The following is a 104,739-nucleotide window of genomic DNA, read 5'->3' on the forward strand; positions in this document are numbered from 1 at the left end:
ATCCCTTTTAACATAAGGGCCTTTCGCAACAATTTAATTCCAAAACTAAATGTACAGTACTAAAGTACTGGGACAATTTTTCGTGAACTATTTCCAAGTACCAAGTACTTGAAAAAGGCAGTCCGGTACTAAAATCGCACCTAGTTCTGGAGGTGCGAAACTGCCCAAAATTGGGGAGTTCCACAATTAGTTTTGGTACTATGAAAAGGTTCCAGTGGTGCAAAATGCCATAAAGGTGATGATTCAGTTCCTTTTTCCAGAATCAAGGAATTTCAAGGACTTTTTCCACTTCTTGAAAACAGGTGGGAGGTGTTGCAAAAACAACACAATTCTGTTCTGTTTTAGGAGAAATTTGTATTCTCCCTGGTTTATGTGTCTATGCTGTGGGGTTGCAGATTATTATGGTTCCTTGTAGTTTCTGTGTGGTTGTCTGTGTTCTGTGGGCCATCTGTGGGTTGCGTGATTGCATTTGAGGATGGTTGTTCTTTTAGCGGAGTTAAAAAGGCACAGTCACGAGCCTTTGCTGAAGCCACGGGCACAAGTGTCTCTGTCTCAATGTGCTTCCACAAATACTCAAACACACATTATACAATACCTTGGTAAGAATTTGGACAAAAAGTTATAAAAACACATTGTACACAAACACTCACACACTTCGACACACTTATGACTGCCAGATGGGAGAAAAGACCTTTGCTCCAGTAAGGTGAACCTATGGTGCCCTCTTCCCCTCAAAAAGGAGAATTTGAATGACTGAAAATAAGGATTGCTTGAACTACATCTCTATGTTGTCTTCCCTCACTAGCACAGGTTAGAAAGGATCTGCAGAATGTGTGTCCCAAAGCTGTCAGAATATCATATCTGAAATCCAAAATCTATTTATAAACTAACTGCGATATGATCTTATTAAAAACATTTGCATGTTGTCCAAGACCACATTTTTATTTATATTATGTAGTCCAAAAATTTAATAGCTGCCGTTTATGATACTGGATATATTTGAGAAGAGAGTGAGCATCCGTAAAGCCATTTGTGAAAGTACCATTATGAAAATGTATTGAAGGAACAAGCATTAAGTGGAATATTACTCTTTAAAAACCATCAGTCACATGTACTTGTTAGCATAAATAGGAATAACACACTAATATTGCCTCATGTTTAGAAACTAGAACTGTTTTCCAACATCATCTTAAAAGTCATGTTCCTTTTCCCTGATGGAGTCAGAATGAGTCTGATGGATGAAGAGCATAATGAGGAACAGAGTGTAAACAGTACAGCATGATGTTAAAATGAGGGGGGAAACGGAAAGAGATCAAACAGCCTGTGTAATTCTACTTTGATGTCTTTGTCCCTTGCTCAATCTTGTAGTGGCTGGGCTTTATTAGAATATTCCACAATGAGGTCTAGGCTCCATAGTCTGCCAAAGTTTCAGCATGCTTGTAGGTCTTATCTATGCATCCTGGAAGTCCAAAATTGGATTTGATTTACTAGAACAGTACTGTCCTAATCTGAGGAGATCGATTGCTGTTAGTGGTAATAGGAGTCATTCAACATTTCACCACATATTCAAGTAAACACTAGCTTGGAAAAACTAGTCTGAAGGGGTTGGAGTCAGTTTTAAAAAAGCATGTTGATGAGCTGCTACAGAATATGTATAGGTTTATTTCTATGCATGAATCCACAGTGTGATGTATAGACTACCCAGGATCATTGGAAATACATCCCTCTACCAACATGCAATAAAAACATTTTATATATAAAAAAAAAGAAAAAAACTGCTTTATGTACGAATCTCGGTAGCTCATGTGACGTGACATGACATTGCATGTGTCAGGTGAAGCAATCCAGAATACCAATCCTGTGAAAGTATGGTTCGAACAAACAGCTCAAGCCCATGTATAAGGAAGTTAAAGTATCACAGTTGCATCAGTGAATGGACAGTTCGCCCAAAAATTTTAATTATATAATTATTACTCACCCTGTAATTAGATGAATTGGCAGGTAACAAAGACACATGAGAGATAGGACAAGCAAAAAGATTGTGGAAAAAGAGGCTTATGGACATTAAGGGAACTTCACATATGAGCGAGTTGCAGTATTTTAGCCACAAGATGTTCTGGGCCTGAAGTAGACTGAGCAAGGGGTTATGTTTTGATCATGGTTGGCCCTGATAGTTCTTGTAATATGTACGCCAAGTAATATTATGCCAACTGAGGTAATACACATGAAGATATCAACTATAAATCCATCTTCTGTGAAAAAAAATAAAAATAAAATAAAAACCTATTGCATCAAAAGAAGAGCTGGAACTTGAGGCGTTAAGTAGACAGTCATTTGGATATGTTCACAGATAATAGATGTAGAATCTGAAGGTACAAATCAAATATGGAGTTTCAGGGCATCAGCAGAACACTGATAAGAATAGTTTGCTTTGGTTACAGGACTGAGAAGAGAAATCTTAGTAATACTGGAGTGTCCGAATCTGCACCTGGAACAAACTCTACAGGACAGTGGCCCTCCATCCAAGAGCAGTATTGTGACCAAGTTGGAAGATTGATTGACAAGTGTAGAAGCCTTAAGCTTCACAGGTAAAATATTATATTTCTGAGAATACTTTCACTATGGATCAAACCAAATCATTCTATGGTTTTGACACACCAAGCCGACCATACTGTCACCTCGCATCGGCAGCATAAGACCAAAAAGCTGCGCTGGAACACACCGCACAGACTAAAGTTGAAGGCAAACATGTGTGTTCCCGCGCATGTGTGAGAGGAACGAGCTGTTCACATCAGCAGCTATTAATAGTTTATATTCGTCATTCAAAAGGAGAAACTGAAACAAAGACAAAATGTAAACAAAACAGCGGTTGCTTACCATTTTGAATATCAGTAACATTAATAACTTTAACCATTTTAAGCGACTCAGTCTGTTATGATAAACATTTGCGTATTAGAATGATTGGGAAAGATCAGTAACATTTAAACAGCCTTCTGTCTGTACCACCTTAATTCAATTACTTGTTTTCATCACTTTTGCTTTAATTCTCGGCACTTGACTCATTCGCTAAACTGAACATCCAATCAGAGCTCTCACTCTCGCCGATGCCATTTCAACATGTTGTATCGGGCAAACTACCACTGATGTGAGTCCGACGAGAGCCGACAAGTCGAACACACCAAACAAATTAGCCGACCTTCGATCACTGTTGGCCCGACGATGGCAGATGGCCGATTGTCAGCTTGGTGTGTCCTCGGCTTTAATGAAGAGGAGTGAGCTGTTTGGAAAAATGTAATAGTAGTAGAATAAAGGCAAGGATGGGGAAGATAAAAAATGTGTCTCTCACACACATGGGTGGACGCACCAAAAATTGTAAGGTGTGAAAGCTTGTTTTAGTCTAAAGTGATTTCTAATGGCCTATGGTTGAGAAGCTGGAATAGGCTTCAACATAGGACAAGCAGTTTGGAAAATGTAATGGATGGATAGTCTCTAATGAGGATAGCAGAGAAGATGGTAACAGAACCAGGATCACTGGAGAATTTAAAAGGAATGATGTCAACAATGGTAATGAGGAGAGATAGAAGAGATAGTTGAATTGAAAGAATGGTGTCATTGTAGGCTGAATGCCTTATGTTCCTGAGAGATGCAAGTAATGATTAGGGAATGTAGTAATTGTTTGTTTTTTAGCTTTTGTTAAAGGCTATATTTAGGTTTGTCAAAACTCACCTAGTCCTCATCCAGGAATGCGTGTAAACATGCAAATGCTATCCACATTACTCAGAGCAAGTGTAAGTAACATTGGTACTGAGCAGACACATGGTGCATTGAGTCCACAGGACAGACAGTTTAGTCTCCATGATGATCAAAGCCAGGAAAAGGGTGGAAACACGAGGGTGCAGAAGGAGACACACTCTTTGACTAAATGTAAACCACAAGTAAGTCAATGGCATTCTTTATTACACAAGATGAAGGAAAGAAAAAGAAACAAAACAGGATGAAGGACACAAAACATCAAACTTACTGTACAGCCATTTGAAAAAAGGGCAGGGTTGCTCACTCTTCTTTAATTAGACCTTTCACATTGGTTTTGGTTGAATTAAAAACAACTATTGCATCTTTGACACAAACCTTTTTTTATATGTCTCTTCAGCTTGTGGTGAGGGATGAAAGTAGAATCTCCAGACCAAGTTCTCCTGAAAAGTCCATCCAGCTCTATTCTTTTACCCTTCTTGCCCCTCATGTCATGTTACTGTTTATGAAGACAGACAACAAAGAGACTTCTCCAAAGAGAACCCAGCTGTCTCCACATTCTTGGAGGTAATGGCAGAACAAACCCTAGCACAACTTTATGTTGTTCAAAGATAATCTTTTGCTTCACGGCAAAACCAGTGTTTGGTCTTACATTATAGCAGCTCTGTTCAGACTCTCCCTGTGTCTTTGCTTGTTGTCAAGCAAGTAGTTGAGCTCACATTTGTTTCTGCATTTGTTGCTTTAATCTCATCTCATTTGTCAGTAGTGCTGAGGCTTCTGCTGACAGAGAATTTGGAATGACAGTCATATTCTGTGAAAATCTGTTGACAGTAGTTCAGACCAGGGGACTGCAAGGCATTAGCTGCGGTTCCGTGGTTTCTCCCTCAAAGTAATGCTCCGGGGCAGCTTTCTGAGTTCAATCACAGCTTGTGTGCCGCTTCCAAGGGTACGTTTGAAATGACAATGATACACTGACGTCAAGACCTGATGTTTTGCTTGAAAAACGAAGCAGAAAAAGAATAATGACACAATAGGACAGAGCCCACTGATTTTCTAAGAACAACAGATTTTCTCTGGGCTAATGCCCCCTTTTTTCATCCACCAGACATCTTGTCTTCCTAACAAGGAGTGATGTTCATACATCTTCAAAGGACCTTATGAAGTATAATTAATAACAGAAATCAGCAATTTGACAGTTTTGAAAGACCCTGTCATTTTCCCCCTTAATAATCGTTGGCACTTTATTACATTTATTTATATTGTAAAAAGGTTTAAGTAGAAGTTCTTACAACCACTTGCACCAAATCGTTTCTACTCAAATGGGAATTATACAGAATAATAAAAAGGAGTGAACAAGCAGAACATATACATTAAGTTGATCAGTTTATGGGTATATGGAAAGAAAGCATTTCAGTTAACACACATTTTTGGTATGCATAGACCACCTGAAACTTTGATGATGAGTAGAAAGGAACTTTATTTTCCATCACAACATGCCTCTGTAAACTTTGCCAGCTCTGTTTACCTCTTGGAACGTGGGATAGGGAACACGGATGGTAAAGGTTTCATTTCTATTTTGAGCTCACCATTCCACCGTCTGTTTTCTTGTCATTATCAGGATCATTAGATGCCAGAATTCACCTCTTTGTTTGCTATTGTCTGTTTTACGGACACATGCAAGTCATCCAGATGAATAATACAAAGAATGGATCTGCTGCATATGGACAAGTGAGTCAGTAAATGGATGTAAAGGTTGTTTTCTCATCCTGCACCGCAAGGTTGCATTGGACATATACAAATTGTGGAAACATCAAAGCCATGGACAAAACCCCTTCAATCCCTAGAGTGTCTCTGTATAGTCCATAGCAGGCTGTCAAGTGTCATGTTGCTGCTCTCTAGGTGGGTGGTCTTCATGAGAGCGTATTTCATTCCTCTGTGAACATTCATTGTATTCCGTGTGTGAGTTGTAAGATTCCATTCATCTGCAAAGTATAAACTTGATGGTGAGAGATGCAGGCACAACTTTGCAAAGCCATTTTTCCATTGTCCATATAATTTTTTTCACAATGATTACAATTTCAAAACAATTTCCCTACTCTGAAATCAGCAGATAGTAGTAAAAAGATTACACGAACATGCTTCAAATAGAAAAGGAGTGTTAAAAGAGGGATTGACAAATGTACAGCAGAGAGAGCGGAGGTTACTCACAGGAAATTGTTTTAGGATTTACTACAGTTCAGTAAGCAGGTGCACATCTGTCTCATCTAATCCTGAGCACTGGAATCTCCCCTGAGATGAAGCATCCTCATCTCAGGATGCCAGGAAGGTTGACTCTAAATAGGTCTGAAACCTAATGGATGCCCTCTTACCATGAGCTGCTCTAAGGAAATGTGGATCATTCATGCTCATTTCCACTTCCCTGTGACCTCATCAGCATTTGATATTAGAGATTTGGACAACAGAGAAAGCTTTGATCAACTTGGACAAAAATAGAACTCACTTATCTGGTTTGTCCAATGAGGGCCTACTTCATGCTTTGGGCAGTGTTGATGTTTGAGTGAGATAAATACAGGACAAAGTTGAAAAAGGTGAATGGAAGACATTCACAGATGTGGCCAGAAGAACTATGGTCTTTTTTTGGCTCTCCGTTCAAGCTTATCTTTAACCATTCAGCTGGACCACGAGAATAATTACTCTCTTCAAAGTGCATCCCTGACCGTGACACTCGCCATATGCTAAAACGGTCAACATCACTTTCCCAAGACATACATTTTTGTTTATTCTGTGACAATATACATCATTAATACCCCACTCAAGACTGCTTATTGAAAAAGGTGGTTGCTAACAAATAGCTAAATGGGGCTCATAAATAGGCATTAAACATCATTATGCAAAAAAAATAAAAAAAAAAATAAAAAAAAAAACCTTGTGTACAGCCTGTACAGTCTCATTGTGTTTATAAACAAGCTCTATCAAAGCAGAGCCATACAATAATGGAATCCATTTACTAGAGTACAGTACTTAAGTACAATTTTCTGGGATCTGTACTTTACTCGAATATAATTTTTGGGGAGTACTCATGACTTTACTCAAGTACATTTGAGAGGCAAATAGTGTACACTTTACTCCACTACATTTCTATCCATAACCGGAAGTACCCGTCACTTCTTCGGCCCCGTCCACATGGAGATGGAGGTTACACAAATCCAATCTTTTTTTTTCCTCGTCTCAAGAAATATCCGCATCCACATGAAACCACAAAGGCGACATTGACACTCTGGGACCCGGTTTAACCTTCTGGAGTCTAAGGGTATTTTTGGGGCCTGGAGAAGTTTTGTCATGCCCTGACATTTGTGCTTTTTTTCAGTTGCTTATACACATCTAAATAGCTAAAGTCTAATCTCGCTGTAATCAGCACAAACTGGGCTATAATAGTATGTGAGCAGCATGTATGTACATGATTGTGTTTTTGAGAAAAAAAAAATATTATACATGGTTAGTGAAAAACAAAAAATGTTAAAACACTTGAAAAGGCCATAAAACACATAAAGAACAATGGTTCCCGGGATTTTTGAGAACTGGAGCTTGTAGCCTAGAATTTTTCTTTCTAAATTATGTGAAAATCATTTTGTTTACTCACTCACCGAAAACAATATTTTGATTTAAATTTTCTAACACACTTTTTATTGGTAAAAGTCATATGTGAGTAGGCATCAACTATCATGAATATCATTGTGATTTACACCTGAGAAGACAAAGGCCTGCATAATGAGCTGCATAATGAGCCTCTCATTCAGCTGTGCCACTGTGAGTGAGGAGTTACAAGAAAGAATGTGAACAAAATAAAAGTATATCATTTTATGTTTGAAGTTTATTAAGAATATATTTAATTATCCCACAACATAATTTAATATCAACATGGGGACGCAGTTAAACAGTTTATTAGAAACAATCAAAGCTGACTTTCAAACTAATTGTTTAGCATCATTACTCCAGTCACACAATCCTTCAGAAATCATTTTAACAATCTTATTTAAAAAAAAAAAAAAAAAATCATTTATTGTTATTATTATTATCATTATGTTGAATGTTGAAAAGAGCTGAGAATATTTTTCTGGGTTTTAGGGGGAATAAATTGAAAGAAAAGCATTGTTTTTACATGTGTTACAGTTATCTATTTGTCACATTTATATTATTTACATCAAGCTTTTGAATGGTAAAGTATTGTATATTGCTATTGAAACTTCATAATGTTTAACTTGATTATACATTTAGTCAGGAATTATAGTTTGGAAAAAGTCTAACTAGTAAGATTTTACACACGTTATGTGAAAACTAGTTCAAATATATAAATTAATAAAAAGAGACTTACTCATGTTTATGATCTCTGCTGAATAAAGTGCTTCATTCTTTTTTTTCTGAGGAAATCCATTTCTCAAATCCTCAACCACATCGCATCTTTTTGGGTTGATTTATGTGTTATTTCTCTCATCGTGAAACAAACAGTAAAATAAAAAACTTAAACAGTCTGGCTGCTTTTTCTTCTGTGTGGGCGTATTCAAGCCGCGCGCTTCAATTTGAATCTGAATAGCGCGTTCGGCGCGGAGGCGTGGTTACATTAGATATAATGAAGGGAGACATGAAAAACAGACATCGCGTTTTTTTCATATGGATTACTTTATCACAAAATATTTGTTTTCAACGGCACTTGTTTAGTTTAAAAATAGACATGTCAAGCTTTCTATAGATATCTCTCTCATGTCTCTTCTTTGAGTATTCATGGAGTTACAGTTCATTTTAATGATGTGTTTGTCAAAGAAGATCAGCGCAGACAAAGGCTGAAGACAGCACACCTTGTTTGTTATCTTTATTTTATAAGTGCACAAAGTTTTGTTGTTATTATGTCTGTATCCAAAAAAAAGTAGACCCTTTACAGATTTGATTGATGTATTGCTCTTATCTGTACGATTAAAACTGAAAGTGTAATTTAAGTTCTTTTCAGGGTTATCAGGAGAAAATGACTCAAAACGCATATATGCGTTAAACGACTCGAAAGGGTTAAAATAACATCGGTTTCACTCTTCCAAAATGCCGGATCCGTGTAGACGAAACGCCTATCCAATAAAAAATTTGTGCGTATTCACAGAAATGTGTCTCCATGAGGGAAAAAAAAGGAAAAAAGAAAAATCTCCGAAACACTCAGTTTGTTGTTTCCCTCTCAAGCGTGATTGAATTGTGCAGGTGCCACTGATTTGGACAGCCTATCAGCAATTACCTTCAGATTTCTGCCAAAGACTTCATGACATTTGACTGAGGTTTAGCACCTCAGTATTTGAATGAGCTCCTTTTACATTATACTCCTCTACGTCCGCTACGTTCTCAAAACTCAGGCAATTTGATAATACCTAGAATATCAAAATCAACTGCGGGCGGCAGATCCTTTTCCTATTTGGCGCCTAAACTCTGGAATAACCTACCTAACATTGTTCGGGAGGCTGACACACTCTTGCAGTTTAAATCTAGATTAAAGACCTATCTCTTTAACCTGGCATACACATAACATACTAATATGCTTTTAATATCCAAATCCGTTAAAGGTTTTTTAGGCTGCATTAATTAGGTAAACTGGAACCGGAACACTTCACATAACACCGTACTTTCTACATCATTAGAAGAATGGCATCTACGCTCATATATGTCTGTTTCTCTCTTGTTCCGAGGTCACCGTGGCCACCAGATCCAGTCTGTGTCCAGATCAGAGGGTCACTGCAGTCGCCCGGATCCAGTACGTATCCAGACCAGATGGTGGATCAGCACCTAGAAAGGACCTCTACTGCCCTGAAAGACAGCGGAGACCAGGACAACTAGAGCCCCAGATACAGATCCCCTGTAAAGACCTTGTCTCAGAGGAGCACCAGGACAAGACCACAGGAAACAGATGATTCTTCTGCACAATCTGACTTTGCTGCAGCCTGGAATTGAACTACTGGTTTCGTCTGGTCAGAGGAGAACTGGCCCCCCAACTGAGCCTGGTTTCTCCCAAGGTTTTTTCTCCATTCTGTCACCGATGGAGTTTCGGTTCCTTGCCGCTGTCGCCTCTGGCTTGCTTAGTTGGGGTCACTTCATCTACAGCGATATCATTGACTTGATTGCAAATAAAAACAGACACTATTTAAACTGAACAGAGATGACATAACTGATTTCAATGATGCACTGCCTTTAACTATCATTTTGCATTATTGAGACACTATTTTCCAAATGAATGTTGTTCAGTGCTTTGACGCAAAGTATTTTGTTTAAAGCACTATATAAATAAAGGTGATTGATTGATTGATTTGATTGAATTTAAGTACAGTACACACACACAGAGTTGTCACACATAGATTGTGTGTAAGAATGGTGTTGTAGTAAGTTCATGGGTAGAAAGGAAGAGGACAAGCGGTCGGCTTGACTGCTGATGATGTTTATTTCTAATTAGCACTTTCAAAGCACAAACGGTGACTCTTACACCGACATCAACACACTATCGTAATCACTTCCGGGTCAAGTACGTGTCAGCAGTCCTTCTCTCTCTCTCTCTCTCTCTCTCTCTCTCTCTCTCTCTCTCTCTCGACTACTCCTGTTTCTCCTGGTATTATATTCTCTCTCCACACCAATTATTGAAACAAAAGGCAGGTGTGGATAATTTCTGTCCAAACCACTCACTTACCGCTCATCTCCTGTTTTTCTCTCCCACTGCAGACTTCGCTAAACCACTCCCCCCTGCCACATACCCCCAACCGCCCGACTCAGGCCGGGGAGCAATCCAGCCTGCAGCCCTTCCCCCCATTTCTGGAGAGGAAGTTGGCCACAGCCATTTGAACACCCAGTCTGTGGATCACCTTGAACTTAAAAGGCTGTAGAGCCAGATACCAATGAGTGATCCACGCGTTGGTATCCTTCATGCGGTGGAGCCACTGCAGCGGAGCATGGTCCGAACAGAGGGTGAATTCCCATCCCAGGAGATAATTAGCGGAGGGTGAGGACGGCCCATCTGATGGCAAGACATACTTTCTTGATGGTGCTGTACTTAGTCTCTCTCTCCGAGAGCTTACGACTAATGTAAAGCACCGACCGTTCCTCCCCATCTATCTCCTGTGACAGGACTGCACCCAGCCCCCTCTCCGATGCAATTGTCTGCAACACAAAAGGTAGAGAAAAATCAGGAGAGTGTTATAACGGCCCGCCACATAGAACAGCCTTCACCTGGGTAACGTGGACGTTACACAATCCCTGTCCCCCGTCCACTGGATCTGGTGCCTCCTTTTTAGTAAGATCAGTCAAGGGGCTGGTGAGGTCTGAATAATTAGGAACAAACCGTCTATGGGATGTGGGCAGGTCGCAACAGCAGCTGTCTTGTCAATTTGGGACGCACCTTTCCATGTCCCAAGTGGAAGCCCAGATAACTTACTTCCACACGCCCGATCGCACACTTCTTTGGGTTGGCCGTGAGTCCAGCCCCCCTCAGCGATCTCAGGACAGCCCTCAGATGCCGCATATGCCGCTGCCAATCATTACTAAATATACTGATATCATCTAAGTAGGAAGCCGCATATGCATATGCCTGATCTACCTTTTTTGTGCTCAGGTAAACGATACAGCCGGCTGCAAACTACCATGTCTGGCTCCATCTCGATATGGTGCTGAATCAGGTTAGTATGGCCTGGTAGGGGCGAAAACACGTTCACAAATTCTGCCTGTAATTTCGTTAGATCATTGAGCTGGGACGGGGAGAGGTGATCTCCACCTGGGGCCAGGGCGAGGTATTGTGGTTTGATGTTCGCCTCCGGTCCAAGATCCTCCTCTACACTAATCACCGTCACTGATTCTGCCTCATTCCATTTTTTCAGGAGATTGAGGTGATATATCTGATGTGCCCCGTTCCTATCGGACCGTATTACCTCATAATCAAGCTCTCCATATTGTCATGCAACCTCAAACAGTCCCTGACACTCCCTGGTTCCCTTGTTATACAGCTGGCTCTGTCGGTCCTGGGCTTGTAACAAATTCTCCATTGACAGACGCCCCAAAGTGTGGAGTTTTGTTCTCAAGTCCAGCACATAATGAATTTCATTCTTACTTTGAGATGGCCCCTCCTCCCAAGTTTCTCTCAGGAAATCCAGCAGTCCTTGCGGGATTGTGGGACCTCTCGCACAAGAATAACTAGGGCTCTAACCACTTATCCCAATTTTTGTCATCTTCTTGGACAAATTTACGGATCATTGACTTAAGTGTGCGATTCAATCATTCGACCAGACTGTCGGTCTGTGGGTGATAGACACTGGTTTGAAACAATTTAATACCCAATGATTCGTAAATTTCATGTAGAGCATGTGACTTAGATGCCGTGCCTTGATCGGTGAGGATTTCTTTCAGAACCCCCACCCGGGAGATTAGACGAAACAGTGCTTCCGCAACACTCTTAGCAGAAATGTTGCGGAGGGCCACTGCTTCAGGATATCGTGTTGCATAATCCATACCAATTCTGTCGAAGGGGACCTGCATTAATGGAAGAGGGCGCAATGGCGCTTTTGGGGCAGCCGGTGTATTTACCAGCTGACATTCAGGAAAAGACGCACACCACCTAGGCACATTATCATGAATACCCGACCAAAAAATTAATTAAAAAATGGGTCATGAGGTGATTAAGTGTTGCTGGCTGTCCCAAATGGCCCGCCATGGATTAGAATGAGCCGCTTGGAAAAGCATTTCCCTGCGACTCTTCAGAATTAACAACTGGGTTGTATCTTCTTTTGTACGATCGTCTTGGGTCACCCGATACAACCGATATTTTAAAATGGCAAAATACAGACAGGTGAGTGGGTGAGCAGGATGGAGAGGCTGGCCATCAATGGTACGGACCTGTTGAAAAGCATGATTTAAAGTCTCACCTGAGACTGCTTGCGTTTCGAGAGAGTAAGTCTCTCGATTTCACTCAGTTCCTCTGAAGCAGAACTCAGCGGTCCTGGCTCCGTCTCTGAATCATTCAATTTTGACAAATACGCAAAAATTAAAATAAAAAAAATTAATAGAAAAGCAGGTTCGAGTGGTGCCTAACAACACCTTTCAGCTGTGATTTATTCAAGATACTGCATGGCCTATCGCACCCCATTGCTTACAGATATAAAAACACACACAGATTCAGGTCCATATATATATGTACATATACACACACACACACTCACGCACATACATACTGTACATAAAAACAAACACTGTTTTCTGTATGCCATTTAACTTCAAAGAAAGCTGTTTCAAACATCTGAGTTTCTGCCAAAGAAGGCATCTTACTTGACCATGTGCAGGCTTTTAAAGAGAGTGCACCAAATTTAATTTTCAAATAAAAGTGGTCTGTTTTGTCCTTGCTAATTCTCTCTCACATCAAGTAATACCCCCTACAGATAAAATTAGCATTTTCCAAACAAAAAGCCTCTCTCTCTACACCACAGCTTTACTCTGAAGAGACCGTTAAGTGGTTGTTTATTTGTTCAAGGATGCAATCAGAAGGCCAGTTTCTCTAAACCTTGGTATTTCAAACTCCTCCTCTCTCAAGCTGTATCTTTTACATTCTCCCCTACCCTTTCCCTTTCACAATCTCTGTCCACACCCTCCTCTCTTTCTTCGAGCTTGATCATTATCCAAAGCTTCCGTCTGACCATTCCTGACCTAGGTTTTCTTCTGATGTCGAAGTTTAATGTCTAATGAGTAGATTTCCATAATTACGCCTCTAAAAATAAACTTGCCATCCCCTCACCTAAAGGCCTGTTGGGGGCCCACTGTAAGTGTGTACATGTGTATTAGCCCCTTTATTCAATAGGAAAGTGTGTGCAGTTGTGGAGGAGAAAAACAACATGCTAATAATTTAGGCTCTTAAGTTGTGGTCTGATTCATGAAATTCCACCAGTCAAAAACAAAGTAAACAACCTTACACATGTGGCTACAATATTGAGAGAATAAGAGATTCAGGACCTGTCTTCACCTTGCCACGCATATGTAGACAAAAACAAAATCTCACATTGTACAATGTCAAAAGCTGCTGTCAATGGATCCAGAATACATTTTATAACATTATGTGTCAAAGTTATGGTCTTACTTATTTTTACGAGACTGCATGTAATGCTGGACAGTTGTGGCTGGAGCTTTGAGATCGCTTCATGTTGTTTGAGGTTACTAATGGCTTCATTACACTTGCTTAACTCTTTGAGCAAATTGTACGCCTGCTCTTTATTCAACAAGTCTCTGTTTTGTATATGTCTCCTGACTCATATCGATTCAGGAAACTGTTAACATGGGCCTGGTCCTCTCTAAAAACAACACCACCTCTTTTCTCCACAGCTCCACAAAGAAGAAGCGCCTTGTTTTTTAAGTGGTGGTTTTCTGAAGCCACACCATTTGATGTGGGCTTCCCTTAATCGCACAACACGCTCTCTAAACATGAAATGCATTCATTTTCGCCCAGACATTTTCCTGTCGCTGCTTTTGAACATTGTTGGGCAGACTTAATGTAGAGCAAGGGACAAGACAATAAGGGAGACTCAAATTAAGTCATTATTTTTGATTGTGTGCATCTACCACTTAGTACTACAAAGGGACAGTGAACCTCTAATCCGAGATGGGACACAAGCACTTTGTAGTCTTAATATCTTTCTTCCTTTCTGTCCACATCACTGATTTATGGGTGCTGCGTTAGTATTAAACTAGGGCCTTGGAAAGAAGCCTACCATTAAGATTGAAATGTTGTGCTCTTTGAGGTCTGGACTTTTAATTACAAGCTGGGCCCGGATGTAGGAGCGTCTCTGTCGTCGGACTGAATAGAGGGCTCGCACAACATCGGTTGGTAACCTGGTGCCAACATTAGAGTGGGAAACCAGCCCTAAGGGTGGACAGCAGACATTGATGCCTTTTTCAAAAAATGGATGCTACAGTAGATTCTTCCCTGTGAGATCAATGAAAAAAACTAAACTCAAAGATCTTAAGATCTCGATTTATAGTTGGTAATCTGGGTATTGTCTTTAAAGGAACAGTGCACTCAAAAAAATTCAAATCTATTATCATTTACTGATACTTTGTTGTTCCAAACAAATATTAATTTCTTCCATGGAACCCAAATTGAGAATTTTTGTTTTTACTCCTAGCTTGTCTCTTTTCCAGCAACCTCTTGGGTACTCTAATTTAGATTTTAATTTGTTTTGTTTTAGAGGAACTCTTTAGCTGTACCCTGGATCCTTTGATGTTGTTGCCTGGGTGCTACTGGACAAAAGAGTCTCCCATCAGCTGGACTTAAAGGCAGGAGGGGCTACTTAAGAGACAAGAGAGGACACAGTGCGAAATAAAGAATCAAAGCAATACCAACAGGCCTTGGGGGGCGGAGGACTCTGTGTGAAACTAAACTATGTGTCCCATCTTAAATCTGACAAGGGGCTCACATGATGCCTTTGTTATTTTACGCTCTTTGTTTGCGGCTTGTCTTTGTATGCGAGTGGGAGTGAGTTGTGTTTATATATGTAGGCGTTATATACACAAATGTGTTCCTACAGAAAAGCAGGTGATGTGAAAGCACAGCAGATGGCAATTTGAGAGGTGCTGGTACTCCTAGGATCCTTCTTGCCTGGGAAGTTGGATTTTGAAAGCCTTTGGCAGAAGTGGAATGGCAGTTAGTTTAGGAACAACCTCATTAAACCTAGAGCCATTGATGGTTGTAGTTACTCATTGTTGAATGGTAATTAAAGTCATCACCAAGGTGCAGATATGACCTGTTATGGAGAACATCAAAGCCAGAAACAGATGACAGTTAAACATTCTTTTGAATCATGTTAAAAAGAAAGATTAAACTCAACAATAGAAGTAATATCAAGACTATCCATTAAAAAATAACTCTGCAAATTACACAAAGGTAAGGTTTGACAAACTTAATCCCCTTCATATGAAATAAAAAAGGCACATTGTCTTCTGAGGTGTGCATCCGATTGCGTTAACATAAAAATGACTAACCATTTGGCACTTCACCAGTACACAACCCTATACCACTAACAGTGCATTTACAGATTTATGGTTCAATAAAGGCCCTTTTAAAGGAGAAAAGTCTGCTAATACAGGTAGATAAAAAACATCTGCGGTTTACCAGGTAATTTTCCACAGTAATTAGCAGATCAAAGTATGACGTTCTTCTGCATTCCACTCAGTGTGTTCTAGTTAATGTATCTGTTTCTCCACATACTGAAGAGTGCACAGTCTTGTCCACTAAACATGTGCTGGAAATAGAGGTAGTACGCAAGTGCAAAGAGTAAAGAGTCACACAATGTTAACAGCTGACCAAATTTCATCCAGGATATTTGCCTTTGTAGTCACACGAAGAGATTATTAGGATGTATTTACAAAGAGGAAACCGTTTCACTGCTCACCTCATATCTTAAGAAAGAGTCAGTCAAAAAGCAACAATTTTTTGTATTTTTTTTTTTTTGTCCTTTAAAAATCCCCACAATATTTGATGTTACACAGAAAGCTAAACTCTGACAGAAGTCCTGAACTATATGGCCCAATCTTCTGTATTACTTTTTCACCGGTGGTTTACCCATAATATAAATTACACATTGCACTGTGCTGTGTTTTAAGGTTAAAAGCATGGGCGTCACCAGGCCATTTTTAGGGGGGCTATAGCAATTGGTTCCCCCTCTACTGCATCCCAAGTGTTCGCTGCATTCACCCTTCATCAGACCATGTTTTCTCCAGTGAAAATGAAGCACATAGTTTATAAAACGATGTTGCCATTTTCATTTGTGTGTGTATGTATATATATATATATATATATATATTAGTGGTGGGCCGTTATCGGCGTTAACGTGCTTCATTAACGCGAGACTCTTATCGGGGCGATAAAAAAAGATATCACCGTTAATCTATTCTCAAAGTTGGGTTGGGAGCTGGGTCTATACTAAGCAAGCTATGATGACTTTCACCTTGATATTTTATATAACTTACTCGCTGAGGCCAGCCTAAAAAGATGCTAAGGACAGTTGCTGCGCATCGTCACAAAAGCTTATCTTTTTCACATGTTTTTACGCCTTACCGCTTGTCGATTTAAACATTAAAGCATCCAAACACAAGACGCGGAAAAGCTGAACGGAGTAGCTGGTTACTCGCACACTATGTTCGGTGCACACGAGAGAGAGAGAGAGAGAGTGAGAGAGAGAGAGAGAGAGAGAGAGAGAGAGAGAGACCCGTATCACGGACAACGACACTGAATCTAGCTCTCTTCTGCGAAGAGAAAGGAGTCTCAAAACACTTGAACATCGAATTTGCTTATATTTGCTCTTGTGCCGACAAATACACACAAAATATGTCAAAATATCCACCTTGGAAATTATGCTCGAAAAAACTGTCAGTTATTTCTTAAGTGAAAGTAAACAGTTGAGGAAAAAAATGGGATGTGTATTATATTAGATGCGTTCATCGTCTCTTAAAGGGACCGCGCCTAATTTAGCTACTGGCTGCTGTAATGTTAATCCAAGAAAATGATAATCACTCACTGCTCTTGACTGAATTACTTTGTAGTTTTAACAGTCAAACCAAAAAAATTTCAGACACCAGATATCATTTTTGATAAATATAGCAAAACTGTAATAATGTGAGAAATGTTGAAGGTGTCTCAATAAATGTAGCTTTGATTGTATATTTCATTTTTACATTGAAGACTATCCAGTGCTTTTTTACATTTAATTATTTGGTTTCTGTACCCTGACACCTACAAACTTGAAAAAAACTTAAACATTGGTGTGAAACAGGCGTAAGGTTGTTTGCACCTTGTGCAATGTGGAATTAGTTTACAGCTTTTTCAAGCACTTTGTGATGCATTTTGGAAACAGGAGATGAGCCCCTTTTCTAATGCACCACCTAGCTTGATAAACCCCTTCTCAAAGACTTACTGTTTGTCAATTTTATTTGGGTAACACACATATTCTGAATGCCTTCGGCAGAATTCGAATGAGCCATTTTAATCTAGATTAACCTAGATTAATTTCAAGATCACAGTGAGATTAATCTAGATTAAAAAAATAATCTATGCCCACCTCTAATATATATATATATATATATATATATATAATAAACTAAAATTTAATTTCTGGCAGTCAATCCCCAAACATAACAAAAACAGATATATGCGTTCTTTTTAGTTTGTTTTCGTCCCCCATTTAACAAAAAAACTTTAGAAAACTATACATTTTTATCACAAGTTCACAAACGTATTGATGGATCATAGCTGAGATGATTACCAGTATAAAAGATTCCACATTAGCAGTGAAAAATTACAAATTCTGGTATGTTCCTAGAACTAAGCTGTTGTGTGACTTCAGGGGCCAGTTGCATACAAAGCTTATTTGACTAACTATCAGTTAACGAAATGGTAGTAAGTCTTATTTTTATAATTTTATGTAACTGCCTTAAAAAAGTTATGACAGGTCTTGCAGAAGTTATGTCAGTAAAGATGTGACTGGCAAAAAAAAAAAAAAAAAAAGAAGAGCACAATGAAAACAAGACACAGTGTTTGGTTACTGCAGTATGCTATCAAGAGATTATATCAAAGTGAGGTCATCCGTTTGTACAAAAACCAAACTTTGTTATAAGCTTTTGTGATCCATGAGACTTCTAACACTAACACTATGTTTATCTGTCTCTTCTTCCGTTACCACATTTTAGGTTTTCCCGTCACTGAGATCATGCCTTCCTCTATATGATTGACTTAAGTAGTTTATTCAGCTGTAGGTGGACAGGTCTTGTTTCTCTTTTAAATATCACAGATGCATAGTAGGGCAGGACTTCTTAGATGGTTTTGTTTTAACATTGTTTTAAGGGGCCTTGACTTCCTTTTAATATTGCAGCAATATATCCACAATCAGAGGAGATCAAGGAAGATGATATAAAGCCACCAAGTTAGCAGCTACTCTAATTCTTAGAATGGATGTACATGTATTTGTGTGTGTCTTGCAGCAAAACTGCTCTCTATGAGTAAAGATAAAAGTTGGCAATACAACAAACTATCACACCCACTAGAGCCTCTTTAGTAGAGCATATATGCACAAATAACTCAAGTAAATTAAACATAAAATGTAAACAGCTTCTGAGGCAATGTCCAAAGAATAAGTTGTCATACTTGCATACAATGTTGGGGGTAACAACATTACAAGCAACATGAGTTACATAATCAGATTACTCGTTCATGTAACGTTTGTTGTTGTTGTTGTCTTTAAAGTAATGCTTTTAAATTCAAAATAAAATATTTTAGTTACTTTTTTAAATATACAGAGTAAGTTACCTCTTCAACCTCAGCCTGAGACTCTTTCATTTCACTTAGGGTGTAAAAAAGGGGCCTTTACAGACGCAAAACTTTAACCTTTGGGATTTTTGTTATTAAAAAACAAATATGCCAGCCCAGCCCAGCCCAGGTGACTAAAAGTAATACAAAAGTAACAATGTATTACTTTCCATAAAAAATAAATAAGTGACACAAAAATTATTATTATGGATTAACAATAGTGTGATGCATTACTTTTAAAAGTAACTTTCCCCAAAAATGCTAACATAAAATTACTTAAGTTTTTAGTACCAAAATAATAGGTTTTCAATTTACTTATTAGTAAACTATGTGGCAAAACATGTTCCCGGTTTACTAATGATAAATAATGAAGAAATTAAGGATAAAAAAGAAGCTTCTAATATGCATTTTACTAATATAAGTTCTCTGTAGATGCTGATTGTAAAATAATATGACCATTCCTTCAAGTTCTATAAGAAATGTTTTTAATTTTATACCTATTTCCCAGTCTCTGGTTCGTAAAGCCTTGATAAGCCTTATTCATCTATCTGTATATCATGCTGATAGTATTTAACATCTGTAAATTATGTCCATAATACTTATCTGTATAGTTATTGTACATATTGTAGACCTTGTATGTTCTGTATTTACTGCTTATTGCACTTCTGGTTAGATGCTAACTACATTTCGTTGCCTTGTACCTTACATGTGCAGTGACAATAAAGTTGAATCTAATCTAATCTAATCGAATAAGTCTTAATTGTAAAAATCTGCTGGCTCTGGTCAAATAGAGCCTTACTTTTTAAAAATATCTGCAGACTTAATAGCGAGACATATTGCTTTTTTATTTAAGTTTAAACAGTTTACCAAGTTCTTGGAAGTCAGCAATTATTCTGCTATTACTGAAGGGTGGAGATTCCACTGTATTGGATAATTATCTGCCTATTACATGATTGTCTGTTACAGCTAATGTGTTTCAATCAATGATAAATGAACAGTTAACATACTATTTGTCAGCTAATAACATATTATGTGGAACTCAATCAGGTTTTAGACAAGGACATAGTACTATAACTGCTGCAGTGTCAGTCACTAATGATATACTCTAATAACTGCATTGGATGATACAAAATCATGTGCTGCACTTTTTATTGTTTTATCGAAAGCATTTGATTCTGTGAATCTTAATCATGATCATGTTTTTGTTGCAAAAGCTCAAATGTGTAGGTTTTAGTTATTTTTACACAGTCTAGATTATCATTAAGTAATTTTATGATTCAAACATTAAATGTTACATAGATTGAAAGGGTTATATTTTACAATTATCTTGGTATCTGGCTCGATGATAAGCTGACTTATATTTCTCATATCGATAGTCTTTTAAAGAAATTGAGACCAACGTTATGTTTTTATTTTAGTTTGAAAAAAAAAATTCTCCTTCATTGTTCGACAATGCTTAGTCGAAAGTACTCTTCTATCAGTATTGGACTATGGTGATATAAATGATATGCATGCACCTCTGAATGTTTTTAACAATTTTATGTAATTTATGCTGCTTTACGATTTGTCACTGGTACAAATGTCTACACACATCACTTTAATTTATATGATTGAATGAAAAAAAATGTACTTCAAGGAGAAAAAAAAAACATGTACATTTTTATATTAAAAGCTTTAGTGGGTATGGGTAAATTACCACAGTATATATCAAGTTTGTTGACACGTTGCACAAATATTTATAATACCAGAACAAAAGATAAACTCATATTTAAGATGCCAATTTTTGTTCTGGTTTTTCTAATTATGCTCCGTATGTATGGAATGAGCTTCAAGGTAAATTACATACGGAATCTATACCATCTCTCGCTATGTTTAAAAATATTTTAAAGTCTGTTTACATAAAAAAGTGTACATGTTGTAATAACTGACTAGAATTTGTATTGTTTTTAGAAGAAATAAAATATATATTTGTTGAAATTATGTATTTCTTTGTAACTTTGTCCTTTGCTGTCTTTCTTGATTATGACTCCCTAGTAGAAGATATATGGTATATCAGTGGGATCTTCCTGGGTAAACAAGTAAATAAAATAAAAAAATAAAAAAAAAACTGTGTTCTGGAATACTTTATTCATACCCACCAGTTTGGGTAACTGTTGGTATTGTCGTGTTAAACCCCACAATCTGGACTGGCATGAAAGGGCCATGGTTTGATTACTCAGTCTCCACAGCTCAGTGCTCTGAGTTCCTGTGCCAGGGTCATAGCTCACTGGACGACAGTGGCACTGGTGTAGGGGGAAAAATTGGCCCTTTCTTTCCGGGCAGTCGGTCATACATTCAGGAAATTGTACTCCTATTGATATCCTCTCGGAAGCTTCTTGCCAAACAAAGGTGAAGAAACACTTATTTCCAGGAGAGTGGGAGGATTCACCAGATACATTACACTCATTTCCAAGGCAATCTTCAAACCACAACCATGACGTGGTTGACTATGGCAACTACTTTGTTTTGTTCTGTGGGGGGAAATGCAGGCTTGTTTAAATATCCTCATCTCCTGTCCATGCTAATGTTCAAGCACTTTGATTTGTTACCTAGTTCACAGCCAGTTTCACCTCAGTGTAGGACAGACAAGAGTGTTGTGGAGTAACTAATTAAAATAAGAGACGAAACTCAAAACCAAATTACATTTTGACAGCGGCTCTTAATCCTTGTCCTCACAACCCCCCACTCTGCATATTTTGCATGTCTCTCTTGTTTAACAGACCTGATTTAGATAGCCAGCTAGTTAGAAGAGAGCTCCATGAATGAACAGAGTTTCAATTAGCCATGTTGCCTGCATAGTGTTCATTGCTCTCTACTCCCTGCATACAGGAAATTGGCTGAAGTTTACTTGACTTAAAAACACAAGTTGTGCTACACCACTGTCTGCAACATCTTTACACATACAAAACTTACCTCAGAAGTGTGAAGGGTTATTTAACTGTAATCATGAAATCTGCATGAAAGTGACATTGTGTGCACTTTAATACCCTTTGAATGGGACATACGCACTTCTTTCAAACTGGAATCATGGCAGAAATTCCTGTGATCTCTACGTTTGCAGGGCACTTACAGTCGAATGGAACAACACCCTGAAGCAGTAAGAAGCAGTTTCCAGTAAAAAGTTGTGGGGACAATTTCATTTCATTTTTTCATTGTTTTCAATTTGACTGAGGTAATAATCACACAGCTCAAACTCATTTATAGTGTTTTGTAGTCTTAATCATAGTTTTAGTGAATTTGATTGTTCAGACTGTTCATGTAACTGAAAATGTTCAACACTGCTCACTTCAATGTTGGGATAGCTTCAGTGTCGTAGCAGACTGGCACACACTGTGGAGGTGGGGGCATGATAAAACGATGGGGGTTATTACAGGTACATTTTATTATTAAATTAATATTACAATTAATTTGCTCCGCAATATTTTATAGTGCATCACTGCAAAACTGATGTACTGTGAGGATAAACAAAGATTAGGCTATTAGCTTAAGCTGCTCGTCACGACTTTCAAAAACAACCCGTTAAACCCAAAATATGTTTTGCATTGTTTTTACCATGTTCTGGCCACAAGAGAAAGATTAACAAAATAAGTTAAAATAGTTATATACCGCATATTAAGTAGGAGGTTCGTCTCTCGTCGTCTCTAAGAGAATAGCCATCAAAGCGCCATCACTTTCATGGTGAAAAATGTTCACTGGCATAAGTCTTGCACAAAGTGTGCACGTTGCTTGTATATCACATCACTGTTTCACCTACACAATTTGAAACAAATATTTTCAATATTGCATTTTGTAACACATACCTAGTAACCTTTACAGCAACAACAATAGACACACATGTTGAAGAATGCTTTGGGATAGGAATACACACAACTCTAGTTTAAAGTTTTAAATTGGCATCAACATTTAAGAAAGCTAAGAAACTTTTTTACAATTGTGGGTACCTCTTTATTTATTAGCGGCATCCACCGATGCATGCCTGACTAACATCTGGCTGTATGTTTGACAGCTCCCCAGACAACACCCCACTTATGCCAGTCCATAGTCTCTATGTCCTGCCGTCTGTCCCAGCATGTTGTGAAATGTTTTTCATAGCCAATAGCTAAAGTATTTTTGTTTTATGTACAAAAAGGTGAATGCACAGACGGCTACTTTGAAGGCTTTGCTAATTTATTGCTGTTTTTCCAGCAGGCTGTTTTTTAAATTACAGCTCATTGAGATTGGATCTGCACTGGTGCTGTTTTTGGAGTGGGTTTACTTTTCATGTCTGGGAAGGAGTAGGACACTTAGATCAAGGAGGACTGAGGGAGGACGGGTCCTGTATTCAGAAGTTATTGGTGCATTTAACTATCTCCTTTCACATAGACTTGCCTCATCTGGTTAAATTTCCACATGAATGAAATTAATCACATTACTGTAGTATATGTATATCTATATTATACAGTGAATGAAATGCCTATATTTTATTATATTATATTGTTTTTTGATATCTTACTGTACAATGAATGATTGTAAATTGTTTAAAATCACATTTTTTGTATTTTTACTCTAAAATAGTGTTCATTTTAGGTTTTCTGGAAGTGAAAACAATACAAATGAATTATCAGATAATTTACAGGGAAAAACAGTTAAATGTTATTTCCGGAAATCCTTGCATGACATGCCATATAATTATGCTTTTTAAAATATTTTGGTTTCTTTTATATTTTGTTAGCACTAAGCACACTAGGGCGTTTTGAGATACATTCCATACTATTTACTTTATTTTCTATACTATTCAGACTATTTACTATTTAGTGTTCCTGTAGCTCAATTGGTAGAGCACTGCGCAAGGTTGGGGATTCGATTCCCCGGGAACACAAGATAGGTAAAAATTGATAGCCTGAAAGCACTTGTAAGTTGCTTTGGATAAAAGCATCTGCTAAATGCATAAAAAATTTAGTTAATTGCATTATTTTGGCTTCATGTCTGTTACCTTGAATGTGTTTCTGCGTTTGTGAGCATGACCCTATTCACAGACTACATACAAACCTTGGTCAGGTTTTATGTGCAGGCACAGGATGGAGGCAGCGATCACATCTATTCCTCTCACAAGCCAATCGTTTTGCTTTCAGAAAATATGTAATATATATATATATATTTTTTCTTTTTTTTATAAATGTTGATGGTAGTTGTTATCTTGTGTTTTATTGACAAATGGTAGGTTTAGGGGCAGGGGTTGGGTTAAGTGCTCATAAAATGTGTAAATAGTGTAATGTTAAAAGGGTCATATGATGCTGCTAAAAATAACATTATTTATGGTTCAAAAACACATTATTTTCCACATACTGTAAAAGGTACGCATTCTTTCTTTGCGTGACCATCTGTGCGGTATTATGCAAATCTTCCCACATACTGAAGTAGATATGTGGGGGCATGCTAGAATGAGCCATTCCAGGGGAGCGTGGAGGAGTCTTAAATTTTATAAAGAATAACTCTTTGGATTTGAGACTTTATTCTTTTCAACTTCACAGATCTTCTTTATTCACCATGAGCTTGTAACACACCGAAGAGAAAGGAAAATTTTAAAATCTCATCATATGACCTCTTTAATAAAACTGATGTGACTGTTTACATTGAAGAATCACACCCCAACGTGTATTCAATAATAGCAATATTAATACACAATATGTAACTTAATCATGTTGATAAAATTCCCATTGCCTTTTTCCCCATACATTGTATTAATTGTGCCCCATAATTACAAGTTCATCTCTAGACTTTGAAGCAGTCTGTCTAAAGAAATGCAAACACATCTGCATTTGGGACATTTCTACCATTGCACAATAAATATTTTCATGGATGGTCATGTGTTGAACCACTCTGCGGATCATTTGAATGTGTCATGAGTAATAGCTCTACCCTCTTACTCCCTCAAACCAACCTATTTCCAACAGCTCTGCTTTATTTCAGCTCTGATGTCAAGACAGGTTGGTAAATCACCTCAGCTGCTCACTCTTTGTTTTATGAGATTTCCTGCCACAGAGACGCAAAAGTGGCTTGAACAGCATCTCCTTGGTCTCTTGCCACAAGCAAAAAAAGAGGCCTTGCTCTTAAGCGCCTACATTTTTCCTTCTTAACTCAACATTCAGATTCTTTTGAGGTTTTATGTATTCTTATAATAATAAAAATCTTTATATCCGATATAATTTACAATAGGTGAACTAACCACATTAAGGGAAAACATTAATCACTTAAATACATATATACATGCGTATATATATAGTAATTTGGCAGGAGTGCCACTTCAGTTCAGCAGGTAGATAAATGGGTAACAAGGAAAATCTCCTTGTATGTAATCCATATGAGTGGTCTAGTAAAAGCAGAAAGGCCCATTTCTCAATTACTCTAATTCATGTGATCAGTCCAAATATTCCAACTCTTTTGTGCACTCCATTGAATAGCTCATCCGTATGTACAGGTTCATCATCTGGCTGACTATGTCTTGTATTAATTTGTTAGAAAAATCCTGTTATATGCACAACTGACAGTAACCACTCATAAGCTACTACTATATATTGTAGAAACGTAATTTTCTGTTGCTTTGTAATGATTTGTATCGTAAAAAGTGCTAGACAAATAAACTTGAATTGAATTGATTTGTGGCACTGCTGATGTGGTACAGAAGCCCAGGGTTCTTTGATCTGCATCTTTTAGTCTCTTGTCTCTCATTTTCCTCTTGACAATACCCTATAGATTTTCTATGGCAGGGATAGACAACTCCGGTCCTGGAGGGCCACTATCCTGCAGAGTTTAGCTCCAACCCTAATTAAACACACCTGAACAAGGCAATCAGTGTTTTCGGGATTACTAGATAGATACAGGCAGGTTAGTTTTTATGAGGGCTGAAGCTAAACTCTGCAGGATAGTGGCCCTCCAGGACCGGAGTTGCCTATCCCTGCTCTATGGGGTTCATTTCTGGTGAGTTTGCTGGCCAGTCAAGCACACCGACACCATGGTTATTTAACAAACTTTTGGTTCTTTTGGCAGTGTGGGCAGGTGCCAAATCCTGCTGGAAAATGAAATCAGAATCTTAAAAATAGATGGTCAGCAGAAGGAAGCATAAAGTGCTAAAAAATTACTTGGTAAACGGGTGCAGTGACTTTGATTTTTAAAGGAAAAATCATCACAGACTGTGGAAACTTAACACTGGACTACAAGCAACTTGGGCAATGAGCTTCTCCACCTTTCCTCCAGACTCTAGGACATTGATCTCAAAAGAAGACTTTGGACCACTGGGCAAGAGTCCAGTTCTTCTTCTCCTTAGACCAGATAAGATGCCTCTGATGTTGTCTGTGATTCAGGAGTGGCTTAACCAGAGGAATACGACAACTGCAGCCAAATTCCTTGACACGTCTGTATGCCTTGACCCCAGCCTCTGTCCATTTTTTGTTAAGTTCACTCAAATTCTTGAAAAACTTTGCTTGACAACCCTCATAAGGCTGCAGTTCTCTTGGTTGGTTGTGCATCTTTTTCTTCCACCCTTTTTCCTTTCACTCAACTGTTTGTTAACATGCTTGGATTATCAGGAGCCAGCTTCTTTGGCAATGCATGTTTGTGGCTCCTTGTGAAGGGTGTCAATGATTGTCTTCTGGACAACTGTCAGAACAGCAGTCTTCCACATGATTGTGTAGCCTAGTGAACCAAACTGAGAAACCATTTTGAAGGCTCAGGAAACCTTTGCATGTGTTTTGAGTTGATGTCACCATATTCTAATTTATTGATATAATGAACCGTTATATATATATATATATTTTTTTTTTTTTTCTTTTTGGAATGCACTCACATTTCTCAAATCAAATTATGAAGTCTGGTGAAAAGAACCAGTGGCATTTGGTCCTACCCTTTTAAGCCCTTTCTTTTTCAGAGCTTCTAAGCAGAGGAAATGACACAGAGTGTTTTTAGTGTTTATGCCACATAATAACCAGCTCCATGAGTACTGCATTTATAAAACAGTAAACTTACTTGGTAGCACACAAGGTGCAGTACATCCCTTGCAATGCTTCAGGTATGAGACCCGTGAAACACAAGTAACAATAAAAAAAAGATCAAAGACTTGTAGAAACAAGCTAAAATTACATGGTTTTATCTCATGTTTGCCTTTTTAAGACTATTGGTTAGGTTTAGAGAAGGGATTAGTGTAGGTGGTATATTAACCTATTAGAACCCCTCCTTGGAAAGTGTTGCAAAACATGAAGAAGCAATGTAAATGTTGCCAGGTTCACACCCATCTGTTTAAGGTATAACTACATAATAAATAACTGCAATTTTACTACCACTCAAAGGGCATTTCACTTAAGTGTCACAAAACATGCAAGAAGCAACATACTATTTTGCAGAAATCATAAGAATTGAAAAAAAAATACACACTGAATATGTTATAAGTCAGTTTGAACAAAAGCATCTTTCAAATGCATCCTGAAACCTGAAATAATCTAATTTGGCAGCTTGATGAGAACAGTGTATGGTGTAAAAACTGCATTTCTGCCTCAAAAATCTAACAAGAATACTAATGGAAACAATAAATAAAATCAAAATCGTTCTGAGGAATTAGAACCATAGTACCACAGTTTACAACTCAGAAACAGAATTAAGTTCGATTTTGGTCCGTTATTTACGCAAAGCAAAGTCCTAATACTTTTATGATACTTTTGTCTTTTTTATCTTATAGACTTTCCTTTACAATTCCCCATTTAGCATAATTGTGTAAACCCATCATTAAACTACAATCTGATATATGAATGCTGGAAAGAGTGATGGGTTACAATTGAACACTTTCTCAAATAATGCCCCGCCAACCTAAATTCTAATGGATGAGGCCTAACTATGGTGCAATGCCATACTGTGTTCACCACAAGTGCGCTGCAGGTTCCTAAAAAGATTTAAGTCATTAGCTGCTCCTTTATGAATATCACCAGGCCGTTGCCCTTTCATGATCTGGAGCACATGACATTATGATGCACTAGGTCTACTAAGGTTTGGACAAGTACATACAGGGCCTCTGAAGTGGTATTTTCAACCTTTGAAAGATCTAAAAATAGATTGCTCTGTTAACCTCCAGAAAAGTCACTTCTAATTTGGGTTACCCATCGCCCCAGTTACTTCTAACCTTCTGACGTCACACAAGTCAGTACAGCTCTTTATTTTTAGAGGCCTCCCCAAAACTAATTGAAGGACAGGCACTTACAGGCTGGTGTTATGTAAGGGGATTACATTCTTGTTACTGCATGCACCTTGTAGGACTTGCAGTGGTTACTAGCAAAAGAAAGGGCAGAGTGACTCCAGAAATAGCCCAGTCTACAGCCTAATTGTCCATCTCTTGTGGACTTTTTTCCATCCTCAGCTGCAAGCCAAGGTCGCTGACCCCATCATCCACCTCGCTTGTTCCGGAAGAGTCTTTTCCGCCCCCAATGGCTTTAAGAGCACCAGCTAATATGTAGAGCACAGCAGAGGTCCGACCTCAGCCCCAGACAAACAGCCAAGCGCCAAAAGCACTTAGGAGTGATCCCAGCAAAGTGCCCTACTGTCTGAAGCTGCCAGGTATGTTCTTATCAGTACAAACATGGAGCCTGAGGCTCCCCATTGAAGTTGAGCCAGTCTTTGGAGGAAGGCCCCTCAGAAGCCAGGCCAGGCTACTTATGGCCCCCGCTCAGGTCACAGAGTCACACAGTTACCTTGGAACAATTTAAGAAGCTCTGTTGCTCAGACTCATCCATTGATTATCTTATCTTTGACCATACTGAGTGGTCTTCAGTTTGATTGACTATTACTACAACCACTGGAAATGTGACAGCAAACTATGTCTTGATTTATGTATACGCTGCAAGTTTTATGGAGAACCTCATCTCCCAGACTTATTTTACATTCTCTTTGAAATTTTTGGCAGCTCATGTGTCCAGTTCAATATGAAGACAACAATTGTTGGATTGGACTGAGGTATATCTTAGACAAGTGGCCTAATAATGAAGATCTTGAAAAAGTATAGAAATAACTCCTAACATCAATCTCATTGTGACTGCTTTCCATTGTGGCATCATTCAGCAACAAAGAAAAAACTAAAGCTCTTTACAAACTTGAGTGCAATGGAAAAATAAGGGGTATAAACAGTGTTGGGAACGTTACTTTAAAAAGGTAATTAGTTATAGTTACTCACTACTTGTTCCAAAATGTAACTTAGTTAGTAACTGAATTACTCTATAATAAAAGTAAGTCGTTACCAGGGAAAGTAACTATTTGTGTTACTGTTTAAAAAAAAAAAAAAAATGCACGTCAACAGACAGCAAGCGTTTTATCCTGCACTTCAAGTATTATCTTTGTCAGAAAAGTGTTTTTGGCCACTAGCTTTGTAGATGCGTGTTACACATTGGATGTACACATTGCATGCACGTTCTTGCCTTTGACCACAATGAATTTGAAGTAGTGCTTATATCTTCACCTTGAAAATGCCAACTTTTCATCGGATTGCTCCTGACTCGCCATCTCTGCTGCGAATCTCTGTGTAGCTGTTGCGTGTGTGTGTGTGTTTGGTGCCGCTGGCGCAGCCGGGGTCAGGGGTCCGTTCTGATTGCATAGTTTATTAAATCAATGCATAGTAACGCACCGCATTTAACGTTCAGTAAAAGTAATTAGTTAGATTACCGTGTTACTGAAAAAATAACGATGTTACCTAACGCCGTTCTTTTAAACGCCGTTATTCCAAACACTGGGTATAAATAATAATAACAGTCTAATTTTAAGTAAGGTCTCAAATTACAAATATTGTTCAGTAGTCAAAAGCGTAAATCCCATGGGGGACATGACAGGACAAGACCCCCCCCCCCCAATCTGAGGGTTGTCCCCCCCTAATATTATGATTAAAAACCATGCTATGTATTGTAAAAAAACAATGTTTTATACTTTATGAAATAACTGTAAGTACTCAAACACAAACAGGGCAAAAATGCATTTTAAGATTAGAAAGATTTTTAGCCTCCCTCTCTCTTGCCTCACAGTGCTTTGGTCCTGCTTTGCTTTTATTTCGCCTACACACAAACACAAGTCCTATGAGAGAGACATCAATAGTTATGGAACTCAAGCAAGTAAGGGTGTCAGCTGTTTTATTCATTTCGGATGATGAACATCGGATGAAGTGATTATTTCATCTTTAATACATGATGCCAATGTATTTATTGATGAGTCCACTATATTAGTAATAATAATGTTACCTGCTTGACGGAAAGGTTTGCCAAGTTTTCACAACATAACCCGCCCAACAGTTACTCAAAACTAGCCCAAACTAACGGAGTTTCGAGGGGCATTTCAGGTGCTAAAATACACATTATTGGGGTCGCTTCAACTTGGACATGAAAAACAGCCTGCATCAAAAAAAAAAAAAAATAAATAAAATAAATTCCATGGGAAAACCGCAGACTTGGCAAAACTGTTGCCAATTACAACAAAATGAATCCAAAATTAAAATTACGTCTGTAGTCATGAAGTAATTTGAAAAACTGGTGCTGGCCCACCTGAAGGACATTACTGGAACCTTGCTCGATTCTCCTCAGTTTGCCTACAGGGCAAACAGGTCTGTTAATGATGCAGTAAACACTGGACTGCATTATGTTCTGCAACATCTAGATAGACCAGGGACTTATATGAGGATCCTGTTTGTGGACTTTAGCTCGGCCAAACATTCTCCTGTCCAAACTACATGTAACTCAGCTCTCCATGCCCACCTCCATCTGTCAGTGTATCGACAGCTTCCTGACAGACAGGCAGCAGCTAGTGAGTCTGGGAAAAATACTCATCCAGCACCCTTATAATGAGCACTGGAGCTCCCCAGGGCTCTGTTCTCTCCCCAGTTCTCTTTTCCCTGTACACCAATGACTGCACATATAAGGACCCATCTGTCAATCTCCTGAAGTTTGCAAACTCGCCATCATAGCACTGTGACTGCAGTGGAGTCATTCAGGTTCCTGGCACCACCCTGTCTCAGGACCTGAAGTCAGACATTCACATTGTTAAAAAGGCCCAGCAGAGGTTTAACCTGCCACAGAAGCTGCAGAAACTGTTTTAATTTGCCATCACTGAACCAATCCTCTGCACTTCAGTAACTTACTGGTTCAGCTCAGCTACCAAATCTGACCTCAGAAGACTACAGAGGATTGTCCGGACTGCTGAGTGAATCATCGCTACAACCCTTCCTTCTATACTAGAACCGTACAAAATCACTCTGGACCCATAACATCCAGCAGACTCCCTCTTTGAACTGTTTCCATCTGGTCGATGCTACAGAGCTCTGAGCACCAGAATGACCAGACACTGAAACTGTTTCTTCCCCCAGGCAATCCATCTAATGAACACTTGATAATAACTATGGAACACACAACACTATTTATATTTATACGCACATACAATTATTTATCCAACACACATAATTACCTGTATATACAAAACTGCCTATTGTAATATACCTGCACATATAATTGTCAATTTGTATGTTGTTATTCCTTCCCTACTTATTTGTATTTTTTTATTTTATCATGGTGTTGTTGTTTTTTTGTGTTTTTTATTTTTTTTGTTTTTTATTTTTTTTGAAAAACAAATTCATGAAACCAAATTGTGTAAACATACCTGGAAATAAAGCTCATTCTTCTGTAATGGACAGTAATGTCTACAACGGACACGACCACAACAGCTTGATGTTGTCTAATCTGGCACGGTCTTCCAGCTGCACTAAAAGCAGTACGGCTTTCCTCTGTGTATACGTATCCTTACAAGTACAATTTTGAACAAGGACAAGCCCTTTTTCTTTTCTTTAGAAATTTACTTTGTATTGAATCTGAAAACATTCCTTTCAGAAATATTCCAGAAGTTAATGTTTTTGGCAGAAATAACAAAGCAATAAAGATGTTCTCTTTAATGAGATTTACTAATACATCAAAGGAAATTTTGGGGGTGAAATCCCATGTAGCTACTGTAGAAGATTGATCTTAAGTCAGAATGCCACGCCGTAATTCCTGCCTTCATAGCATCATATCTAATTCACTGCCTTACTCACAAACCACAGACCTGAATGCTGACTTATGTGTAGACCCATCCAAGCTCTACAGATGAATTGGAGACGAATCAGTCTCTGTCTCACAGGGAAAGTGCTCAGCGCTCCAGAGCTTCTCCAAAGTGTCTGGAATGGCTGTTGACAGTCCCAGTCTTTAATGTAGGATCAAGAAAAGCTTTAGCTCTTTTCAACCCACTCCTCCATTCTTGTCTTAACTACTTTCAAATGTTTAATATTGCTGCCTTCAGTGGTAATTTATTCCACTAAGATGCACAAGGAACTACAATGGTCATATATACCAAACAGAAAACTAAAATAGTCTAGAAATCTATTCTCACGGTAGACATGTATATCATGAACATATTGAAAGTGCTATAACTAAATGAATTAAGTTATTTCATAACATTAAACAATAATCAAGACAAAACAATTATCAAGACTGGATAAAATGGCTGTAGTTGATGAGCGGTGCTGAGAAATTTGTTTATAATTCTGCATAATTAACACTAAGAATTTTACAATAATCACTTGTTTAAAATAACTCCCAATGATTCATATAAACAAGCAAAGCTGTTCTTGAAAGACAGAACCACCCAAAGTTATTAAACAAAGATGTTCTGCTATTGAATTGACTTTACGCAAATGGTAAATATACCAAGTATATACTGATGGACCCTTTAATGGTTTCCAACCTAAGGGTTTTGCATCAGGTAAAAACAGTTTCTTTCTGAAGAGGTTGGACAAACTATCTCAAAAGACAGAAAAAGGATCAAAAATCCTCAATGTTCACTGGAATAAACATGTAACATAATAAAATATGGGTGATTATGAAGGAGGAATGTTTTTCAATGAAAATGAATTCCTATGCAAAAACAGCTTTAATGAAAAAGAAATTACATTGGACAAAAAGCATTCATTATTTGCTTTGCACTGACACTTTAATTATAAAGTTTGCAGTGAACTTCAAAGGTGTATGATTTTATAAAGCAGATGTGTTCATTAAAAAGTACAATGATATTGAACAGAACACCCACATTTTGACCAAACATCCATGATTTGCATATGGATAAATGATATTTGGATGTCTGTAACACTTTGCCTAAAGTATCTGTATAATGCATTAAAAAGTTTAATGCATCACTTATGCCTTGTAATGCACCTTATAATTGAATTATATAATCTCATGAATAATTGTAGCCACAGTTATAATACATTTATTCATTATTACACTTTAAAAAAGTATAATGCATTAAAACACCAGACAAACAAACTTTAAATTGTATAATGCCACTTAAATGTGATTCTTTTTTTATTATTATTTTGGTTAATTCTAATGCATTATACATATAGACTTCAAGCACAGTGTAACTGCAATGTCCTATGAAATATTTAAAGCTAAACATTAGACATACACAACAGAAACACCTAGTGTTAAAATAATTTTCCAGACCTGAAAAAAAGTAGCTTTTGTTTCCAATATACAAGCATGTTTTGATATTGCCCTTAACTACAGGATCTAACAAAACACAACATGTTGATCTTTCCTTTTCCTATGCTTATCTAATAACAAACCCATTCAAGCAAAGCCCTTAACATCACAACTGGAAACTCACTGGCGGCAGGTTCGACCTACTCCAAGAGTGCAATTATCAGAATAAAAAGCTTTCTCTCTGCCTTGATGAAAGGCCGGGAGCCCCCTTGAGCGACTCAACATCTTGTTTATTTACACTCAAAATTACACCGCTCTCTTCCTGTGTCATGTTCTTTTGGTTCCAATTTGTTTTGTTATGCTTCCACTAAAAATGAACAAGTATGCGTGTGGTCGCAATAATTTTAACAGGCTGACACTCTCTCCGCGCACACACTCACATGAAGACTCACACACACACATTCCGCCCTGTGCCCTCTCACCTCTGTGACACCTTCAACTATACCACATTGCAGGACAGCGAGGGGAAGGGGAAAACTTCAAAGTGGCTGGAGGGGGGTGCTTCTTTTTCCTGCCACTTGTCATCATCTAAGGGTCTTTGCTGCCTCCCTTATTACTTTAATCAATTCCAACTGCTTCAAGAGGCTTTGATGGGGAGCGGGGCAAAGCATGCTGGAAGCACCTGCCGCTGAGCAGAGCACAGGTGGCCTACAGAGCCACGGGGTGAGATTCGAGACCTCTTTACCAGGAGGCAATAAGAGCGCTTTTACCCAGCAGGCATTCCAATCAGCCCATCGTCACAGAAAAGTGCTGGCGGCGCATTGTTAAAACGCTAAACAATATGAATGTTTAAGAGAACCTGATGAGAACTGATTGACATGTGGAAGTTTTTTTTTTTTTTTATTATTATTAAACCAGTCATACATTTAATACACTTGAATACAATGGCTACAATTGAAGCATGTGCGAATATTACAGTGAAGTGAAGTCCAGGATGTTCATGTTCAGCAGAACTAGGTTATGTCGCCATCTGCTGACTCCTCAGCAAAATCAAAAGTCAAGAAGCTGCAAAGGAAATGTCATATTAAAAAAGAAATTAGTTTCACTACGGAAAATTAAAAAAATACTCAAAATAAGATGGGAAAAATTACTTCTATTTTACGATTTATTAAAAACAAAAAATAACAACTACAAATAGAGCACAGAATTGTGTAACACATTTAAAAATCTTTTTTCTTTGGAAAAAAAAAAAGTATTTCTATTCCTATCTATAAATGTTTATAAATATATAAATTAATTTAGATTAATTCTTAGCAAATAAAACATTTAAATGAACTACAGATACATCAAGCATATGCAAAAAGATAAAACTCACCAGTTGTGGCAGAATCTTTTCAAAGTGTTCAATATCAACAGTGTCACAGTCCTCACTGTCGGCCTGTTTTACAGCTCTGCGTGTCGCCTCTGTAGCATACAGACTATTGTGACAATAATACTGAAGGAAATTATGTTACACTGTACTGTAACAAAAGTACAGAATGACTGCATGTGTCAAGTTTGCCTTACCTTCAACAAATACTTTCAACATCTCTGCTACAAGTATGACAGCATCACTGCTGACTGTGGAGGAAAAACTTCAAAACTGAATGCTGCTCATCTGCCTGATCTCCAATTTTTTTCATAATAAGTATGTTTCTGTCTTTGTGTGTACCCTTGCATACGTATACTAATCCACATGTACTGATCAATGTTGTAAGGGTGGTTTATTAAAACACTGTAAATGAATTAAACCCAGCTCAGTTAAAGTGAATGGAAAAGCTAAAGATGAATAAAGAACATGCATCTGTGTTTCTATTTTTGAAATGTTTTTTTTTTTTATTGAATTTATAAAGGTTCTGTAAATTAAATTGTTGCATATTCTATCGCGTAGGCTACATGCAGCTGGGAAAGGTTTATTGTGAATAAATAAATTAATTAAAAAAATAATAATAATAATTTCATTAATTTGAAGAAATTTACCATCCCCAAATTGTAAACACTGGTCTTAAAGAAAGCTCAAAGTTTGCCAAATTCAGCTTTGTTCAACTTTTAAATTGGTCAAAGATAAAATAAAAATAAAATAAGACCACATACTTGCTTTAGTAAAATATGGGCTAAAAAGATAATCTCACTAGTTCAGTTTCCTGTCTGCACAAATGTGACATGCTTATATATATATATATATATTTTTTTTTTTTTTTTTTTTTTTTTTTTTTTTTTTTTTTTTTGCAACACACTCCTAGTCCTAACCACAAAATGAAGAACAAGATCATGTTGTGTTTTGACATTATGACAGGTAACGTAACGTTAACCAAGAGACTGACTTGAAGATAAGACAAAAAAACTTCAGTCTATGTTTAAAAGCACAACAGTTTCTTAAGCAATAACGTCTCTCACTTTAACCCCACAGATGACAAGTGAAGCATATATTTCCCCAAAATAACTGTCTCACCTTTGGTTTTGTCCTCCTTGAAAGAGCGTGTCAAAAGTTTGGCAACGGTTTCCTTAAAAACATAAGAATTTAATCTTTAAAAATGGGAATGACGCAACGCCGTCGTCTACACGTTCAACATGCTATCTTGATACGAACTGCTTGTAAAAGAGTTGAAAACGTATAGATAAACGTACTGAAATGTACCTTTTTAAACACGACTTCATTTCCCGCGTTCGCCATTCTGACACGCTGGGCTCCAGTACTGACAGGATCGGCTTCTTCGTTTGCTGAATGGCATTTCTGACAGACGGCTGCTGCTGCCCTCTGGCGCATTAATACACAACGACAACACGAATGGCTGATAAGCGTTTATGGAGAATTCATATTGGATCTAAAATTTCGCATACTTTTAATCGCCAAAATAAGTTTAGAATGTTTACACCTTTTATTGTCTACATATAAGTTATAGCTCCTTGGTCCACAGTCTTTCTTGAAAAAAAAATGTGGTGCATCTTTGTTGTTGCATTTGTAATCATGGTACAAGTACATGATACAGATAGCCTGGTGATTTCACGTAGGCTAGTTTGAATGCTAACAATTAGCATGTTATTTTCACCAAATTTAACAGAGATATTATTGACAGATATGCAGAACAAAGAGTTTAGTTATGCAATAACTAATTTAAGTAGACTATTCCTGCAGTATTTATAATGTTTACAAATTCAGAGGTAGCATTTAGTATAGGGACCAATTCTCAGTATTAATTGCTTATTAGAATGGAACATATTGGCTGTTTATTAGTGCTTATAAATTACATATTCATTCCTAATAAATAACCTAACAACTATATACCATACTAACTATTAATAAACAGCAAATCGGAAGTTCACTGAAACTAAATACATAGTTAATGGTTTGTTAAAAGCTGGAATTGGGCCTTAAAATAAAGTATAAACAATTCAGAGTAAATAAGCATAAAAATAATGTTTTCCCCAGGAACACTCCTTATTAAAGTAACAATAATAATGATGATGATGGTGATGATGATAATGATAATTTTGACTCAAAATGTTTATTGTTCCCCAAGCATTCTCATTATTAGGCTGCTGTATTAAGCTGTAAAGTCAATTCAGATTAGTTGAGCCTAAAAAGTCAGTTCAGTTCTACTAAGGCTCTCTGTGGAAAAAGCTGAAGATAACCCTTAAAGGAAAAAAAAAAAAAACTTTCAATAAACATCAATAAGATCTCCTCTAAGAATTCATTTATTCAGCATTTCAGGTATTAAAGTGATCATTTACAGTAGGGATACAGATATTAAATCAAACAGGGTTTTACTCTTAAGTAGAAAATGTCACAATATACACTGGATTATCAAGCAAAAACATTTTAGTTCACATTGTGGTAGGATGAGGTTAATCATTTCAGCCAGTAACTGTCGGTGCTCCTTTATTCCACTTCTAATTCACACACTGGCCTGCTTGAAAGGATTGGCATGGAGGACCATTTAACTGATTGTCAGATCTGTTCTGGGCAGACAACTAAAAGAGAGAAAGAAAGAGGAGAGCGATGTAACTGGGTTCATGTTGTACTGCTCCATTCCAAAGCATAAAATAAGGTCTGTGGTTCAAGAATTTACACAAAATTCCCCAACCGAGCAGCTGCCATATTAAAAAAAATGGACATGATTGAACATATTTCTAGAGGAATCTGTCTGAAAAGACCAGCCCTGTTAGTCATCAGTGTATGGTGTGTTTTGGATGCTGGTCCTTGTCATAGGATGCTGGCGTCCATTCCATGCCTTGTAGGGTGCGATCACATTAGCGAAGTTGCAGCGCTTGCAATGAAGGGTCAACTGTCATTTTTCAATAGTATAGAGATGTAAAAGGCACATCTCACACAGAAGCCACTTTCAAAACAAGCGGGTTTAACAACAAATTCAGGGATCAATCCGAATATGGGCGAAACTCACACGCAAAATTTCACAGAGCAACAGTAAAATGTGACTACACCCTCAATCAATCGCAAGCTTCCTTTGGTCAACCTGGGGTGCATTTCCCCAAAGCATCGTTAGCCAACTAAATGTCATTGAGCTCTATTGGTAAAGACAAAACATGCAACCATAGCTGCTCTTGGAAAACACACCACAGATTAATCAGAAGGACCATTTTTCTGCTGGAGGACATGGCTATGCTGGCTCACCTCCATGATATGCACCAAACCAGCATGAGCCAATCCAGACCAGCATGGAAGTCTAAGCTGGTCTTTTAAACAGAAATTATAGGATTTCTTGCTTAAAACAACAGATTGACTCACTTTTGGTGTAATAACTTTTTTGATCTGTAAGTGAAAACCTCCAAGGTAGTGTGGCCTGGCTTCTGCTGCTTTAGCCTCCTCTGCAGATGAGTATCTCACAAAGCCCATACCCTTCGGCCATTGTGATGACTTTTCCATTTTGAACTGTTCATTGAAAAAAAGATCTCAAATTACAAGAGGAATAAAAGTGAACAGTAAAGATCATCAAACACATGAGGTCAACTATAACTATACTCTACAGACAACCCAATGTGGGTCATTTTGGCAACCCACCACTGGATCAAATATGGACAAACTCAGCACTAGGTTGACATACTTAGATGTTTTATATTGCATCTAAGTATGTCAACCTAGTGCTGAGTTTGTCCATTTTTAACTTACCATATTACTTGACGATATATATATATAACTCACCTATTTTAACATTTGCTAAAGAAAGGGTTACAAGGAGGACAATTCATTTGGTCTGTTTTACTAAAGCAACATAAATCACCCCACCAATTATTTAAATGAGGCAGAAGTTGATTTAGAGTCAGCATTAACATTAACATCCCACATAACATATATCTGCCCTGTTAAAAAGTTTTCATTGATAAAAGTACTTACTACACATTCTGTAATTGTCCCAAAGGTTTCAAAGTAGTTGTGAAACTCACTCTCTGTCAAATGTGGATTCAAATCTGTAACAACAACCCCATGGTCCTAAGAAAGGTAGACAAGACATAAATCAAATCACAAACAAATCACATCCATCCATTCATCCTCCAAATCACTTGTGGTATGTCTAGGGTCACAGGGATTCTGGAGCCCATCGCAGCATCTCAGGCAAAACCTCAAACTCAGTCTTTGCCTATAAAACAAAACTGAAAGCATCTAGCAACTGCAAAACAAATGGGATTGTGTTTTGTTTCTTTGACAAGCCAATCAGATGACTTTGTGCCTCTTTCTACCTCACAATCATTTTGCACATTCAAGCTATGATATGTTTTGTTTCATTCTATTATGATGGGATATTTTCACCCAGTTTTCTTCTGTTGATTTCTTTAAAAGATGCAATTAAAAGCCATTCGAATTAAGAATTTATTTGAAATAATTAATCACATTTATGTATTTGGTATTAAATGACCCTGAAAAATCAATTCCTGGAAAGTTAACATCTGACATTGTAACAATTAGTGCAACAATTAGTCAGCTTACCCATTCACCAGGTAATTGCAATACGTCAAAGTCATCTGGTAGTTGGATGTATAAACGCTGTGGAGGTTCCATTGTTGAATAAACTCTAAATTGAAAAAAAAAATATAAAATGGCAGGATTTACTTACTAAAATTTAAAAAATCACAAGCAGTTACAAAGAGACAAGTTACAAATTGAATTAAATGTAAAATTTTAAGGCTAAAATACAAGAGGAAAAGAAACACACTGCAGTGCTCATACCTTTCTCAGGTAACTGAATGACAGTTGATATGATGAGATGTTGGGAGCCAAATGAGGCAAACATGTTTCTTACAGTTCTTTTATAATGAGTATGTCAAACAGATAAAAGAAACTCCTCCCACACAGAATGTAGAACGTCATGGGATTCTCAGTTCTGGTCAGCAGCATGTGACCACAAATCTTCAGATTTCAGTCTGACAGGTTCAGATAAAATCTGTAGCCCTACATATCACATACTGTACATTACAATGTCTTTTTTCCAATGGAAATAGGCCTACATCAATAAAAACAAGGAGTTATGTTCAATCTGCTGATTGATTTAACAATCAATCAAAAGACATTAGCACTGTGGAAAGATTATACAGTATATGAAAAAAAAGACCATGAAATGCTTAATTTTACAAATCAGACAGGTTTTTCGCAGAGTTGTGTGTGATATCAAAAATAGCAATTAAAAATAACAGCAGGTATTCACAAATAATTGCTATTTACAGATTGTCACGATTGGACAACAGAGGACTCAAAGTGTAGAGGGAATAAACAAATACTGAAGGAAAACTGTGGTTTAATAAGCAGGAAGCAAACAAAGGGAAACTAATCAGATAACCTGACAATAGATGACTAAAATTAGACTGCGAAAAACTAGGTCAGACCACACACATCATACCTTTAACGCATAAATATTGCATTTATTGATTGATTTCAAATGATCAAACCACAGCAGTTAGATAAACTGAAGTCAATCTCATCTTTAACATGTCGCACTATACAAGCATTCTCTAAATATCTTCAACCATACACAAATATAGCTCTTTAGCAGTTCCAATAAAGAACTGACATAAAAAAACATTTCAACAAGCAAAAATAAACTTTTTCATTTACATAAAAATAAAAATAATTATTATTATTATATGACTAAATGACAGTAACAGTACTAAATATCAGTATCACTGGTCTCCAAAAAAGCAGCTGTTGTCTGAGTTCTTTAAAAGATGCACCGGTTTCTCAAGTATGATTTTATTTTTGAAGGGTTAACATTCTTGCATTCTTCCGAATCCATTTCTGTAGAATTCAGCCTTCCTGGATAAAACTAGTAATCAGCAGGTGACAAGTTCATGGAAAAAAACCCTGTTCACAAGAAGGAAATCAACCTCTGCAAGTTGAAAGGTGTGGAATGTGCCTTCATCTGTCAAACATTAATTTATCTGAACATCAAACATTCTGAATGCACACAACAAAGTAAAGTATTTGTAGTTACAGTGAAAGACTGAAAGCTCACCTTAGTTCTGAGCACCTGCCTCATTGAGGGCCTGCAGTTTAGCTATAAGGAACTTCTTATCTTCCCCCTCCTAATAAGACAGATGAGATGATAGAAAGAAATCAATAGGCTGTCAAAACAAGATAGCCTACTGTAATTTGTCATGTTTATGAAGGCATTACTGATCCCAAACCATGTGTGTTAGACACTTGATGACACCTCAAATCACTGAGAATTTCAGTGATTCAATGAGAATAGTGTGACCTTGTAAACCAACTGGCTTAAAAACTTGCTAAAAAACAAAAAAACTGCCAAAGGTTTTACGTTAGGGGATAGACAATTGGATATGCTCAGAATATAAAACATTGCAGCTATGGATAGTCCCTGTGAACCACATATGTGGTTAGGTTGGTGTGTGTGAGTGTAAAATCTATGATGCTATTCTTGCTGAATCAACCACATTGTGTTTATTTTATGGGCAAAACAATATTTTCGCCTCACCTACAATCTATGTCATCTGTTGGAACGCCACTCTCTCTCGCAAGAGCTTACTGCAGTGGTGTATAAAGTATCTGAAAGTCGTTGGTTTACTTTTTTTTAAAGTCATGCTCAAATAAACGTAAAAGTTTCTTACAAGAAAAAGATTTTGGTAGAAGCTTAAGTCACCGTTTAAAATATTACTAGAGTAAAAGTCTTAGTACAAAAAGTACTGTACAAAAGTACAAAAATAAATTTTTTAAATCCTAAATGTTCTGAAATATTGAAAGTAAAAGTAAATGCAAAATGGAAAAGAAGCAGATAAATACATAAAAATGTTCACATACACTGCTTAAGTAGCAAGATTGTCTTCAGTTTTAACTATTTCTTCCATTTTATATTTTTGGATAAGAATAAGAAGCACTTCTTCCGGTACTTAGTGTCTTTCATCCTGACATAAGAAAACATTTCTGGAATCTGCATTTGAAATAGCATGTATTTACACAGTCAATATATGTCAGAGGGGAGATGGATTCATTTAAACCGCAGATACAGATGTGTAAATAAGCCTATTTTTTTTTTTTTTTTTTTTTTTTTACATAAAACGTTGAATACTGCAAAAAGAAGGACTATTATGTCTAAAATGTTAGTCATTTATGGCTTTAATGAACTTGTATAAAATTATTATTTAATGTGTTCATGCATCTGCAGAAAAACGGTACTCTTTGCATGATATAGATTAAGTTAACTAGTCATACATTAAATTATATACATATAAAAAGAACACGGAATCATTTTTGCCATCTACAATTTAGAATGCCTTGAATATTTCGTTTTAATAGAGTAATAAATGAATGTGTGTGCACTCTGTGTGATTTGGTGATATAGCCTACTTGATAACTTCAAATTACATATCATTACAACAACACTTACTATATTATCGCAAAAGATGATGCATCGCACACCCCTGACTTGAGTGAGAAATTATATCATTCACAGTCGTGACGGCGCGCACTTGTTTGCACGAGATCAAAAGCGTAAAAACTCAAGTAAAGTACAGATATTCCTAAAAAAAACACTTAAGTACTGTAACAAAGTATTTTCACTTCATTACATTATACCACTCGCTTATGGTTTATACATTTTTAGATATTATGGATATTTTTTTTACACAAATGCATCACTTTGCTTCAGGGAGGCTATATTAACTCCTCAGAGCCATGTGGAGTATTTTTTTAAGATGGATGGATGCACTTTTTGGGCTTCAAATCTCAACCACCATTCACTGCTATTATAATGCTCGGAGGAGCCAGGACATTTGTAAATGTATCTCCGACTGCATTCATCTGAAAGAGGAAAGTCATATTCGACTAGGATGGCTTGAGGGTGAGTAAATCATGGGGTAATTTTCATTTATTGCTTTAAGTTCACATTTACGTACTTTGCCACAAGACTCATAATACTTACATTGTCTATTTGTTCTTGTAACTTAGCAATGATTCTCTTTTGGCCATCCAAAACTTGCATGTGAATGTATATACTGGCACTGCAAAGAGACAGAGATGACTGTTAAATATGACCCATATCCATACTGCACCCATAAAGACACACAGGCAAAGGAGTACTCACAGTAACAGGCCTGCAGTGATGAAGAGGAACAAAGGGTTGTCCACCAGGTTATTATAAGCCCAGCTGAGCCAAAACATATTGGGTTTTGACTCGCCCAGGTTCTTGATCCACTCCTTGCCTAAGCGAAGCATGCTGGGGAGGTTACTGAAGGGCCCACAATTTAATGAGGGCGTGACCCTAAAAGAACAACACACTTGCACTTTAATGACTTTATGTACAGTAACTGACATGATTTGCTTTGTCAAGAAAAACATGCAGTATGAATGAGCGTGTGTGCATGTGAAATTTCCTATGGAGGACAAAACCTGATGAAACATCTTTTGTGTTCCACTCAAAAAAAAAAAAAAAATTATAATAATAATAAATTTGGACCAATAAGAGAATTATTTTTAAGACAGCTATTTCTCTAACTGTCCCATCAAATTGTCTTTCTTTATTATTGTGATAGACCACCTTGTAGAGAGGAAGCTCTAGGGTGTGTATTAACACATTATTTATTTCAGTATATCTATATATATGAAGAGACAAACCTCCACATTGCATAAATAACACATGCCAGGGCCCCAGTGAAGGAGGGGAAAAACAGGAGTTTAATGAAGAATGAGCTCATCTGAGTGGCCCTCCAGTGTTTCCTGGGTGGTTGAAAGTTCATCATCAAACTCGTCTATAAAAGGGGGGTGACAAACAGGAAGGTAATTGACCTTGGATTATATAAATTAACATCTGCAGTGATATATTATAGCATTAAAGACACAATTTCTTTGTCTACAGTACATTGCCACAAAAAGAACAGTTCTCAGATGTGAAATTTCTGACATAATTACAACTATGTATTGTTTTCTCTTTTTTTCCTGTATTATTTGTTGTTTCATATTTCCAAACTGGATGATGAAAGGTTAAGGAAGGGTATACTCTCCCAGATCACCCTTGTATGGACAACCTGGTACCCTATCCACCCCAAAAAAAGGTGCATATTAGTACACTAAAGTTGTAATATAGTAATGTGTACCCTTACTATAAGGGTCAAAGTTTAAAAAAACACTATAAAGGAAGCTCATATAGCTTGCTATATTCCAAGTTTTTGGAGCCATACAATAGCTTTGTGTTTTACAGTTTTTTTTCAATCGCTAACAAGCGCTTAACCATACTTCAGATACTTTTTCTAAACTCTTAACACAGACTCACACCTACAAAACACAATTGGCCAAATGGATAATTTTCTTCTCAAAAACACATTTTGTTATATATATACTAAATCGTCATTTCAAAATAGAACACATCTTTCTCTGCACACACCAACTTTACCAAAACACTGGAAATCTGACTCAAAATTAAATTATCCTGTCAAAGAATAACACCTGTTTTCACCTCACAAGGTACATGCAGTCAATCAAAGTACACCAGGTTTCAAAATACTGGCTATTGTTGACATTACAAAAACTGAATAGACTTTTCAGTCTCAGTTTTACAGGTATTTGCATGCGAAACATGCAATTCACTGTTTTACATTAAATTTCTTGGTTAGGAACTGTATGTCCAAATGTACAGTAATGTTCACATTCAAAAGGATTCCAGTAAAAAGCTATTTTTTTCCTTTACTGTTTACTGCAGGAGGTACAGTAGAAACACAGTATGATAGAACAGAAAATGTATCCATGAAACACATAAGAGCATTCTGAACAGTTCCTGTACAACAGCCCAGATAAAAAAGAGTGGGGTGGTAAAATAAAACAACTCACTGCTCCTGCATCTCTCACTGCTCCTCTCATTGCTCCTGCTCCTCTCACTGCTCCTCTCACTGCATCTCTCACTGCTCCTCTCACTGCATCTCTCACTGCTCCTCTCACTGCTCCTGCTCCTCTCACTGCTCCTCTCACTGCTCCTGCTCCTCTCACTGCTCCTGCTCCTCTCACTGCATCTCTCACTGCTCCTGCTCCTCTCACTGCTCCTGCTCGTCTCACTTCTCCTGCTCCTCTCACTGCTCCTGCTCCTCTCACTGCTCCTCTCACTGCTCCTGCTCCTCTCACTGCTCCTGCTCCTCTCACTGCATCTCTCACTGCTCCTGCTCCTCTCACTGCTCCTGCTCGTCTCACTTCTCCTGCTCCTCTCACTGCTCCTGCTCCTCTCACTTCTCCTGCTCCTCTCACTGCTCCTCTCACTCCATCTCTCACTGTTCCTCTCACTGCTCCTGCTCCTCTCACTTCTCCTGCTCCTCTCACTGCTCCTCTCACTGCTCCTGCTCCTCTCACTGCTCCTGCTCCTCTCACTGCTCCTGCATCTCTCACTGCTCCTCTCATTGCTCCTGCTCCTCTCACTGCTCCTCTCACTGCTCCTCTCACTGCTCCTGCTCGTCTCACTTCTCCTGCTCCTCTCACTGCTCCTGCTCCTCTCACTTTTCATGCTCCTCTCACTGCTCCTCTCACTCCATATCTCACTGCTCCTCTCACTGCTCCTGCTCCTCTCACTGCTCCTGCTCCTCTCACTTCTCCTGCTCCTCTCACTGCTCCTCTCACTGCTCCTGCTCCTCTCACTGCTCCTCTCACTGCTCCTGCTCCTCTCACTGCTCCTGCATCTCTCACTGCTCCTCTCATTGCTCCTGCTTCTCTCACTTCTCCTGCTCCTCTCACTGCTCCTGCATCTCTCACTGCTCCTCTCATTGCTCCTGCTCCTCTCACTGCTCCTCTCACTGCTCCTCTCACTGCTCCTGCTCTTCTCACTTCTCCTGCTCCTCTCACTGCATCTCTCACTGCTACTGCTCCTCTCACTGCTCCTGCTCGTCTCACTTCTCCTGCTCCTCTCACTGCTCCTGCTCCTCTCACTGCTCCCCTCACTGCTCCTGCTCGTCTCACTGCTCCTCTCACTGCTCCTGCTCCTCTCACTGCTCCTGCTCCCCTCACTGCATCTCTCACTGCTCCTGCTCCTCTCACTGCTCCCCTCACTGCTCCTGCTCCTCTCACTGCTCCTGCTCCTCTCACTTCTCCTGCTCTTCTCACTTCTCCTGCTCCTCTCACTGCATCTCTCACTGCTACTGCTCCTCTCACTGCTCCTGCTCGTCTCACTTCTCCTGCTCCTCTCACTGCTCCTGCTCCTCTCACTGCTCCCCTCACTGCTCCTGCTCGTCTCACTGCTCCTGCTCCCCTCACTGCTCCTGCTCCTCTCACTGCTCCTCTCACTGCTCCTGCTCCTCTCACTGCTCCTCTCACTGCTCCTGCTCCTCTCACTGCTCCTGCTCCCCTCACTGCATCTCTCACTGCTCCTGCTCCTCTCACTGCTCCTCTCACTGCTCCTGCTCCTCTCACTGCTCCTGCTCCCCTCACTGCATCTCTCACTTCTCCTGCTCCTCTCACTGCTCCTGCTCCTCTCACTGCTCCCCTCACTGCTCCTGCTCGTCTCACTTCTCCTGCTCCTCTCACTGCTCCTGCTCCTCTCACTGCTCCTCTCACTGCTCCTGCTCCTCTCACTGCTCCTGCTCCTTTCACTGCTCCTGCTCCCCTCACTGCATCTCTCACTGCTCCTGCTCCTCTCACTGCTCCCCTCACTGCTCCTGCTCCTCTCACTGCTCCTGCTCCTCTCACTTCTCCTGCTCCTCTCACTGCTCCTGCTCCTCTCACTGCATCTCTCACTGCTACTGCTCCTCTCACTGCTCCTGCTCGTCTCACTTCTCCTGCTCCTCTCACTGCTCCTGCTCCCCTCACTGCTCCTGCTCCTCTCACTTCTCCTGCTCCTCTCACTGCTCCTGCTCCTCTCACTGCATCTCTCACTGCTCCTGCTCGTCTCACTTCTCCTGCTCCTCTCACTGCTCCTGCTCCTCTCACTGCTCCTCTCACTGCTCCTCTCACTGCTCCTGCTCCTCTCACTGCTCCTGCTCCCCTCACTGCATCTCTCACTGCTCCTGCTTCTCTTACTGCTCCTGCTCCTCTGACTGGGCCCCTTGCTCTTACTCTTCATCGTCCATACATTACAGTGTTTGTATTTTTCTGTTTCTGTTTCCAAAAACATCACTCTTCAAAGTCCTCCTTTTATTGTATAAGTGTCAATGTAATAGAAAAAAATAACCCCTGCCATTGAGTCTAAGCCAGATTGGAATCAGTTGTGGTTGGCCCAATTTACACAACATAAATCAGCTAAGATATATTGTTTTTGAACTGATATCATTGCAGAAGCAGAGGTTTTTATACTGTATCTAAGGTTTGGAACATTGTTTTTGCTATTGTGGGATGTTGTGTGTTAACATTTGTAAATACCACAAAAATTATCCATAATTTTGTTGGGAGGTATAGCTTGTCTGTTCAGAAAATGTAAGCATTGTGGAAATGTATTCAATGACCCCATATTGTGTGAAAACGACATGAAATGTGTGAATGGTATGGCCACAATAGACAGATGCTGTGCTAATTGTGTTTAGAGTTTTGAAAATGTGACAACTGCTTGGACAAATGCTTGTTAGCTACTGAAAATAACTGTAATTCATCTAATTAAAATTCCCACATGTCCTGGTGTCTTCAAAGCTCAGTCAAGTGTGTGCTCCTGTGGCTAAGTGGTAGAGCATTGCGTTAGCAGCGCAACAGGTTGTGGGTTCAACTCCCAGGAAAAACACATACTGGTAAAAAAATAAATATATCCTGAATGCACTGTAAGTAGCTTTGGATGAAAGTGTCTGCTAAATGCATGAATTTAAATGTTTTGCACCAGGTTTGATGCCATTAATTCATGGCATGACAAGTTTGAAAAATGTGATGCAAGTAAATAACTTATTTTTTTCACTTGCTTCTCACAAAGCTGTTGTATCTCTTCACAAAACCTGAAATACATAATCCACTTTTAGTCTTTTTTGTGCTTGACAGTTTTCCAGAAATTCCCATTTGCTATTCTAAGCTCATACCTTCAGCAAATATCTTCTTTTTATGCTCTAAGAACAACATCATGGTCATTAAATGGTAACATAATTTCATTTTTGGGGGAACTACCGTACACTTTAGCATTTATAACATTACATTCAATCTTCTATCCGCCATGCACCTTCAACCCAATAAAGCCTAAAAAAGGATTAAGAAGATCTTGACCTTTTTGAAGTAGAAGAGTAGAACCAGTTTCCCAATTTGAACTGCAGGCAACAGCGGTGAAAACAGCACACCAAACCTACAAAGAGAAAACGGAAAATTCTGTTAGGGAGATGCTGTCAGAACACAATGTGATGTGTCTTCATGAGGAGGAGATGACAGTACCACACAAGCGTTTGGCCGTAGATGAGCTCCAGAACATCCCGTGCGATGTCAAACTCCAGTTTCCTTCTTCTTAATGTGATGTTTCTTATACACAGCCTGAAGGTGCAGAAAGAGTCAACACATCCCTGTTAAACATCTCTTTGCTATCATATGGAAACATGAGAACTTACCCCCACAGAAACTCTGCCAAGATGATGTATGACATCGCAAACAGCAGATCCATTAAAACCAAACGGTAAAGCTCTTGACCAACCAATGTCTCCCAACACTGCAAGTAACCACAAATCAAAAAACAAGCCTGCTTTCATTTCATATTCAACTAATAAGCTCCTATAAATTATATTTCTTTTTAAAGGAGTATTTTGTAATTATTTGTAATATAAGTTATATTATTATCATACAACTTTAAAGGATTGGGTGCTTAATATTGTTTTGTTGTTATTGTAATAACATACTGTCAATATATATATATGTGTGTGTGTGTGTGTGTGTGTGTGTGTGTGTGTGTGAGTATAAAAGTTCGGGTTTTGTGTTTTTGGTCACCTCTCGTGTATTTTGTCCTTTGCCAGAAATGGTCTTGAGCCAGTAGTAACACAACGCACTAAAAATGCAACCCTTCAACAACAGGTTCCTGTGAAAGAAGAAACCGAAAGGTCTTTGATGTGCATGCAGTGACTCGGAAATTTGATTCTATTGATAACAAACAGTCTTATGTTAAAACAAACTGGGAAATTCATGGGTATTTCTAAAATAAAAGCAGGAAATGCAAAAATATGTTATTTGTTATTAGTGCTATATATTTAAATGGAAAACTTAAATTTATCTCATTTCAAAAGCGTGTGAGAAGAATCTTGTATTCTGTATTCGTGCTATTAAATTATCAAGGAATACATTTGAATAACCTTTTGGTGACACTTGATTTTAAGGTCCAATTCTCGCTATTAACATTGCCACAATAATCTCTTAATTTGTGTTATACTGCTTATATTGTGTTATACTGCTTGTGTTATATTTACACAAAATTATTAAATTATTTAACACAGTGGTTTGGTTGGATAACTTCCGTGCAATTGAAACAGACAAACAATTTCTCTGAAGGTTTGGAGTAGTTCTCAAGATAAGAGTCATGCTAAATTAATGTCACGCTGGTGAGCAGGAAATATTTAGCATTCAAAGGCAATCAAATGAAGCATGTTAAACTTGCTTCCTGCTGCACTAAAAAGGAAACAGAGCTTCGCTCACAGCAGAATTAGACAGGAAGTGAATAAATAAGTGTACAGATGGTAAGAAAAAAATTATAATAATAAAGAGCTTCCCTGACCTTGCAATGGACACATAAATCCGAGTGCTTGGGGAGGCGTAATGCTCTACCCTGGATAACATGTCGAAGAAACCAGGCAGTAGATGACTGATGCAAGACACGACCAAAGGCAGTTTCAGCAAATCAACAGCTTTCTGAACAGAGTTCGCCAACATATGACAAAGACATAAACACACAATATATCAAATAATGGATTGTATTTTAATTCTAAAGGAAGGACAAAGAAACAAGAATTTTCAGAAATGCATAAACAATTCTAGAAAGAATAATAATAATAAAAAAAAAAACATACAGTAGTGGCCAAAATTATTAGAAGACTAGTATTTTCACCAGCTAAAAAAAAATTCTAATAAGTCAGTTATTTATATCTTTTGCTGTAGTGTGTCAGTAGGAAATGTCAGTTTAGACAAACACTCGTTATGCCATTAATTGTAATAGTTCAGTGTGATTTAGAAGGAGTCTGAAAACAGCCGGTGCTCCACACGGAGATCTGGGCCCGTATTCACAAAACATCTTAAGGATAAAGTAGCTCATAACTCTTTAGGAAAAAAATCTTTAAAATAAAGGGCATGTAAATCCTTTAGGACTCCGAAGGTTTTGCTCCAAGAGTATTTCACAAAGCATTTTAGCATTAAAACTAGCTCCTACGTCTGTGAAACATTAGGATTAGTGGATAGGACTCCTAAGTCACTAAGACCAAACCTAAAACTATTCCTAAAATGGCTGTTGCTGGCAATCTGCCTCGGAACGTAAACATTTTAGAAACAATTTATGATACTGTGCTTCTAAAAAGGTATCGACCTTTGTTTTGGAGGTTATCCCAACTTCAAAATGTACTTTGATTATATGCTTGTTTTAATCAATCGGGCAAGAAGTAACACCTGCTCTTGTGTTCAGTTTGGTTTACTGTTTTGTTTTGGATGTCTTTTATACTTAAAAGGACTAAACTAAAACATTTTTATTTTTTTTTTTACAAGAAGCATACAGCCTGTTACAGACAATTAGCTGAACACACACACACACACACACATTTAACACATTAAATAATATTGTTTAATTATTTAAACTAAACATACATTTTAAAACCTTTATTTTGACATGGCAACATAATATCACACTCTAGAATATTTCTATGAATAAATATCTGTCCCCATCAGCCAATCACTGTGTGCATAGTAAGCAAGCATGCTTACATCATCCAAGCCACCCTTACTCTTAGCTTAGAACTTCCTTCTATTCCTTAGTAAAAGTTTGTCGCAGCAGTTTTATGAATAGGTTTTAAAAGAAAACCCTTAGCTAAAAACTTTTACTTCTGTTTAAGCGGACTCTTTGTGGTTAGATACAATGTTTTGTGAATATGGGCCCTGAAAACCAAAACACAATGACAACAGAATCATAGTTTTATATAAGGCAATAGTCCAACAGACAGTGTTTTCAAGATGTTGAGTCTACTATGTTCTGATGAAATCGGAAGAAAACTGTCAACCATGCAATGCGGATGTTGAAAATAAAGTTGTCTGCATTAATTGTAATGAGGCAGCAAAAATAACTGGTGTGAGAACTGAACAGGATGTGACTGGTATTTTCTATCATGAACGGTGTAATATCTTAAGTGTTAAGCATCCTGTTGCCCTTTCAACACTATGAGCAGACCCTTACCTTTTTACTATCCTGTTCAAGGTAAGGGTGAAAGTGGTATACAGCCAGCATGCAAATAGCTATGCAAAACAGGCAAATGGTCCATACAAGAAAGTGTAGACTCAACCAGCCAAAAGTCGAATGCAAGTTCCTCTTCTGTTTTTTGCAGCTGATCTCAGACAGCATCTCCTAAAACAAAAAATGGAATCACTCAAATCTTAGCTTCTTTGTAAAAGTCGAAAAATATGCTTGCAATATTACGTATAAGTGTCATTCCTGCTTCATATTATCATCAAACACAACTATGCCTTATGCAGTTGTTTTGGAGGAAGTATTTTAACAATAGAATGCTATTCCATCATTAATGAGTAACACAAGAACAAATGAGTAACGCACTATTAACGTTCTTAGTTTTGGAAAGTAATTCCTTCTGATGGATTTGATAACACTTGAGTCATTATTAATAACCATGATATTGACTTTAGAATACTGTTCTAAATGGCTATCCATTCCTTTAGAAGGATGTAGAACTATGATACTTACAAAACCTTCTCGTAAAGTACAGAATCATCTCACCATTCATAATGGTTAAGAGTTTTATAAAAAAGTAAACTGTGGTAGGAGACACATAGAACCATACATTTCTGTGAAGTGTGGACTTAAGCTGACAACTCTTCATTTAAGTAGTGATTATGTGTAAAAATTAAATGAATACAAATAAAGGCCACGATATATTTCAAACAAAATCGAAGTACGAACAGATATTACATAATTTTGAACAAAATCAGGCCGAAGCAAAGTTCGTATTGAGTTTTTTTTTTTTTTCAGCAATTTGAAACAGCTCACCAAAGCAAACTTTCTGGGGGAGTTAGTTTTGGCTCCTAAACACCTTTCAGATAACATTGGTACGTGGCGAATGGCGATTGGTGAGTGTGTTCTGGAACTCCACCTTCGTTGAAGTAAAAAAAAAAAATTCTCTCTTACTTTCTCATTCATCCGAGGTCAGGTGGCAGGAGAATAACATATCTAAGTCACTAGCAACATAAATACACTGTGTCGAATAGCTGACTGACTACTGTATACAATAAATGAAATGCTAAAATACTATACAATAATAAACCAATGTCTCTATCAAATCATGACACCACATAAAATATTAAAAGGTTTAATCCAGTTTAATAAAATAAATGAACACTTATAAAATATTAGTTTAGTGTTATTGAGGTGACTCCTATATTTTTTCCACATCATACTATAGTTTTCAGACTATGAGCCATTGAAACTTAAAGACTGATTTTGGGAATGGAATGGTTATTTTGTTTTGCAAACTTGATACTTGACTCTGAACTGCTGCTAATCATTATTCTTTTACCTACAATATTCTGACCATTGGTACCTGTCTCACACTTAGATACAAGTAGATACACCATCATTGTTTCTTTATTGTGATTGAGACATACGTGCAAGTGTTGTGACACGTTTATATTAACCTACACCCCGCATCATAGGGGTGTCGGAATGTTAAAAAAAAAATTATATCATCACTCAGCTTTTTCAAACTTCTTTTTGCCTACATGCAAAGAACGAAAATGTGAGTATATTGGTGCCTTAAGAGTATCAGAGTAATGCCAGAAAATGGACAGGGTTAATACTGAACACATAATTTAAAAAGCCATTTAAAAGCTGTAGCCTGACCTGCTGCCACATATGCACTGCCATTCAAACTAACTGTTTCCTGAAGGGTTTTGGATAGCATGGAGGGAGCCTTAAGTGAAGATGTCTCCCCCAAAGAGAGATACAGTGCCAGAATCTATTCAATGACCATTCTCATGACCATTCTTACACATTCCCTCAATGTTGCGTAATAACAAAGTCCTTTTAGGCATGTCGTGCCACTCGGCCGCCATCTTGGCAACGCCTCCGGGCAGCTATTTCAGACTAACAAGCACAGGGTCCTATATGATTGCATGTGACATTGTAATTAAATTTTTTTTTTCTTGTCTTCACCACCTGGCTAATGTTGTACAATGTTGAGAGATTCAAACAAAAAGTAATCAATAAATAGAACAAAATAAAAAAAATAAAGACTGCAAGTGATGTCACTAGCGGAAGTGCAAGAGTCTCAGAGTGCAAGTCTGAGAATGCAAGTGCAAGTCTGCAGCCAGACCCTTCTCGAACTGTGTATGCGAGACACTGGCGGAGTGAACGATACTTGAGAGAGGGCACAGGCACAGATCCAGCTATTATAAGCTTATTTGGCCTTGTCTTTTTAACACTATAGAAAGTTAATAAAATGGAAGTTGCAGTTTAGGATTTGCAATATCTTTCGTATCGCATATACAAACCCGATTCTAAAAATGTTGGGACACTGTACAAATTGTGAGTAAAAATGGAATGGAATAATTTACAAATCCCAGAAACTTATATTTTATTCATAATAGAATATAGATAACATATCAAATGTTGAAAGTGAGACATTTTGAATTATCATGGCAAATATTGGCTCATTTTGGAATTCATGAGAGCTACACATTCCAATAAAGTTGGGACAGGTAGCAATACGAGGCCGTAAAAGTTAAATGTACATATAAGGAACAGCTGGAGGACCATTTTGCAACTTATTAGGTCAATTGGCAACATGATTGGGTATAAAAAGAGCCTCTCAGTGTTGCAGTGTCTCTCAGAAGTCAAGATAGGCAGAGGATCACCAATTCCCCCAATGCTGCTGGAAAAATAGTGGAGCAATATCAGAAAGGAGTTTCTCAGAGAAAAATTGCAAAGAGTTTGAAGTTATCATCATCTACAGCGCATAATATCATCCAAAGATTCTGAAAATATGGAACAATCTCTGTGCGTAAGGGTCAAGGCCGGAAAACCATACTAGATGCCCATGATCATCGGGCCCTTAGACGGCACTGCATCACATACAGGAATGATACTGTAATGGAAATCACAACATGGGCTCAGGAATACTTCCAGAAAACACTGTGGGTGAATACAATCCATCGTGCCATTCGTCGTTGCCAGTTAATACTCTATAGGGTCAAAAAATAAGCCATATGTAAACATGATCCAGATGCGCATTTAAACTCATTTAAAATGGACTGTGGCTAAGTGGAAAACTGTTTTGTGGTCAGACAAATCAAAATTTGAAGTTCTTTTTGGAAAACCGGGATGCCATGTCATCCGGACTAAAGAGAACAAGGACAACCAAAGTTGTTATCAGCGCTCAGTTCAGAAGCCTGCATTTCTAATGGTATGAGGTTGCATGAGTGCGTGTGGCATGGGCAGCTTACACATCCGTAAAGGCACCATCAATGCTGAAAGGTATATCCAAGTTCTAGAACAACATATGCTCCCATCCAGACATCGTCTCTTTCAGGAAAGACCTTGCATTTTCCATCATGACAATGCCAGACTACATACTGCATCAATTATCTGATTTTAATGTGCAAACATATATTCAAATATAGCAATTCTTGTGCATGGCATTTTTCAATGCAATTATTACTTCTCTGGGTCATAAATTAGTTTTAACATGAAGAGTAATACTGACACAAACCTTCAGCTGAATGCAGATGTTCACCGACTGCAGCTTAACAGACCGTCTCTTGCTGACTTTAAAATCCCAAGAGCAGAAAACCTTTAAAGCTAGGTTACCGGTAGTCTTGAAAATGCGAGAACTCTTTCCAAATGATTTAGATATACTGAAAGGATGAACAAAATTTCACTTAATCACAAAGCAAGCAAATGATGTGAATTTGAATTAGCATAATGTATAAGGAAAGCAGACAAACCTGTAAACAAGCATCACAAATGTGATAAACATGCCTGTTCCAATAGTAAAAATATATGCCAGCGGTATGTTATAATTGTCTGAACATGGTTTTATTTCCAATTGACAGGTGTTATTGGTGGCATAGTGGCCATAAAACATCACAGAGTCTGTGAGAATGCCCTGTTGAGGAACAAAAAAACATAGCATTCATAGTCCAAGTAATATAAATGTGGGCCATCTTAAAGGGATAGTTCACGCAAAAATTGAAATTATGTCATTAATAACTCATCCTCATGTCGTTCCAAACCTGTGAGACCTCCATTTATCTTCGGAACACAGTTAAACCCCTTAAGTGGATCCATATGAAATTCCCAACAAAGAATGGATCACCGACGACGACTTGCTGCCACACTTTTACATTACAGATATCCTTGGCTACCTTGTTTGTTTTGTTAGCCCCCATACTTCAGAATAGTTCCGAAGCTACAAGTTATTGGAGTCTCATGTGCAGTTCACAAATGGATGGGTTCAGGAGTTGCAGATCATAGAACCGGCAAACAGTATACAGTAATACAGTAATCTGGACAAAGGTAAGCTGCGCGCTACCTAGCTGCTAGTTTAGTAACTGTTAGTGCTAACAACCATTCACACATGGGCTTTTAACTATGTGTTTCAAAAGTGTAGTTAGTAGCTGTCAACCCTCCCGTTGTTTTTTTTTTTTTTTTTTTTTTTTGAGGTTCTCACGTATTTTAGCTCTTTTCCCGCTGTCTTCCCGTTTTAGTATTTTCCTGTAAAATATCCCCTTAGCCCCTCCATCAGACCTGTCAAGTCTCTGTGCTGTTGTCCTGTTACTACTCCTTGCCCTTCCAGCGAACAGATGTTTTCAAAGCATCATTTTGCTTACTTGAAAGCAACCTTAGCATGATGTTGGGCTTTTTAAGATAACAGCATGGTTGTTTTGAGCGCACAATTTCACGCCAATATGTAAGCAAAGTCATGTCAGACCTAGCTTCACAGATTGCTTAACGTAAGTTAATGCAGCAGTTTTGTAGTACAGATTTCTGCTGTCAGCAGAGGGATAGCAACAGAAAGATGAATGTTGAAATTACACTTATTTTGGATGAGTAACCCGGGAAATTTCCCTTATATTCAATGTTCTTGATTTAAGCTATATAAATGAATATTCAGATGTTATGGTCTCCGTGGTGGCGCCGCCAAGCAGGAAAGCGGTGGAAAGCTAATCCATTCTCATTTTATTTTCCCCATGGCGATTATATATTGCGCTGTTACACCCCACAATACAGCAACGGTTTACCATGGTTGAAATTGATTTTTAATTAATCAAATTAAGACACACGGATGAGAGGGAGTACGGCTAAACACTGCACAGTAGTCAGAGTAGCAGTAAAGGAGGCCATCAACACGGCGGCCACGCCAAGTAATGATGTCACAATGCCCAAGCCCTATTGGAGACGCAAACTGTTTAAAACGATTCAGTTCGATTTGTTGAACTGGTTCAAAAAGATCTGGAATCGATTGATTCGTTCGCGAACCGGATATCACAAACTGCTTTGTTTAAAACTCTCTCACAACAGACACGGAAGAGAAGACAATGCTGAATAAAGTCATAGTTTTTGTTATTTTTGGACCAAAATTCATTATCGATATTTAAAAAAATTCTAACTGACCCTCTGGTGTCACATGGACTACTTTGATGATGTTTTTCTTACCTTTCTGGACATGGACAGTATACCATACACACAGTTTCAATGGAGGGACTGAGAGCTCTCGGACTAAATCTAAAATATCTTAAACTGTGTTCCGAAGATAAATAGAGGTCTCACGGGTTTGGAACGACATGAGGGTGAGTTATTAATTATATAATTTTAATTTTTCGGATGAACTATCCCTTTAAATTTCCAGGAACTGGAAAACCTAATATAAAGCACCAACTTTTTTAAATATACAAATATTACCATGCCAGTAAGCATCCAGAGGTCAGCTGTGGCTTCAGGTTTGTATTGTGATGAAAAAGGATTTGAGATTTGTGGTATAACCAGGAAAAGGCCTGCGATGAGGAAGAGGAGGATGTTGAAATGTAACAGTCTTCTGAGGAAGATGAAATAGGATAGAATCCCAGTGCCAAAGTGGGCGCTGATCTTTTTAAGCACTCCATGCCAGAGCTGTATGGATTTCTGCTGGGAGACCCTTCCGTAGCAGCCACCACACAAAACCTATGCAGCAACAACAAGTATACAGGTTAATGAATCAAGAAATGTTGATTTCAGTATTAAACTCTACTCAGAAAATCTGAAATATTCAAAAATGCCACTTTCAATGTTTATTTGTATGAACAGGGTACAAACTGGTGTCCCCTACTTTGTTAAAGCAATGAAGGATACATGTGTTAATGTTGAATTTAATGTTGCTGTAGAAGAAGGCATTCACCTTCAAGAACCAAGCTTTAAACCGATGGCAGCACTGGACTCTGTTAGCAGAGAGAGGCTGTCCAGCATCCCATAAGACAAACCAAGCTCTAAAAAGACACATTTAGATAGGATACAAAGAAATGCACTATTTAGACACAAAGAACAAATTAATTATTGCACTATATTTAAAGATGTAATTGTGCTGTCTAAAAGTGAGTATTACACTGTATTCTGTACCTGATCTGACGCTTCTCCAAAACACTAAGAGGCATTTCACGCAACACCCGCACACATTCAGCTGCAGACAAACCTTGTAGTTTGTTTAGCAGGTCTTCATTTTGAGTTACTAGAAGCAGAACACAGAAACAAAGTGTTAGAGGTCCACTTTTAATCTTAATTAAGATTCTTTTCTCCATATCTTTCTGTAAACAGCCTGTTTCTTGTTGCTGTGCTTTTAAGACTTTTATGTAAATAAGTGTGAAGCTAAATTAGAGAAGGATACAACAAGTGGTTGTTGCAGTCTAGTTTCAGTGAACTTTGTCACTGAGGAGGAAGTTCTGAATGACATATGTTTCACAGTACATCAAATGCTCTTATCTTTAAAGATCTAGAAAAATTGGATTCCTCATGATATGAGTCACGTTCTCTTCAAATAAAGTTGGCACTGAGAATGTTTTAAGGCTGCAAACCACTATATTGGCAGTCTGGCTGCCTTCTGAAGACATCCTGGTCTGTGGTGCAGTGAGCGGTAGACACAAAGCTAAGAGGTCGTCTTCTTCGCGACTCGGTGGATCGGGAGAACGCAGTCGACTGATTAAATCCTGAGAAAAGGCAAAGTAAAAATGATCATACACTGACATTTTGCACTAGAAACTGGAGTTAATAAATGTGTTCTATGGAGAAGTCTCTGCTCTTCTGTATCTCAATGTGCAATAGCTATAATATAACTACAAGTATCGTAAAACAACTACCAATATCTACAAATACCGTAAAATATGATGGATTACATTTGAATTGCATTTGAAAAAAAAAAAAAAAATTGAGTTTCACGTTTCAGAAATTATGTTGCAAGTAAAGATTTTGTGTGTAAGCAATTTAAATAATAATAATAATAACACTTAAAGACACCGGTCAGAGGACATTTCTAGAACTTAATTGTATTGAATGAGAACTTGAACTCACTACACTAATACATGTATATATATATATATATATATATATGCATATATATATATATATATATATATATATATATATATATATATATATATATATATATATATATATATATATATATATATATATATAGTATATGCTTAAAAAAATAATTGCAGATTAAATAATATTGTGTAATTAAATGTATTTAAAGTAACAACATTAAGTAGAAATTACATTAAATAATATTTTAGTTGACCATAAATGCTTTCCAGTACATTCAGCAGTACACTTTTTCCATATTTCAAAGACAGAACTATACACAAGAGACATAATAATTATTGAGATTGAAATTGAGATAAATGAATAAATAAATAAATTTCTGTTGGTGTATGGTTTGTTATGATCTGACAATATTTGGGTGAGAAACAACTGGAATCTGACAGTGCAAAAAAATCCAAATCAAAATGAAGTTTTGATATATTTACGGTAGACAATTTACAAAATATCTTCATGGAACATGATCTTTACTTAATATCCGTAATGATTTTTGGCATAAAATCATTTTGACCCATTCAATGTATTTGTGGCTATTGCTATATGCTTGTGCAACTTAAGACTGGTTTTGTGGCCCAGGGTCACATATAAAGAGGTAATTAAGTCCTGCTTTAGTGGGTCCAAATTACTTTTTAGTTTAACTAAATGCATTTAATATAATTTTAAACTATAACACATTTTCATAAAATTGTAAATAACTTGTCCAAAAATATTAGTTTCAGGTTACACTTGTGAGTGTGTGACGTGACATAGAGCCAAGTATGGTGACCCATACTCAGAATTAGTGCTCTGCATTTAACCCATCCAAAGAGCACACACACACACACACACTGTGAACACACACCCGGAGCAGTGGGCAGCCATTTATGCTGCGGTGCCCGGGGAGCAGTTGCGGTTCGGTGCCTTGCTCAAGGGCACCTCAGTCGTGGTGTTGATGGCTGTAGACTCAAACCCACAACCCTAGGGTTAGAAGTCAAACTCTCTAACGATTAAGCCACAACTTCCCCACTTATTTCCGGAATCCATACTCTTTTTAAAGGTATGCTAAAAGTATGCTCTTTTTCATAAAGGGTTTCTTTGCATATACTATTATTTTGTTGTCTGATGCAATGAAAATCATATATTTTCTTTTTGACATATTTTAGTGAAACAGCTATGATTTTATTAAATGTGCAAATCTATATGAAAAAAAAAAACCAGTATCGGAACATTTTCTTACTGATAGAGCGGCTAGGCATGGAGGACAGGACCCTCTGGGTTGAAGAGGACCAACTGTTCCTTTGCAGGGCATTCGTTTGTTTGGGCTCATGGTAACGCTGAGCTTCTAAGTCTTCTCGATTTGTTTCTGTCAGATCAACTACAAACAGAAGAAAAAGTTAGAAGTTAAAGTTAAAGCAGTCATATGATGCGATTTCATTTTTTCCTTCCTCTTTGGGGGGTTACAAGCTCTTGGTGCATAAAGAAGATCTGCAAAGTTGCAAAGACTGAAGTCTCAAACCCACAGAGATATTCTTTATCAAAGTTAAGAGTCAACCACTGCCACCTAAAACGGCTCATTCTAACTCACCCCCACATGTCTATGTCAAGATGGGGGAAGATTTGCATAACGCCTCCCAAATTTCACGCAAAGAAAGTAGCGTAACTTTTATTCACGATGTTCCCACCGGTGCCATGTGGGGGAGAAGCTGTGGGTTTCATGTGAAAGTGAAGCTATTTTGTTTGGTCTTCCAAAAGAGGACACAACTAGAAACCAGTGGTTAAGTTGTATCTACAACACTGTTTCAGAAAAGTTCAACCCAAATATTCAGATGTTGCCACGCAGATTGCGGAGAACAAGGACTGTTTCCTGTGAGCCTACAATGTCCGCTCCTATGAAGTGAGGCAATTCCAACTTTGCAAGGACAGTCTGGTGCTTCTGACTCAAAGTCTGAAAGTACGTTTACATATTTAAAGGATTTGCCACTGATTATTCAAACGTGAGTTTTGAGCAGTGTAGTGTAACTTAGAGCTTATTGTTTGTCGTTTCTTCGATCACTATGCAGACATGGTTTTACGTAGCGTGATATGCAATGCTTAAAAAGACAGTATAAGTCATTATAATCATTAATTATCAGTAACAAAAGCCTTGTTTGTAATGGTTTTTACTGGTTAAGTCTCGTTGCACCGGGACACACGGCATCACAGTATGTTAAGGTGCGTAACATTTCCGTCACACGCTTGAGTCACAATGCACTGGATAGCTGACCAATCAGAGCACACCTTGCTTTTCAGAACGATGAGTTTTGTAAAAATCAACAGAAAGTTTCAGAAAGGCAGGGCATAGATGAGCAACAATAACGTAGCCTACATTATGTGGAAAATAATATTTTTTAACTTTAAACCACAATACACATTGCATTACACCAAATAATGTACTTTTTAACATTAATAAGTTAAGAAGTTATTTCTTCCCTATAGGATTTACGTCAGGCTGCATATGCGGTGCAGTACTCACATTTCACTGCTCTGTGTGGTCTAATAGCTTTGAGCTGAATCTGTTCCTGGTCTTCATCTTCACTGGAAGTCCACTCCATGTCTAGAGTGGTGTAAGCAATAGGTGCTAAGCCATAACAGAAATTAATATTCATAGTAAAAGACAATATTTGCCTGGGATTTACATTCTTTACATTAAACTACTCTTGTAAAAAAAAAAAAAAAAAAAAGAAAAAAAAAAGAAATGCAATTAATTGCAGTTAACTTTTTAAAAGTATATTTTAGAAAACTTTACTTACAGATATTATAATATTAATGTGATAAAAGTGTGCTTGGATGACCATGAGACTTCAGACCTGAGTCAAATTACACATTTTATTTTAAAACACATTTGAAATGACTGTTTTAGGAATATTTTCCTATTTTCACTTATTTTGATGTGTTGACTTGTATAGTAACACGCATGTAAAGTACCTGATTATAATGTAACTGTAGTGTTTTATTTTGATGTTCAAATTTAAAGTTAAATATGCTAATCAATAAAATGGCATTAAACAATGTTAAAGCTTAGCCTAAATGCCTTTGTATATTCATTTACCTGCTTTTAATATAAAGTGAACCTACAATAAAACTCTAAATGTCCGCAAACATTACATCCAGTTCAAGATCAAGTACTTTCGTTTAAAGTATATTATTTTCATGGTACGTACTTTTATAAAGCATGAAAGTATAGTATCACAAGAGAACTAATTTGAGTTGTTCTATCATCACACCTCCGATGTTCATTCAACAACACTCATCTTAAACAGCAAAAGCAGATTTCGCAGCTGTTCTGATAAAGTAGCACCAATTGCGATACTCACCTAAACAGCAGTGAAGTTTCCAGCACAGTCTAAGAAAAAAATACACTGTTCAAAGTTTCCATACGAATAAAAAGAGACTGGTACTTCAACAGTACCCATTCTGCGAATAAGCAGAAACATTTTCACAGTTGACAGACTTCATACAGAGTGACAAACCACAGGCAAGAGGAAGAAACAAGAACGAGCTGACGCCTTACTATTTTTTATTTATTTTTTTCTTCATTATTATTTGGTTTGGTACTATTATCACAAACAACTGTACATAGGGAGACAGGTATTTTACATTACAGTGTGGTATGTGAAATTGTAAACAGAAGCCATAACATGATACAGACTGCTCAGCCTTAATCTGAAAATGCAAGCTACAACAGACTCAGTCATACGTTACAGACCTCATGACAGTGCGACCCGTGTCAAATTTGCATCACACCTTTTGAAAACACAATAGATAGCTATAAACAACATCAATTTGAGTTTGGTACATGCATCTTAAATAATTGTCTACTGAATGAAATCCTCTGTGTCTGTCAGAGAGCATCCCCATCTACATTGATACAAAGACGCAGCAAGTTCTGGAGTGATGCACTTTTGTGCATCTGTTTCTTTTTGAATCATATTAACACACTTCAGTTTGTGAGATGTTTGGATTGAAAAGTGTGCTTATGCTATCTATTTAATTTTATTTTTTAAATTAGATTTTGTATTATTATTATTATTATTATTATTATTATTATTATTATTATGTAGGCTACAAAAAAAATAAAAAAATAAAAAAAAAGAAAAATAAAAAAAGAATGCATTTTAAATTGTGGCTTACTTGTTCAAATACTTTTTGCATCCACTGTATTGAAGTAACTGCATGGATAGTTGATACATAGTTCCCCCCAAAAAATAAAAGAATATATACTATTCCAAACCTGCATGATTTAATTTCTTCAATATAGAGAGAATTTTGACTGGACATTCTTTAACGTATCATCACTTTGATGTATTTCACTACAGAAATTATTTCAGCTCAGGAAGACATGGAGCTATTAAGTTTATTCGTTTTTAGGTGAGTATTTCAATTATAGGTAGATTAATAGCGCCACCTAGAGGATTATTCGGTACTTAGGTACTTATGCAGTTCACGAAGAATCACTAAAAGCACAGCAAACAGCATAAATAAAGTATTTCTGTCGGTAAAGTGTGTGTATATATTTACCATACATATGGTAGCTACACAGTGTGAATGAGTCCCCAAAGACTGAGGCCACGTGGTCAGCTCCTGCAGTCAGACTAATAGAGCTGTACGTGTAAACTCAAAGGCAAACCCTTGTGTGCAAACTGATAAAACATCAGGACTACACCCGAACAAACAACACTGGAAACGTCTTTACACTCATGAATATTTAATCATGTCCATATGTCAAATACTACTGAAGCCTCAGCCTGCAGCACTGTTGGAGTACATCAACAGAATGACATCCTATATCAAGTATTAAAGTGATAGATATATAGATAGACAGACAGACAGACAGACAGACGGGGCGGTTCAAATATTAAAATGTGGCAGTTCTCGTTCTGACGTGACATGTACTTCCTTGAAGGGTGGTGCGGTTCTTTCAGGAAACAATTGTGAAAGTAAACAGTGTGTCATCAAGCCGGACAACCCGCCGAAGCGCTAACGAGGGGCTAGAGTGTCACGAACGCGGACATGGAGACGAGTGCTTACGGTGCATCGCTGGCCGGAGGAGCCTTCGATTTCTGGAGCTTTGTAAAGCGACCGCAGACTATCGCCAGGCTGTTGAGTTGGGTGAGCTAGATCAAAGTCATCGCCAGCTAATCGAGCTAGTGCTCCTACCACTCGGTGAAAGTTTGTAATACTGGCGCTGGCCTCAAAATGTCTTAGTTTAACTGAAATCTCAATTCTGCTGTCACAAGTTGCAAAACACAGACCATATGGAAGCAGCAGTAGTAGTCTGGGAGTTTGTTGTTGAGGTCTGCATCATGTGACTTGTCAACACGGGTAAACTCAAGACGTCAACAAAGGGGCTCTTAAATACTTAGTTTTCTGCAGCTAGTTTGTGTGTATTCATCACCTGTTATTACACTGGCCATTTTCTTCTTCTTCTTCTTCTTCTTCTTTTTCCATCTACTGCAAAGAAATGCTTTTTAGAAAGAGAATGGAAGCACACAGTTTGAACTACAAAAAAATATTGCATTTTTAAATGTTAAATCTTTTGAGACAGCACTTTTAAGCAGACGTAGGGGTCTGAATGCATGTACCTAAATCTTTTTCTGTGTAAATATATAGTTTTTTTTTTTTTTTTTGATAACCAACGTAGACATCTTGTGAGAGCGTCACGCCTCCCATTCAAACAGACACTGTACTGTGTAAACTCTCGCAGTAGAAGTTTCCTTTGTGTGTGTGAATACAACTGTGATGATGCATTATTAAAGAGATTTCTGTTTCTTTCCATCGCAGATCTTCGCCATAGTGGTGTTTGCCACAATAGTTTCTGAAGGCTACATAAATGATCAGCATTTAGACACCACTAAATGCATGTTCAATCAGAATGACAGTGCTTGCAGCTACGGAGTTGGTGTGGGGATTTTAGCTTTCCTGGTCTGTGTTATCTTCACTGTGCTGGATGCCTACTTCCCCCAGATCAGCAATGCCAACGAGAGAAAATACATTGTGTTGGGTGATCTTTGTTTCTCTGGTAAGAATTGTTCCAGATTTTGGTTTTTGTCAGTAACTTTAAGTTTAATTGCAGAATTCATTTTATTTAGTACAGTGTCTAAAAGCCACATATTTGATTGGATCTAAAACCTAGTGAGAGCACTGAAAGCTCACACTGTTCACACTGCCAGCGAATGCAACAACAAAGCAACCTAAATTTACGGTCATTGAGAGCTGGCATCCATGACTTTTACCAATGATACGTGGACATTTCCAGAGATAAGTAATAATACTTCTCACAACTTTTGACATGTCTCTGGAGATAATTTATAACATCTCACAGTAACGATAGTAGAGCACAAGCAATCAGAGTACAAATTCGAATTGGGATCGGTTTTATTTACACAGTTGAGGAGTTCATAAATGTTATTAGGCTAACCAGATTTAAAAAGGTCTACTAGGCAGGCAGTTCAAAGGCATAAATGTTGGCATCATGTTGGTCATGGAATTTCACAACTGTGTGATATTGAACAATATCTAAAATAGAAAGTAAAAAGTTGCAATTCCAGCTGAGTTTCCATGATGTTAGCATGTTGCTAAGCTAACAACATGATAGTCTCTTAGCCTACCTACACTTCCAAGGTCCCATGTTTTCCAGATATATATGGTTCATTATGAACATTAAATTTTTTTATATGTTCCCAAGTTCAGTGGCCTGGTTACATATATTAAGTAAACCTTAAACTAAGGTCAGGAATAACCCAGGAATTGTTTTTTATTTAGTTTTTTTTCTTCAAAACCGATGAAAAAGTTAATTTTTTTTTCAATACTTTTTAGTGTAATGAAATATGAGTATATTTATAATTATCTAACTGGCTTACCCTCTTTTTTTTTTTTTTTGAATGGAGCTCGTTTCCTTCTCTTTGAAGGACACATGCTGTGATGTTTAAGAGGACAAAGCAAGGTTGCCTTCTTCATGTCTGAAGCACATTTACGTTGACTTAAATGCTCATAATGGCTTGAAACAGAGCCATACCTTCTGTTACTCACGCACTCTTATTCATAATCAGTTAGTTTACCCAAAAATACAAATTCTGTCATTATTTAACCCCTTTTATGTGGCGAGGTTTCCATCCTTTGAAAGTTTGCATAACCAAAACTCCTCAGATCCAAAAAGGTCATAGGGGTAAATCAGCGGTTTGATCACTCTATATGATGAAACGTTAAGGGGTTTATTTGACTTTTTCTGATCTAATATGGTATCGTATGTCCATTCATTCCACATTAGAACAAACGATTTGTATGGATTAGTTTGTCTTTTTTTTTTTTTTTACTTTGTGAAGCGTTAAAGTTCAGTGTAGGGACAGAAACTTCTCAGGTTTCGTAAAAAAATATCTTGAGTTGTATTTTTGTAGATGATTCAAAAGTCATTTGGAGTTGAGTAAACGATGACAGAATTTTCACTTTTGGGCGAACAAACCCTTCACGCTCCTCTCTGCTTTCTCATCAGGTGTGTGGACGTTCCTGTGGTTTGTGTGTTTCTGCGTCCTGGCCAATCAGTGGTCTCACACAACTCAGACAGAGGTCCTAGTTGTTGCAGCTCGAGCTGTGGTGACCTTTTCCTTCTTCTCCATTGGCAGCTGGGTGAGCACATCTGACTTCCTGGTTCTGCCTGACGGTCTACTTGTATATTTGAGCTACTGAAACAAGTAACATGCTTTTATCTCTCTCTCAAGGGCGTTCTTACCACATTCGCATTGCACCGATACCGCCAAGGGGTGGACGAGGTTGGCCTAGGCTACAATGATCCATCATCCAGTGACCACACTTCCCCGTACCCTTCAGCATATGCTGGTGCTCCAGCGGGTTATCAGCAGTCCCCATTCACCGCCAGTGCTGCGGGACAGGAGGGGTATCAGCCTCCGGCTTACTGAGGGGGAAGGCATTTCAACGCGTCTGAGAGGCTCACCTGTGTGGACTTTCAGTAGCTCCGCTTTTTCCTTTTCCATAAGAGTTGAAATTGTGACCTGGGATTGGTGTGTGCTTCGCTGGTGTGTTTTTTTTTTTTTCAAAGTTTGAAAGGAAGAAAAAAAAAAGTTATTTATTTTTATTTACGTCGGATGCGAATTCTAAATTCTACCCTAAGTTAAAAAGTTCCTTGCAGAGATTGTGAAATCCAGATTCCACACCAGCTGCGGTTTTTACATTTAAGAAACTGATGGAATTTACTTCATTCCATGTCTTGAATGCACAATCACACGATGTAGGAAAGTCTACAGAACTGACGTGCCTTAAAAGTAGAATCGAAACAAATTTCCTCATATGCAGACAATAGAAAGTGAACAGATTCTCTTTGCCAAATACATTGCCACAATTGAGTAATTCTTTAAAAGAATCGCATTGCCATATATCTTTTTTTTTAAAGTATGTACTGAATTGATTGCCAAATGGTTTTAATTACTGCTAACTTCAGTCTTGTTGAGGCTAGAATAGATAACTGATGAATAGGTCGATTGAGATTGTGAGGTAAGAAACAAACTACTGTAAACGTGCCTTAATTTAATTTGTTACAGACAATAGGCTTTGTGTGGATAATAAACCTTATTTTCGAACACGTTAAGCACCTGAGTTTGAAGTGGTGAACAATCATATAATGGAATGTTTTTTGTTTTTTTATTTCAGGCCAAATTCACTGCAAGATTTCTACCTCTTACTACTGAAATTGTGCCTTATTTTGAAATTAGTATCTAGAAATTGAAATTAATTTCTATTAACGCATTTCTGCTTTGACTATTTTAGACCACTTTTACTGTTTTCTTCATTTCCCTAAAATGAAAAAGAAAAGAAAGAAACTAGAATATACATTAATCTTAAGTTGGCCACTAAATAGAAACTCTTTTCAATATGGACGTGTTTTGTTGGAGCTAGGAAAATGTCTTTTACACAGTTCTGTTATAACACATAAACGTTGTGTCCTTTTGTACATTTACTTTGCACCATTGTTTTTTTATTTTTTTATTTTTTTGTAACAGCAGGTATTGCAACATTCTCATTCTTGTAAGGAAATGCTGCACAATAAACACTTGATTCTTTCCAATGTTAAAATGTCAAAGACTTGTTGAATCCTTTTTTTTAAATGGAATGATTGGGTGAGGGGTTAGTTCATATTTACATATTTACGCACCCAACCAGTACGAACTATTTCAATTTTACTCACAAACACAGATAAATTGATGTTGTTTCTGTATGTTTGAATCTGTATATTTCAAAGAAAACCAATGGGGTACAATGTTGCAGGGTTTTATTTTTGGGTGAATTATCACTGCCTATACTAGATTTGTTCATGTCTGTTACACCAAGATTGTAACACGCTAGGCTTATAGTATTTAGGATTTTATTTTATTATCAGTAAATATAAGCCACTGGTGCATATATTTGACATTATAAGCTCTGTGTATTGTGCTTAATATTGGTCAGATAATATTTCACATTGTATGGGCTGTATTATTACCAAAAAAAAAAAAAAAAATGTAACAGTCACTATTTTTGTGCTTTACTTGAAAGCTTTACATTAAAGGGTATAGCCAGGTGTATGCTGATATGAATAGATCACAAGCTTAAATCGCTTGAGAGCCATCCTCTCCATAGGTTATGTTTTCGGTCTGTCTATCATGTTTATCACACGGTGTACAATGTTTTCATTGCTGTGACAGTGTAGCGCAAAAAAAAAAAAAAATGTATGCGTAAAATGCACGCAGGTGCGAGCGGAAAAAGGCGGTTCTGCTTCTGCTGCGCGCCCTGTCTCGATCACGCTCCCCCCAGCTGAGTCTGCGGAAGTGGAAGGATGTGCAGACTCAGAGCTGCCTGAATGGTTCCGTAAGGAATGAGAGACCACAAGTCGCGGTTTGATCTTCAGCAGCCCTGATTCATTTTGAGCCTCGTCTTGCACCCCTACCGTAAGTACAGCAACGTTACGCTTTAAAAACACTTTCAGCTAGAGAAGCCTGCACTGGGTCCATGCAGAAACTCACTGAGGCTCTAGCCACTGTTATGTGGGCCAGCAAACACGACTTTGTGAAATGGAATGGAAATGAATTCAAATCAAGAAATACCTTCACTGAAAATACAGATTTATAGCCTACGATGGTAGTTAATGTTGATGTCAGTTGGAGATGAACTCTACTGTAGCCTACTGTAACTACGATAGTTGACCAAACACACACAAATATCATTTTAACAACGTGTTTTATATCTTTGTGTAACAATATATGATTGTATAGGTAGGAAGCGATTTGATTGGTCCAGCAGTGAATGTTTACATCACGTGGTTGAAGATTTTGCAAGTTCGTTCAGCTGCCCTATTGCTTGTTATTGAATGATAAATGGTGCTAAATGACTAAGTTAAACTTAATGATTCAATATAGAGATGTTTACAAACAGAGGCCACATCATAGTGACAGATTATAGTTCTTCAGTGATCAAATAACAGGAAACTTAATGCAATACAAATAATTATTTGTAGTTTTAGCCTTGTCTTCAGATGTAAGATTCAGTCATTGCCAAAGATTAGCCACAAAGCTGCAGAGAAATTTGTATTATTTTTAATACATTTCTAAATCTGTAGTTTGTTGTTTGAGTATTGATTTTTTTATCAATGAGTAGCCCATTATTAAAGAAAAAGTTACAACTCTAGTTATGTGTATTTGTACGTCAGAGTAATATGTATAAAAGTGAATATCATACAGATATTTTTGTTTTTGTATGTTTTTTTTATGGAACAAAGGTTTCACCCAAGTGAATTTGCAAAAGGGCAACTGATGTTTTTCAAAACAGTAAAAGACTAATGTAATGCATTAGAAGAAAAAAAACAAAAATACTGAGCATAAATACAGTCTATATGCATCCTTATGCACATTCACCATTAAGTGGAAATGCATATCAAATCAACCAAATGAGATGTAATGTAACAACTTTAAAGCCAATTTCCTCAGTTCCAGTGTTGGTTTAGCTGCTGCATTTGAGTACAGTGAAGTGGCCGTTGAAATTTTAATGTTCAGTCATTTCCATTAGCCCTCTCTGTATTTGTCGATTTTTTTTTTCACTTTTCAGTTGCCGTTGAAAATATATAGATCAAAATCTGTTCATGCAAATGTTGACAGACCTGTTCTTTACTAAAAACTTGTGGAACACTTCCATAACACCAGCTTCACAGTGTAAATGCACTATGAAGAGCCTTCTGAGCACGATGGGATTGGATAAGTAGTTCTTTAAATAGTCATTCGGTTTTATTCAGCATGAAGGTTCTAAGCAGCTGGACACTTTAAATGGGTACATCCAGTTTGAAGCCTAACCGAAGCCTTATTCGCACAGGACTAGTATTACCTGGTGACCTATAGTCATTTGTAGTAATTGCGGGGGTTGTCTGTGATCTTAACCCCTTGCAAATCGGCCATGTCTGTAATTTGTTAAGTAAAAATTCCCCCGCAAATAACCTACCATATTTTTGCTGAACACGAGGTCCTGTGATTATATTAGTCCCATGCGAATCAAAAGTCTTTGTGATTTGGCCTGGATTTAACGGGGATGTATAAAATTGTTTTTTCAATGTTTTTGTTTCGTGTGCACATTTTAACCCATCTTTCTTGAAGAATGGAGGCTGTGTTGGTGTGTTTTGTTTTGTCCCTGTTACTGTACTCCTAATACACAATTTGCAGAAAGAGAAAGCTGAAAGAAAGAAGAGCGAAAGCAAAAGAATAATTAGAAGGAGATGGATGGCATATAGCAGCATGATATAAGGAACATTCATATCTGGGAGAGAAGTCGGTAAATTCGAGTAAAATGAATAACAGGCTTCACTTGATGTTATACCATTAAACAATTATCCATATAATTTACTGCCTTTCTTTTGTCCTTGTAGATAGAGAGATAGGCTTTCAGCTGTGTTAAATATTAACATTTCAGATAAATAAAAAAATATATATTAATAAAGAGTATGGTCCCTTAGGGTATATGTTGTGGGTCAGTAGAGAGTCTAAAAGTTGGAGTAATTATTATTACATTCTTGTAAACGAATCAAATCTCCATATGGACCAGTATCTGTAAATGTTTAGCCGAAAAAAGTTGGTTGAAATATGAATCATGCATGTGGTGCGCGTCTGTGAATGAATGAATGGCAGAGAGATGTGCTTTTAGACTGAAGCGCGTGACGCTTGCATTAATTTCAGCATCTGCCGTCTCAATGAGGATATACGTAAACAACATCACCAGAACTGTTCTGACTTGGTCACTTCACAAGCATTTAACCATTTTGTTTGAGTAAAACTGTGTCAGTTTAAAGGTATTCACGGTAACCCGTCAATATTAAAGTTAATTTTTCATAAAGGCATTACTTGTCATCCATTTTTTTTTAATATATTGACTAAGCATTCAGCTAGTTTTTCAAATTGGTATGTTTTACCGCCCCACAAAGTTGTATAGAGCTGGGTGTCATCAGCATAACAGTGAAAGCTAACACTGTGTTTCCTGATGATATCTCCCAAGGGTAACATGTAAGTCACTATAGACATGGTCCATGTCACTGGTTAAAATTGCTAATTTCTCTGGATTTAAACACTCTTCAAAACATATGGGATAATGTAAAATATATAACAATGTTCTAGTGGTTTTTGGATATTTTAATTAATCGTACATTTTGTGCCTTTAAATGTGAGAATTTTGCTAAACATTTTAAACGGGTTAACTTGTCATATCATATCTGTAATATCCAGGAGTACCTGTTTTCACCCTGTGTGTGTTCTGTCCTTTCACACAGCCACTCCTTACCTCCACGTCAGCATTACTCATTTCCTACACGAAGTGCTGCTGTGGCATCAGTATATCCTGTCATAGCTGGAGAAGCTGGTAAGTGTTCGGTGTCTTGGGTCGAACTAGATAGTCACGTCTTTTGTAGCACAAGGGTGTTCTAACACTTGCTTGTAAATGTTGTTAGTGATAAAAGCATCTAATTTGAAGGTTTTTTTTAATCATTAAAGTGTAGAAGATTTGGTTATTTGATAATCTGCTTGATTATATTATTTGTTCATAAACTTAGAGGAGTCATGCTGGAGAAATGAAAATCCATGTCTGTAAATCTGTAACCTTTGCACCTGTTTATCTCATTGAAGGATTGACTGTTAAAGTAAATTAATTTGTATCCACGACAGAAAAACAAGGTCCCTAAATGGATTTGTCCCCTATGAAAAAGGGGTTAAAAGTGCTGTGACATAAAAAAATAATAATAATAATTTCTCCTACTCCAGGTTAGCTTGCAAAGCCAAGTTATTTGGTTAGTTGATATACCTGAAGAGAATCCACACCGGGGTTATCAGAGCATTGCTCTGAAATTGTTTGCACATCAAAAGCACATTAGCTTAGCCAATGGTGTGAGTTTGGGGTGGAGCTATTGGTTTGTCTGACCAATAGTAGAGTGGAAAACTGTTCCAGATTTGAAGAACATTACTGAAGTTCCATTTGGTGCTTCTAGAGCACAGAAATGACACAATATAGACTTGTAAAATCAAGATTGTTATGTAGCCAGAATGGATCATTTAATTTGGATGTGTAATCAGGCACAACACATGCAACACTGGGGGTCACCAACTGACTGACGGTTGTATTCGCAGTGCTTAATTTTGGTGTTTAACTGGCACTGTTACAGGACCTGTTTGGCTGGAACCAGTATCTCTCATAAGAATTAAAAAGGTAGCGATGAGGTGATTTGAACAGGATAAGCAGGTTGTGATTATGTTTACATTGACTGATAGGGAAAGAGTAGAGTTTATTCACTTAATCTACTACTTGCTCATAAGTGATGGTCGTGCACCACTCTCGGCACTCCAGTGAATCTTTAGTAGAGTGTAATGAAATAAAAAATATACTTGATGAAAACCAAACATTAGTGGTCACATACAAATTGGCAGTAGAGTTTTCCATTTGCTCCGTTTCTGGAATATTGCATGTAATATGCGGCCATCAAGGAGCCACTATCAGAAGGCAGGAGGCTCCTGGGATGTAGAGATGGGATGTTTGTAAATGCCACATTGACCTAAATATGTTTCTGTTCCCTTCGTAGGTGTGGCTGCTGTCCCTCCCTGATGCCTGTTTCTCCAGGCTATGCACGTCTTAAACAAAATGATCCTATGAACTCTCTGCGCATCTCTGTTGGAGGGCTCCCAATGCTGGCATCCATGACCAACACCACCGACTCCCGCTTCCGCATCAAATGGAAAGCCATTTTGGTGGTAGCGTCAGCGCTAACCCTCGTCCTCCTCTTCTACATGCAGTTTCTGCGCTTTCACCCCCAACCCAGAGGCAAACATGGTTTGAGGTTAAGTCATCAGGGGGTGAGATTGGAGGGCCGCTACAATGACACATACCCCCTCAGTCCACCAGAGCGCACAGAACAGGGCACACGCTACCGAATAGGTGTCATCGCGGACCTAGACACAAACTCACTCAGCGAAAAGAAGCTGACCTGGTTTAGCTACATGCTGAAGGGTCACCTCCTGTTGTCGGAGAGTGGGGATACAGTGGTGGTTGAATGGGATCAGGACAGGGTGATCTTGGAAAGTCACCTGGCAGAGAAAGGTCGGGGCATGGAACTCTCCGAATTAGTGGTGTTTAATGGCAAACTGTACAGTGTGGATGATCGTACGGGAGTTGTATATAATATAGATGGACTTAAAGCAGTTCCCTGGGTCATATTGCCAGATGGGGATGGCTCGGTTTCAAAAGGTTAGTGTTGCTAATAGGACCGTTTTTCACCAAAATGAAAAAGCCCAAATGTTTTCAAAGTGATGTGTAGGCTAAGTATGGTCACCCATTACCCTCAGAATTTAACCCATCTAATTTAGTGCACACACACACACATTAGGAGCAGTATTGAATGCATACACCATGGGTGCACACATGGAGCAGTGCCATTTTTTTACCGCAGTGCACAGGGAGTTGTAAGGTGCTTTGCTCGAAGACACCTCAGTCTTGGGTATTGAGGGTTGAAGAGAGCGCTGTTCACACATCCACCTATATTTCCTGCCAGTGTTCAGAAACAAGTCTGAGTCTAATCATTAGGCCACAACTGCCCCGATGGCCACAAATGGTGCTTGCACCAGTACCTCTGACAGTCTCCGCAGACTTGAAGGTCAAGTGATAAGGGAACTGAATAGTTAAAACTACTTCACGTACATTTTAATTTTTAACAAGTACATCATAAAACCATTTTCCAAACCTTTTTTTGCCTTGCCCCAAATCACTGTGATTAATCTGTAAAAAATTTTTTTTACATAGTTTGAGTTATTGGGACAGATTATCAAGAAAACTGCATAGTTTCATCTTGTCTGTGTGTGTTTATGTCATATCTGTATGTAAAGGAATGAAGGTCAGACTACTTCTACAAGCAGTAGGAAGTAACTTAAAGCCAAAAAGAGTTTGTGAGAGAAAGGAAAGGATAACATGGCAGTGTTTTGGTCTGTTTGCTTATTAATAGCCTTACCAAGTTATATTCTCCTCCTTTATCTGATATGAATAGTAATCGTTATATCTAACATCTAAGTTTGTCACCTTTTGCAACAAAATTGATTTTGAGAAGTCAAACCAAAATGATCTACCTGCTCATTTGACATATTGGGAGAGTTTTGATGTACAACTGCTGTAATTACCAAAACAATGCCTCTCAGTGACTTCTCAGCAGTTTTATGCGTCAACCCCTAGAGGGCCAAATGTGAAAAAAATGCACACAGTGTACCTTTAGGGGTACAAAAGCTTGTCACTTGGGCAGTTCCCTCAAAGGGAGACCTTTGTAACTTATTTATCCATAAAGGGTGCACATTAGTAACTTAGAGTAGTAATAGATTCACAGTAGTATGTATTGTTATGGTACTATGATGCACACTTGCCATAAAGGTATTCACTTGCCATACACTTTGTGCGTATTTTTGTGAGAGTGTAGTATAACTTTAATATTCATCACCTGAACACAAAGGACTTTAATTTTTTAAGGAAGTGGTGGCCTAGTGGTTAGAGAGTAAAGTCTCCTAACCCTAATGTTGGCGGTTCAAGTCTCAGGCCAGCAACACCACGGCTTAGGTGCCCTTGAGCAAGGCACTGAACCCCCTGATGCTCCCTGGGCACTGCAGCATGAATGACTGCCAACTGCTCCGAGTGTGTGTTCACAGTGTGTGTGTGTGCACTTTGGATGGGTTAAATGCAGAACACAATTTCTGAGTATGGGTCACCATAATTGGCTGAATGTCATGTCACTTTTGTCACGTTCATAATTTTAAATTCTAAATTACATTTAGCATTTCATCATGGACTGACATATTAAAATATATGTACAATGATGAAATACAAGGTAATTAATTCAAACATGATATCTGATTTCTAGGGTTTAAGGCTGAGTGGCTTGCAGTAAAGGATGAGCACCTATATGTTGGGGGTTTGGGGAAGGAGTGGACCACCACCAGTGGGAAAGTGCTGAATGAAAATCCTGAATGGGTAAAAGTTGTGGGATTCCATGGAGATGTACAGCACCAGAACTGGGTTCCTAAGTATAATGCTCTCCGCAGCGCTGCAGGCATCAGCCCCCCTGGTAGGCAGCAACCTTTCACTTACATGCAGTGTGCATTTGTATTGAGTGGTGAATTTTGTATTTTAAAAGTGGCATTGGTATTACAATAATTTTTGTGTCAATAGCTCTAACACTTATGTTCCATTCTGTAGCTAAGAATGAATGCTTAATTTCCAGTCTCTATTCATTTATTTCTATTGTCATCTCAGGGTACCTCATACATGAGTCTGCAGCTTGGAGCGACACATTACAACGCTGGTTCTTCTTGCCACGACGTGCTAGCAGCGATCGATACGAGGAGACAGCAGATGAGCGACGGGGCACTAATCTAATGCTCAGTTGCTCACCAGACTTCCAAGACATTAAAGTGAGAAACATTGGGCCCTTGAACCCTACGCATGGCTTTTCTTCCTTTAAGTTTGTCCCCAACACAGATGATCAGATTATTGTTGCTCTAAAGTCTGAGGAGGACGCAGGGAAAGTTGCCACTTACATTGTGGCGTTCACGCTGGATGGCCGAATCCTTCTTCCTGAAACTAAGATTGGCGACGTGAAGTATGAGGGACTTGAATTCATTTAGTGTCGAAGGGATTGCATGAAGGTAAATACATGCCAAGGACTGGTGAATACCTTCTTCTAGATGATGTACATCTAGATGTAGACATTGAGGTGTCTTTATGTTGAAATAGTTGAATGATGTTCAAATAATGCCAACTGGCTATTGGCAGCCATTGCCTAAAATGTGATTGTGATTATAGAGACTAAAGGAACTAGTACACATTGAGCCTTTATTTTAAAAGACTTAGCAGAGCCTTCATCGTTTAAATTTCTTTATTGCCATTTTCAACTATCACCATGTGTTTTCAAGCCAGTACTGTACTTACCATGTAATGAATGTAACTGAGTGAATGAAGTGAAGTTATAGACTATAGTACATGCATAAAATAGTTTACTGTAAACAGATTATTGCAGTTGCCATATAGTTTTGTTGAATGTCTTTTTTTAAGTTGTTTTTGTTTTGTTTGTTTGTTTGTTTTTCATTCTTGATCAGTGTCTTTAACAGATTGGATACTTTTAAAAAATAACTGGAAATAACTGAACTGTCAAAAATATCTACTTTATTCTTCATTGATGCACCAGAGCTATTTATTTGTTGTTGCTGTTTTGTTTTTTTCTGAAAACAACGGATTGAAGATTTTTAAGAAAGAGTTTAGTGTACCTCATACTTTTATCCAGTTGTTTGAATTAGTCAGTTTATATGGTTTTAGGGATTTTGTTAAAAAAATGTAATAAAAACAAAATTGATCACATTTGATTTGAATGCACAGGATATTCTGTGGTTGTAGAAAATTGCATTTATTTATTCATAATCAATTAATGGCAAAATTTAATATTTGGGATTTTCTAGGAGATCTAGTTTTGGGATCTTGACATGTAAGCAAGCACTCAGAATTTTTTCCATAAGCATTTTTGCACTCCTTGAGACACCCAGTGGTTAGTGTATGTGATAGACACCCCTCTGCACCAACCTTGAAGGATCTACCTACTATACATACTAATAGTAAATATAATATTTCAGTAATAAGTACACGGCAAAAATGCATGTTAAATTAGCTGATTTTTAGTCCAAATTCAAGAATGTTAAAAGTAACTCTAAAGCAGTGTTGCAGTTGATGAGATAATTGAGTGATGATTGACCATTATTGCAGACACCTTATTGTAACAAGTGCAATCATTGAAGGAAAGAGTCACCATTATGGTGGTTAGTGTTTCATTTACTTTAGTTAGAACATTGACCAGGGCTTAAAGTTCTTAAGTTCTCCGGCATATGCCATTTGGATACGGGGTTTGGCTGCATTTGGCACACTCAACCAAACTATCTTACTAGCCAATCAGAAGTTTTTGCTCTTATAAACAGGAGACGCCTGTTAGCTGATGAATGGAAAAGAAGTCTGGCTCTCGAGTGTGATGCATTGAAAAAGCTGCGAGGCACAATGGTCAAAAAATTCCATCTAGCATCGTATTTACATAGAAAAGCTATTTAAAAAGCAGCAGAGCTTTGTAAACATCTCAGATCAATCGCGTCATCTCCATAAGAATAATATGATTGCCAGAAGGAATTTACCAGGATTTTTTTAAATGGTCCTGTTCACACATGATCTCTTGATGGTAATTTAAATGGATTTGAATGTTCAATCACATGAAACATCACCAGGCTGTTGGTGCCCTCTGCAGGTAATTGTTATAATATAGGAATATTATATTGTGTATTTAACAGTGTTGTTCAATAAAACCATTTACTTGGTTTTGATACTTTATTTGAGTCCAATTATCATTGCCTCATCTTTACATTATTTATAAATATAGCCACAGTAATCCTGTTTTTCCACTTAGTTCTGTTTTAAAGATATCAGATTACTTAATTGTCAAAATTATCTGATTACTTCATTAGCAAAATAATCTTTTAAGTTAAACACATTGTTAGTTAAAACATTTCAAAATACAACTCCATTGTTTTACTTTTGATGATTAAAAGACAAATATTTAGCATTTAATTGCCTCTAGTGAACCAAGTATCTGCATTTTGTCTCACCTTGTGAACTAAGAGTATTGTCACACCCCTAGTGTCTATGAGCATAATAAAGCTCATAATTTAAAATATAAAAGTGTATGACATAGCTTTCATTCTTTAGGAAAAATATATTCATGAAAAGATCCTCATCAAATTATAACTTTGCCACAGTATCCTTTCAAATGTCAAAGTTGCCACAGTCATTGCATTATTTGCATGTGCCACAATTTATTTGTACCATTTTGTTTTATTAATTTATTAGGATTTGAAAGAAAATAACAATATCGTTTAATTATTGAGATCTGATTTATGTCCTTGAAAACCGCAAAAATCAGTGCTTAAAAGTCCTGGAACTTTATTTTGGAGTATCCGTACAAACCCTGTTTAAGTTACCAGTTCTTGGACCATTTTAATGTTTTTGTCTTTTTTTCTTTGTATATTTCCTATTTTATATGCATTTCCTAGTATGTAATTTACCATTATTTCTTTGGGGAAAAAAAAATAGTTTCAGAAATGTCATGTTTTGGATTGTTGGTAATCTTGTACCCTGTCAAGGACAAAGCTTGGTATCAAAAGCATCCTAAATGTTTCATGAGTAACCATTCTTGGTATTGCTGTTTCAAATATCCCACTGTAATCTGTAGTCTGAGCCTGTCAAGGGCTATAGGCAATGGCAGATGCGTTACTAATTAGTTTCAAGGAAAATAACTTTCTTTTTTGATTTTCCAAATAACCCTGTGTATTTGTCTGCCCCCGCAACCCCCAAGCCCCACTTGACTCTTTAATATTAGATTTTGTTTGGCCAAAGTTATCAATATTGAATTAAGTTGTTAGCTACTGTGTATTAGTAGTTAGACATAAAATGTATCTGGTTTTCTTTCTTCCTTGAAGTTGAGGAGTTGGAATGTGAAACGGTAAGCTTTTACATGCTGAGTTCTGTCTTCTCCTCCCAGGATCACGACTGCCATGTCACAGAGGTCATCTGGACCACCCATCTACATGATCAATGAGGGATTAGAACATTTATCTATGTTAGAAAGAAGTTGAATATAGCTTTAGTCTGCCTTTTTACTCTCTAAGAAGCTGCTCTCATTGTGTGTGTGTGGTGAACCATATTTGATAAGATTCAGGGAAGAGCCCGGCAACCTTGAAGTACAGATAAGTGTTCTCTTCATGGGTGAGTAAGCGTTTGTCTTGTCAGCTAGATTCTGAGACAGCCCCAGAGGGAAACCGTCATTTGCCGTCACTCTGATGTCCAAGGTGACAGATATATGTCTCTGGAGAGACCTATTTGAGTGACCTCTGATCACTTGTCACCAAAATAATCACTAGAAGATATGCTGCAAATATTTTCAAATTTATCTATGTATTGACGTAATTTGTGGCCTCTGTTAGAGTACAATTGCTGGAGTTTCAAACATGTCCACAGAGTGGACTACAAACTCCATTGCGAGTATTAAAACTGGCTTCTGCTGATGAAACTGCAAACTATTTTGTCTGTAAATTTTTCTTCAGTTGACTGCAGCTCTGACTCCTGGTCTTTGTTCATCATATCTGGTCCTTGGGTTTAATTGTGAATTCCCCAACAGTTAATGGTGGCGAATGCTCACAATCGTTCTTCAGTGACATCCCTGATCAATCAGCAAAACAAGGTAGGAAGATTTTGAAAATGATTTCTGATTAGGGACTGTTTGTGGCAGAGAGGTGGAAAGAAGGGAGAGCAATATAGAGGCTTACTCAGACGTAAGTGGGCGACACCAGACTTTGTGTGGATTTGTTTTTGGTAAACTGGTGTCATAGTTTGAGGTACACCTGTTAAGTTACTTTTTGTGTGTGGTAAGGTGTACCTGGGCACACCTATAGGTCTTAGAAGTAGACTTGAATTTGATAGGTGTGCAATATAATTTGTGTTGCTTAAGTTCCCATTGAGAAATGGGAGGACAAAACGCATTCTCTACATGTGTGGCACTAAGAGCCATAAAGGCCAGGTAAACAAAAACATTACTGGTTGAAAAAGATTTTTTTTTTTTAATGTATCTGCCTATTTGTTAAAAAATAATCCCAGAAGTAACTGAGTGATGTTTTAATTTAATTCCTCATGAATAGAAGTTTTAAATGACATAATTCTATCAGGAATCTGTTACAGTCCCTGTATAGTTGTTGCAAGCTCTAATTAATATACTGAACAGAATTCTGGGTTGATGACAAGACTTAGAAGCTTATGTTCTGCTTTAGAAGATAAGATTGCGTTTGAAAGCAATGAAACATTTTTATCTCATTCTGGGCCCTGCCATGACTCTGGCATAAGATGGAAAAGTAACAGAGACATGTTCTGAATAAAAATGTGTAATTTCTATATTTACTGATGTTTGGGAAAGAGTAATTTTATTGTCAGATTGCAAAAATCTTTTCAAATTCCACATTCAAAAAATCCACATTCAAATTTCCAGTGGAAAAAAAATGTTTTTTGCATACGAGATGTCAATGCATTTATCAACTAAGATAAATGGGGGTTTCAAATTCAATTTGAAGAAAGCACAGTTAGCATGAACCAGAGTAACACATCTGAAACTGGACATCTAATTCTTGCAATGTATTTTTTAAATGATAGTATGCTGATTTACTGCTTTGACATGACTACTGAAACTGACTTGATTTTTGGTTTGGTTTTTGGTTGTTTGTTGCATTCACCTTGAGAACTTCATCTTTGTTTCAAAATGCAATGATTTCATTTTTTCCTTGTTTAACTGAAGAAAGTTCAGGCACATCTAGCTGTTAATTTCATCAATGCATTGACAGAGGGAGTCAATTGGGGCTGTTGTCATTTGGCGATAAGGCTAGGTTAAACTTGGTATCAGACACATAGCTGTGATAGGCAATTTGGTTCTTACTTATTATTTGACTTGGGAGCATATACAGGCTAAACAAGAGCGGTGCAAGAATTGAGCCTTGTGGGACACTGCATGTCATGGATGTCCACTTAGACTTATGCTCTCCTATACTCACATAATAGCCTCTCCCTTCTAAGTATAACCTGAACCATTTGACTACCATTCCAGGAATCCAGACCCAGTTTTCCAGTCTCTGTAGAAGTATGTTATGATCAACAGTGTCAAATGAGATCTAGTAATACCAGCACTGATATTTTATCAGAATCAGATTTTATATTGGTCTATAATTGCTCAAAATGGTGTCAACATTGCTCTTTTTCAGGAGGGGCTTAACAACTGCAGTTTTCAGGGAGTCTGGAAAATTCCTAAAAAGAAGTGAGGCGATCTGTTTCTGAACAGTTTATTTATTTATTTTTTAAATGTGAGAAGTGTGTCAAGATAGCAAGTTGAATATTTTAGATGCTCCACTATTTCTTCCAAAGTTTTGCTATCAATTGCTTCAAAAATAGACATATTATCTTTTTGATATTGCCGAATCTGTCTGACCTCTGCATAACTTAAGAATGTGTTAATCCTCTTCCTGATATTAATGGTCTTCTCAGAAAGAAAAAAAAAGCAAACTCATTGCATTTGCTGTCTAAGAGCACTTCTCTGGGTGTTTGGGGGGTTTGTCAGTCTCTCAACAATAGCAAAAAGAGTGTGAATGTTGTTTAAGTTACTATTTATAAGGTTTGAGAAGAATCTCTGTCTAGCTGTGGCTAGTTCAACATTAAAAAGCACGAAGGCTCTATTTCTCCAAGCTGATTTCTGTCTGTTTTCTTACTGACTATTATTGGGGGATTGAGGGATAATGTGACTGGTGAGATGGGCTGTGTCTCTGGTGTTTCCGGTGGCTGTGACTTGTTGTTCTGTCTTCCCATTGATGTTTTCCAGAAAATCTTCCTTCCATCTGCTTACCTGTTTTGGAAGTCCAGCAAGAACCACAATCCTTTGTAGAAGTTTGCAGCAGTTCATGCAACAAGCATATTTAACAAGAGGCATTTTCTTTCTCTTCTGTTTGAAAGTAGGCAGTTGTTTTCCCATCTCTGGAATGTAAGCTGCTGATGGGAGTGGGAGGCAAAGTTTTTTTTTTTTTATTATTATTATTATTCCAGCCCCAATGAGTTTTTAGTTTTAGTACTTGTGCCAAAAATATGTTGTTTGAGCACTGTGCTGATCTGCTGAAGTAAACATCTTAGAAAAATACCAAAAAGCAATGTGCAGAGCAGTAAGCATGGTAGCAAATGGTAGCGAAGCCGGAAGCATGAAAAAAAAATAGAGTTGACAGTTCCCACAAGTTTTAAGCTGGGCTAAAGTAAAAAGATGAAATTGTGTTACAATTAAATTATGTATATGTTGCAGTAAATAAATTTTAATGAAATTAAACATTTGGTACCCCTTAAATGTGATTACGCATAATTTATTTAAAGTTTCATAACAGTTGACTTGATTTGGTCTATATATAATGAAAAAGCATGATGTTTTGTGATTCACTCATTTGAGCACTGTGTTCCTGTACCTGCTGTTTGCAATATTTCCAGCAAAAGAAGAATCATGAACCTTCTATGGGCTCTACTGTTTCTTCGTGCTTCAGCACAGGGTCTGAACCTGTTTGGTTAGTAAATAAAACCTTTCATGAATTGTATTTGGAGAATTTTCTTAAGTAAAAAAAAAAATACTGCATGTCATAAATATATCTACATTTCTGGCTTCTTAATCTTCTGTCACTGGTTGAAGATGACAGAGTAAAGCAGCCAAAGCAGGAGGGCAGAGTGCGATTGGTGGAGGATCTGCCTTCTTCTGGTCGTGTGGAGGTCTACCATGATGGACAGTGGGGTACAGTTTGTGATGACGGATGGGAATTGGCTGAAGCACAAGTGGTGTGTCGTCAACTGGGTTTTCCTGGAGCAATATCAGTTGCGCCTGGAGGACAATATGGAGAAGGTATAAGCTCCACAGCAGGTTATTTTTTTACACATTGTGATCAAAATAATTGTCTTATATTTTAAATTAATTAATCTGAATTAATTTTTTTATTATTGTTTTTAGGCTCTGGTCCAATCTGGCTGGATGACATGAACTGTAAAGGCTCGGAAAGCTCATTGTCTGAATGCAACTTCAAAGGTTGGGGTGTTACTGACTGCTCACATAAAGAGGACGCAGGAGTGGTCTGTGAGACTGGTAAGAAATTCAGCAACTACATATATTTGCATGTGTATTTCTGTTATGATTTATTATTTAATGCATTGAATTACATTTTCATTGCAGGTAAAAACATATCCAGCAATCGTCAGTTCTCTGTGGATAACAGCCTGGGTTTGTCCCATGATCTTGGTCTTCTGTTTGACAGTGGAGATGGCTGTAATTTCAGAATTAACATACAAGACGTCACTGAAGAGTCAGAATTAACATTTTGTGTGCACCGTATGATCCTCATCATTTATCCAGAGCTAAACATAACAAATTATTCCAGAAACCTCACAGTTGATGTCAGCCAGACTTGCCATCATCATGTCTCTGCTTTTCTCAGGTAGCTTTCTGAAGACCACACGACTTCATAGCTCAAACCACTTGTCTCTTTAAGAATTTGAATTGTGCAGATCAGAAATGATTATATTATCAGTGTTAGACACTTACAGTATCTGTTTTACTTACAGGTATTTGTACACACGGCAGATTGATGTTTCCATCACGTCAGCTGAATGTCTGCATCAGCTGGCGTACATCTTTGGAGTGAAGAAGCTTATGGAGGATGTCGGCCGGGCCTTCACTTCACTCATTCCTGAAGACAACACTTTCCGTACACAGTTATCCATGTACGAGTACGGTGTTCGCACAGGTGACCTTGTTCTTCAAGAGAACGTCCTTCAGTATCTTTCCTGGAACTGTGAGTTCCTCATAAGCTCTCCAGTGTGGAGCAACATCTCGTTTCACATGATGGATGCTCTTCTGCAGCGCTCAGACCTGATTGTGAAGGATGAAGCTTTTCTTCTTGAAGCTCTGGAGACATGGGTCAAAGACAAAGGTGATGAGATTAGTTCAGATCAACAGGCAAGTCTCCTTAATCACATCCGTTTCCTTTTGTTCCCAGTGGATAAACTCTATGAAAAACAGTTTTCCTCAAGCGCTCTCCGTCAGAATCATGAGAAACTCTACCTAACTGGTCTGCTCAGAGGTTTTCAGTTCAACGCTCTGCCTTTCTCTACGATCAGGAATCAAATGGATAACATGAGTAGTGAGTATCTACCCAGAATCTACACTGGAGATGAGTGGAGTCTATTTATCAATGACACAACCATTGATTACCCATACCATCACTACTACTATGGCCAAAATAACAGAATACAAACCTTCTCCACTCCAGCACACCCCAGTGCTCTTTACAGAGAACAATATGTCCAGTGGCAAGCCCATGTGTTTCTTAGTGCTCAGGAATGCTCTAACTATGGTATTTCATGTTATTCTTTTCCTGTTGCAAGGTTTGTCGGATATGGTAATCAGGAAAGATACACTAGCACCATTCGCTACAGCAACAGGTTGATTCTTAGCTGCAAGAATGTAAACAATATATTTCATGTTCAAGATTTCAAAAACGACATGGCAGTGGTTCCAGATAACAGCAGTATGGGTCTGCCAAACCCCTGTCCTGATGACTACAGTTTCAGATTTGTAGTGCGTCCAGAGTATATCTGACTGCACAGAGTTATATTTGGCTTCATCTAGTTTCCAACAGTCATTTCAGTATATTCAAATCAAGTTTAATCAAATGTCATTTTCTTTTTATTTATTTTTTTATTATTAATGTCATTTGTTTCTGCAGTGATTCCTTTTAAATGTTTCAGCTGATTTTCCTTGCACTTAAAAAATATAATTAAAAATATTTCTTACATTAACTCTATCGGTTTAATTCTTCTTTGACTGAACAGTGTTAATTGATCAAATTGATTGATTTAAATGTATTCATTTATTGAAGACTAGCCTCATCATAATTGATTAAATTATCAGTTAATAAATTACAACCATGAACTTGCAATAGCCTTTAACAGAAATGGTGGCAGTGGTGTATCATTTTGAAAGAATATTAAGAAAGAAAGGCTGGAAAACTGGGTCAGGCTTTCTGGGATGGTACTCAAATGGTTCAGGTCATACTTAGAAGGGAGAGGCTATTATGTGAGTCTAGGAGAGCATAAGTCTAAGTGGACGTCCATGAGATGTGGAGTCCCACAAGGCTCAATTCTAGCACCGCTCTTGTTTAGCCTGTATGTGGTCCCACTAAGTCAAATAATGAGAAAGAACCAAATTGCCTATCACAGCTATGCTGATGATACCCAGATTTACCTAACATTATCTCCAAATGACTACAGCCCCACTGATTCCCTCTGCCAATATATTGATGAAATTAATAGTTGGATGTGCCATAACTTTCTTCAGTTAAACAAGGAAAAAACTGAAGTCATTGCATTTGGAAACAAATATGAAGTTTTCAAGGTGAATGCATACCTTGACTCTAGGGTTCAATCAAATAAAAATCAAGTCAGGAATCTTGAGCCCCTTTCACACTGCCATTCCGGCAAATACACGGGTGAAATGTTCTAGCAATTGTTCCCGGGTCGCTAGATTTTGCACTTTCACACTGCCAGTAATGACCCCGGGATATGTGTGTGCTTTCACATACAACCCGTGAAGATCCCGTAACGACATGTGACATCAGGGTGTGACGTGTAATGTACGAGTCGAAAACATTAGGCACGTTATACTTTCACTGAAGTAAGCAGACGATCTCTGTGTCAGCGCGGAAAGTGAGGAACAAACTGATCTCTGCTTCATTACAGTTTGCACATATTCTTCCTTCGTGAAAGTTGATCTTCCTAAAAACAGCCGGTAAAAGAGTCGCGCGTCATCTGGCTTTTGTTCACACAGCGCTCGCCCCGGGTTGAACTCAGCAATGTTACTAGGTCCCTGACCCGGGTTCAATGCGGGAATCAATCCCGGGGCGTGGTTGCTTTCAAACAGGCGGCGACCCGGCAATGTTCCCGCAATATGCCGGGTCCGACATGCAGTGTGAAAGGGGCTTTGGTGTGATTCTGGAGACAGACCTTAGTTTCAGTAGTCATGTCAAAGCAGTAACTAAATCAGCATACTATCATCTAAAAAAAATTGCAAGAATTAGATGTTTTGTTTCCAGTCAAGACTTGAAGAAACTTGTTTATTCTTTTATCACCAGCAGGGTGGACCATTGTAATGGGCTCCTCACCGCCCTTCCCAAAAAGACCATTAGACAGCTGCAGCTCATCCAGAACGCTGCTGCCAGGATTCTGACTAGAACCATAAAAAAAGAGCATATCACACCCGTCCTCCGGTCCTTACACTGGCTTCCAGTTACTTTAAGGGCTGATTTTAAAGTACCTTTACTAGTTTATAAATCACTCAATGACCTAGGACCAAAACATATTGCAGATATGTTCACTGAATAAACAGACCACTCAGATCACTAGGATGGAGTCAGTTAGAAATACCAAGGGTTCAGACAATACAAGGGGGGTAATTTTAAATAAGTGTTTTTATAGTTTTCAATGTTTTTAAATTGCTTGTTTTATTTTTTGTGATTATTGTTCTTCATGATTATTTTACTTTCTTTTATGTAAAGTCAAGTCAAGTCACTTTTATTTATATGGCACTTTAAACAAAATACATTGCGTCAAAGCAACTGAACAACATTCATTAGGAAAACAGTGTGTCAATAATGCAAAATGACAGTTTTTTTTTAACTGATCATGTATATTTTTTAGACATTGCTGTTTTTCCATGTGTCAGCACAGCGTTGGACCCTGTTTGGTTGGAACAGCTGTTTTAAAAATTCCTTATGTAGTTTGAATTTGCACATTCTTTATGAATATTACACAAAAATGCATGACTACAAATTTAAGAATATACTACTAACTCAGGGGTTGCAGCTGAAGTCTGCATTGGCCAGTCCTGGAGAACCACAGTCCTACAGACTTCAGCTCCAACCATAATCAAACATACAGTACCTAAAAAAGGTTTTAAGTCTTTATTTTAAAAGTCTTTAAACATTTTCAATATAACTCAATATAAATATGCACGGAGGGTTAAGCTGTGCAGTTCTTGGCTGCCACAGTAACGGCAATTAGCTATGGATTTCCTTTAAAGTACTTATTTTACATACCAGAAAATCTGTCATGTTCAAATCCGGTCAAATTTTGCCTTGAATGGGAACTATATATGCACAGGTGCATTCATCTGTTTTCAATGCTGCTAACCTTGTGTTCATGTCATCTTCCGATTCATTAAACTATTACAGGTCCTTTACTGCAAAAAGGACACAAAAGTGATTACAGTATGACATCATGTGCTTTTTCAACCATTTTCATAGGTTTCACATTATATTGTCAGCTTGGATAATATGCAGATGTGTATGCCCAGTAGCCTAAGCAGTATTCCGTCTAGCCTTAACCATGAATCATCAGTAGCGGATCATGGGTTTTAAAATAGAGGAGGCACATTACTTTTATTTGGTCTGGGGATCCCTGACAATTTTTATATTTATTATTATTTGCGTTACCACTTTAAAATTGATTTTTTTCTTCTTCTAGCGTATAGCCAGAAAACGTAAAGAAAACAACACGTATACAGCAAGATAATATAATACCACTTACCTGTCCTATCACTTGAGGCAAACATCCATCCCATTTTTAAAAGTCTGTGTTAAAAGAGAGCTGCCCGTTGTGCTATTTAACTAAGCTGACTGCTATATCCTATATCCAGCTTAGGCGTGCTCTCCCTTTATTTTATTATTTGTGTATATACTGTTAAAAATACAGTTTGTTAAATCTGTTGGCGATCAAACATTCTATAACACTACTCATCATACTGTAAGTACTTGATACATTACCAGCACAGTGCGAGTCGTTCAAACTATTATCATATAATTTGCATCTCTATGATGTTGATCTACCAGATGTGAGGCTAGCCTCCCCTACAAGGTTTCTTTTCTCAACATTCCTCATCGCTGAAAGTGAACACTTGATGCTGATTGGCTAAAAGATTTTTTTTTTTTTTAAACCATTGGAGCCACAAGAGCTAACATATATTTTAAATGGATTTTAGACTAGAAAGCTTGCAAAGAGTGCTCATAAACTCTAAAAAGCTGTCACTCTTTGGTTAGTGGGAATATACACAATGTATTATAACATACAGTACAGACCAAAAGTTTGGACACACCTTCTCATTCAAAGAGTTTTCTTTATTTTCATGCCTATGAAAATTGTAGAGTCACACTGAAGGCATCAAGGGCTATTTGACCAAGAAGGAGAGTGATGGGGTGCTGCGCCAGATGACCTGGCCTCCACAGTCACCAGACCTGAACCCAATCGAGATGGTTTAGGGGTGAGCTGGACCGCAGAGTGAAGGCAAAAGGGCCAACAAGTGCTAAGCATCTCTCGGGGGACTCCTTCAAGACTGTTGGAAGACCATTTCAGGTGACTACCTCTTGAAGCTCATCAAGAGAAAGCCAAGAGTGTGCAAAGCAGTAATCAAAGCAAAAGGTGGCTACTTTGAAGAACTTAGAATATTACATATTTTCAGTTGTTTCACACTTTTTTGTTATGTATATAATTCCATATATAATTCCACATGTGTTAATTCATAGTTTTGATGCCTTCAGTGTGAATCTACAATTTTCATAGTCATGAAAATAAAGAAAACTCTTTGAATGGGAAGGTGTGTCCAAACTTTTGGTCTGTACTGTACATTATGCTGCAAACCCCCCCAACACACACACACACACTAAATCCTAACCCTATCTGAGATGCATTTCTGTCGTCTTCTTGTGCTTTAATGCTTTAAAATAGCTTAATATTTAAACTAGCAAGGCTTAAATATACATGTTTATGATAAGCTTTCGTGACAATGCACAGCAGTGGGCTTTCAATTTTCCTGAGCACTTTCATGCTGGCCTTGAGCAGTTGGTTGAAATCGCTAAGCCCCGTACCTCACCAATATATATTGATAATCCCTCATATTATCATGACAAAATGACAGTTATAATTATATGCTTGTCAGTAGGAATAAACCTTCACAAGACTCAATTTTACATCAATAAAAATTAACATGTGATTTTCTTTTTTTTTTTTTTTTTACCTGGCAGCGGGTACCTTTCACGAGCGGGCGTCAAAAGAAAAGGGCGGTTTGGTCTTGTAGCAGAGAGAAGTGGAAAACAACGTCAGGAGGGCAGACAATTTCTAGATGTTGATTTTACAAGAATGGTCAGAATAAGCATTGCAAATGAAGCATTCTGATCCTGATACCAGAACAAAGTGCACACTTAAACTGTAAATGTGTTGTTACCAGTTTTTTTAATTAGATACCGGCTGATAGGGAGCTGCATTTAAATGGTGCCATACGTGTTTCTGTTTGTTATGGACGGCTTCAGTGATGAAAGAGAGCACTCTGTATATATCCCAATCACTATTACAATAAAAGTTGCGTTTTTCATGCTATTAACACACTACATGGTGCAGAGTTTCAGGGGTGACAACTGCATATATGAATGCAAGAGTGAATCCTCTAAATTATTAAAATCTGTTCTGAAGTCTGTACTGATGTTGAAATGACCTACAGAGATTATAGCAACAGACGGAATGTGTTTTTGTTATTCATTTTATTACTGATTTTACATGATATTTTTAAACAATGATAGCTTAATTTAAAATATTTGAACATTCTAATGTTTTAATACATAATTTACTTGAAAATATAAGTTGTGAATTGTGAAAATAAAGCAGTGTGTTTTTGGTGTAGTGAGAGGCCTACCCCTAGTTTCTTTGACCAGGGTTCAACACTTGGTGCTACGCCACTATAAACGTTACCATCTTGTGGCCCTGCTTTAGTTTGTTAAATTATTAAAATATAATGCACACCTGAGGTGTCACAGCCACGTTGCATCACCACCTCAGATGTTATTATTATTTTAACAATTTAATGACATGTTGTCAATTATTCCTTACATAAATGCCTACACAGTTCACTAATAAGTACTTTTTACTTGTAATACTTAAGTACAATAAAAAGCATATACTATATACTTTTATTCAAGACAAATTGGATTGTATTCAAGAAAAAAATATTTTTACTTTACCATCACTTTACCATTCAAACAAATAGCAAATGCTGTACTTTATATAGTACAGTAAGTAAATGTTCTGTTAAAATGTATGAGTATAATAACAGGCAAAAAAAAAAAAAAAAAAAAAAAAAAATTGAACTTTCAGTAAACCAAACATATGTTTATTTTGTCTTTTTGTACCTTGACCAGCCATGTTTTTAACTGATGTATGTCACTTCAATGTATTTCTTCAAAATAAAATGCAATTATATGGCTCATCCAGACACTTGGCATCTGTAAAAAAGGAAATTCTTGCACATATCTTGTGTGGATGTATTATTATTTATTTCATAATAAATAACAATGACAAACACAAATTAACTTAATTTAGGTCAAATTCTTGCTCTTTACTTTAATAGCTTTAATACTTTAATAGACTCTAGAATAATTTTGAAAAGTACAGCATTGAACAGTACATTTGAAAAAAAATTATACGAAAATATTTCTATAAATGTACTTCAGAAAGGCAGTTTACACCAGATACACATTTATAAGAATAAACACGCTGATTTGTCACTCCTACCTTGCCTCTGGAAACAACCTGAAGAGCTACCGAACTCGTTTTGCAGGGTCTGAGATTTTATTTCCTTATCAAATGATCTACATATAAAATCTTCCTGGAATTAACGTGTCTGCGCATGTCAACAGTAACGTAGACATGTTTGATGGCCTCATTCATACCTCATTCATAAGAGTCATCATATAAGTTTATATAGATTTTTTTGTTTGTTTCTGACCCCCAAAAAAGTTAAGTGTTTGTAAATATTTTAATTTTTAATACCAATTTTCACTCTGTATAAAACAGTAAACACTGACGAGACTTTATCGCGCTGTATCTATGCCCTCCTTCAAAGTCCATCCCACATGAGCAAGTAGGTTTGATAATAATATTAAAATAAAAGGGTCAGTTTATTTGATTTATATAGACTGTTCTGAAACCACATATTTAGTATTATTATAGGGAACAAAATATAATTTCTCAATATGACACATATGTGACCCTGGACCACAAAATCTGTCTTAAGCATCAATTAATAAATAAAATGTATTATAAGATAAAAAAAAAAAGCAATCTAAATAGGGAGAAAATCATCTTTAAAATTGTCGAAATGAAGTTCTTAGCTATGCTTATTACTAATCAAATATCATCAGGTCTTCTCTGTCACACACTCTCTGTCACACGCTCTCTGTCACACATTCCCCTACAAAAATAGATATTGTCTCAACATTATCTTTCTTTATCAATAATTTTGTTGTGCACAAGTTTTTAACATTTTAACAGTCCAAGGATTGTCCTGAACTTGATAGTTCAATTTCAAAACAATGTTATGAAAAAGAACAGTCCATTAGTGCCTCAAAGTGCAAAATTTAAAGATTCTTGAAACAGAAATCTTTATTTTTGGAGGATTTCAAGAGTCCAAAATGTCCAAAGCAATATTCCTCAAATAAAACAGTCCATCAGTTCCCCAGATGTCAGACTGTGATAATTCAAAGAAACTAAAGATGTCACTCAAGTACACAGTCTCAATACAAATTTAAAAGTTCATGGCTCCTGATTGGTGGACTCCATACTCAGAAGGCAAATGATAACAGTATTGCTTAACAGGTGGCAAACAGGTCGATGGTCCATGAGCAGACACATAAGGTAAGTGCTGTTGGTAGGTAATGGTTCAAGATTCTCAGATCCATTAACATGGTTAAAGTACTTGTGGTGATACATAATGGAAGCCTGCTTGATAAATGACCAAAGAAGAATGCCAAAATTATTCTGTGAAATAAGATTTTCTTATCAAAGTGATCACATGTTATGTTGCAAAAATGAGTAAACTCTTCTGAAATTTACTTAAAAAGTGTATAGGTTTAAGGTTATTTTTGATCAACATGTAAGTATATTGAACAAAAACGTTAAAAGATATTTAATTTCCTGACAGTTAAAAGTGTTACATACAGTAGCACACTAGATCAGTAGCACACTAAATCATATTCGCACTTAATGCTGGCAGCAGTGGAACCACTTGGGAGAGAACTGTAAGGTGACTTTTTTCTTAGCATAAAAGAAGACAATGGTACAAGAGGAATACCAAATTATTGTTTTAAGTGTTGTTATTGTTTTAATTGTTAAGGTGCCATCTGTCATGTCTGGCAAAAAAATCAAGTCATACTCCACATTCCATACCAGATGGGGACAGTATGCCTCAATTAAGTGAATTGGTCTAATCTAGAGTAACAAACGAGAAACGGCATTGTCTCTATGCTCCGCCCCTACCTTCACAACAAACCCTACAGCCATAGCCGAAGCCTAAGAAGAACGTTTTGCCTCCAGAGGAACGTTGGGTGATGTCAAGTGATTTTGAAACATGACATCTTCAAGCTACTCCCCTTCACCTTTACCAGTGAATATGTTCCGTTTTGTACGTTTTGTTCATATTACATTTTGAGTTGTATATACACATTATTTGAATTAAATTAATTTGACAGACAGCATTCTGTCAACATCATTGGTCAACATCAGACAGCTGATGTTGACCAAGCTAGTGCCAACCAATGTAACCAGAGCTGCCAACTCTCAAGCATTCACCGTGAGACACACGCAATTGACTCTTTTCACACACTTTCACGCCACACATCAATTTTTCTCACGCACAGAAAAACCACGAAGCAAAGAGGACACGGAGACTAACAGACTAGACAGAGCAGGTTAGTTATGATATAAAAAAAATGGGTAAGTTAGTGCTAGCTAATTATCAAACACAGCAACGGTTAGCCATCGCTAACATTAGCACGTTTATCGAACAGCCTTCGATACATTTCTATGTTATAACTTACCAATCCAAAAGAAATGTTGCAAGTTCGGAGTCGAACCTCATTTCTTTCAGGTCAATCAGTTGTCTCCAGCGACTGAAAGCAGTGCTGATGTTTACCCTGGTTCGGCTACTTTTCTTATCGGATTTGATTTGTGATTCCGAGCGTGGTTGTTTCCCTGTAGCGGGTGGTGGTCTCTTGCCAAGGGCTTGAGCCATCCTTCCTCTCTCTTCCCTGAACTGAAATGAAGTACTGGGCTGTAATTTCCACACGATTGACATCAGGTTCAGGTACGCCCACAAGCCGTGCAAGTTATTCGTGTATTGCAGGTTGGCTGGTGGTTATGTTGCCCGCATACCGCCTCCCATGGCCGAAACTGGTATTACGCACCTGTTGGGCCGGGGCTAGTAATGCTAATGCTAATTAAGGTTGATATCTCTGCAGCACTATAACTTGACATTTTTTTAATGACATCATCGCCCTTATTTCTTCTCATTCTTTTGATGTGTGTAGGTCATGTTTTGGATATTTTTACCTCAATTTTTGCATATGGCACCTTTAAAATCTAGCAGAAGTAGCACAAAATTCAAAAACAATCGACATGTAATTAAGACTGCTGAAATACTCAGGTCTTCACTTTAAGCTTTTATTTAGTGTTGAGTGAATTTTTGCTAGAAAAGGAGCAGGAGATATAACATGCAAGTGTTTCAGAGGCCAACAAAAGCTTTGAAAAGAGTGACACTTTTTCTCACAGAGTATGACCCAGCCTGCAGAAGTGACATGCATGCTTGTTGTCACACATTAATTGCCTAATGTAGCCAAAGCAAAATAAACTTCTTAAAATAAAATTATTTTTGCTCAAAGTTCTTTATAGGCCTCTTCCATTCCATATTTCCATTTCTCCAGATACTCTTTCTGATTAGAGGGAGGAGCTTATGAATTTAGTACAAATAACACGACGAAAGGAAGTCTTGGAGATATTCCTTATATAGCACATAGCATAAATTAGTACAGCCCTAATACAACTTAACACATTTCACAGAATACAGAATTTTTGCTAAAAAAAAAAAAAAACATTAATTGCTCCTTCAGGAGTCCAGTTAACTGGGTCTTGGGCCCTTGGATTTCCTTTTAACAATTTGTTTAATGGTTGTGATTTTTCTGCATAACCTTCAATCCAACTACGACTGTAATTACATAGGCCCAAAAAGGATCTCAGCTCTCGAATGGTTTGAGGAATTGTATGTGTTTTAACAGCCTCACAGCAACTAGGGAAGTCACATGCATGGTTGTTGTCACCACTTACCTACTGTAGCAAACCTTTAAAAGACCAAGTCAATCATTTTGGATCCAAAAGCATCCAAAATGTTCTGGTGTTGCTAGAGGAGGAGTACAGTGAGAAGTGCTTGGTACCCAACCATGACGTTCAGTGGTAGTAAAGCTTTTATATAGGGATGGATGAGTGCTGAGAGAGTTGTGCTTTTTCAGTGCTGGCATGAATTCACACACTACTGTGATGAAATAGAGAAACTTGAAACAGCAGATGCGACCCTCCCCTCATTCCCTCCATTATTGGACATTTTTTCAGCATGAAAATAAATATATTCATTCTCCCAAGGTGAAAATCCTTCAGTGAACATGTATTTCACTCAATCTTAACACTCTTAAGCAGCTGAGACAAGCTGAGCAAAACTCTCCATTAAAGACCATAAAATAATAATAATAATAATAATAATAATAATTTAAACAAAATTGGCTTGTTTTTTAAGATAATGTGTTACGGTTTATGCTGCCGGAAGAAACACGGAGCAGAGGATAAATGAAATAAGGCTTTTAATATATCCAACACATGGAGTACAGAGGTAGATACACGTAAGTAGTAAGTGAGTAGGAGGGACGAGGGAGCCCGGTGGAGCAGGTGGGATGCCAGGCCACGGTGGAGACGAGGGAGCTAAGAGTCAAGGCGGAGCCGCAGGGTCGAAGGACTGAGGAGGAGTCCAGGGCTCGGAGGCTGGAGGCGGAGACAGGGCCTTAACGCGCCAAGGCGGAGCTGGAGACTGGCAGTCCAGCGGCAAACCATCACGCCCAGATGGCGCGGACTGAGGGTGAGCTGCGGGACTGACTGGCACCAGCAGGGATGACGAGGAACTGGCTGGTCTAGGAGGAGGCGAGAGAGGAAGGATGGGAGGAAAGACAGGAGGATCAGGGCTGGATGGAACCAGCGGCAGTGGAGCAGAGGGACTGGCAGGTTTAGGAGGAGGTGGGAGAGGGAGGCTGGGAGGGAATACAGGAGACACAGAAGATTCAGAGCTGGGCGGTACCAGCGGAGACACAGAAGATTCAGAGCTGGGCGGAACCAGCGGACACACAGAAGATTCAGAGCTGGGCGGAACCAGCGGAGACACAGAAGATTCAGAGCTGGGCGGAACCAGCAGAGACACAGAAGATTCAGAGCTGGGCGGAAGCAGCTGAGACACAGAAGATTCAGAGCTGGGCGGAACCAGCGGAGACACAGAAGATTCAGAGCTGGGCGGAACCAGCGGAGACACAGAAGATTCAGAGCTGGGCGGAACCAGCAGAGACACAGAAGATTCAGAGCTGGGCGGAAGCAGCTGAGACACAGAAGATTCAGAGCTGGGCGGAACCAGCGGAGACACAGAAGATTCAGAGCTGGGCGGAACCAGCGGAGACACAGGAAACTCAGGGCTGGGCGGAACCAGCGGAGAAACAGAAAATTACGGGCTGGGCGGAACCAGCGGAGAAACAGAAAATTCATAGCTGGACGGAACCAGTTGAGAAACAGAAAATTCATAGCTGGACGGAACCAGCGGAAATGGAGCAGAGGAAATGACTGGAGGAGGTAGGAGTGGGAGACTGAGAGGGTATACAGGGGAATCAGGGCTGGACGGAACCAGTTGAGAAACAGGAAAATTAGGGATTACCTCCATAGACCAGTCCATCAGATCCATAAGTTGCTCCATATTACCCGAGACCGGATATAGCTCACCCTCAGTCATGGATGTGTGGGCAGGGCTTTCCTCCACGCCCTCGATCTCCAGTAAGACTCCCACGATGGACGGGGTTGCCGGCTCACAAACCGTCTGGTATGGTCCTCGAGAGAACGTCCTTCCTGCTCCAGCAGGAGGAGGAGGAATTTGGGGCTATAAAGGGAATCCATTGACACTACGAAAACGAAAAGACTGAAAAAACGGAAAACAAAACGGAGGGAAAACACGCAATTTTATACTCTCTTTTTGGGTCGGGTCTTCTGTTACGGTTTATGCTGCCGGAAGAAACACGAAGCAGAGGATAAATGAAATAAGGCTTTTAATATATCCAACACATGGAGTACAGAGGTAGACACACGTAAGTAGTAAGTGAGTAGACCCGACAAAACAGAACTGAAAGGACAAGGCTTATGTACAAAGGATAATTGGGGAAACACAGGTGGATGGCATGACTAAATTAACAGGGACATGGAACACATGGGGAATAGAATAGACACACCTGGGAACTAATCAAGCCAAACACGGGAGACGGAAACTGGGTCACAGGGGCAAAAACACACTAAAAGAGTCCAGGTATGTAACATAATGTTGGTTGCACTTTATTTTACAGTACATGTACTAACATGTACTTATAGTGTACTTACAATGTATTTATCTAAGAAAGTTCTGGTAACACAAGGTAACTACAATGGGGTAGGGTTAGGTTTAGGGGTAGGTTCAGGGTTAGTACCTAGTTGTTACATAGTTATATTAATTACTATAATAATAAGTACATAGTATGTACATGAGGAACAGGACTGTAAAATAAAGTGCTACCATAATGTTTAATATGTTTAAATTAATATTAGTGATCATTAAGAGAATATACAGTGGGGATCGAAAGTTTGGGCACCCCTTGCAGAATCTGTGAAAATATGAGTAATTTTCAAAAAATAACAGAGATCATACTAAATGCATGTTATTTTTTATTTAGTACTGTCCTGAGTAAGATATTGTACATAAAATATTTTAACATTTATTCCACAAGACAAAAAAAAATGCTGAAATTATTAAGATAACCCTACTCAAAAGTTTGGGAACCCTTGGTTCTTAATACTGTGTTCTGTTACCTGATGATCCTCGGCTGTCTTTCTGTTTTGTGATGGTTGTGCATGAGTCCCTTGTTTGTTCTGAACAGTTAAACTGAGCAGTGTTCTTCAGAAAAATCTTTAAGGTCCTGCAGATTCTTCAGTTTTCCAGTATCTTTGCATATTTGAACCCTTTCCAGCAGGGACTTTATGATTTTGAGATACACCTTATCACACTGAGGACATTTGAGGGACTCAAACACAATTATTTAAAAAGATTCAAACATTCACTGATGCTCCAGAAGGAAACAAGATGCATTAAGAGCTGGGGGTGAAAACTTTTGTACACAACGAAGATGGCCAAATTTGTCTCATTTTGTGGAAATATATATTTTTTTCCATTTAGTTCTGCCCTTCGTAAGCAACAGAAGATACTTGTATGTTTCCCGGTACACAAATTAAGTACAATTTACCTTGATCTTCAAATTCCAAAAGTTTTCACCCCCCAGCTCTTAATGCATCTTGTTTCCTTCTGGAATGGGCGGATTCTATGTAGGCTCAAAATAACCCTGTCATTCAGTCTTTCCCCAGTTTTGTAGACCACTTCAGAGTGGTCTATGGAAAACCCGTGTGGGATTCTTTGATTGGTGAGAAACTATATAATTTAAAACAAGGCAAGATATCTGTTAATGATAATGCTCAGAAGTTCAGGACTCTCGCTGCCATAAGTGGGTGGAACGAACAAGCCCTCATCACCACCTACCGTCAGGGTTTGGATCCACAAGTGCAGTTGCATCTCGCTGCATACCATCGGGCTTGAACACTTCATCCAACTCTCCATCCGCTTCACCACTCATATGCAGTCGTGGATGCAACTGCACTTTTGGATCCAAACCCTGACGGAATTCCTCCACAAGTTTGACCTGGTATACATTGATGACATCCTAATCTACTCCCGGAGCTTGACCGAACATCGTTACCATGTTGCGGAGGTCCTGAAACACCTGAGGGAATACCAACTCTACCTGAAAGCAGAAAAATGCTCCTTACATCAGCCCTCAGTGCAGTTCCTTAGATAGATCATCGACAACAGTGGCATCCGGATGGATGAGGGGAAGGTGGATGCCATCAGAAACTGGCCAAGTCCCTCAACCTTTGAAGAACTCCAACGTTTCCTCGGTTTGTCCAACTTCTATTGCCATTTCATCCAAAATTAGAGCTGAAGAACCCAACGCAATACTTCCCGAAAACCTTATTGTCAGCCCGATCTCCTGGTCCCCAGAAACCGTTCCCTCCTCAGAGACTCCCACCAATGCTCTGCCGGGTTGCCCTCCAGACTTACAATACATGGCACTGGTCACCCGGGGGTCAATAAAACCCTCTCCCTGCTAAAAGAGCATGGCATCTGACATCAGGAGGTACGTGCATGGATGTAAGGAATGTGCAGGGTCCTATCAACCAGGACAGAAGGACTGGCTGTCAACTAGGGACATTCGCGTCTACCGTGCCGTAAGCTGAGTCCCAGGTTCATTGGCCCGTTCACCATCACGGAGCAGATCATCCCTGTCACATATAAACTTCAACTCCCACCTGAGTACCGCATTCACCCCACATTCCACGTATCCCTCCTGAAACCTCACAATCCTTCTGTTCCTCTCTCCACAGAGCCTGGCGTAACCACAGCTGAGACCCCCCTTCCACTCATCCTGGATGATGGCGCTGCTTGGGAGGTTCGCGAAATCCTGGATTCCCAGTGTCGTGGCGGGTAACTCGAATACCTGGTGGATTGAGAAGACCACCATAACGTCGGGGTCCTGTCACAGACACGCCAGGCTCCAACACCACCCAATCTCAGCGCACTACCTCACTGGAATACTGATCACGCACACCTGCCATTCATCTACCCGCCCATCAGCAAACACTCAAAAGGCACTCACTCGCACTTCACCAATGTCCGGTCTTGTTTGCACATAGGACTCTCCTAACTGCTGACTTCAAGGACTCCTAGCATTGTACTTACCTCTCTCCAACGTCTCAAAGTTCCCTCCTGTCTCTACCGTGAGTGTGTGTGTCTCCCTTGTCTTCATCACCATCTCCACCATCACCTTTCATATCACCATTCTGTCACGACTCGTAAAAGAGGAGGAAGCAAATGCAGGCAATCAGAAATGGTTTATTGAAAACTTGTCCAGAATGTAGGCAATGGTGATAGAAGGTCTACGGTGGCGTGAGAAGTGCTGGATGGTGAAGTCGGTGGTGAAGGTGAAGACGGTCAATGGATGAAACCAGGAACAGACCGGAACACTCACACGAAGACGACAACACGAACATAATCCAGAACACGAACACGGGAGACGGTAATCCAACTGTATGGCTGAAACATGAATGAGGATCTGACAACAGACAGAGAGATGGGTGAGTATTTATAGCTGAGTGGAGATGAGGATCAGCTGGAGCGAGACAATCAACATACAGGTGACAACAATTAACCAAACGAGCACATGGAGACTACGAGAGTACAAATACAAACACAAAACATGACACGGAGGAAACAATGGATTTCCTACCGTGACAGTACCCCCTCCCCTAGGACGTCACCTGACGTTCCCAGCCTGCCTTACCTGTAGATTGTAATCATCTATAAGGCGATGATCCAGTATGTCCCGAGCAGGAACCCACCTTCTCTCCTCCGGACCGTAACCTTCCCAATCCACCAAGTACTGAAATCCGCGTCCCCTCCGTCTAGAGTCCAGAATACGATTAACCAAATACGTGGTTTCCCCATTAACGATACGAGGTGGGGGGGAACCGGGGCAGTCGGGTTAAGACGGGAAAAAATCACCGGTTTAATTTTGGATACATGGAACACGGGATGAACCCTCCTGTACGCCGGAGGAAGGCTAAGACGCACTGTTACCGGATTAATGATTTTGGTAACAGAAAACGGGCCAATAAATTTGGGAGCAAGCTTATTCGAAACGGAACGCATAGGAATATTCTGGGTTGAAAGCCACACTCTTTGACCGATGACGTAACGGGGAGGCTTCGACCGGTGGCGATCGGCCTTAGCCTTGGTGCGCGACCTAGCCTGGAGCAGAGCTCTGCGAGCTCTGGTACAGGTGCGGTGACACCTCTGGACTAGTGCGTGTGCGGAGGGGACCGAAACCTCGGATTCCGTACTGACAAAATTAGGTGGTTGGTACCCTAAACTACACTTAAATGGAGACATGCCCGTAGATGACACTGGCAAAGAATTGTGTGCGTACTCCACAATTGAGAGTTGCTGACACCAGGACGAAGGATTATTGGAAGCCAAACATCGCAAAACCCTTTCGACATCCTGATTGGCTCGCTCGGTTTGACCATTGCTCTGGGGATGGAACCCGGAAGAAAGACTAACAGTCGCTCCTAACAATTTACAGAATTCTCGCCAAAATTTGGACACAAATTAGGGACCCCTGTCAGAAACCACGTCTGTCGGAAGGCCATGTATACGGAAGACGTGATCAATGACAGCTACCGCTGTTTCCTTGGCTGATGGTAATTTGGGCAAGGGAATGAAATGAGTCGCCTTCGAGAACCGGTCCACTACGGTTAAAATCACTGTATTGCCCTTAGAGGGCGGGAGGGCGGTAATGAAATCTAGCGAAATGTGGGACCAGGGTCTCGAAGGGACAGACAGCGGTAAGAGTAACCCATCTGGAGGTCGATTGGAAGTCTTACCAATAGCGCAAACTGAACAAGCCATGACGAAGTCGTGGACGTCACGAGCCATACCAGGCCACCAAAATCGTTGCTTGACTAGAAACCTAGTTCTACTAACCCCTGGGTGACAAGCAACACTGGAACAATGACCCCACTGGAGAACGTCTGACCGTAACCCCTCCGGCACAAACAATCGGTTCAAGCCGGGGGCGTTACCCCTTCTAAGGCAGTCAAAACCTTCGATTCGACCTCCCATCTGAGCGCGGAGATAATGATGGTCCCCGGTAAAATGGGCTCGGGAGTAGCAGTACGATCGGAACGCTCAAAAAAACGGGATAAAGCATCGGGTTTGATGTTTTTGGAACCCGGCCGGTAAGAAAGTGTAAAATCGAAACGACCGAGAAACAATGCCCACCGAACGTCAAACTAGGGGAGGTCAAAGCGGTCAGAGGCGCGGCTAGTTGGCTGAAATTGCGAATGAAACGCCGGTAAAAATTGGTGAACCCCAGAAATCTCTGCAGGGCCTTGCGAGACTCTGGGGATGGCCAATCTACCACAGCCTTAACCTTCTCAGGATCCATGCGAACACCCTCAGTCGAAATGATGTGTCCTAGAAAAGAAACAGACTGTGCATGAAAAACGCATTTCTCCGCCTTGACAAACAATCCATTCTCTAGCAACCGCAGAAGCACTCGTCGTACGTGTTGCACGTGTTCCTGGAGAGACGAAGAAAAGTCAATATGTCATCCAGGTAAACATATATGAACAGATCGACCATGTCTCGCAACACGTCATTAACTAGTGCTTGGAAGACTGCTGGCGAGTTCGTTAGCCCGAAGGGCATCACGCAGTACTCAAAATGGCCTCTAGGGGTGTTAAAGGCAGTCTTCCACTCATCCCCCTCCCTGATGCGGACCAAATGATAAGCATTACGTAAGTCCAATTTAGTGAAAACGGACGCTCCCTGCAACCTCTCAAAAGCTGAAGACATAAGCGGCAAAGGATAGGTATTCTTTACCGTTATGTTGTTCAGCCCTCGGTAGTCAATGCAAGGTCGCAAGGATCCGTCCTTCTTTCCCACAAAAAAGAACCCCGCCCCCGCTGGAGAAGAAGAAGGGCGGATGAACCCCGTTGCTAGAGAACTGGATATATATTTTTCCATGGCCGCCGTCTCTGGAATAGACAAAGAATATAACTTGCCCTTAGGCGGAGAAGTACCTGGCAATAACTCTATCGCATAGTCATAGGGACGATGAGGAGGAAGAGAATCAGCCCGAGACTTACTGAACACCTCCTTCAGGTCGTGGTACTCCGCGGGCACGTTAGCCAACTCCACTGCTTCCCCCTGAAACACAGACTCAGAAACATTAACACCAGCAGACAAAAGACAAGACAAATGACACTCCTCGCTCCAGCTAACCACCGATCCGAGGCGCCAATCGATCCTGGGGTTGTGTTTATGGAGCCAGGTGTGACCGAGAACAATGGGAGATTGAGGTGAGTCCGTGATGAAAAATAAAATCTCCTCCGTATGGTTACCAGATGTGATGAGAGGAACAGGTAAAGTGGTCTGTGTGATGACTGGCAGTCTGTGTCCGTTGAGTGCAAAGGGTGCAATGGGGTGTTTGAGGGAGGTGAGAGGAATGTTGAGCTTACTAGCGAACCTGAAGTCCATGAAACTACCCTCGGCCCCAGAATCCAACAAAGCGTGATGATCGAGTGCGTGGGTGGACCACCGTAGACTCACCGGAAGGAGTGTCGATGTAGATGAGGTCTTCCTGGCAGAGATCCCACCCGATAGTAGCCTCCGTTTTACTATCGGGCTTGGTCTTCTTAACGGACAGCGCTGGATGTGGTGTTCTTGGCTGCCACAGTATAAACATAGTCCCAGGGATCTCCGCCTGATCCTCTCCTCCCGGGAGAGCCGAGCTCGCCCCACCTGCATGGGTTCAAGATCTCCAGGTGGGCTGACCGCAACCTCTGAGCGCTGACGCTGAACCTCCGGTCTGGTCGCGAGAACTGCTCTCCCCCTCCGTCTGGCGGCTTGGTCGAGTCGGTTGTCTACTCTGATGGCGAGGTCAATCAGGCCATTGAGAGAAGTGGGGAGCTCAACGGCGCGGATCTCCTGTTGGATGCGGTCAGCCAACCCATGCAGGAAGTGATCCCACTGCGCCTCTTCGTTCCACTTACACTCCGCCGCCAGGGTGCGGAACTCGATAGAATAGTCAGATACGGACCTGTCTTCCTGACATAGGTCCGTGAGAAGTCTTATCTCCTCCGAAAGGGCGTGGAACGAGGCACAGCAGCTGTCTTGGTTCTCCCACACCGCCGTCCCCCAGAGGGCAGCCCTCCCCGTCAGAAGTGACAAGACGAATGCCACCCTCATCTCCTCGGTGGTAATCGTGCGGGGCTGCAGGGCGAAGTGCAGAGAACAATGTGACAGAAATGATCGACAAAACTTTGGCTCACCCTCATATTTCTCAGGGATGGGGAGGCATGGTTCGGACTGGGAAATCCCCCCGGAGACGATCGGCGGTGTGGGTGGCGTGGGAGGCGCAGCGGGTGGCGGTTGTTGTTGTTGTTGAGCCTGGAGAGCGAGCTCGGACACCTTCGTCACCATTGCTTGGAAAGCTCGACCCATCTCATCTATCGCCTTGTCTTGGCAATCCATACGACCAACGGCTCTCTGCAGAAATTCCTCCAGATGAGATGGGGAGCGATCGCCTGCTGCTTCCATGATGGTCAGATCCTACTGTCACGACTCGTAAAAGAGGAGGAAGCAAATGCAGGCAATCAGAAATGGTTTATTGAAAACTTGTCCAGAATGTAGGCAATGGTGATAGAAGGTCTACGGTGGCGTGAGAAGTGCTGGATGGTGAAGTCGGTGGTGAAGGTGAAGACGGTCAATGGATGAAACCAGGAACAGACCGGAACACTCACACGAAGACGACAACACGAACATAATCCAGAACACGAACACGGGAGACGGTAATCCAACTGTATGGCTGAAACATGAATGAGGATCTGACAACAGACAGAGAGATGGGTGAGTATTTATAGCTGAGTGGAGATGAGGATCAGCTGGAGCGAGACAATCAACATACAGGTGACAACAATTAACCAAACGAGCACATGGAGACTACGAGAGTACAAATACAAACACAAAACATGACACGGAGGAAACAATGGATTTCCTACCGTGACACATTCAGCTCAACTCCAAGGACAGTATCACTTCCCATTCATCTTACATCTGCTTTTGTAAATAAAACCATTACCTGCCATCTCTGGTCTCCGACACTTCTGTCCTGTAACATAGTGTAAGTTAAAGCTATAAGAGTAAAATCAATAAATACACTCAATTCATCCATAAAATTCAAAACACCTGATTTCATGTTGCACATATCATGTTGACATTCATATTTTCTCTAATCAATGAATTTTAATTGTGAACATAATTTGAATAGTTATACTCTGCATCTACATTTTCTTTAACTCAGTGGTTTTCAACCTGTGGTCTGTGACATGGTCCCCTAGTGGGTCGCGGTGGCATTGAAGTTGGGCCGCCAATTACTTTTAAAATAAATAATAATATTGTTAATATATGTAAAAATGTCTAAGTCAAAACATAACATCATTTCATATATATAATTAAGTAACAAAAAAATACTAAAATTGTTAGTATTATAATAAACCACAAATTTATCTATTTTTGCTGCATATGCTACAAAACAACAGATTCAAATGTGCATAAATGGCTTTCAGTGTGTTCCCTTCTGACTGCTTGCTCCGCTGACTGTCTACCCGCTGCCGAGCTCTGCTTGGATCTTTTCCCGTTTTGCTGAGTGCCGCCAGTCCGAGTTATTTTCTGTTAATTAATCGAAATCGCCATAAAATAATGATTTGAGCGATTTCTAAAGCACTTTATAGCACCATTTTCCGCGTCCCTGACCTCCCGCAGTATGCTATCCGATCCAATCAGAATGCAACGTACCTAGCGCAAGAACAGAACAGACTGGGCAAATGCCTATGTAAC

General features: G+C 38.6%; 6 protein-coding genes across 10 annotated transcripts; 3 read left to right on the top strand and 3 right to left on the bottom strand.

The window, feature by feature from the left end:
* Window positions 1-34,545: 34,545 nt before the first annotated feature.
* cenpx (centromere protein X) lies at window positions 34,546-36,435 on the bottom strand. Its single transcript, XM_052552156.1, has 5 exons — window positions 36,317-36,435; window positions 36,131-36,182; window positions 35,206-35,259; window positions 35,015-35,103; window positions 34,546-34,704 (listed from the first exon to the last, which is right to left on the bottom strand). The coding sequence occupies exons 1-5, from the start codon at window positions 36,350-36,352 to the stop codon at window positions 34,690-34,692; spliced, it is 246 nt and encodes an 81-aa protein (XP_052408116.1). The 5' UTR covers window positions 36,353-36,435; the 3' UTR covers window positions 34,546-34,689.
* Window positions 36,436-37,356: 921 nt separating this feature from the next.
* Window positions 37,357-40,003, bottom strand: LOC127953171 (uncharacterized). Its single transcript, XM_052552154.1, has 5 exons — window positions 39,863-40,003; window positions 39,623-39,707; window positions 39,032-39,127; window positions 38,426-38,569; window positions 37,357-37,650 (listed from the first exon to the last, which is right to left on the bottom strand). The coding sequence occupies exons 2-5, from the start codon at window positions 39,692-39,694 to the stop codon at window positions 37,570-37,572; spliced, it is 393 nt and encodes a 130-aa protein (XP_052408114.1). The 5' UTR covers window positions 39,695-39,707; window positions 39,863-40,003; the 3' UTR covers window positions 37,357-37,569.
* Window positions 40,004-40,845: 842 nt separating this feature from the next.
* On the bottom strand, window positions 40,846-62,311 carry LOC127953128 (transmembrane channel-like protein 6). 5 transcript variants are annotated; one of them, XM_052552082.1, is made up of 21 exons: window positions 62,165-62,311; window positions 61,601-61,657; window positions 61,324-61,404; window positions 60,049-60,186; window positions 58,307-58,438; window positions 57,855-57,963; window positions 57,637-57,724; window positions 57,165-57,422; window positions 55,208-55,368; window positions 54,973-55,117; window positions 51,432-51,599; window positions 49,773-49,906; window positions 48,995-49,082; window positions 48,622-48,719; window positions 48,452-48,547; window positions 48,290-48,365; window positions 43,757-43,890; window positions 43,227-43,403; window positions 43,065-43,143; window positions 41,142-41,211; window positions 40,901-41,048 (listed from the first exon to the last, which is right to left on the bottom strand). In XM_052552082.1, the coding sequence occupies exons 3-20, from the start codon at window positions 61,400-61,402 to the stop codon at window positions 41,143-41,145; spliced, it is 2,229 nt and encodes a 742-aa protein (XP_052408042.1). In that variant the 5' UTR covers window positions 61,403-61,404; window positions 61,601-61,657; window positions 62,165-62,311; the 3' UTR covers window positions 40,901-41,048; window position 41,142. The 5 variants fall into 5 exon arrangements, with proteins under 5 accessions (XP_052408043.1, XP_052408042.1, XP_052408041.1 ...); XM_052552081.1 differs by having other exon boundaries at window positions 61,324-61,428; XM_052552083.1 differs by lacking the exon at window positions 61,601-61,657 and having other exon boundaries at window positions 40,846-40,990; window positions 61,324-61,428.
* Window positions 62,312-63,751: 1,440 nt separating this feature from the next.
* syngr2a (synaptogyrin 2a) lies at window positions 63,752-67,941 on the top strand. Its single transcript, XM_052552150.1, has 4 exons — window positions 63,752-63,959; window positions 64,632-64,869; window positions 66,340-66,473; window positions 66,566-67,941. The coding sequence occupies exons 1-4, from the start codon at window positions 63,861-63,863 to the stop codon at window positions 66,761-66,763; spliced, it is 669 nt and encodes a 222-aa protein (XP_052408110.1). The 5' UTR covers window positions 63,752-63,860; the 3' UTR covers window positions 66,764-67,941.
* Window positions 67,942-68,619: 678 nt separating this feature from the next.
* cant1a (calcium activated nucleotidase 1a) lies at window positions 68,620-77,753 on the top strand. The gene is made up of 5 exons (XM_052552126.1): window positions 68,620-68,785; window positions 71,641-71,729; window positions 72,940-73,601; window positions 75,253-75,456; window positions 75,645-77,753. The coding sequence occupies exons 3-5, from the start codon at window positions 72,962-72,964 to the stop codon at window positions 76,013-76,015; spliced, it is 1,215 nt and encodes a 404-aa protein (XP_052408086.1). The 5' UTR covers window positions 68,620-68,785; window positions 71,641-71,729; window positions 72,940-72,961; the 3' UTR covers window positions 76,016-77,753.
* Window positions 77,754-79,425: 1,672 nt separating this feature from the next.
* Window positions 79,426-84,820, top strand: LOC127953134 (galectin-3-binding protein A-like). The gene is made up of 8 exons (XM_052552102.1): window positions 79,426-79,659; window positions 81,221-81,273; window positions 81,832-81,990; window positions 82,479-82,552; window positions 82,675-82,881; window positions 82,987-83,118; window positions 83,206-83,467; window positions 83,595-84,820. The coding sequence occupies exons 1-8, from the start codon at window positions 79,600-79,602 to the stop codon at window positions 84,628-84,630; spliced, it is 1,983 nt and encodes a 660-aa protein (XP_052408062.1). The 5' UTR covers window positions 79,426-79,599; the 3' UTR covers window positions 84,631-84,820.
* The last annotated feature ends 19,919 nt before the right edge of the window (window positions 84,821-104,739 follow it).

The sequence above is a fragment of the Carassius gibelio genome, chromosome B3, assembly GCF_023724105.1.
Source record: "Carassius gibelio isolate Cgi1373 ecotype wild population from Czech Republic chromosome B3, carGib1.2-hapl.c, whole genome shotgun sequence".
Taxonomy (NCBI): Eukaryota; Metazoa; Chordata; class Actinopteri; order Cypriniformes; family Cyprinidae; genus Carassius; species Carassius gibelio.

Excerpts from the sequence above, each read along its gene's own strand:
- cenpx (XM_052552156.1), bottom strand. The coding sequence starts at position 36,352 with ATGGCGAACGCGGGAAATGAAGTCGTGTTTAAAAAG. Across the intron at positions 35,260-36,130 it reads CAAGGAGGACAAAACCAAAG|TCAGCAGTGATGCTGTCATA; the intron begins GTGAGACAGTTA and ends TTTCCTCCACAG. Across the intron at positions 35,104-35,205 it reads GTTGAAAGTATTTGTTGAAG|AGGCGACACGCAGAGCTGTA; the intron begins GTAAGGCAAACT and ends TGTATGCTACAG.
- LOC127953171 (XM_052552154.1), bottom strand. The coding sequence starts at position 39,694 with ATGGAACCTCCACAGCGTTTATACATCCAACTACCAGATGACTTTGAC. Across the intron at positions 39,128-39,622 it reads TGCAATTACCTGGTGAATGG|GACCATGGGGTTGTTGTTAC; the intron begins GTAAGCTGACTA and ends TACCTTTCTTAG. Across the intron at positions 37,651-38,425 it reads AAAAAGTTATTACACCAAAA|TTGTCTGCCCAGAACAGATC; the intron begins GTGAGTCAATCT and ends TCTCTCTTTTAG.
- LOC127953128 (XM_052552083.1), bottom strand. The coding sequence starts at position 61,402 with ATGGAGTGGACTTCCAGTGAAGATGAAGACCAGGAACAGATTCAGCTC. Across the intron at positions 57,423-57,636 it reads TTAAAGCTTGGTTCTTGAAG|GTTTTGTGTGGTGGCTGCTA; the intron begins GTGAATGCCTTC and ends GTTGCTGCATAG. Across the intron at positions 43,404-43,756 it reads GTTATTTATGCAATGTGGAG|GGTCACGCCCTCATTAAATT; the intron begins GTTTGTCTCTTC and ends TTGTTCTTTTAG.
- syngr2a (XM_052552150.1), top strand. The coding sequence starts at position 63,861 with ATGGAGACGAGTGCTTACGGTGCATCGCTGGCCGGAGGAGCCTTCGAT. Across the intron at positions 63,960-64,631 it reads TCGCCAGGCTGTTGAGTTGG|ATCTTCGCCATAGTGGTGTT; the intron begins GTGAGCTAGATC and ends TTTCCATCGCAG. Across the intron at positions 64,870-66,339 it reads GGGTGATCTTTGTTTCTCTG|GTGTGTGGACGTTCCTGTGG; the intron begins GTAAGAATTGTT and ends CTTTCTCATCAG.
- cant1a (XM_052552126.1), top strand. The coding sequence starts at position 72,962 with ATGCCTGTTTCTCCAGGCTATGCACGTCTTAAACAAAATGATCCTATG. Across the intron at positions 73,602-75,252 it reads GGATGGCTCGGTTTCAAAAG|GGTTTAAGGCTGAGTGGCTT; the intron begins GTTAGTGTTGCT and ends TCTGATTTCTAG. Across the intron at positions 75,457-75,644 it reads TGCAGGCATCAGCCCCCCTG|GGTACCTCATACATGAGTCT; the intron begins GTAGGCAGCAAC and ends TTGTCATCTCAG.
- LOC127953134 (XM_052552102.1), top strand. The coding sequence starts at position 79,600 with ATGGTGGCGAATGCTCACAATCGTTCTTCAGTGACATCCCTGATCAAT. Across the intron at positions 82,553-82,674 it reads ACAGGGTCTGAACCTGTTTG|ATGACAGAGTAAAGCAGCCA; the intron begins GTTAGTAAATAA and ends CACTGGTTGAAG. Across the intron at positions 83,119-83,205 it reads AGGAGTGGTCTGTGAGACTG|GTAAAAACATATCCAGCAAT; the intron begins GTAAGAAATTCA and ends TTTTCATTGCAG.